Below are 144,179 nucleotides of genomic sequence, written 5' to 3' on the forward strand. Positions count from 1 at the left end.
GCGGTTGCCATGACGACGAAGATAGCGCAGGGCATGAGAATACGTCAGCACCCAGATATCGAGAGGCATCGGCAGTTCTGTAGTGGTGCAAGGGTGTATTGCGCGGCATGCACGCGTGCAACACTTTCCTATTTCGTACTTTATCGTGTATACTTTTCGAACAGTGTACTCACTTTGGCTGAGGTGCAACACGTGGGTGGGCGTGTTTTGTCCAATAAAGCGAAACGGTGTTCAAACCATCCTGATAGAAGTAATCGCGATGCAGTGCCATGGTTCACTGGGACATTTGCTGCGCTAACTTTATACTGAGTGCACTCGTTTAGGCAGAATCGAATCAAGAAGAAGGTTGTTCGTAATGTGATACGCTATATTTAACACGTTATACCTGCAGACGCTTCTCTGGAATTGAGTCAAAATATATGTTTTTTGCCATCATAAAGTCGTTTGAAGACAGCATGAAATATTTGATGCCTTGCATGCTTCCCACATTCGCTGCATGATTCCGAAAAAGATATGCAAGCGGAAATGCCGAGCTTGCGTTATCTTTATTGTTAGGCGTTATCGTAACTTGTGTGGATCGTTAGAAAATATTGAAAAAACTGGAATTGTACACATCACGAAAATTTGTTTCCTCCCTGGATTAGTTCTTGCATTTGGACGTTTCTCATAATCATATGGTGGGTTTGAGACGTTAAACCCCTCGTATCAATCGGTACTTCATCGGTACTTGCTGTTGAAGCACAATAATCACAACTTAATTATGTCTATCAAATTTTCATTCCATTCATTCGATTTATATCAGCTTGCTTTTGGCAGTGCTACATAAGGGAAAGATAATGCTATTAAGCCATCTTTGAACTTCTAGTTCCTAATTGATTTTAGCGTATATAAAATATGTTTGAGCTAACTTCTGTGTAGTCTTAATAATAAACGACGTGAGCACGTACTATGTCAATAAAATCGACGCAATATTGTCGATTGTGACATTGCCCCCACCGTGGAAGTCTATAGTGGCTGAGGTACTCGGTTACTGACCCGCAGGCCGCGGGATCGAATCCCGGCTGCGGCAGCTGCATTTTCGATGGAGGTGAAAATTCTTTAGTGCCATGAGCGCAGATTTTGTTGCACGTTAAAAAACCACAGGTGATCGAAATTTCCGGAGCCCTCCACTACGGCGTCTCTAATAATCATATGGTGGTTTAGGGATGTTAAAACCCACATATCAATCAATATTCAATCGATTGTGCCCTTCACTTGCTCGGATTACTTTCATTTTGTTTCGAATTATATTATTATTAGAAAGTACAGAAAAAAATGTGATATCTTAAAATAGAAAGGTTGTAGACCGAATTGAGAAATATCGGCAATATGTTCCAGCCAACAAAACGTTAAGCTCACTTGAGAGAGAGATATATAAAAAAGGAGGGGTGGTTGAGGAATCATCACATACAATAGGACGAACGCTGTTTTTTTTAGCGACCATCTTGCTCTAACTGGTTGAATTTTCGTTAGAATTAATTGCCAAAAGTGTTAAGAAATGTTACCCTTATTTTAAAATGTATAAATGTACAAGCTCGTACGTGAAAGCGTGCATGACTTTCTAAAGCACAGGCGTACCTTGTTTCCTGCTGGTTACGTATTTCCCAGTCTTTTTTTGATTTCGCGATTTTCAAGGTTGTGCACTTTCGTGGCGTAACACCAGCGACACGTGTCGGCGCGTGTGCGCACCTCTTGCACGACCGATAGCGGGGCTCTCGAAATAGGATTCGAAGTACTTCGCATTATCATCGTTCTATAAGCGTGAATGCACAGCTGTCAAAACAGCGGCCGCTTGCTCGTTGCCGCAACTTCAACACCTAAACCACCACCGCGTAAATTTAACACGGTCGTCAAATTAACCACTGAATAAATTTAGTTTTATAAAGCCCCTTTAGAGGGCGCTGCTTTTTATAAAAGCCCTTTATAAAGATAGGGCACTGTGGAACTACAATAGGTGTGACGTTGTGAGAGGGATTTCGAAAGGTGTCATGGTCGCGGGTTTGACGTTCGGCAATGCGGTCGTGTGCATGAAATCAGAAGTTCAAGCATGATTGGAAATTAAACAACGTGGCATAGGTAGACGCTTTGGAAGCACACATGGATACCCCAAATCAGGGGGTACAGGGAGATATGAGATGGGCATCGTTTGAGTGCAGGAAAACTAGCAGCAAGATAGAATTTGAGGAGCGATTGAGAAAATTGTGAGAGGAGCGTTGAGCTAGGAAAGTTTTCAGTTACTCGTACATGAAGAATGACAATACTAAATGGAGGAAACGAACTCGAAAATTGTCAAGCAAGTATTTAGACAACAGCAGAATACCAAGCCAAAAAGGAAACATTGGTTAAGAAGAAGGTGAATGAAACAGAGAGGAAAATGTGGAAGATGGGAACGCTTACGAAATCATCACTGGAGACCTGCTGAACTTTTAAGCAGGAAATTGCAAGGGAAAAGATCTACGATGATTCTCGGGGTAGTTCTCTGCTCTTCGAAACTAGAACGGGAGTATTGTGGACCAAGACGTACCGAGCAAAATACGAAGGCAGAGACACGGTATGTAGTGCGTATAGAGAGGAGAAGGAAACGGCTGAACATTTGATAATGTTCTGTAAAGGGCTCCGCGCTATAGTCGAAGATAATGGCACCGAACTTTTCAAAGCATTCAGATTTAGGGACAGTGAAGGCAAAATAGACTTTAAACGGATAGAAATAACCAGGAGGAGGCTAACTGATTGGTGGAAACAATCGAGGGGCGAGTGAAATTCAATCCTTAAGCACACAGTGATAGTACTTAACTTTAGGGCTAGGTGGCGTGAGCCACCGCCCGATCTAAAGGACACAGCTCTATACAACCATCCATCCATCCATCCATCCATCCATCCTTTTAGTTGGCATCGCTGTTCGCGTTTTGTACCATTATTGAAACGCAAAATAAAAAGGCTTTGATTGATATGTGGGGTTTAACGTCCCAAACCGACTATATGGTTATGATAGTCGTCGTTGTGGAGGGCTCCGCAAATTTCGACCACCTGGGGTTCTTTAACGTGCACCTAAATCTGAGTATACGGGCCTACCACATTTTCGCCTCCACCGGAAATGCAGCCGAAATAAAAAGGCTGCGAAGGATGTAGAGAGCTAGAAAAAACTAGACCCGATGCTTTCCAATGTAGCATGCAATTTCACGTGTGAGCTTAGATAATTAGGAAAGTAATTGGTATTCCTGTAGCAAATTATTTTTAATCAGATAATAAATCCTGATAGGAAAATTCTCCATTTGTTCTAGTAGGCCCTACCCGATGAGATTCTCTGTCTCAATACTTTGAAGAGAACTGTTGTCTGCTATTTTTCGGGAAGTGTTGCGTGACAGCAGGTTCGCGGAACTCTCGGAGATATATCGATGTTGCAGCCCTGGATGCCTTCACGCCGTTTCCTCGCACCCCACGAGCCGAAGACCACCAGCCATGTTGGTCGTTAAACTGATGGAGAACAGACCACCATTCTTCCCTAGAATGGTTACGGGAGGCGAGAGGTGTTTGCCTGTAATCCCGCATTTTGCCTTCGAACCAAGCGTCGCTATTTTTCGACCTTCGACTCCACTGGCTGGCGTCGGGGAAGCCGTGGCCAGGTCACGTGATCGCCTTGGAGGCGGGAGAGCGTCATCAAACCAACTGGAGTCTACTTCCGGTTCCCAGCGAGACAAGCTGCTTGGAAAAACCTCTTGTATCCTCAAACGTACGTGGGGCCTTTTGTTTAGGGTCGCGTAGTAAAATAAGACCCTCCAGCAACCTTCCCCGAGTCTGAAGTCTTACGCATCCCCAACAAGCGTTATTGTCGTGAAGAGAGCTCATAATACTTCATTTATTTTACTCAATGAGCACAGCGTGTTTGAGCACTTGCAAGCAGAGGCAATAGTTCTTTCAGACATGCTAAACGCATTATCAGCGTTTAATTGCACTATCGCCTCTAAGATGCCGGAGGACAAGGCTGCACTCTGAGGACATGGAAAAGAACAGAAAATTTTTTCGTCGTAAGCAAAAGTTGCTGCAAATAAATAACTGGTTCATGATCCGTCAGCTAGGTATTCAGTCGCGCTATAAGAAACGGCAGCATGACTAGCTGCAAAATAAGAAATGTGTAGTTACTATTATAATCATTTACCTGAGCTAAAGTAGCAGTGCAAACGCACCGGATGCTCTGCATAGAAAAGACATGACAAACACATGTGGGGCATACCGTTTGTATGCTCTGCTACGTTTACCTCAGGAATATGTATGTACCAACTAGGCCCAAATGAAGGTTTATATGTATTTAACCAACTATAAAATTCACATTAACCATACGAATTATCGGTTTGCATTCGGTGAAGTCCCCAGCACATCGGGATTTTTTAAGGCAGGGGCGTAACCGTAAAATATTTAATGGGGAAGTTTTGTAGGGAGTTCATAAACATATAACTGAATTATGGGGTTCTTTTTTCAATGACAGCTGTGGTGTGTGTGTGTGTGTGTGTGTGTGTGTGTGTGTGTGTGTGTGTGTGTGTGTGTGTGTGTGTGTGTGTGTGTGTGTGTGTGTGTGTGTGTGTGTGTGTGTGTGTGTGTGTGTGTGTGTTAAACGAATAACATCCGACAACAATTATTCAGCGACGCGTGCACACTCCCCCCTCCTAACCCGCACTTTCTTTTTCACATACTATCTTTTTCCTTATGAAAGACACAATTCGCCCCGGTGGCCTCTCATTCTCTACCCCCCCCCTCCTGACGCAGTTTCCCTCTCCACACCCTGCTTTGTTTGGATTGGAGGAGAGAACAGAAATCATACACACACACCAGTGCTAAGGAAATCAGTTGCAGCCTTGAAAAAGACAGGTCCGCTTGTCCAAACGCTGGCTCCAGCACCCACCTCCTGTTCACGAATTTCTCATGGTGAGCTTCGATCTTCCCCTTACTGTCTTTCTTCTGGATCTCATTGGTTTTTTGTGCAAGACTTTATCAACAGCTGTAGCACCACTGTAAATCCGGTGATAGTTAGCAAAACCCTGTCTTACGGCCGGAGAGACTTCCCTCCGGCCGTAAGTTGCCCAGACATTTAAAACATAGCCCACTCTCAAAATTTAGAAAACAGAATTTTCCCAGACTTCGGTATCTTAGATATCGCTATTGAATTTCATCTGATGCATCTTCGGCCGAGAATATTTTATCATCGTTTCAGAAGCAAATGAAAAAAAACACATAGCGGTGAGAACAGGACACGTCAAAATTTTGAAAAATTCTGTTATCTTTCGTCAATGCCTAAAATAAGCAATAAATCTATTAACAACAAAGTAGCTATTTAGTTTTAATATCATTCATTATTTTTTATATAACGTCACAGCATTTTCACGAGCTCAAAGAGTGGAACCTATCAGAGGAAGACGACGATATGCAATTGGCAACCTGCTTCCCATGACTGTCGGTCACTACTTTCGTCATAAATAAAAAAGAACCATGAGATACCAGTTGTTTCAGAACACATATATCCTTCGAATAGAGCTTTTTGTTTTTCAATTTCCTGTGTTCTCTTATAGCTAATCTAACGCCCCCAAGAAATACAGAGGTTCTCCCTTACGTTTTCATTACTGCGCTTTGCACAAATGGTTCATTGGATTCATGAGCAAGGTCCTTAAAACAATTATAAAAGCTCTAAATCTTACTACTGATGCTTTAAAAAGTAAATAAATTTGAATGAAATCATGCCCACTATTCAGTTATCATCCAAAGGCAAAACGTTTTGGGAACGAGACCTTATTGAATTCCTTATTTTTTTCAATCCAAGGTCGCAGGTTCGAATTTAGCCCTCGGCTGCCGCATTCTCGTGTAGCGTAATGCAAAGAAATGCGTATGCGATTCTTCGGGTACGTGTTATAAAACTGCAGGAGAACAGAAATATTCCGAAATGCTCCACAACAGCATCTTCATTTCCCAGCACCACTTTTAAGTTGTTACTTTAACCAATAAGGTGAAATGCCGCACCAGTAGCATAAGCCAACGTTGCTAGCGAAAACATAAGCCTAACTAGTTTGTTCCTATGCGACATCAGTTTGAATGATATGTTGTTAGTATACAATTAATGTAGGATATTAGCGCAATTTTCTGTGCTTGCGCATGACCCTACTCCAGCTATGCAATCGGTATTATCAGCCTTGGTTTCAACACTGATAACATTTTGATTTGTACACAAGGCCACACGACAGCGCCACGCTACAGCAACCGATAAGGATGGGGCGAACAGAACAGGATACGCTTGGAAAATGCCGCCGATGCGGTCATGCACAAAAAGCCTGCAGGCAGTGGCGTAGTCAAGCCCCCCCCCCCCCCCCCCCCCCAATTTTTCACACAATCCCTTCTCCCACCACTTACCCACCTTTTTTTTTCGTCCCTTCGCACTAACATGATTTAGAAACTAAGCGGTGCTACTATCACAATATAAATAATAGACGCTTTTACATTGAATAATGTTTGCATACGAAAAAACGTGTTGCCGTTTTTATCAAGGATTTGACAATCTGAGAATTTGGGCAAGAATCTCGGTCGCGAGCGTTTTCAGCTGGCTCGGCGACGGGATTAATGCTACAGCTGTGGTCATACTTGTACCCATCGGAACACATCTTGCCGGAGTCGATCACGACAATAATTTTCTCTAGGCAGAGGGTAGTTTCGATGGTAAAAGCCAGACATAGCTCCGAGGTCTGATAGGCCACGTTGAAGCATATTACAGTGTGCCTCTCCGAACTTGTGCTAAGATGTACTCAAGCCAGAGACTAACATTTATACTGAACCTTCGCACGTTCTGCTAATAACTAAACACAAACACAAATACACGCGCAAACACCCACCCAAACATGCACGCATGCACGCACACACGCGCACGCGTGACAGATATACAGTTTATCTATTGATTTATATGTGGGGTCTAACATAACAAAACTACCATATGATTATTAGAGATGCCGTAGTGGAGGACTCCGGAAATTTCGATCGCCTGGGGTTCCTAACGTGCACGAAAATCTGCGCTCATGGGCCTACATAATTTTCACCTCTATCGAAACTGCAGCTGCTGAAATTTGACCCCGCGACCTGCGGGTCAGCAGCCGAGTACCTCAGCCACTTTGATTTAGGTGAAGACCCAAAGTGGTAAAATTTCCGGAGCGCCCCTCTACGGCGTCTCTTATAATCACCTTGTTGCCCACAAAAAAATCACAGAGTCTATGATGGCGATAAGTTTCTTTTTCTGTTTATTTCATTTTGTGCTTGCGTTGATGACTCCATTTTCTTTCAACGATTGACTCGCCACTGAGTGCTTCTAGTAAATGTGTCGTGTATAGAGCAGCGGTCTTGTGGTCATCGCACTCGTTGTGGCTTCTGAAATTTTCGAGCGCGTTCTTGCAACGCGTCCACGGAGAGATGACCATGCTTGCACCGTGAGTCCCCTTGCCGGAATCTTATTTTCCAAAAAGCACACATGTCTTGCTGCCTCCTAATATTTGGAATACACCAGCAGCCAGGAAAATATTTCTTGCCAGTGAAGTTGGAACTTCAGCTTGTGTGTACTAACTGAGAGGAAGCTGTATTTGGCGCATGGTTTTCATGTCATCATTAGCAAACGTCGTCTAGCCTCGCCATGCTGCAACTCCTGGCGTCTTGGCCCATTAAGCAGGTAAAAACCAATATCACTGCGAGGAACCACGGTTTCCGTGCATGCATCATGCTCCGTTAGGTTTTCAGTAGTTCTTTCGGCACAAGAGTCGTATTCAGGCAGTGCATAACTACAGCTGGGAACTGCTTCTTCGGCTGCTGTAGCTTTTCCGCCAGTCGTCCAGTGTGCACTGAGAGCAGCATTGCCTTTCGAGAAACAATCAACAAGTGCGGCGCTTCGTCGCGCCCATCGAGTCAGAAAGAAGGGTGCTGATTGACACAAAACGCGAACTACCCAGCAATATTTGTATATAGGCAGCGAATATCAGAGGTGTGACTTCGCATTGCTAGGAAGCAACACGGTCGCCAAAGTTCGGGCAGTGACATTGAATGAGAGAAACGAGAACTTTAGCAACAATACGTGTCGGCTGGTAATGTTCCGCCTTAAACACTAGCGCTCGTCTTTTGCCTGGCGGAAAGATTCGCGGGTAGACAATTCCTCCGCTTTTCTTCAGGAGCCAGTAAGGTCGCGCTCGCCCAGTATCTTATACTCCGCGCGCGAAACGTCTCGCGCTTGTGATAGCGCCCCTGCGGAAGGCTGTTACTTTCCGTGGCGTTGTGATCCCATTCCACAAACATGAATGAACGTGAAGGAGTTGATGCCGGCAGAGAAATTCCAGCGAATCCCGCCAGTATGCCCGAAACAGACAACCGCCAGGCATGCATGGTGCACAATACAGCGTAAGTAAACTCGTGTTGCAGGCGCTGGCAATTCTCCTCAAAGTTCACGCGTTATGAGAAATCGATCATGGTGCACTACGCTCTGAACAAGACCGGAGTTCATCCCTTCATCACTAGAGAATGGATCAGTCGAGATTTTGTGTGGTGCGAGGCCGCTCCTGTTCACGCCGGCGTGAGTGCTGCAAACATGAATGCACGTATTAGTTCGAAAACTGTATATATATATATATATATATATATATATATATATATATATATATATATATATATATATATATATATATATGTGGGTGTGTGTATGTATGTATATTAATGCATGTGATATCGATCCTGCACGGTGAAGTATTCTGTACAGTTATGAATTTGTTGACGTAAAGGGGGGAAATGACGGTTGCACGCTAGAAAATAACAGAATACACCCTGCCGCAACGCTATTGTTTCAGGGAGCAGAACCACGAAAGCTACGAAAAAGAAAAGAAGAACATTACGTGTTTTTGTGTGTATTTAAGTTTTCTAGCGCATATGCGCAGCGAACAAGCAATTTCTATGTGATTCGATATATTCTTTTCACAGGTGCATTTTAGACTGAGACCTCGTGAACATTTCTCAAGAATAATTCCCTTGCCCTCACAGATTGCATCATGAAACCTCTGCGATCAGAGTACTTTATTGATATCAAGCCACAGTGCAACTGTAATGTCAACCATAGCTGCTAGAAAGTCTGCCCGAAAAATAACGCGTGTGAATTCGGGTTGCAAACGTGCAGCTTAACTAACAAAAAAATATTACTTCTTGCGTATCGCAAGCATGCGTGGATGCGCGCAGTAAACTAATAACATATTGACTAAAAGCTATCACTGCGTCAGGTCTGCTTGACATATCGACCTGAACCCAAAAATCATTCCCATTGGGATGCAGTGACTCGTATTCCAGTCCGCCATGCACTGCGAGTAAATAATGTCAGGGAGAGCTCTGAGAAAGTAGCTCCCACGAGCCGAAGGAACTTTTTTAAAGCTCTTGGGATCCTTGGAATAAAAAGTAACGAGTAACGTCATACGTCCCGAAATTGGCAACGTAAGTACGTTACCCGCTACAGTTCCTAAATAACGAGCATGTTACTGAGTTACTGAACAAAGTGACGAGTTCCCGGTAACACCATTATTTGTAACGCATCACCACCAACACTGTCCCAAAGACGGTTGAGAGTTGGAATTCACGCCATCCGGTTTTTTCTCTTCATTGCGTAACCACGCGTCTCAATATTGGTGACCCAGATGGAGCTTATCGCCACTTCACCATATCGACTCAATGCAGACCGCAACTGAAGAAGCAGCCTTTCCCGCGGAGGTCCCCGCCCGCCAATTTGGACAGCGGACTCACAGCTTTGGTTCTTGCAGGTCGAGTCCCAATTCACCGCTCGTCGCATCATTGCTGAGCTAACGAAGTACCACAACGGGGTCGCTGTTTTCCACTGACAACTGCGAGGGAAATAAGCGATCTACGCAATCTCATGATGGCTTCACCTGCAGAGAACTCATTCACAACGCTCAAGCATCTGCTCATCAGCAGTCTCACGCCATCAGAGCCTCAGCGACTGCAACAGCTACTGCACGCCAGTTAACTCGGTGACAGGAGCCCCAGTTACCTATTGCGCCACTTGAGGCAGCTACTTAATATGGCCAACACTGCAACCACTAACGCTGGCAGCAGACATGCTTCGCGAGCTCTTGCAGCGACTTCCCTTCAGTGTGCGCATGGTTTTCGCCTAATCACAGCCCCCTTTCAAAGCAAAGAGTGAAGATCGTGTGGACACCAGGGCATCAAAGCATCCCAGACAACGAGATGACACATCTCACAGCTTGAGGATTAACTAACCGAGCGCCTGACAGTGCGGAAGTACTCTTGCACCATCACCCTATCATATCAGGACATCACGTAACACTACAGGATGCACAAAATGCTTACCATTGCTAGAACACATGCTAAAAGCACTGCAAACCAACATTCTTTCTCCCCTACCTAAAAATTATCCCTTTACCCACTACTTGTCCTCCCCACAGTGCCACTTTTGTGGAGAACAGAGCACGCTTTACCATATTGTCGGAGGTTTTACATGGTGACCTCTTAGTGCATCCAATCCATACCACACGCTTGAGCTTTGGGAGTGAGCCTTAGCCAGCCACCCCACGAAGATCAGCGCAAGCTGGTGGCGAGGACTGTCGACGCAGATAAAGCCTATTGTTTCTTGGAAGGGGGAGACCACTCCGAAGACAATACTTAAAGAATAGCCAAAAAAGGATGTTTATTTCTCTCTCTCTCTCTCTCTCTCGGCTGATAACAAAGACCTTTCGCCACGCTTCCGGCAGACATTCCCCTTCGCGCGCCTATTAATGATGTGCAGAACACCCGAGAGCCGATCTCCCGCCTCACCAACACGGTCACCGGGGTATACAGGCCCGCAGCACAACCGAAGTGTACCACGACGTTCTGCAGTGCAAGAACATGCTGGTACCACAGCACTATTATTCAGCTTATGGTAACCTCGCTAATACGTACGACGGCATACCACCCCATGAACAATGACATAATAGATCACTTTCGTCATCAGTTGAAGGCCGCGATTACGGCAACCGAGAAACACAACTGGGTGGAGGCCCTCCCTCTCGTCCTTGGGAGCACAAGGTTTACCTTAAAAGTGGATATTGTTGACGCGACGACACTCACACTGCCGGCAGAGCTGTTGACGCGCGGCTCAGAGGAAGCATCAACAGCTTGCAGTGAGTACGCACTCCGGCTAATGTCAAGAGCTAATTTCGCACGATACCACCGCAGCCTTCAGGGTCGCGAGTGGCACACGTTCGCGTATGGTCGCCCGTAGTTCACGTGCTTATATGTGTTATTACGACACGGTGCACTTTGACGACCTTTTCAGCCGTCCTACGATGGGCGTTTCGTGTCCTCCGCCACGGGATCAAAAATTTCACCATCAGTAGATGCCGTAGTGAAGAGGTTGTATCGCTGAATAGCATCAAGCCAGCACATATGGATAGCGAAGAAGCAGTGGTGTCTCCGCCACGGGTGTTCACACAATGATGCCAAGTTTCAATGCCAGATCAAGCTAACGATGTGCCCACTTGGCTAACGCACAGCGGACAGCTATCTAAAGTGCCCACTCGTGTCGGCCTTGAATTCCGTGCCGCAACTCTCTGAGGGGGCAGTCAGCGTTTATAGACAAAGTATCTATAAACGTTGCGGGGAGCAGTATGGTGGCCGCTAGAGTTACTTTATATGCTACCTTTAGGTACTGGCCGCGACCAGGTCAAGCGATAATGTGGCAGTTATCATCTCCTAACCGGTTCTTCCCTCGCCTCCTAAGCACCTTCACCACGCGAGAAAGGACTGGGAAAGTGCGAGGGTAGAGAAGAGCCAATAATAAAAGCAGTTGAGAGTTGGTATTCACGCCGTCCAGTGTCTTCCGGCACCGCGTGTACAAGCGTATAAAAAATAGCATCAGAAGCCAGAAAAGATCGCATAGTACAAAAACCGACACAAATGCACTTAAGTGTTCCCGTTCATTTCGCCCAGAATGATCATAACGTCGACCGACCAACTCGCCTCACCAACCTTATGTGTGTCTGCTCCTCATCATTTTCCCTCCTGGAACTCTCAGCAGTCATTATTTTTAATTCTCTGGTAGTGGCTGCATAGCACTTGTAAAAAGAAAAAAACTAAGCAAGTGTGTTCTTTAATGCTTATGGATATTTGAAATCTTGCTTGTTAACTTAATTTCCTCATTACACATCTTTTTTTTTCTTGCTCGATTTGCTTCAAAAATGCGTGTTGCTTAGAAAAATGCGACATTATCATCATTGGTTTAGATGCTTCAAGATGGTTCCGTGCTACCTTCGCTGACCCGCGCTCCTGAATCGTTTGTGCTGACTGGAATTCAATGTCGTTGTAAGCAAAAGTTTCGCTAGTTACTTTTTACGGAGTATGAAAATACAAAATAGAAGAGAAGCCGATGAATGCAAACACGATGTGCTACAGAAGGTCAACGAACAGGTATAGGTTCCCCAGACAGGCTGGTGGTGGTGGTGGTGGTGGTGGTGGTGTTGCAGCAGGCGGGGTTAGCCTGGCCTGCATGGCCGGCAATTGTTCCGCCTGAGCATCTCCTTAATTTGGAAAATGTCACCACGTGTCAGACAGCCCAGTGTCTCGCAGGAAGACCAACAAAGTTCGTTGCACGTTCCTCCTAGTTGCCGCGGGTCCTTCAGGAAAGATGATGTCATCAACTGTCCGGTGCCTATGGCAGCCTTTTCGCAAGGTGCGGATCATCGCTGCTCTTTGGGCATCAAACTGTGGGCAAAGCCAAATGAAATGTTCAATATCCCCGATGTCACCACAGAAGGCACAGAACGGGGAAGCGTATCTCCCAGTCTTGAATGACCAGGCCGGGGTGTATGCGGAGCCGGTTCTAATGCGGTACAACAGCGTCGCTTCTTCACGAGAAAGTCCATGAATTACACATGCTTGGTGTGGAAACCTGTAGATCGCCTTGAAATGATTGCGTATCACATCTTTGTTGTTCTGGTAAGTCTTGGGAGTTCTTACTTTTGGAAACGATGTACGTGCTTCGCATGCAAGGGCATCAGCCTTTTCATTGCCCTCAATGCCAACGTGGGATGGGATCCACTGGAGCTGTATATTAAAACTCTTGCCATTTAGGTGTTTGATTAGTGCCAGAGATTGCCTGGTGAACTTTTCTTGAGGTAGGCCACGATGCAGGCTGGTCGACGTTTCGATAGGCGGACATCACATTGTCAAAAGCACCATGTCGCCATTGGCATGTTAGTCTTAAAAGTGGTCATTCGTTGACTTTATGTGAAAGTGGTGTCACTGTCTGTGTATGAATTTTGTGTAAAAAATAAGGAATAATAGGTCTTAGCTTGCCACCGGATGGTTATACAGTAACAGGCACAAGAGCACAAGATTACGCAATGCACAATTTCACTGATCGCTTGATTGATACGATTTAGTTGGTCATCATGTATGGCGCTAAGCGATGTAAAGCGTATTGAAGATAGGTGCGAGTGTTTTTTTTTTGCATTACTCAAGATGAAATTGCATTCTATAAGACCATCTGCAGAAACACTATCTTTGAAATTGACAATCAGATTTTTTGACCTTCATAGGTAATTAAACTCAAGAGCTCTCACATGTGGTTTCTTGCAGAATAAGAAAAACATGACGCCAGCTCGAGTGTCTGTGGATATCACATCCAGAAGCCAAGGCCCTTCCACATGGTCAAAGCAAACCGGCAATGATCGTCTACTGATGGGGAGGTGCCGGACAGGTACGTTATTAAATAGAGAATAACGGCGTAGACATGGTTGCCAGTTTTGGCTACTTTGCACCTATTTAGCTACATTTTTTATTCCGATGGTGGCAAAAAATTAGTCTTGGCTACTTGGCTCTTTTCTGGCCACTTTCGTATTTCGTCAATTTGAGCAAAATTAACAACATTTGATGACGTCGCAGCCACTTATGGTCGAGGATATAGTGCCAAAACATAGCAGTCGTAGCATGCTTCCAACTCTGAAAATTGAATCTGGCACTTTGCTTACTCAAATATTTAACGTCAATGAAAAAGATGGCGCAGCAGCTTAAGCAGGCGTAAACGTCAATGGTGACGGCCACAGCATCGATATAAAAATACATGTTCGAAACCTAACGACATCCGCATCATCATTAGACCCAGAAGGTGTCTTAACATCGCTAGGGTTGGCCCAACGACAATCGCTGAAGCCATTTCGACTTCGGCAGGTACCAGCCCACCGGAACCGCAAGCAGACACGCTCTGCCCCAATATTAAACAGAATATTTTAGTGGCAAGCACGCCGAAGAGAGAAAATGGTAATCGCTACGTGCGCGTTGAAGAAATCCACATCGCTGACAAGACCTATAAAGTTAGTGCCTATGAAGCAGCACCACATTCTACATGCAAAGGAGTCATTCAAGAGATTCCCGTGCAAGATGGTTCAGCGGACATTGATGCGAAGATTGTCACCGACCACAATCCACTAGCCCTGGCTGTTAAGCGCATCGGAAGTACCACCGCAGTGATCGTGGCCTTCGATGGACATCGCGTGCCCAATTTTGTGCGATACGGATCAGTGCTACTTCAATGTACAATATATCGTAGACAGATAGATATTTGCTACGCCTGCGGTCGGCTCGGCCATCGAGCGGACGTTTGCCCGAACCCTGCAGACGTTATCTGCCGAGGCTGCAGCATGCCGATCGAACCCCGAAAAAGAACAGCGCTGCACACCAACATGCATGCAAGCTTTGCGGATTAGCCCTCCTCACTGCCAACAAGGAATGTAAGAACGCTACAACATTCCATACGTGGTGCGACAACTATGATGGGAGAGAGCACACTCGACGCGACACAACGGTCACGACGCAATGAACGAGTTCAACGCAACAGCTGATGATTACGAAACCTCGAAGCTTTCTACAGACGGTCAATTCGATGGCAGCCGATCCCGGTCACGATTCTGGAGCCACCTTCGGACCCACTCCCGCAGCCCGCGAAGTAGGACCCCAACCAGATCTATATCACGGGGCTACTCCAGGTTCCGTTCCGGTTCACGTCATGGTTCCCATCCAGGTTCTTGGCCTGGCTCACGCTCCGGCTCCCACTCCGGTCCCGGGCCTCACGCTGGTTCCAGGCCTCACCCTAGTCTTACCGGGGTCTCCCATCAACAATCGCCGAGCTCATCGGCACCACCATCGCCAGGCAACGCCAACGAGAATAAGCGGAGAACTCTCACTTGGGTGGACGCCGTCCGGGGAAAAGTAAACACTATACATCACAGGTAGGGTCGGGTTCACTCCCAGGGCATGATACACACACCACATCTCAGATAGCGATTTCAAAAGCAGGGAAATGCGCCGATGAAACAAACAATACGCAAACTCACAGTCGCAATTGCCGAACTGAAAACTCACAGAAGTGCAGGCGCTGCTACGCCCACCACCGACAACGACGACAATGCAGTCACCCCGTCGCAGCCGCAACCCCTAGGCGCCGTTAACGACGACGGCAAGAGCGCACCCAAGAAACGGCGGTCGCCCACGACCAGCCAGCTTCAAAGGCAGAGTTACAGGACATTAAGAGCACGCTATCGGCGATTAAAGAAAGCCTTCGCTTTCTTGGCGAAAGCATGGCGCTTGTGAACTCTACCCTCGCGGCCCATGGTAATCGGTTGGGCCAAGTGGAACGATACCTCGATCACGTCGTCACCCCTGCCGTTGCCATGGGTAAGCCGTTGTCGCAACGTATACCGCCGTGCCCAGTACACCACTTCACCCGGCTCTTAGGCACCCGCCGGTTGCTCAGGCCGACTCCTACATGCTTCAAGATAACCAGGCCAAATGACGAGTTGCGAATCTGGCATTGTAACTGCAGGAGCTTCGCCCACAAGAAAGCCTTCCTGCATCAATATCTCCGTAGCCACAAAGCCAAACCTCACATCATGCTGTCACAAGAGACTGCAGTACCAACCGCCACGTTTTCCGGATACCAGTGGTTGCCCGGCCCCTCAGAGGACACGGTACCGCCACCTTGGTCGCTAACAAGATTACCTGCACAGCGCCCACAGTCTCAATGTGCCCGAAATTGAACATGTTATGGTCAAAATTCTCCCTAGCAACACATCACAACAAAGTGTGTACATCCTCAACGTATACAGTAGTCCCAGCCATCATAGACAGAGGTTCACACGCTTGTTCCAGAAAGCCGTTCGTCTCGCGGGGCCAAACCCGCCAATGATTGCGGGTGATTTTAACACCGAGCATAGCGCCTGGGGCTACGTGTATGACACACCCAAAGGTAACGAGCTTTGGAAAAAATGTGAATGTCATGGACCTTATTCTCATTAAGCACAAGGCCTTCCCCCCTCGCACTGGTACGTCCACGCAAAAAGACACTACGCCGGATCTCTGCTTCGTCAAGGATATCGCTGACACCCGCTGGTGCAACCTCGCGGTAGATATCGGTAGCGACCACTTGATATTGGCCGTACACTTTCCCACAGTCAGCAGGAAGACCATGTCGTACACGTGGGTCGACTGGCACCTCCTTCGTAAAACCCACGCCGAACAACCTCCTCCAGACACCCCACCAAGCCTCGAAACGTGGACGGCCCAGCTCAAAGCTGACGTCAGCAAGGCAACCAAAACTATCAGTACGGACCCTCCAACCGAAAAGATGGATAGTCGTCTCGGCCACCTACTCGAGGCCAAACAGCCTCTATTGGCCCGGTGGAAGGGCCAGCGCCTTAATCAGAGGTTACGCAAACGCATATCTCAGCTGAGCAAGACCATGATGGGTCACTGCCGCATCCTTTCAAAACAGCAGTGGAACGAAGTTTGTAACTCGACTGATAGTCAGGTTTGTAATGGCAAAACGTGGAACTTACTCAAATACGTACTTCCTAAATGAAATTAACACCCGCACGAATCAGCGTCATTCGATCGTGAAGATACTTCATCAAGCTAAACGGACGGTATCACCGGAGGATGTTGTCAAGAACCTCGTGGAGAAATATCTCCTGCTTCCCACGGGCCCTGTGACTCCTCACCCCGATTATTCTGGTTGCGACAACCCCTACTTAGACGCCGAATTTTCTATTGAAGATGTGCGCCGAGCTCTTCATGAGCTCAATGTCCGCTCAGCCCCTGGCCCTTACGGCATCACTAACAAGCTCCTACGCAACCTGGACGATCCCTCCGTCACTTACCTCACCGACACTATCAACGAATAATGGAAAAAGGTGATATGCCTGATAACTAGCTCACACGGTCCTTACCTCCTAACTGGGAAAGGTGCCTAGCCTAGATCACCTACGCTCCATATCTCTCACTTCGTGCGTGGGCAAGGTGGCTGAGCACGTCGTCCTCAACAGGGTTGGTCGATACCTCGAAGATAATGACTGCCTCCCGCACACCATGATTGGCTTCCGACCAGGGTTATTCACTCAAGACGCTATGTTACTCCTAAAGCATCAAATTCTGGATGGTGGAAACACTCGGGACACTCGTGCAATACTCGGTCTCGATTTAGAAAAGGCATTTCATACCATAACGCACTCGTCCATCTTGAAAGCGATCGCAGCCCTCGGCCTAGGGCATCGATTTTACTACTTTATCCACTCTTTTATCACTCGACGCAGAGCCGTCCTCCGCGTGGGTGACCTAATGTCGGAAGAAGTGGAGCTCGGACAGCGGTGCACTCCCCCAGAAATCCGTCCTCTCGCCCACGCTCTTCAACCTTGTGATGATTGGGCTTTCCGAACGACTTTCGAAAACCGACGGGCTAAACCACACTATCTATGTGGACGATGTAACGATATGGTGCTCCACAGGGTCGGATTACTTCATTGAGTCCTCCCTGCAAGAGGCCATCGACACCGCCGAGTTCTACCTCGACCACACCGGTCTCAGGTGCTCACCAGGGAAGTCGCAGCTGTTGACATATTTGTCCAAACGCCGTGGTGCCAAGACCAAAGGATGGAAACCTCCGGCGGAACGAAATATCAACCTCCACACCAGAGATGGTCGTACAGTACCCAGGGTAGACACCATCACAGTACTCGGCATGATCATCGAGTCCCACGGAACCAACACCCAAACAGTACACAAGCTCAGAACTAAGACTGAGAATGCCATAGGACTCGTACGTAGAGTAGCCAACTAGCACCATGGCCTCAAAGAAGACAACCTGCTGCGTCTTGTACAGGCGTTTGTTTTGTGCCATAGAGTTTCTCAAAATATACTAGAGGGCACTCTGGCGCTGCGATCGTTTAGCGACCATGGAAATGATGGGTAGTACACACATTTGCCTAGTCTTCATACTTGCGGGTGGCGAATCGTACTTGCGGCTTCGTTTATTGCTGTGTTTCGATTTTGTTTTGAAAGAAAGAACGAACTCTTTTGAACTTAGGAACTTGATTTCAAATAGTAAGCTTAAAAGAATAAGGTTGTGAAGCACAAACGGTGAACATTTGCTAATTTATGTTTTCGTGAAAAAACAGCTCCAAGCCACACGAACACACACGGAGCCAGAAGCAGGCCAGAAGTACAAAAATTAGACAAATGTGTGTACTACCCATCATTCCCACGCTCTCTGGAGCGCTGTGCGTTGCAACTCCCATAGACACTAGCGCCAGAGTTTCCTCTAGTAAGTATTGTGGGAAAACCCATGTTTTGTGCCATTTTACTAACGTTGCCGCTATACACAAATGGCTACGTGCTGAGTGCGATCAACTCAATGCGCTTATTCGCAAGGTGGTCAAACTAGCCCTTGGACTCCCTATAACCACGCCAACGCACAAACTCCTCGAGCTTGGCGTACATAACACGCTAGAAGAGATCGCCGAAGCTCAGGAACACGTGCAACGGACCCGACTCACCACCACCAAGGCGGGCCGCCATATTCTGCGCGAGCTCGGCTTTTTCTCGGTGACCAGGGACCCCCCCCCCCTCAGAGTTGACTCTAATTCCCCGTGAAATCCGTGAGCTTATCACGATCACTCCTATTCCGCGGAATATACACCCCGCATACAACGGAGGCAGGCGCCTTGCACGGTCGACCGCCATGCTCAAGCGTATAGATGTGGAAGCAGACAACGTCTGGTTCGTGGACGCCGCTGCCTATCACATCAACCGAGCCTTCGCCGCGGTCGCGGTATCATCCGCGCAGCAAATTCTTAACTCTGCCACAATCCTCTCCCGAAACCCCGAAGTAGCGGAGCAAGTAGCTATAGCTATAGCTATGCTTGACAGCAAACGAGAACTCATCTACAGTGACTCCAGGCCGGCCATCAAAGCCTTCGAACGCGGAGTCATCTCAAACCAGGCGTTACGTATCCTGCGAAAAGCGGACCCTAGTGCCCTGAAGCACCACACTGTCATCTGGTTCTCAGCCCATCTCGGTCAGGTGCTGGGTGCCCCATCTAACCTCAACGAGATCGCCCATGATGCAGCGCGCGCACTTACCCATCGCACTGCCACAGGACAACTCCATCTTGCTGTGTTAGAGACCAATCGGGATGCACCCATTGCGTACAATGACATAACAAAGTACTTTTACTTTGAACGCCACATTTTTCTTCACCCACATCTGAAACTTTACAGACCGCAGGAATGAACTCGGCGCCTATTACAGACACGCACGTACCCAAACCTTGCCAAACTTCACGTTCATTATCCTGATGCATACCCCAGCGACACATGCCCCTCGTGTGGACACACGGCGACACTCGCACACATGCTCTGGGAGAGTAGAAACACTCCTCCCGACTCTACCTGAAACAAGTCGGAGAGGTCCCTCAGCAGCTCTCTTCACGCCGACCAGCAATGGGCCGTCCAGCAGACCCATGAAGCAGCCGCCAGGTACTCCCTGTCGGTCCCTACGTGGGAGACGCCCGCTACGCGCTAAGCGCGTCCTGCAGGACTGAAATAAAAATTTTTTTCATTCCATTCCATTCGCAGCCTAAGGAGTAGAATTGCAAGGACTCTTTTTTTCTACGTTAAGCACAACATTAAGAACTAACAGACGAGAAAGGCTTCCCTTGGCTTTGTTGTCTGTCAGTTATTGTCAATTCTGTGTTTCACGTTCATAACCTGCCAGTCAAACAAGTCTCGCGCACAGAAAAACCAACTCCTCTTGGGTACCTATACGTCAGACACAGCGAAAACGTTTCATGCGGCCTCATTTTGCAGATCAGCCATTGACGAATGCGGTTTTCAACCACAATTGGACGTGAACATTAATCGGAAGTGCCCCGCACCTAGGACGTTTCGTACCCATTGACATTAGAAATTTTGTGTTCGACATTTCAAGTCAGCACCCAAAAACCACTAAACAAAAGGGAAGGCGGCAGCGGAAGCTCCGACTAGAAACAGTTGTTAGTGAGCGTTTTATTGAAGCTTTTGCCTTATGTGTCCTTTTTTTGTGCTACTTCGAAGATTTCATACCAACTCGCCCACCAATTGATTCTTCGGGATATCTGAAGAACTGGTATTATCATTTCTTGGACTTGGGTACCAACTGCGACTCTGGATTAGATAGCACAGAGAAAATTATTGGGAAAATCACTACAACATATGCTTCAGTAGTAGCAAATGAGATTTTAGCGTATTTATCATGACACGCAGAATGGTTTTTATTGTTGCAACTTCTGTTCATTTCAATAAAAGTCATGCAAGACACGTGGATAGAGTCATTTTTCCAACAGCGCCTACATTACGTCCTCATGCATAAAATGGTTGCCAGAGTCAAGCATTTATGCTGGGCTCTTCAAAATTCTTATTTTGAAGTCTTCGTCCTGCACGTGTTTACATTTTCGCCAAAAAGTCTTCGCACTCTAGCCATTATTGCCCTTGTCTAAAGTTGGCTATTTTCTGACTAGTTTTTTTTTTCAAATATCCCGGCTATTTTTTCATTTTTTACACCGGGCTACCCTGAACGTAGGCCAGTCAATAACTTAATCAAAATGTCCTGAGGAGTTTAAGCCACCAGGGTGTAAACGAGGGACATCCTAGCAGCCGCTACTGTAGGCGACGCCCGAGTCAGGGTGGGAACGTGGTGGCATTTTTTTTTTTTTGAAGAACACACTGAAAGGGCAAGTAATTAGACGAATTGCAGTGCATCTATTCACCTCTTCCTTATAGAACCTCCTAAAAGAATTCCCTAATGGCTACATGTAGCTACGGTGCAAGTAAACGATACACCAGAAACCAGCCGAGTGTGCACTCGGTGCCACTTGGTTCAAACCAGCAAATAAGTATTACACTCAATAGCTTGTCTTCTATACATTCCCCCTCCCGCGATATTATTGAAGAATATCTGAGTTTTTCTGTATTAATGGGAAATCCATCGATTTTCGTCAAATACTGTTTGAAAGCAGCGTGCACTCTTCGCTTGTCCCTCACTGCGTAGAGTAGCTTATACACGACGTCTCTACGAGATGCAGTGTCATGCGCAGGTTCGTGACGAGCCAGCTTGAGCTGCGGCACGGTGGCGGTATCATCCGCTTACCGTTCCTGAATGTGATGGTGACGTTCTTGCTTTTACTGACGGTGCTCATGATGGCTTCGGCCGTAGTGGTGTCGGCCGCCACCAATTGGCTTGTGGGCGTGGTGCTCATACTACCGGCCGTGCTGCTGCTCTTCATCACGGCGCTCGTGGCCAGCTGGGCCCTGGGTCGACAGGCGGTGCCCGAGCGCACCTCCAACGACTTGTTCCCGTACATCGTCTACGCAATCCTGGCGCAGCAGCCCGCTGACGTCAGGCGCAGTTATGGTGCCAAAACCGAAAGTGGCACATCGCATCAGCGTGACCCTGAGAGGCCGCGGCAGCAGCCCCACAGGGCGTACAGGAACGTCTCTTTTGGAGAGTAAAAGATACCGACTGTCCTTAACTAGACGCCTTCTTCACGACATCGTATAAAGTTTGTTTTTTTTAATAATCTTCAACAAGGTGAAACACCGTCACTCGGTGTTCACTAAGTAGAAGGGTATCTAAAAGCAGCTGCTCGAGAAACTCACACTTTTGTGCTTGTGAATATACATGTTTGGGTGGCTGCTGCATTAACATGTACTTACGTCGTATGTGCATTGCACACTATTTAAGGACTTTACATATATTCGGGGATGTGATCAACGTATATATTTCAGGGTGACAGTGCGGGCGGTAATGAATATATATAATTCAGTAAAAGTGAAATGTTGCTGCACGAATCAGCAATCTACTGCATGGCCCAATTGTTACATAAAATAATGCAAGAATTTAAGCGGCCCCACGGAAGCGTCAGTGAGGTCCGAAGTAATGTTGCGTTGTGGGCTGCCACAACAGTGCAGACAGCACCAAGGGACGCTCTCCACGCGTAAAGCTGCATCAGTTTTCAGCAAGTCACAGCCGGCGAACACAGCCGCGTTCGTGAAAGATGGAGCAAGCATGACACGAGAGCCGGAAAAAAAAAGAACGAGGCGAGCACTTGAACTTGACTAGCTTGGGTAATGCTCAGCTTGCTTCTGCTTCGTGGCGAAGCCAGCGGGTCATGCTCCCGCGGCACGAAAGACGACTCTAAAACGTCTCTTACAGTTTAATGCCATGCCATATAACTTAAGTGTTTATTTATTTTTAGCACACCGCAAACGTTTGCACACGACAGTACATGACTTCTGCTGTTAGATACCACATCAAAACAACAATTATATGGTTTCCATATAGCGCAGCACATCAATAGAGTACGCGGCTTTATGTCGGCAGAATGAGACTCAATTACCTCGAGGCATACGTCGTACACGGTATTGTCACGAACCTAAAAAATGCATCTCGCAGTGACGCGGGCATCCTCGTCGTCCTTCGTCTGCTCCACGTCATAAACTTGGCTTACGAGCTTCACTCTTTTTGTTAGATTCTCTTCGCGGAAGTGCTCGTCCAGCTCAGAGATCTTTATAAAGCCGCACTGCTGGCGGTACACTGTGATGTGACTCAAACACACCACGCGCTCTCTGCAGGAGCACGTAAGCGAACGTAAGCGAGCAGCAGCGCATTGGTGGGAAGGGAAAAACGCGCGATATGCATCCCCAATTTTTACTTTTCTACCAAAGATGGCGTTGCCTGTCCAGAGTTGCAGCGCCACCATGCGTTGCTTTGGCTTCCTATAGGGTTAGATGTTATGGCAGACAGTGCGGTGAGCGCCGTCGTTTGGCAGCGTGCTGGGCTCGGCAAAGTGCTAACTTCTCTTAACTCTATCTTGTAATAAAGAGCCACTTATATACAGGGTGCCCCACGTAACTTTAGCCGGAGTTTTAAAATATGCCAAGACACGTAATTACGATGTGGCCAAATCTATGTTGCTCACCATTGCCTAGAGTTAGACTACTTTTTGTGTTCTCAAATATTGTTAAATTAGATCTGTTTAATTAACTAATTTTTGAAGTAACGAAGATGGATAACAAATTTCAATTATAAAGTTGCAGGTCGGTTTGCAAAACGTCCAAATAGATAGTTTTGAACTCTATATCTGTTAAGTATTAGTGTTTTTCTGCTAATTACAAATGCCAGCAAAATAAAAAATAACACGTGACAAACCCACTCGCGCGACAGTGCACACGATGTTTCTAGTGCATACGACCGACACGCTTCCCTCGCTCTGGTTTATGACAGCGATAAGCAGTCACAGCGGTTATCGTTTTTGTGGCCGATAGCAAAACGTGTTCATCGTAAAGCCACCACCATCGTTGCGATCCTGCCAAGACAGCACAATGGGGCAAATGCTATGTTCGTTCGTACGCGGAACGTTAGGGAGCACTCGAATCATTGCGCACAGTGGCGCACGAGCTGGTTCGCCACGTGGTATTTGTTGTATTTCGCGGGCGCAGAAAAACACTAATACCTAACAGGTATAAAGTTCAGAACTGTCTAATCGAATGTTTCGCAAACCGGTCTGCAACTTTCTCATTGAAGTTTTTTTTTATCTATCTTCGTTTCTTGAAAAGTTAGTTAATTAAGCATATCTAATGAAACAATATTGGAAAAGACAAAAGATAGTCTGACTAACTCCAGGCAACGATTAGCAACGTGCATTTGGTCGCGTCCTAAGTACGTCTTCCGGCATATTTTTAAACTCTGGCTAAAGTTGAGTAGGGCACCCTGTATAACGAGACACATTTTCTTGCTACACTCGTCCCCACCCGCATAGTCTGCGCCGCCCGTTTCTCGCCGCAGGCTGCAGAGCAACGTCCGCCACACGCCACATCGCGGCCGCACTGCCGAGAAGCCTGGCCATGGTGCTTCGGTGCGGTGGTGCCATCTAGTCTTGCATAGAAAACTAGCTGCGGAAAAGCGTCTATAGTGGGTATTTTGCGTGCGCTGCAAGATACCCACTTCATGTGTTGCAAGATACCCACTGCATGTGTTGCAAGATACCCACATGTGCTGCAAGATACAAACAATGCCAACGCCGCCAACAAGTAAGCCTCGAATCTAAGAAGCGTTGCCTCTAAAAATAATTGACAGGCGTAATGTAATGATAACAGCGTATAGCGCAACGCGATCGCAGAAAAAAAAATGGACGAAATACTCTGCAGCTGTTGCGAGAACAAAAATTTAATATTTTTCAGCGCAATTTATGCGCTGTTACGGCCTTCAGGGCAATTAGCTTGCATGAATATTCGTGGATTTCGGCGTCCTGCGCCATATGGTCACGTTAGTGAGGTCCGGAAAGTTATATATACCGTTGGCGAAGGGGGAATATGTAGAATTTGAAATATCTTCTTTCTTTCCGCCCATTCATATATAGTGAGTGCTGTAATTCATTTTGACAAAAAAAAAACATTGCTTATGGGTACATTTCTGGAAATTGAAATAATTCTTACACTGACTCTCGAACACGATCGCAGAATCGCCCTTTATTTAATGTTTATTTACAACACAAGACTTCACTTCAATTAAAAAAGTGAGTATTGACATATACGCCGCGGTTGGCTCACTGACTTGAATGTCAATGGCTGTGGCTTTTCACACGAGCATTTCGCGCATATATTTCAGGTAACGTCAAATTCGATCAGCAAAAATTTATGTTAACCCAGATATACAAAGAAACGTTAACGGAATGCTCGTTTTACTTAAGTAGGCAATTCATGAACTGCATGACGTGAGTAGCCCTAAGTTTGGTTCACAACACTAAGAAGCAGAATATAGAAGCGCGAAAACAATTTTTTTAGTTTCATCAAATAAGTTGTTTCTGAAATGGTTAGCATTTTTTTAGTTGGTGGGTATATACATGTTCATGGTAGGGATAGTCGGCTTGCATAGACATCATTTTTTTCCTACGACCTTGTAACAGCAACAGCAGCATGCTTTATAGGCTCTTTTGATTAACTTTGTAAATTTCATGGTGACTTGCTCAGAGCGAACTTAACATACGGCTCTGCAAGGATGGTGCTTCGTCAAAACAGGAAGCAATGCAATCAGATCAGAGCACTGCAGCCACTATAAATGACTATGACAGCATACCCTGCATAAAGGCCCTCGGCATTCTAACGAACCGTTCCCCTTCGATAACGATTATATGGAAATATGTTGTGCTATTTTTTTCACTGTCACAAAATATGTACTTTTGAATAAATGAGTCAGCATGCCCAGTCACACGGGATCATATACAGGCTTGCTTGTAGTGATCAGATAAAATTTTAAGTGAGAACTTCCTCAATAGCATTCTGTTCGTCACAACGGTTGTACGCAAAAATTTATGACTGCGGGGGCACGTAAGCTGCATTTACGAAAGGCAATTAACCTCAAACACAACACAAACAAGCACCGCACGTTGAATCTGCCCGCTGGCTAACTGTTACTGAAGCTTTGAAGGCATTGCGACGGCCTAAGTGTATATTGCGGAATGCCCGAAGTGCACAGGTTAGCTGGTTCATGCAGGAGGTGCGCGATTCCGCGGGTCCATGTGACGCGAATGTCCAAATAAACGATCTCGCATTTACATATGAAAACCATGGTTTTTATGCGTGTGCGTTCTCAAAATCGAAGACCCGACGCGACTACAATATAGAACTATAACACAGCGCGAGCATGAGCTACATTTTTTGAACAAATTGATATTAACTTGTAAAATGCAAAATAATATTGTGTAAATTTTTAGAATGTCAACATTCATTGATTTTGCGAGTATCCCAGATCTGTGAAATATTGCATAAAATGAAGAAAAAAAAAGATCAGAAACAGCACTTGAAACGATGCAAGGGAGAACATACAAGGACTCGCAGCACTGGGTGGTGTGTAATCGGTTGGCTTTTAAAAATTTTCAGCGCTCTACTATACCTTTCAAAACATGTGCCAGCTAGCCTATGCCTCACTGTTCATCCTAAAATATTACTCTTACTCTTTCGTTACAGTTATTTTCACTCACGCTTTCTTTTTACACATAATACCAAGCAACAATACAATCATAGTCAATTGCGTAATCATGAATGCCTGAAAACCTTCATTAGCACGCTTCATTAAAGACTGCTTTATCGATAAGTCAAAGAATATCACGCTTCAAAAACCTTATTTGCTTATATGCCGGCTAATTACACCTTATGGCGCTATTCGCTTGGATTGTTGAGAGCAGCGAGGTCGGCTATGTACATGAACGCGGGGAAAATCAGCGGTTACATCATTCAATGTTTTGCGCTGTTGATTTGTATTTGCCGTTATACTTTTACAGGCGTTGTTGTAACATGAAAAAATACATTTTTTTGTTTAGATAGCTTGAATATTTCTCAGTGTATACATTAATAATACTTCTACGAGGCTAACGAATAACTACTTCCCACTAACATCTATTCTTGGATTAGCTCCATTTCCATTACACAACAAGCTTGCAACCGGACCATACTAAATTACAAATCACAAGTGATTGGCGAGAAGCAAAGACATCAGGTGATCGCGTTACAAGAGGAAATGCCTCTGAAATAGCGCCTCTTGGTAAATGCTCTAAATAAGGCGCGCTGCATCGAATTCACACCCAGAACACTGTGATTCGCACAATCCGCGTGCTCGAATTAAGGGACAACTCGCGAGGAACAGTTGCCCTTTGGCACTGGTATGGAATTTCTCATTGACGGATGACCATCGCCATCACGTTCCCCACATCTTCAGAACACCAACAAAATTCATATTGACACGAATTGTGGCGAGCCCGCCTTTGTACTTTAGCTTCATTTCGGGAAGTCGAGAGAGAAGGCACGTTTAATACGTGTCAAATAAATGGACGTACATGAGCTATTGACACAAGAGCTGCAACGTTCAATACTTTTCCCATTTGTTTGAGTTATTTTTAAAAGTTAAAACGTATAAGAAACACTTCTTATGTTTTCAGCTGATTTAATTAAGTCCGCCAAACGAAAAAGGGGTGTTTTATTTGCAAAAACTATATAGGGAACGAAAAGCAATAGGTGGACGCAAATTTTCCTTCGTCACAAATGTCACTAAAGTATGCGCTTTGTGTCTATACATAAAACGACGGCGTGGGAGAATAGGGTCAAATCACTATTGTGCAATTTTTCATCGTATTTTCACAGAATGGATGGAAATATCTTGATTACGCTGAATGATTGTTTCCTAGCATGAATAGGTTAACAAAAACACACGTGGAAGACACAAAGAATGCGTGCATGGATCTGCTCGATGTCCTTTGTCGATGTTCAATTCACTGGCTGTAGGTTATTTTTCGCTCACTCTTGGTGACACCCCACTTGGATCCTTTCATCAACCAACTTTTCGCACGGCTTAACCTTGTATATACCACAGCTTCGAAGACGGAGCCAGCTCCGCCGAGAACCACACGCAACAAGCGAGTCCCAGTCAGGCCACGGCACTGCAGTTCATGTTCCGTACTGCTACTTTTCACCTCGGACACTGAACGAGTGCAACTCACAAGAGAGCAAGTGCTGTGACTCCGCAGCGCTGGCCTGCAGTCGCTGCTTTGTCAGGCCATGCATGCGCATTACTTCGGCGTAATCGGGTGGCTCGTCGGCCTGCCCTATCACGGCCTCCTCGTAGGACGGCGGCGGACCACAGCAGGTGACATCCGGGGCTGCGGCCGCCAACGCATCCATGGCCTGCTGGTGTTCGCTGCACGTGCGGTAAATGTTGTAGGCACCGCAAGTGGCCACGATCAGTACGACGCAGCCGATGCTGATGAAGTAGTAGCCCTGATGCAACGCCGAGCCGAGGCCCACAGAAGCCACGACCAAGAGACACCAGAGGGCGTTGAAGCCGTACAGCAGGGCGCGCGGCAGCCCCGGGTTCCGGCAGGCCGGCATGGGGAGACAGCGGCATTCTGCGAGCATGAACCAAAGCTAGCTGACAACCTGGATTTTGGCAGGCATTCAGTGTGTCAGCTCAACGTTCGGCCGCTTCAAGGAAGTATCAAAGCGGTAATATGCTCTCCGGAGGAAGGCCTCTCAACCACCTGCCTCATTTAAATAAAACATAATTTAATTTCAGTAAATAGTGTCCTAATTAAAATCTATAGTAATCGTATAATGCATGCCGCCACAGAAAAAAAAAGTTGTAACGAGGGCAATGAGTAAATATTCCATTTCTCTTCATTTTGAGAATTTTAGGGCACAATATTTGAAACATCTGGTATAGTATAGAAGTATAGTATTTAGCGCCCGATCAAACTTCCTTGGAGACCTCAATGGAGTTATCCCGGACTTTCTGAAGTTATGATTATATACCAGGTTCACATGCCAGGTCCCCCGTTAAAATTCTATTCATGCAGAGCCAAGCTGGCTATATCAACCCTTCATTCATTTCGCGAAGAAAAAAAAACTAGATTTTTTTGCATGTAGCACGTATTTATTACCTGCAAAAATACTTCTAGTCATTCCGTTTTCGGAGGTATACGTTTAAGATACACTGCAGAAGTTCTCATAAACTTGGTGCATCGGTTCCGGGGCATCACGACAGAGACGTATTTGATGCAGTTTGTAATCTTATTCCAGTCACTATAGACGTATCCTACTTTAATATATACTGTGATAAATACTCGGGGAATATTTTTAAATGTCTTAATATATGTAATGCATGCATTCCAAACTATTCTAGACAGGTACACGCCCCGCCGCGGTGGTCTAGTGGCTAAGGTACTCGGCTGCTGACCCGCAGGTCGCGGGATTGAATCCCGGCTGCGGCGGCTGCATTTCCAATGGAGGCGGAAATGTTGTAGGCCCGTGTGCTAACGTTTGAGTGCACATTAAAAAACCCCAGGTGGTCGAAATTTCCGGAGCCTACGGCGTCTCTCATAATCATATGGTGGTTTTGGGACGTTGAACCCCACATATCAATCAATGGCCAGGTACACGAATTTTTCTGATCTGCTGAAATTTTCATAATTTAGTTATTATAATAGCTGTTATTTATTTTTTTCTATATCTTTACATTTTTTATATTTCCTTTATTATATAATAATTATTATTGTAGTTTTCATCGCGAGATTACAATATACGCTCTCTTGACTAATCACCCGTAGAGGGTACGTGCCACAGTCTGGAAGATGCCAACAAACAAATGAACAAATCATGACGCGTACTGATGAACGCACGCATTTTCTTGAGCCTTTGTCGTCAACCACCCATGAGTAGTTTTCCTCGTTATCGCTGATGCGAAATGGGAGAGAAAGCGCTTGAAGAGGGAGGCAAGTCTCCGTCGTTTTGTTCCGCCGCGGTAGTCTAGTGGCTAAGGTACTCGGCTGCTGACCCGCAGGTCGCGGGTTCGATTCCCGGCTGCGGCGGCTGCATTTCCGATGGAGGCGGAAATGTTGTAGGCCCGTGTGCTCAGATTTGGGTACATATGTTAAAGAACCCCAGGTGGTCGAAATTTCCGGAGCCCCTCCACTACGGCGTCTCTCATAATCATATGGTGGTTTTGGGACGTTAAGCCCCACATATCGATCAAAGTCTCCATCGTTTCGCTCGTGCTTGATAGATTCTAAAAAAAATCCGACAATATATGCGTAAAGCAGTAAGGTCTTTGAATGAATCAATCCAATGATTACTTGAAAAAGAGGTGCAGGGCTCCTTCAATGTGAGCTCTCAGTGCGTTGCTTGACAATAAAGCAGTGGATTTAACCCTCTCTGCATAGCCTCTTACTCAACGCACACATTTGTTTTCTCATATACATACTTTATTGATATATTTTTCTTCTCGCGTATTCAATATCCGTGGAAACACTAGATATCTCATAAAGAAGCATACTTCTGTATTCTAAACAGCCGTCCCTATTAAAAAGATCAATAAAGACGGGCTGATCGTAATCTGAAAAATTCTTCACAAGAGTACAGACTGAACAGTCCAAGCCCAGCAGTGCGAACGTTTTCTATTAAAGGGGCCCTGCAACTTTTTTTTTTTTAGTATGCATGGTCAGCAAAACGCTGGCGCTTAGTAGTCGAGGCTCCTGAGAACTCGCGAGCCAAAAATATTACAGCACAGCATGATGCCTGTAATTTACAATAAATTCTTAAAGTCAGCTAAAAAATGCTTTCTTTTCTCTCGATAGATGACGCTACCGGCTGAAAAATCAACGCTCGTCACTGGTCAAGTATCAGCCATTGCCTGTTTTGAGCCTGACGCGCTCGCCCGGTCATTACTGGGCCACGACTTACCACGCGCGGACTAGCCATCACACTGAAAAGGCGCGCATTCGAAGAAAAAAAAAGAGAAAAGGTGTTCAAGGTGAAGAGGCAGGCGTTACGTGTTTTTTCCCCTTTGCCATCCGCTACCACTTAGCTTCCAGCGCTTTTGTCTGGAAAAAGAGAACGCAATCGCAGTTTGCGACAAATCTTAGTCACTCCGATCGTACTGGACGGATTCTAAAAATTTTTGCGGTGGTGAATTCGTGGGGCAATAACCTCTTTTAGTGAATACATTCCATGGATACTTGTCAAAGTGTCCCAAGACCCCTGTAAAAAAGGCTTGGCTATGTGCCGGTGATTCATAATCTGAAAATTAATACACATATTCCTCCTGACGAAGTGCGGGAATGTCGCGACCTTGCCGTGTGGTGTTTTGCATAAAGTTTCCTACATACACTGTAGGAAACTCAATGGTGCATCAGACGGCCTTCTTGGTCTGTATTTTAAGCCTTTGAAAAGTTCAGAGTTGGCACTTTTCTGTCTCCTTCTACGTCATTTCGTTCACGGTTGCTCACATTGCGCCCAAACGAAGCCAACACAAACTCGCTCAAGTCCGGTTTGCGTTTGGTCGCCCTCTCGATAAGCGATATGGTCATGGAACTCGTCCCAACGGGAAAAGGCGACAAGCGCACGATAAGGGACTACGCGGCGAAGTGTAACAATGCCACCATGAAAATATATGGTGCCGCGTAATTTCACCTATACGATCAGATCGCCTATTGACCCCTAGTGATCGACATGCAGACGATTGTACCTGTAGCTGACAATTGCGAGTGCAACTTGTTGTCCTGCAGACGTGCCTGTAAACACGCAACCTTTTGTGAGTAGCGAACAATAGCGCAAACAAACGATAGGTCACGCACGGAGCGGGCCGCTCATCGGCCGGCGTTACGCAAGACTAGCCTACTGGAATAAACAATCAGAACTACTGAAAAACAATACCGTAGCGCTCCAGCCATCCTGGGTCATGGCGTGAGCTTGGCGAAACCACCAGCATGTCGAATAAAACTGATCATCGAGAGGACCCCGCTCGCTCTCGGTACCATGAGATAGCGCTTGATCAGGCTATACCGGTCGACTCTTACGCTAGCGTTCAATAAACACCTATACAATTGGTGGAGAGTGCTGTGCCTTCAAAACAACTCTGGTCCCCCATCAATAAGCCTGGAGCTCAAGACGCCGCCCATCAAGCGCCTCTTCCGTTTGACCTGCTGCATGGTCCATACATATGATGCTATTCAATTACATAATTAACAAAATTCACTATGTTTCATTGTTGTATTGTTTACTTTAGAATACTGATTGTAATTGGAAAACTTGATTCACGTGCGTAACAATCAACTCATTTACAAAAAATTCTTGGATTAGCGAGAGTTTTCTTGCATAACAATCCACTGACAATACAATGAAACATAATGGCATTCCAATTATCGTACTAAAACGGATGTCCGTTATTCGTGTGCATGCATGTGCCACAGAACAAAGACAAGCGCCACTACAGTCGCTTCTTCACCACTAAAAATGAAGAAATGTCCGACTACCAAGAAAGTCCACAGAAATAGGGAGAACCCAACTACTCCTAACTGGTCCACTATAAGGCATCGCGAAACCGAGAATGAGGCATAATTCGCGCTATGTTCACATGGCTCGATGTTCAAATAAACGCCCAGCGCATGTGAGAAGCCAGACAAAAGGACGCATGCCGCGGCAAATGAAAAACTCTAAAGGAGCAAACGCTGAAGTCAGAAGGGACTTTCGGTACTTTCATCCCCATTTCTCTCATTTTCAAGAAAATGTTGTACCTTTTTGTTTCTCGTATGAAAATTCAGCGTCACCCCTGTAAGCCGTGTGCTACAAGGCTAAACTTGTCATCTACCTTTATGGAGTAGAATGGCTCCGCGATAAACTTAGTGATAGCACCTTCCCCCCCTTGCTTTTTCTTCACTGTTTAAGCGTTTTCGCGGAATTTAAGAAGTACAGTCTTCTTATATACATATACATATATATATATATATATATATATATATATATATATATATATATATATATATATATATATATATATATATATATATATATATATATATATATATATATATAGTCCAACTCATTTGAAGGATGTTTTCCACGAGCTGTTTTCATTGAACGAAGAACCAAAAAAAAAAACACTCTACCATGGCAACATTCATCTGTCACGCTTAATAAATAATCTGGTTTTTCAAGGTTCTTCATTCAGGTGAATGGTATAGAGAAGATTGTAAGGCAAACTTAAGCTCACCTAAGTGAATGAGTTTATACTGATGGCCATGCTTCCTTGCAGCAGTTTTTCACCGATTTACACGCCGTATATACACTTAGATTCTCACCAACTTTACGCTTATCCCATCATGCTGAAACTAAGTGACAGTGCACTCGTGGCAAAAGAAAAGAAAGAAAGATGGAAAGAAAGAAAGGAAAAGTTCACGGCCACTCTAAGAAAATGAAGCCAGCGAAGCTGTCAGCATTTTAAGTCCGGCATAGTGAATACTGTTTTTAGGGTGATCATTATTGACTATACTGTGCGAATACAGACAGCCGCGGTAGTCTAGTGGCTAAGAAACTCGGCTGCTGACCCGCAGGTCACGGGATTACATCCCAGTTGCGACAGCCGCATCCTCGATGGAGGTGAAAATGCTTGAGGCCCCCGTGCTTAGGTTTGGGTGCAGGTTGAAGAACACCAGGTGGTCGAAATTTTCGCAGCCCTTCACTACGGCGTCTCTCATAATAGTATGGTGATTTTGAGACGTTGATTTATTGATTGATTTGTGGGGTTTAACGTCCCAAAACCACTATATGGTTATGAGAGACGCCGTAGTGGAGGGCTTCGGAAATTTCGACCACCTGGGGATCTTCAACGTGCACCCAAATCTGAGTACACGGGCCTACAACATTTCCGCCTCCATCTGAAATGCAGCCGCCACAGCCGGGATTTGATCCCGCGACCTGCGGGTCAGCAGCCGAGTACCTTAGCCACTAGACCACCGTGGCGGGGCGAGACGTTAAACCCCAGCAGTCATTATACTCTGAACGAATAAAAAGACATCCAATCAAGGAATCGGTGAAATCATACCCATTTCGGTTTACTTTTATGTCATGCCCATATTTTCGACCCGACATCACTGGCTTAATAAGGCTAAACTGCACACCAAAAATTTTTCTACGTTTCCCTCGTCCGTGTACGCGATGGCTAGCCATATGAAGCTTCGTTATAAAAAGAAAAAAAAAAAGACGTGGGCGGAAACTATAGTGTTCTCGTGAGTGGCACAGTTAAAAAGGCTATGACAATTCGGAATGTCACGTTAACAACTCGAGTAGAAGCGGAGCATTGCCATAAATGTTTGCGTCGTTTCGCGCTGTTTACAGCCTCTATCGTTTGTTTTTGTGCTTGTCTTTGCCGTTCCAGTTCGAAGTGACCGCTTCGGCCGATAACAGCGCCGTCGGAGCGTCGGCCGAGAGACTCACGTGAGGGGTCGTCTGGCTGCGCTTTTAAAAGAAACAAAGAACGAGAAATTTCTAGAAGCACGGCTAGAACATAGCGACGATAAAAAGAAAAGTGGAGGCGCTACACGCTCCCATTATTTTTTTTTTTTTTTCATTTGTCGGAGGGCATACGTGCTTCAGGGCGCGTACGCCAGAGGCAAGAAAATGTTCGACTATGTTACATCATAAATTATTCTCTTCAGCGCACGTTTAATTTAACATCAAAAACAAAAAGGATCTAAATCGGTGCCCAAAGTCTTCTAAAAAAAGTATGCCTTGGAGTTTCACCAGAAGTTGCCTCGAACTGTTAGAGGCACGCGTTTTGGGAAGCTGAAAACTGGAACGGCAGTGCATTTTGTAGCCCATTTTGAGGTTGCATATATCTCTAGTGAGCACGAGTCTTCGGATTACTACTATGCAGGCATGGCTTCACTACTAGCTCACTTCGCTTTCTGGGTGACAGCTTGCTCTCAAAGGTGAATGTTTAAAAAAATGACGTGCATGCTGAGTAATTAACGTGACTATCGCTGAATTTTTTCATACCGCGATTGTCTGTCCTATAGACACGCAGCATATATCTGCGAGAACGCCAGGTGACCCCTCATGACCATTTTGTTTTGAGGAATGTGTCCCGCGTGAAAAAAAAAAATACCTACGTGTTTTGTGTATCTATCACCTGTACGTTGCCATTCTAGAATTCTGCAATTCTAAACCAATAAAGTTTTGATTCTAATATACACTCTGTCCGTCAACAAACCATTACGCGTCGTTCTATACGTCTATACCGTGTTCACGTGAGCGCATACATCGAAGTAAAAATACGAGCGAACGCTCTCTAATGTTACGCACAAATTGCCAAAAAAAAAAAGCACGAGGTGTAGTGTTGCACACCTTCGCGTGCGAGTGTGGATATGAGTACATTGAGCTGACTAAGGACGTTAATAGACTGCTGAATAAGCATGACTACGACGTGAAGAAGAGACATGGGGAACGTGCAGTGGTTTAGCTGTGCATGCTACATGATGCTGCATCCAAGAGTCACAACACCACCTGGCGAAAGGCAAATGAAGAAAGAATATCATGTCACCTCTATCTTACGTAGCTCTAGGTACACAGAAAACACGCAACACGCGATCGATAGCGGCGATCACCGTTTTCCCGTTTACCTATTTAGTTTAGCTGCCCTACGACACCATGATCAGGCCTATAGTCGCTTGTGAGTCTGTGTGAATCAGGCTACAGTGCGAAGGTCAGAATGGTTCCGTTTACTTTTCGTTTTTTTTTCTTTCGTTAGAACTTTGAGTTATTGTTTCCGTGCGTATGGTCACCGCAGCCTCCTTTTTCTCTTTTCTTTTGTTCTCGGACGTCAGCCTTTGTCTACAAAACCTATCACAACAGATACTATATATAACTCTTTTGACGATCTTTCTGTTTGTAAACATGCTATAGACAATCTTCTGTGATTATTCCGTGTCAGTTTACGTTCAAACACACAAAAGACGTTGTGTATTCAATACACGTGCCCCTCGTCGAAGATAAACTTCTAAACTTAATGTCTCCCACCTACAACTGTGAGAGCCATACGATGGCGCTGTCTCCCAAGATCCACCCTCCAATAGAATCAGTATTACGTGTAACAAAATTTAATGAGCTGGCTTGAGACTGGCTAAGAAAAACCCCACTGCCTTAATTGTAGGAAATGTTGCATGGTAGTATATTCTAGATGATGAGATAAACTTCTAATAGTAATTTTACGCAATACACATCCTGAATAATCTTTGGCTCTCACAACGAAAAGGCTGCTTAGGTTCCTTTTTTATAACTATAGTGGCCTTTCTTCTTTTTTGTCTTTTACTTCGCTCGTGCTATTCACTCAATCGCTGCTTATCTAAGAAGGAAGTGAAAGAACAACATAACGGCCACACCATCTTTCTCCATTTATTTATATACTAATAATAAGAATAATGTCGATACACTAAATTACAACTACAACACATGAGCGTACACATACACATTTCACGGCAAGAAGGTTGATAAGCCAATCGATATTCTATAAACGGCAGTTGTATATTACTCAAAGTTGACTACGGGATAAATGTGCTGTTATGCACTACGTCACACTTACCTAATCATCCAGCACAAATTTTATTACATACTTTAAGCAGAAGACCAAGAAGGGGCAAAAACAAACCTAATTAACGCACTGCAGTTCAGTAACAGATAATTTCATCTCATTCAGGAGCACGTGTTGATGTGGCACCGGTTGTAATGCGACGCCACAGCGCGCGCAGAGGAGTAGAATCATTATCATGGGAGGTTGATGCCCTTGAGAGTAATCAAGAATTCCCTGGTGTAGCTGATTGTATATATTGGCGAAATATACATTGGAACGCCAATGTATATTTCGCCAACGCCAATACATTGGAGAACAACATTGACGAACGACAGCTCCAAATAAAGTGTTAATATGCAAGACATGTTTAGATACTGCACACAGATGGCGAACTGAGCTCAGAATTGTGCAACTCTGATATTTTCCCCCCTTGCGACTTTGCGCACACTATGCGGCTGCGGCCAAACGCAGCATGGTAATAAAGCATGTGACTATACTGCATGCCTCTCTTTATACCATGACGACATAAAAAAACAGCGACAAAACAATTATGAAGAACAAGACCACGCGGAACGTCATCGACCTACCGAGAAGTCAGCAAACGAATATCAGCGCTGACGTGCGCGCACTTAGTCGGGTCGAGTCTATAAGGTATGTTTAATGAGTCCCGTCTGATGAGCGACGTCACGGAGAGAATTGGGAGTTTTAGAATACCGTTTGCAAGGGCTGCGGGCGAAGCGGGCGCCATAACAGTTTTAGAATAGCGTTTGCCCTGCTGCAAACCGCAACGCACGATCGCAGCGACACCGTAGCCTCGAAACCAGCGCTTGCAGGCCACATGCGGGCCGCCATCACCGCCCGTAGCCTCGAAACCAGCGCTTGCGGGCCACATGCGGGCCGCTATCACCGCACGCAATTTCGGATTTTCTGCGTGCGGTCCGCGAACGCCGACTCGCGTTACGACGCATGCGCAATGACAGCGACCGTACCGCAAGGGCTCGCGGTGCGATATTCTAAAGCTACCTAATGGGTTTGTAGCACCGCAAAGTGTATCTTCAATTGCGAAGAGAAACAGAGCGGCTTTGCACTAATTTATGATTAAGGCACGCTGACTGGCTTCTCTTAACGTGCAGATAGAGAATACAAACCAAGAATGACTTTAACGCCTTTCGTGGCCCTGGTATGTACAGCCCTCTTCAAGGCGTCCCTATTCCTTTGCGCGCCAGCGCAAGCACCTCGACTACAATCGCAACAACGCGCTCACATATAGGAAGGCATTCAGCGGGAGTGCAACAGTCACTTGCCGTCGTCATGGGGAGCGTGCTTAAGGCAACCCGACTCGCTTTATCTGTTCCTTCCGCGCCACTGGGTCGCCGAAGTCTCTCATACTTAGCCTACAAAGAGCCTCGCCTAAGATCAAAGTAACTTCAACGCAGAGCCCAAAACCCGTGTTTCTGCCGTGCCACGTAGTCTTGTAACTACTGCCCGAGCAACAGGGTAGACACCGATACCCGCCGCACGTTAACTTAATATATTGTGTTCTGATATGATGCACGAAGTTGCGCTTTCGGTTCCCGATAACGATATCATTTCTGCGGAGACAGAGTGGGAAAAAAAAAAAGAGCTCATGCGTCCAGAGGGCCCATGATGTGGCGCTAGGTGTCGGCTTTTCTGTCCCATCGTGGGAACGGCCCGCCGTGTGCTAGGGCGCACGCCTTCGGACTTTCACAATAAAGTTTTCTCGAACCAAACCAATTGCGCTTTGAATGCATGTTAAATACGCACGGACGGTCGCTAGTAATCGGGAACCCCTTCCGATTGGAGTCTTTTATAGACAGATTATGGCTTGGAGACACTAAACGTGGCTGTTTAATACTTTCAACTAAACGTAAATAATGAATATAGGTAATAGTTTATTCAGAGCATGACGGCACAATAATTGCCTTTTCTAGTCCAGCCAGCCAATGACCTGTAAGTTATCTGCGAGACAAATATTATCGTGGTATCTTTTTTTTTCATCAAGATCCCTACGGCATCCGGAAGTTAAACACGCTGACCTTGTCGACCCCGCAACATAAGAGCATAGTAAACAAGTCGATCAGTTCGATGCATCAGTACTGTTGGGAAATGAAAACAATTGTTTCATGACGAAGCGTAGCCAGGAAAACCATATCGCATGAGTGAGTGGGGATCGAGAGCGTTCACATGCGATGGTAAAAAAAAAAAAGACATCGCTGCTATCACAACTATAGCGCGCGTAATCTACGGCGGTATACGCCTTCCCCGTAAAGATAGACGACCTCTGGGTTGCTCTTTGGGGCGATCCCGCCACTGTGCCTTCCCTCGCACTCCTCTGCCGGCGCCAGTTTCCCAGTTCACCGCATCTTTATCGTAAGCTGCCCGGCTCATTTCAGGCAGTCGATGACCGCATCATTCTGGTTCCAAGAGCAAATACATGAGCGCCAAAGCTCATTGTTTATATTCGGAAGCACCGGGCATCTCGAACAAACGAAACAAACAAGGCGAGACAAAAGCAAACCGAAGACGCGCTTATAAAGCGTGTGGGCACGCTCGGCCCAAGGACCGATGCCCGAAGTCAAGCGCAAGGTGAGTGTCGAGCTGCAAAGGTCGGCATACCGTCACAAGTTGTCTAGAACTCCCCGAAGAGACCGCACAGAAAATGAAAGGCGCGCTGCGGTTCTCTATCGTCTCCCCCTATTATCACGAATATATATATATATGATTCAAAAAAGAAATTCTGTGGGTCCGGTGCAAATATAATCAAGAATAAAGGAGCACACTTACGAAAATTTGATAATTGTTTACTCTACGTTTCTGCCGTGGCACGGCCTTCATCAATCCTGACGAAGGCCATGCCACGGCCGAAACGTAGAGTAAACAATTATCAAATTTTCGTAAGTGTGCTCCTTTATTCTTAATTATATATATATATATATATATATATATATATATATATATATATATATATATATATATATATATATATATATATATATATATATATATATTTATTTATTTATTTATTTATTTATTTATTTATTAGTCACGTCACGCAAGTGAACGACCAAAGGCGTTGTCTTAACAGTGTTGCCGAATTTATTTTTAATGAAACGTTACCTGAGTCATTTGTAATGGCGGATGATAATTGGACTATCTAGAGGTATAGCGAATAAAACTAAAACGCTTAGATTTGTACAAGTGATTGTTTGCCACGCCAGCGTGCATTGTTTGTTGCAGATGACAACACATACATGTGCGCACATTTGTTTTTGTTTTTTTTTTCAGGCGTCTTGATAGTAAAGCTCGCGCTTAGCTTCTAATAGATATATGGTAGACATTATTCGAGCACATTAAAAAAACACAAAGTGTCTTGCACTAAAAGAACAGATATATTTTATAAATTAAGAAATCCGTCATTTACACTTCCTGAGGACATATGATGTGCATTTCGTTGATGGCAGGTATGAATTCTGAACGAAAGAGTTCTGAAAGGGATAGTAGATGCTTGACAGATATCTAACGACGATTATTCAATTCTGCTGAACACAGAACCCATGGCAAGAGGAAAGTCAACCGCATGACGCTGTGACCCAAATACTGGTGTCCTATTAAACACTGAAGCTTCACTTTTGATACGTCAATTCGCATTGTCACAAAGATGTAACGCCTCATTCATAACTGCACGCGAAAATGCTTAATTGTGAAGCCTTCTTGCCTTAAAACTGTACTTGTTAGCTATATGAGATAAAGCCAGCTAAATTAACCTGAGCTGAATAGTTCTCGACAAGAGAAGCTAGTGCGACCGTGGGGCGTAATCCCGAAATATCTTTGGAAAAGACTCCTTAGTATTCATGCGATGCTTTTTCGCAAAATGTTTCGTCAGTGCGAATTCCAGACAACTCTTATGTTCAACTGGTTAGCAAAGATGGCTCCCCCAAACATGAAAGTGAGCTGCGAAGGAAGAGCATCGTGAATTCAACGCGATATTGTTTCTATTACTTTTTAGGCGCAAATGAGCGTACTTTAAAACTTCTGTTAATTTAGGGCCATTCAGTATCCGCCAAAATGTAAGAGCAAGCCAACTACCCATTTTGATTCTCTTGCTGATGATTCTGACCGCAAAACTTGGTGCATACCAACTGAGACGAATTGACCAATAGTCGAGTGGCATTTTGCATCGTAACTATTGACATGTCCTCCCCCCCATCCCATATTTTTTTCTGTGATAATAGCACTTTCAAAAAATAAAACATTTGAGCGTCAGAGTCAGAAAAAAGTGCGATTATGGTACAGCTCAGTAATATTAAAGTTCCACTTCTTTTTTGTCGCTATAAATGCGCGTTATTCAAGCACAGAGGATTAGTGTGACGTTGTGTTTGAAAAACCATAAGCCTTTTACTTAAGATCCTGCCGCCCGGTTCTTGGCCGATCCCCCTTTGTGGGTGTGCGCCAGAGTATCAAGGATCATCATCATCATCATAGTGTGACTGTACAGACCGCCAACCGTTGCCACAGCGTCGGTGCCCAGCGCACAGCTATACAGCTGTCATTGGCGATTCTGGGCACCGACGGCCTTCTGTGCGCCTTTCTTGGCGCTCGGCTGACGCTACAGGCACGCGAGGAGGTCTCCTCAGTCGTATCGTTTTGCAGGTACGTGTCTTTTTGTTCAGTGAATAGCTTTAATGTCCTTTCGTAAGAACCTATTCTGTTGCATAACGCAATTAAGCCCACTGAAGAGCTACAAGCGGCTTGAAGCACTAGTGATATGCAAAAACTGAAATTCTCTGTCCCGAACCCACACCTACACATTCAGGCTATTTCGAGTGGCCTCAATGTTAGTTATACCGGAACCTTCTGGCAATCTGAAATTGGTTATTTGAAATGGTTGATTTATCTAAGGTCTTATACTCGCACTGCAAACGTTATATAGTACACTGAAATATCATAGCGGATGGGCGTACGCTCATTTTTGGTCAAAAGGTGACAGCTTCGCTCCCCTGGTGAAATTTACAGTCAAGCAACTGCAAAATGAAGCCCCCAGAGACAAATAAAAAGTAGCCCTATTTTCAACCGAAAGCGACTATTTGCGATCATCTCGGTCACGCCACTCAAAAGTAATATAGGTGTGACTGGTCAGAAATGTTGACCAACTCCGCGAGTGAAAAGCAAGTTTAGGCGTATAGAGCGACGGCTTCGAATGTGCTGTTTGACTGTCATAGTGATCGGCAAGTATGTGGGTGGTGCTTGCCACGCTGCAAGAGACGCCACCAGCACCACTGGCATCCCAGCAGAAATTTTTTTGCTAGAACGCAGCTCTGAAGCCTCGGTTTTATCTAATTCGTGGTGTCTTTGGCGTTGTTGCTAGTGGCATAATCGAATAATTCGAGCACGAGAGAGCGAACGCGCTCGCCGCACTACTCGCAGCGTTCTCTTGACAATGCGCGACGCCAGCGGCCTCAGTGCTTCGTGAGCCGCAACTACTGCCCGAGCAGATGCTCACCGATGACAGAATCCACAGCTTCTCGCCGCCGAAGTAACGGCAAAGCGCCCCCGCCGTTCATGCCACCGATGCTCAAATCATTGCCACAGATATATCTCGGAGTATCATGATCAACCTTATTTCTTTTAGGGGCAAAGCTCCTTAGGGCGTGGGCTGTGCGTCCCCTGTAACCTGTATGTAGCCACCTCTAGTTTAGTTCTTGCAGTGTTCACTAGATGGCGGTACCGTCCCCTGTATGTAGCCACCTCTAGTTTAGTTCTTGCAGTGTTCACTAGATGGCGGTACCGTCTCCTGTATGTAGCCACCTCTCGTTTAGTTCTTGTAGTGTTTACTAGATGGTGGTACTTGTAGCTGATGATGAAAAGATGCAAGATGTTATAAACTAGAAAGCGGTACTTGTAGTTGATGAAAGACGCGAGATCTTATAAAATAGGAATGATGTCACATATGGCGCGTGTCATTGGTTGAAGGCAATCGTTCGATTTAGTGCGGCGACGTACGCTAGGGGGAGCGTTGTAATAAAATCCGTTCGCTGTTGGCGCGCGCTCGGAGTCGCCGGATGGACACATGGACGCACGTAAGCAAGAACGAATGGACGGACGGAAGCACGGACAGATTAACGAACGTTTCGCCCCACCAATCATCATACATTCCATGGATATGCTGCGATTTTTTTTATTTGATCCAATGGCAGTATGCGCTATCCCCTTCATTCACGACACTATGAGACGAAAGCCTTCTTTTTCATAATTATTATTGTTATTTCGGGGTGTGGGCCGAGCATTAGACATCACTTGCGATGGAAACGCGCCATGAAGAATTTCAATCGCCGGTTTTGTAAGGGCAATTCATGATCAAGGCTTATACCAGGGTTCGGAATTTTCGTTTTGCCATTTGAACATACAAATCTCGTGCTCCTCTACCATGTATCAGAGCAGTCCTGCGGCAAAACAAAACAAAAAACGAAAACGTAGCTGATCCCTCTCTTACGAATCGGTATCACACGAAAGTGAAACATCTTTTCGCAGCGGTAGTTGAGCGTTCACTGTGCATTGTTTTGGCACAAGGGCGAAAGAATGCATGCTACAGCAACAAATTCCAATGTCACGTGAAGAACGGCAGTGCATTTGGATGCTTCACACAGTTGATCTGATTTGTGGGGTTTAACGTCCCAAAACCACCATATGATTATGAGAGACGCAGTAGTGGAGGGCTTCGGAAATTTCGACCACCTGGGGTTCTTTAACGTGCACCCAAATCTGAGAACACGGGCCTCGACATTTCCGCCTCCATCGGAAATGCAGCCGCCGCAGCCGGGATTTGAACCCGCGACCTGCGGGTCAGCAGCCGAGTACCTTAGCCACTAGACCACCGCGGCGGGGCATGCTTCACACAGTTAGTATATCAGCGGTTAATAGGTAATAATCATTTAGGGGGGGGGGGGGTTGACGTGCCAAAACAACAATAATATTTGGACAAACGCCGCAGTGGATTAATTGTGACCATCCTCCGGATTAATTGTGACCGTCTTGTTATTTTGATCCGCTGGTCTTGTTAATTTTCTGTAATTTACTGAGGTTGTTATAATTGTCTATTACAACGCGTGTAGCACTTGCTTGTGGTTTGTTAACTTGTACTTCTTCGTTTCGACAATACCAGAATGACGTTTACACATTTCGGTTGCGTAATTTAAAACAATTTTTTCTCGATTTATGGACATCTCCTGCGTCATTTTTTCGTTTAATGATGATACGTCGAGACAATTCCTCTCATAAATTATCGGAATCGCACACTGTTTTGGATTAAATAGTCAACAGCCGGATAGAAAAAAGGTAGTAAAGGAGCAAGGAAGGTAGTAACGAATGCAGTTGCTACCTCTTTCATTCCAGTTACTGACTGTTTACTAACATAAGTAGTAAAAAGGTCGCACAAAGTTAGTAACGGCTGCAGCTAGTACTGTTTACTAACGTATGTAGTGAACAAGTTGCAAAAGGGTAGTGATGTTTCGAGAAATGCAGTAAGTGCTGCAGTTCCTACCTGTCTTCTTGCAGTTGCTACCTTTTTACTAACATTTTTCAAAGAGTGTAGAGCGTCAATATGAGTTATCTGCATATTCCTTGTCAATGAAGGCTTCAGTCACGCGACTTCCACTAAATACAAAAAAGAGAGGTTTACAATTACGCAGACATGCTTTGCTGACGGTCAATGACCACGTATATTATAAACAACAATAGTTTGCGGGACACAGAATGCTGATAAAGCGAAATTTCCGCATGGTCTGGGAATGTGATTTCGAAATAGATGTTCCATACTGCACTTGGGATACCGAGCTATACAGTAACGAGCTTGATTACAAGCATTAAGCACTGATACAGCATAAATTCGAATTTTTTGTGGATCCAACATCCCGCAAACTTTTGTTGTTGATAATCCATATACTAACTCGTGGATTTCGCCCATGGGCAGCGTCGACTGCTCATGCGACGCCTCGTATTGGTCTTGACCCCGTCGAGGCGGCTGTTCGCAAGTAAACAGTGGGCGCGCGTGCAAAAGTAAACCGCCATCGGCCGCACCGAGCTCCAGTAATGATAAGGGCCGGGACCAACAAATCTCATCTTCGCTGTGTGATACACAACCACGCGAACTGCGCTGGTGTCGGGTGCAACTGAGGCCACTCGTAGGACATGTACTCTGTCACGCTTCTCACTATATATGTATGTGTGTGTGTATACACATTTTTTCAGGAGGTGGGGGGGGGGGGGTCTTTCTGCAACGCCTTGTCATTTTCCGCGACAACATGGCTTCATGTTACGCCGGGTACGAAGGAAACGCCTGGTTGAGTCTTCGGTCGGTCAGCATCATGCGGCAGTCCTACACACCCCATATCAGTAGCACACGACTCCCCCCCCCCCCTTCCCCAGTTTGCTGAAACAGCTTTAAAATAAAAAATAAACACGACAGCACTGCAGTGATACTTTGTCGTTGACGTGCTCGCCAGTATTGCTACTCAGACGCAGAAAAAGTTTTCATTGAACACAACTGCCACCTGGCACCATATAGTAGAGTGCTTTCAGCGCGTGTGCATGGTATGCCACTCATAACTGTGCTTTTCATAGCGCTTAGTGCTATTGGAGTGTCACTGTTGGCCCGATGACATATTTAGTCACGGACACTAGAGCCTGCGTACTTTTCGAAAAGGATGTGCTTAAAAATTAATGACTCCAAAATACGCAAAATTCGCAAGTTTTACTCTCTTTCTTCAACTTTATTTTGCCAGAGTTAACAGCATGCATTTGCAGAAGCAATGGCTGCCCTAGAGGTTACAGTGCCAACTGTTATAGCAGTTACCGTTCATATAAACAAATAAAATACCGCTAAAGACAAAGAAGCAGATTCGCAGCTCTCTCCTAAAAAACCACGCTAGCCCGCCTGAGGAAGAAAAGAAAAAGGCAAGTACGCGACACCCAAACTTTGCAACGCCCTCTCGAGCCATTTGAGACACGACGTGACACATTTCCACACCTTGCCCGGCTCAGTCATTCGTGTCGCGCCTAATGGATTTTTTCGTGGCGAAACTCCTTAAAGCGGCACCCGTTTGTCCCTCGTCCTAGTACGTAACATGTCTCACGCTTTCACATGCAAGGTGGTCCGGTGGGAGATTTCTCCTGTGCGTTGTTGAACAATAATAAAATCGCAGCGTGCGCGTTAACTAAAAACCGAGTTCTCCTGTCTATTTCTCCATTAGCAGCATATACATTGAGCACTATCTGACAAGAAAGGGTTGCTACGTTATACTCGCTGGGCGTAACCTCTTTGGTTTTAGAAAGGTTTAGCGAGCGTTGGGCCGCAGTGCCATGAATACAGTGAACTAGTATATACCATGAACTCGAGGTGGTTAAAGGTGGGAAGTAGGCACGAAGCGCAAGCCGCACGAAAGTGTGCGTGTGCCACCTCTCGTTTGGTCCTTGGAATGTCCGCTGGATGGCGATGCTTCTATATGCGGAATATATGTTGAAAAGATGCATGTTGGTGGTACTTGGAGATGGACGAACGGACACACAGACAGATGCATGGATGGCTGCACGGACAGATGGATGGACGCAGGGGCGGATGCATGAACGAACGCAGGGACGGACGCACGCACCCACGGACGGGCGGACGGACGCACGGACAGTCATACAGACGGACGCATGGACGGGCGGAAGCAAGAACAAATCAACGGACGGATGCTTCACCCCCCTCTCTATCATTCACCCCATGGATATGCTGCCATTTTTTTTCTGATGCCAGCATGGTGCCTGATATTCGGAGAATGCGTTGTCAGTTCGGCCACGTGTCTGGATACAAAAGCGAAGTACTTCTCGCGATGTATACACAAAATGACTTTCGTTCAAATAGTTTATACGCGAATAACGCCGATGATGCGATGTGTGCGACTGTAAACTGACGTCGCTCAAGGAGAGCATGTGCGCAGTCTGGCTCGACCACCAACAGTCCCACTGATTCCAGCAGCTATCTTATCTTTGTCGTAGTAAACTCTGCTCCTTCGTCGTGTTTAGAGAAAGCTTGAGATACGTTTTTGTTATTGAGAAGTCTGTTTTATAAAGACACAAACAGCACTCCCCGGGGGTTGGAATAGTTGCATTTCCTCGCTCAGGCAACGTGTTAAAGACTGAGGGAGGAAATTGAAGCTCATGAAGTGTGGAATAAGTTTTACTGCAGACAGTGAAAGACATGAGTGAGTTCAATAAAACCAGTCTGATAAGAGGCACGATTATGAGTTCCGGGAAGCATATATCAACTGGCCACTGATCGCTGCAAAAAATTAAAACTACGTCTTACTAATTAACTACGCGCAATAAAATATCAATTGAGTATCTCGGTGCGCATGGCAACCAAACACAATACAATGCAATAAATAGGTATTTTCTCACTAGGTTGGCGGACCAAGTGGACAGATTACAATACTTCTAGGTTTTGTAGAAACCATAGTCACGTTTGTAGTATAATGCTCACGCTGTCGTCAACTAGCGATCACCCCAGAATGCTCGTATTTGCACGGCATACATCTCGCGCATGCAGGCTACTGTTTCGACGGCGAAAGTTGTACTTGCAGATACATATATGACATCTAGCATAACACGCGTGAAATGTAGACGTTGCGTTGCTAATTTACCCACGTCTTGTTTCTCTGCATCTTGAGTTATCGCTTACGTACTACACAAACCGGGTCACTTTCATCGTGGCCATGCAGTTATATCCTCTATACCGTTTGAGTGTAGGCCACCCAAACACAAATTCACGGACGTTGCTGTGTGGCATAATCAATGGAAGTACAAACCTTGTAACAGCCGCCGGCTACCTGGCGCCTCGTTGTCCGTAGCATATGCGCTTGTGGAACGTGAGCTAGCGCGTCATGGCATAGACGAGATATGCCTTCATGTGTTACCGACCGCCGATTACGATTACTTCTCAAGTCACTAGCTTGACTCGCTCTAAAGCACATAATCATGCGTTCTATTGTATGGCGCGACTATTGCTGCGAAGAAAAATGTGTCATCTCTTCCATCATCTACAAATTCACGGGACTATTATATCGCCTGCGCTCAGACGGAACTGCCTGCAGTGAGGGGACTACGTTGTTGTCGCGCGCAGAGGTCAGACGTTATGTTAGGACACAGTTTCATCACGTTGTCTTTTCAAGAAAGTTGCTGGAACTATGTGCCCATTTTCCCTCCCCAGGTGCAGCCCCTCCTAGACTTGACTTAAACCACACCCTCTCACCCCCCCCCCCCCTTTTTTTTCTTTCCACGCTCGCGTAGCAGTGGCACACATATCAAAACTTGCACGCGCCATTTGTTTCCTCGCTAGCGATGCCAGAGCCGCGTCACGTCGTCGGCTCAGTCGCTCAAGTTGTAGATTGCTCTCACAAGGGTTGCCGGCGCAGTCCGGTCCTACGCGAAGATTTCAGCTGCTATCTCTTTCTGCGCTGCGGAGAGGGAGGGCACGCGAGCTCCGAGGGCGCCCTTTAAAACAATCTCCCTTGCCGTTTTTACGGGGTCTAGTTAGAACTGGCGTGCTATCACCGGCTCGCTCTGGTGCTCCCAGAACCATGTGCGCCGCGCCGCGTATATAGCCCGCCCGCCACTGCCACAACTCAGACACTCGCTTGGAGACCGCAAGTTGCGAACGCATGACCCTTGTCAACCGCCACCGTCGGTGACGAAGGCTTCCGCCGCCACCTCCGAGGTCAGTGGGTACTTTCTCGTGGCGTGTCGCATAATATATGTAAAAGAAATACTCAACTTGGGGCAAACGTCATCTGAGACCGAAGCAAAGAAATATGGAGAAGCGGACCACTGCGATCTGCCCTTCCTTATTTCTTTGCATTCGGTCGTAATTACGAGCTGTCGGGAACTGTCGTCGCGAGGTGAGATTATGATATCTAGTTCGTTACGGGCGTGCATACTCTTACACAGGATAACTACTGGCTCCTTTTCTTACTGAACTACATCATTTCAGCGACTCATTATGCGGTTACGATTGCATGGGCAACGTATTGAGGAGTTTTTCAATAGCGCACGCAAAGCTTTGCGTTAGCGTTTCGCGCCACTGCTCATGCGTTGTGCGCTAACCACTTGCGAGCTCCCGTTAAGTGATGGAAATGGCTAGCGGGCGGGGCTAACCGGGAACTCCCTATTATGTTCGCATTTAGGAGCTATTTCACGAATTGGTAGCACGGTCATGCGCACATGCTGCTCAATACTGTTTGTTGTGTTCGTGTATAGCGACTCGTGAATATATTTGGTCACAGCGAGTACATACGACCTGTTTTGGCGTTGACCTTGCGTAACAAGAAGTGGTGAATATAGGCGTTTTTTTTTTTCGTGTGTGTAGCCTGTAACCTTACGAAGCTGGCCAGCTTCACTAGATATGCCCACTGGTGCAGTGTCGGTTAAGTGTGCTACACTCACTTGCGAATGCTTCAGTCTTTCACATCCGTTGCTTAAGTCGTCGTTGTTCACAGTGACACAAAGTACGCTGCAAGAAATTGGTCGCAAGTACGTAGACTACAAATATGTGTTTTGCCCTTAACGATCGCTACAATCGTAGGTTATCATATAAATCTAATTTCGACTGCACTTGTGCAAAGTGATTCTTAAACATTCCTTGAACGCTTCAGAAATATTTCTTTGGTGTCTAGTTTTGTATCTAAACGATTCCTAGACCGTCGAAGGCGGAAAGCTAGGCATCGCAATGTAAGCCCTGTGACGCCCTGTAAGCCCTGTTATTCGCGAACTACTTTATTTATGTGATTACGTTACTGCCCCTTGGGTGCATTGTAAAATCTCCTCCTCGGTGACCCAGCGGCCAGTGCTTCCGGGCTACGGCTATTACCTAATGGTTGTGCGTCTAAAGCTTTCTCGTGGACTACAATTAGTTTCTTTTAGTACCATGTATCTTCTCTATTTTGCTGCCCAATTTTGTTAACATGCAGATTAACCTGCATTTCAGAAACAACGTCGCTAATTAACATTTTCCAGTGGATTGGGCGACTTGTTTCTTTCTACAAAATGGTGAGAAAAAGGGATTATTTCTTCGAATGTGACCCTTGCGCACGATTCCGATCGCAGGCCGGTTCACCAACCCAGCGCCTCCTTTATTTCTTTCAATGCCAGTGCAATCTGAAAACACCGTATCTTTTACAGAGCCAGCGTGACAGCCAATATTATCAACGCGAGGAATGCAAGACGCCCCTCCAGGAATCTGTACACAAACGAACAAAAAATTACTTTATATTATTCCCGTCGTAAGGCGCTGCATGATGAGTTCTCCCCCCATGACAGCAAAGCACTCGCGAAGGCTAGGTGATGGGAGAGAGCAGGAAAGGGCCAGAGGAGGGGGTGGTGAACGGCTAGATCGGAAGCATCTGACTGGCATTGATAAAATAGAGCGAATCACACCCTCGGTGGCTATCGTAGTCACGTGATTTCCCATCTGTATTAGAGCTTCTGTTACAGACAGAGCATTGATTTCATTTGCTTTCAAACACTTCGCGACGAGGTGCACTGTCGACAGCAGCCTCTTTTGCTGCTGGTACAGCCAGTCTCAGGCTGTGACCAGCAAGAGCAAGGGTCTCGCGTTTTTCGCAAGGCAACCAACTGCAACAGAGTCCGTTCGTCTACTTCCAGATGCCGTGCTTCATGGCCAGCGAGAGTAGCGAGACCAGGCTGTCCACCTGGACCGTGCTGGGTGCCGGGGTCCTGACCTCACTGGCCGTGCTGGGCACGTACCTGACAGTGGCGGTGCACCCCGCCTTCCTGCCGCTGCTCATCCTGCCGATGTTCGGCTTGTGCCACGTCCTCGTCTACCCGAAGGAGGCCAAGAGAGGCTTCATTGGGCCGCCGGTCATCCGCTACGCCATGCCCCAGGAGTTCCGCTGCACCGTGCTGGTGGCCAAACCGCAGCCTGACTACAAGAGTATTCCGGTGGAGAAGAACGTGCGGCCGCAGCCCACTGCTGCGCCCGTGCGACCGTCCACGAACTGCGCCGCCTACTGCGCACCCATTGTACCAGCATTCCAGGCTCCTCCACCGGTCATCTCCGTTATGTAGTGCGTCAAGTGACACGCTGGCTCGTGTGTTTGACGACTCCCACGGCGCACTGATCCTGTGGTCTGCACTAATAGCTAATCATGTGCAGCAGTATCATCACTCAGCGGAACTTTCAGCGACAAGGGGGCGCGGCCTCAGTGCTTGCATGGTGGGCGGCGTCCGAGTCTGTCGCCCCAGGTGAACTCCAGTTGCCCTCTCCTGCGTGGTGCCCACATCCACTTGCTCCTTTCCACGCTTCTCGAGAGGCACACGTACCGTATGTTGTGATCCATGTCATACCATTGCTTTGTATAAAATCTACACCCTGTAAATAACTATTTATGATGTAAATAAAGCCACGCCGTGATACATCTTGGAACTATACACGTATATATAGCTACGTTTTTCTGTTTTTCCTTTGGTTTATATGCGCATGCTGCCGCAATGTCGAGGGCATCGCTGTACTTTTGTGTACGACTCTATCGCGCACTCCTTCTCGTGCTGTTGCCGGTGTATTCCGGTCAAAGAGTGTGGCAGACACTATTCTCGCATTACAGCACTCATCACGGAAGGTCATTCCTTCGCCTTTTTTTAACAGCAAAGCTGTTCTAGCTCGGCGTGATCAAGTGTGTGTGACTACGCCCGGATACGTTAAGCATTAACGGGCATGTGCAACAGGATTTGGGCAAAGCCGCTACTGCGTCGTTGCCTGTGAAAACCCCTAATGGGTGAGAACGAGTACCAAAAAAAAGATACTAAAAATTCTTCGCGAGACGGTAATCGAACCTTTGATCTGAAGACAATCGTCCGAATCATTCGACTATCCGGGCACGCTAGGAGACCTTAGCACAGCCTTGTGTAGCGCAGTAAGGGGGTGGGACAGGAAAGTAAAGGTGGGGAGGAGGGAAAGGAGGTACAAGATTAAATCGTACCATGAAAAGGGGAAGTAAAAGAGAATTAGATAGGAAGAAAAAAAACTTCAGGAAAAGAAAGAGGAAGTAGTAGGCAGAAAAAAGTCGATCATCGCGTCATCTAGCTGTCTAGTGACGAGATACCGCATAACCTGGCCAAGCCGTGCATGTGCAATAGCTAAGACGTGCCCACAGAGGGAAGACATTGCGTCCATAGCATGCATAGTCTGACTGCGCCCGATCACGTGCTGAGGGTCATGAAGTGTCCTAAGAAAGTGCGTACTCACGAGGAAGCCGCGCACATCCAACCTCGGCGTGTACGTCGACAGGGAGATACCGAGCGGCCACGGGCCCGTGCTTCGCTGTGCCAAGCTTTATGCGACTAAGTGCGAACTGCCCAGTGTTTTTTTTACATTACCAAACAAAATGACATCACACACCATTCCTCGATACTTACGATAAACAGCGAAAAAAAAACAGCCACAGAAAGAAAACGCACAGGACAAGCTCCGTCTTGTGCGTTTTCATTCCGTGGTCGTGCTTTCTTGCGCTGTATGTCTTGAGTATTTACAACCTACTACTCAAGTCGGCTACTTTATTAATAAATCGCATGACCTCTTCGCAAAAAATAAGATAAAAACATTTGACACCTATATGCGTGAACACCCTTTTCCTTCTTTTTTTTTATTTTTTGCAGCTCTCATTTTACACATTTTTAAGTACATTCTCGTGGGCCGATTTCGGAAGAGGTGTACTAATAATTCTCCGATCACGGATCTACATGTAGACCAGAACTTTTGTCGCTTGTGTGGGGAAGCCATCTTTGGCCAGTAATTGCGGGTCAGGTGGACTTTGCACCATCTGCAAAGTCCACCTTGTCCACATTGCATGCATGTCGCCAGTGTTCACTGGCCATCATCAACTATAGAGTTACTGCATATGGCACCTAAAGGTAGTATATGCACTTGCTCTGACGTAAATAGACTCGCGGTCACTGTAGCTGGTATCAAGATTATGTGTACTATCACTAAATGCTGCATGTTGCAAGAGTAAAATAAGCTGGCCAGTATTTAGTGCTATTTTTTTTCTTTTGCGATAATAACTTTCACTTGCTTCTATATTAGTCTTCCAACCCACCTCTCGCGGCTGGTCAATATCGTTACTAATGTAGACGGGCTGTTGCGCTGACCACTGATGACCCACTACGTAATTAGCATCAGAAATGTGTAGCTACGAAATAGCGTACCCATTACTGCTGTCTTTTATGTAAAGTCACCATATCAATAATAGTTCTGGTGTTTTGCGTGTCTGAGTATCAAGATGGATCACCGTAGTTGAGCGATCCGGGAATTTTGAACAGCTGGGGCTCTTTAACGCGCTTTTCAAGTAATGATTGTGCAGTCTTCAAACATTTTTATCGAAATATCACAGTCATAGTAGTTATCGAACCCGCGTCAGCTGCCGAGCACTGCAAATACTGTGCCGGGCAGTAACGTACCAGACATTGCAGCCGAGTCATGGCTCTGGTGACAAGATAAACCAACGCCTTCTTCATTTCTTTCAATGCCAGTGCCAACGCGCGCTCCTCAGCGGGAGCCGTCGATCCGCCTTAGTTCAGGGAGTGGTCGTGATACGAACTACATGCTGGGTAGCGCTGCTTGCGTCACACGTGTGGCCGAGCGGTTTCCCTGTGAGATGCCATAGACGTGTTTCCCTCTCCAATGTGACGCGTCTGTCTGATTTGTTCCTTCGTACTATATACTTCTTTGTGACTAGAAGCAATGCCACCACTGCCTCACGGTGCTTTTAACGTCAACGCATGCATCAGCGTCACAGTGACTTTTCCCCGTTGGTTTACTGCATATGGCCACGTACGTCGATACACGCTATCACGAAACACCGTATCTTTTACTGAGCCAGCATGATTTGTCAACATTGTGAACACGAGGAATGCAAGACGCCGCCACCATGGATCTGTACACAACTGAAAGAAAAATGACTTCATATGATTTCCCTTGCGAGGCGCTACATGATGGGTTCTCTCCCCCAAGACTGCAAGGCACAAGCGAAGGGATAGGTGAGAGCAGGAAAGGGCTAAAGGAAATGATGCTGAACGGCTGGATCGGGTGCTGGATAAGCATTCTTGTTTTCTTGAGGTCTGACCACACGTGCGCTTTGCAGCGCGTCAGCGCGCGGCTTTATGACGCAGCGCCGCGCCCTCTCCACTATGGAGAAAGGCGAAGCTGCGCACCCTCTCTCCCTAAGGAGAGGGAGCCGCGTCAGAAAGCCACGCGCTGCAACAGGTACGTGTAGTGCCTGTTGCTTTTCCAGGTGCTGTTACTGAGACACCGCGAACCCTATCAGAATAAATGAAATGCGTTTGAATTTTTAATACTCGTCCCGGGACTTGCTCACGAAGAAGGTTACTTCACTGAAGGTTAAAATGGTGAATCAACTTTAATGCGCATAACATTTGCCGATCCAGCTGCGCTCTTTAAAACAAATGTGAGCCAATCCAGGGATGCTGGCGAAGTAAACCAGGGTCCCCGTAGTGTAGTAGCGATACGCCAGCGGGCCTCGTATTGAATTAATAATATCTGAGGGTTTCTTAACGTGCACTTAAATTCAAGTACACGGGCCTCAAGTATTTTCGGCTCCATATAAAATGCAGCGGCCGGGATTCGATCCTGCAACGTGCGGGTCAGCGGTCAAGCAGTACCATGACCACCGTAGCGGGTAAGACCGGCATTTGACGAGTGAAGGCTCAATGCAATGTTTGGGTCCAAGTTGGAGAACAAGCCAATGCAGCATTTCCCTTGCCATCTGGATGAGCACAACCCATCGATACATCCGAGTAGAAGCGGAGCACGCCTGCCTTCAAAAAAATATCTTCGACTAACAGTTGTGTAGATAACCCCTGTTTCCTGATTCTACGCAAGTTGTTTACGCAAGTTGTTACAGTCTGTTTGATTCTGTTTTGTTTTTGTTTCTTCGGTTTTTCATGGATGTTCACGTGAGGTCATATCAGTGAACTCTTATTGCCAACTATAAGATGTGGATTTTTTTTCATTAAAATTCACAAGTGCTCAGTTAGCGCCTGTTCTGTGTGTTATTTATTGTGTCTCGTTTCTCTTGCATTACGCTTCAATATGAATACCGACTCGCTCAGTACTCTGTATACGTTAGTCCATTTCTTTTTCATCACTTCGACTAAAATATCTTTAACACCTGTCTGTTCTCTGACCCACCCTGCTCTCTTCTAAGGTTACACCTATCATTTTCCTCTCATTTGCTCACTGCATCATCCTCAACTTCAGTTGAACTTTCTTTGTAAGTCTCCAGGTTTCCAAGTCTATATCCAGACTTATGTCCAAGTATCTATGTTCATAAGCTACCTTTACTACCATGCGCACACGCGAAAATCAGTGTTACATCAAAACTTGCACAAAAAGCCGCAACAGTGGGAAAACTTCGTTGTTGTACCATCATGCTATGTTCACACCTTTGATAGTTTACGTTCAAGGAAGTTCTATATAATATAATCATTTCAATAATTTAGCGGAACTGTTGGCTCATAGGCGATGGGACTTTAAGAAAACGGTGACCGAATACATCTCCCAAAGTAGCGATGGCATATGGCGCCTCACAAAGAGCGTTCTCCAGTCAACGCATGATTTTTATGGTTATAGTATATATACTCACACAGTTATCCGCTTCACTGCAAGCACAAATGCACTCACTCACGCACGCTTCCGTGTCAGACATTTTTTCGTACTTGACTGTCGTTCCCCGCGTGTATAGTGGGAACATGTAATGGCTATATAAGCAGCAAGATATAAGCTGATAAGTCACATGCATGGACTATGCTGCACTCAATGGAACAAATGAACGATCATTTGGAGAAGCCGGTAGGCCACTGTTCACATGGGCCAACCGTTGTTACTTTTGGCATAAATACGTTATTCTCATTTACCGACCGCCGAGTAGGTACCACGACATGCTTCATAATCTGGCGGCCTTCAGCAATCCACAAGTGCCTATTTTTTGCGCACGAACTACGTTGCCACGGGGCAGGGTTGTCAGTACTAAACTAATAAGAGTGAAACTCTCAGTTTTAAATATTCTGGTAAATAATGCCTTGCTGAAATATTGAATCTATTTGCCCCGTCGTTGCGTAGTAACACACTAGACAGCTTTTCCGTGCATATATTTTGTTTACAGTGAACGAAATCATCGTTTTCTCTGTTCGTTTACATATGTGTTATCTTATGGCAAAGGCACTCTGATGTAGCTAACAACGCAAACTAAAAACAACATAAATGTAAACAAATGCACCTCCGCACACGACACCAAACGTTTGTGACGAAAGTTAATTTATTCGACTGCAAAGCGCAAGTACGATAAAATTGCGGGCGTTCTTGTGTACGCTGAAAGAGGTACACATGGACAAGACAAATGAAGACCGGCGCTGCGTTCGGCTAGTTAGTTACCAATGTTCATAAAAGTGGAGTGACGCCCAAAATATAGGACAATTTAGACGCCAAACTAACTCACGTGAGTGTCTTTTTTCACGTGTAGAGCTGTTTCATAAGATACAAGAAAAATGAAATGAGAACATAACATTCTTCCCGTTTTGCGCTTGTATTTCACTTTTCGTGGGCTCAAAGGAACACTACGTATTTGTTGCCAGTTTTATTACAATACATAGTATTCAATGGATCATTTTTATTCTCAACACATTGGGCCGCCTGGATTTAAATCTTTCCTATCTGTGTGAAGTTCAGTTGACTTACCGTGTAACCAGGTGTAGGCCGGTTATACAGTAATAACATATGGAGTCTGAAGCACAGTGCGACAGGTCTCCTCTTTTAATTTCATATTTGTTTTCGTATTTTTTTTGCAAAGCAAAAAATTCAATTGATTTAAACATGTCGCACCGATACATTGTTTTTCATACTCGACAGTGCGAATACCCTGCGAAGTCGGAATAAAACGTTGTCGCTTAGGAGCTGTAACAGGCTGCATGACAATACCGATGTGTCAACCGTCTTCTTGATTCATATATGGGGTTTAACGTCCCAAAACCACCATATGATTATGAGAGACGCCATAGTGGAGAGCTTCGAAAATTTCGACCACCTGCATGGGGAAACCATCTTCTTGAGACGGTCGGTGACTGCACTTGACTCTAACTAGCATAACGTTTTTTAAGCAGATTAAAGTTCATCGAAGCCTTGACTCAACTTATCGATCAATGTAATAGCTGTATTTCGCTGGTCGAATCTCTTTGGCGTCGTGTCGCAGCGCTGTGTACAATATGTGTGCACAGAGCAGCGAGCCTGTCGAAAAGAGAGAGAGAAAAGTAGAAGGAATGACAAGGAGGCCAACCAGGCGTTCCTCCTGCTTTCTGCCCTCTTATGGCAAACAGAGCATGCAGACAGTCCTTCGACGAGGTGGCCATGAACAATTAACTTACGAAGTTGTCAAGCTTGTTCACCACGTCACAGAAACAGGCCACGAGGTCAAGTTTCAGTGGATTCCTGGCCATTGTGGGATCAGTGGCAATGATTCCGGAGACAACGCGGCTCGCACATCGCACCAAGAAGAACACACCCTTCCGATTCCTTTGTCAAGGACTGACGCTGCAAAGCAACTTCATCACCTGGCACGTAGTCTGAGTCTGCAGGAGTGGAACACCCCAAGCATAAGACATAGGAGACTATACCAAATAAACCCTCGACTGGAACTTCGACCTCCATCCGGACTTCGTCGACGTGAAGCTTCACTGCTTTGTTGCCTTTGGTTGGGGGTTGCCTTCACAAAAGCATATACAACCCTCATCGGATTGACCGACAATGCAGAATGCGACGTCTGCTGCACCAAAGAAGACATCGACCATCTGATATGCCATTGCCCTCAATTTGCCTCTGAAAAACAGAAGCTTTTGGACGCATTGCGAAAATTGGACGATCGGCCACTCTCTGTGCAGATGCTACTGGAACACCGTCATCGCCTTTCGTCGGCTCAAAAAGCAGTCAAAGCTGTCTTGTGCTTTTTGAGGACTACAGGCCTACGTGACCACCTTTAACTTTTGTGTGGTGCCACCGCTGCATACGCGCCAGCCGATTGACTGACAATCCTCCTTTTTTTTGTTTTTTCTCTCTATCTCTTTCTCTTCTCTTTCCTCTCTCTCTCTCATCTTTATGCCCCCTTCCTATTCCCCCAGCGTAGGGTAGCAAACCGGGCATGTGCCTGGTTAACCTCCCTGCCTTCCCTCTTGTTGTTTATCCCCCCCTATGGCAAACAGTGGGTTCTGCATGAAAATTCAACTACGATTCTGAAATGAAGCTTTTCAAAAACCGCTGCTACTTTAGACGATTTACGCTTTAGAGAAAAGATTCATATGCGCTTAACCCTTTATATCCCCGGGCCGATTCAGTTGCGCAAGTAAACACTTTTTGCTTATATGCACTTACGATACATGCGAACCTTTGAATAAACCGAAAACATGGAAAGTTTTCTTTAGTTCTGTAGAAGCAAACAAGTGTCCACATATGTGGACGCTAGGACACGAGTTACCCAAGGTACATACATACACCATCCTTCTTCATCGTACTCGATACTTGCCGACGGCTCTGCTGCAATGCATTAGCCATTACCGCTATCAAAGTTTACCATGATCAACGCCTTCATCATCAGTTCAACTCGTTCGTCAATATCATCATCATCATCATCATCATCATCATCATCATCATCTTTCAAAGTCAAAATCACATTATTTCATTATTCTATTATTCATCGAAATGGGAATACAGAAAAATATACAGATGAGAGTTCCACTGTCGAAGACTGCAGCGGGACCCATGGGTGCATTATTACCATCAGGAGCAGCAGCAGCGAGTTTATTTTCATGTTCAACGCTTTCATTATCATCATCACTACTAATATTCTAGGCCCCAAAGCTCTACTACAGTGTCTAGAAATATTTCTAGACACTGTAGCTCTACTTCAATGTGTTCGCCACCATATTTATCGTCGTTGACCATTATTACCAATGCGGTCATGGTTACGTTCGAACTGAACGCTTTCATAATCAGCACTAGCATTGTTCAAGAGACATTTGCTTGTTATCAGTGCTCTCCAAATCAAAATATTCTTTTCCGCAAGTTAACTCTAAATTTAGGTCATGTGTCTTCACCACTTGATTCGCTTCCCAAACAAAGCAATAAATTCTAAACATAGCATTTACAAAGTGTATTTAGCTATATTACAGACAATGTTTTGTGCAGAGCCGCACGGCAACAAAGCGAGTCATATAGCCATGCGGTGTTTCGTATGCCTGTCGTCCAGAAACGTGCACACAACAGCGACAACTCAACTTACCAGACTTTGGTCGCTCACGACGCAACAAAAGTCTCACAACAATAAGATAAATTAGTCCTTTTCTCGAGAAAAGCCGAATAATTTAAAAACACTTAGAAATTTAGAGTGAAGTAATAAAAAAAGTAGGCGCAAACCTCCACAGGCAACTTGAGAACATCCTTGTTCTGTGTGCGCTTACTGTTGTATGTTCACACCCCGCCGCGGTGGTCTAGCGGCAAAGGTACTCAGCTGCTGACCCGCAGGACGCAGGATCGAATCCCGGCTGCGGCGGCTGCATCTTATATGGAGGCGAAAATGATATAGGCCCGTGTGCTAAGATTTAGGTGCACGTTAAAGAACCCCAGGTGGCGGAAATTTCCGGAGCCCGCCACTACGGCGTCTCTCATAATCATATGGTGGTTTTGGGACGTTAAAACCCACATATCAATCAATGCTGTATGTTTACAGAATCTGACACATATTGATATTTTTATGAAATGCTGAAAGAATGCCAACATTTCAAACCGATGTTAATACGTCGGCTAGCCTGATCTTATATCATTGATATGTTTTGTCCGCATGTGTCGACGGTGGGATTTGAAAAGTTTACAGCGACACTGATAACACTTGTGAAATGCAAATGAGCTGCATGTTCGCATGGTATGTGCGTGTGCGCTGTCTTTCAAGCATACACTAGTGTAAGGCGACGAGAAATGACGAAGGAACAGGAAAGAATTACTTCCAACAAGGTTGTATAGCATTGTGCTGCGAATGTAAGAACTAAAGCAACTTGCGCATGCGTGTAGCGAGACACCCCAAGACGAACAGCACATGGAAAAAAAGAAGAAGACATTCCGAAAACATGAAACAACCATGAGGCTCACAGCAGTTTCACTGTTTTCCTTTTTTTTTTCTATTGCCATCATGATTCTCACACTATTGTCTTGTCATTCCTGGTATATTCATCTGCCCTATACTTTGTTCAGTGTACCCACATGTGCATTCTGATTTACGTTTTACTTGAGTTTATGTCGTCACCCTCCCCCCCCCCCTTCCTCATCCTCGCTTGCATACCTCGACGTACCATACTAACAGTGAAGTTCTCATTCCTGCGATGCAGCGATCGGAAATGCCAGCAAAAGTGTGGCGCTCAAAAAGACACAGACGAGGAAAGTGACAACAAGACGAGCCTTTTTGTGTGCTACAAGTTTCGCCATGTATTGCTACCAACAAGCCCAGCTTTAGATCGACCTTTCAAGGATTCCAGATAAAAACTGTCCATGACAAAGCATAATAACTGAAGAGCACAACACGGCCACACTTGAAGTTATCACTAGCTGATGTCATCGATAACATATCCAGCTTAAACGCTCGACTGCAGACTGTTGTTAACTTAAAGATAATCTACTTGGTGATCGCAACTTCCACGCCACTGTATAATTACATATAGAACCCAAAGTAATGAAAAGGCCCGTGTGCGATGAAATACCAGATTAAGTTTTTTCCAAGCCGGGCAGTCATCTCTCGAACTCCGATGTCACAAAGACCCTTATAGGACTCGTGAATAACTTGCCTCAAAAACTTTCGATACGAAATTTGACAACACATGACGATACAACGCTGGACTAGTCGTCAACGGCGGTGCCTGCCCGAATGAGGGGTGGGTGGGTAAATAAGCGTACTGATAAAATCTGATTTACAGTCACGTGATATTCAAGTGATTGAGTGCACGCCGCCAGCGTACCGAAAGTGACATGACGTCATCGTGACATAACAGATTGCCAAATTTGTGATAGCATCATGCGCTCATAAAATAAAATCACATGACGCGTACTAACACGACACTGTGACTTGGTTGCACCAGAGGCGGTGTAGATCCACGTTACCTACTCGGGAAAGGAGGAGGGGAGGCTTGTTAAAAGTTAACGAAATCTCGGGTTTTATGAGCCAAAAGAATTACATGGTTATAATTAGGGCACGCCGCAGTGGAAGGCTCTTGAAATTTCTACAACCTGGGTTTCTTCAACGCCCACCTAAATATTATAAGTGCACGGGCCTTTAGCATTCCGCCTCCATCGAAATACCGCAATTGAACCTTCGGCTTTCGGGTCCGCAGCAGAACACCGTAATCATTGCACAACCGAAGTGATCGGTGGTAGAGATCAATTCATTCGACTGATACGAAAAACGATGGTTTTCCCCTTCGGGTCATCTTAAGAGAATGGGGGCAGTGTGACTCCTATAGATAACATATCCCGTTGTATCTCGCAGTTTTATGCGTCCCTTAATGAGACATCACTTGCATTTGTCATCGCTTCTGAAAAGCGCGGAGAAGTCTTATCGACATTCTTCACAAGTGATCAGCAATCTCAGTCGATTACTAAATCAACAGCTCTTGCTCCGCTTTCCTTCTTACTATAGCCGAAGCAGACTCGCGGTCTTTCGCGTTTGTATCTCCGCCCCTTAGCATCCACTTCATGTGTCAGATGCGAAGCATCTATGAGCGAGTTTGATGCGGTGGCTTCCATGCTCCACTGCGCATGCACCTGCTCTCTCTCCCACTTTCCTCTCCTATAGTCCCCTCACCTCTCGCCTCGCAACATCGACGCAGGCAGCGTCTGCTAGCCTACGTTCGTTCCACACACTCTCTTTTCTAGGCATCTTCCCTCCCTGCATCGTTTACACCTCCATTGGGCATGGGCGTCCCCTCGCCCTCTTTCTTTTCTTCTAGGCTCTCCCCTCTCTCACCTCCCAACGCCGACGCAGGCAGCATCTGCTCGCGCTGCAAAACCGTTCACTGGCCATCCCGTATATATAGTCACTGGATCTTGATTGATATGTGGGGTTTAACGTCCCAAAGTCACCACTTGATTATGAGAGACGCTGTAGTGGAGGGCTCCGGAAATTTCGACCACCTCGGGTTCTTTAACGTGCACCCGAGTCTGAGAACACGGGCCTACAACATTTCCGCCTCCATCGGAAATGCAGTCGCCTCAGCCGGGATTTGATCCCGCGACCTGCGGGTCAGCAGCCGAGTACCTTCGCCACTAGACCACCGCGGCGGGACAATCACTGGATCTTGACCCCCCAAGGATGTGCCTGTGGGACGTTTCTTCTGTTCATTTGTCAACAATAAAAAGCTGGCGGCTTGCACGTTCACAAAACGCCGACTGCGGATCTCTGCGTACAATCGGAGTATTCGGTCTCTCATCCCCCTGCAGCAGCGATGAGCATGTTGCAGTAGGAAACACTGGTACATCACTGCGCGCATTGTGCCTCCCCAAGTTTCTTTGCGCCTCCCCAACGCTGCGACGGGCGCCAGCGTCAACGCCGACGCCAGTGCAAGCGTTAGCGCCCGCTGCTTCGCATCTACACATAGTTCCCTTTAGCGGGAAATGGTGTAATTTTTTAATGTGGAGCTTCTTCCTTCTGTTGCTGCAAGCTGTCCCCCTCCCCCACGGAAAAAAATATAGGTTCTAATTTATGCAGCAAAAGCAGTTGAACAGCGGAGCTGTGGTATACTGATTGAATGGTCTTTAACGATCTATTAAGACACTACATGAAATGACTGACCATAAGACGACTAATAATAATTGTTGGGGTTTAACGTCCCAAAACATCTACGTGATTATAAGAGACACCGTAGTGGAGGGCTCCAAAAATTTCGACCACCTGGGGCTTTTTAACGTGCACCCAATTAAGTGCACAGGCCTCAAGCATTTTCACCTCCATCGAAAATGCGGCCGCCCTGGAGATCAAAGCATCTACATGCACTGAACCATGCTGCTCACTCTTCTCTTCTGGAACTCTGGCGATGCATGGCCTTCACATTGCGCAATCACTACACAAATGTAAGCGGTTGCTAGGCGAGCATCTCCGCGTGAAGCGCTACGTACTTCGCATTTTAGAAAGCGGCTTATCACGTGCTATGTCGTTTTGACGCTCATATCTGTATTACCGCTCTTAAGATGAAATCTTGAAATCTTGCGGGGATAATGTCAACAAAGCAATAGTCAATATTCCGATTTTCATTATGAATGCGCAGCGTTTGTTTGAAGTTTGACAAGAACTTAAAAAATAAGTGAACGAAATATTTGCTTAATCGTGCATTCGCCATTTCAAAGGAGGGAAGTACATTTTGCTTCGGCTCGTCGAGTGGCATTCTTTCGGCGCAAATGATTGAGATACCGGCATTCACTGTCACACGTACAGCTTCGCTGTAGAGTATAGCACCAGTAACGTGAAGAGTGCAACACATATAACCGATTCGCGGTGAAAATAATCGTGCCACATGCGTCCTAGGTAAAGTGAGCATGATCCGATTTCGGAGATTGTGAAACAACAATATTATCAAGGGTTTTACGGGCCAAGCTACAACACGGTTATCAAGAACAATGTAGTCGAAGGGCTTCGGAAATTTCGATCAATCTGGTAGTCTTTAACGTGCATTGACGTCACAGTACATTGACCTCCATGGCGTCTCGTCCCCATCGAAATGCGATCGCCACGGCAAGGATAGAACCTGGGACTTTTGGGTCGGCAGCTGAGCACTGTAACCGGACAGACAGCGAAATAGCGGCCCTATACCATTGATTGATTGATTGATTGATTGATTGATTGATTGATTTGTGGGATTTAACGTCCCAAAACCACCATATGATTATGAGAGACGCCGTAGTGGAGGGCTCTGGAAATTTTGACCACCTGAGTTTTATTAACGCTCACCCAAATCTGAGCCCACGGGCCTACAACATTTCCGCCTCCATCGGAAATGCAGCCGCCGCAGCCGGGATTCGATCCCGCGACCTGCGGGTCAGCAGCCGAGTACCTTAGCCACTAGACCACCGCAGCGGGGCGGCCCTATATCATGGTGGAGATAAAGCAAAATTTCTCATATAGCAATGCCCGGTTGAGCTTCGGTCTTCTACCATTGTATTCTACCATTGTATCTACCTGATACAACGGTAGAATGTGTAGTTTATAACAATCGAGTGCACACTTGACAGCGGCCGGCATATGTTGTGTAATAACGGTACCTAATCAAGATTCTTCATAATTCGAAAGTACGTTGTCTGCTTTGCCCATTCGCCTTTAACGGCGGCACCAGTCATGGTACAAATGAAGACATGTTCTAGCTAGAAGCTGTGGCCTAATTGTCTTTTATGCATGTTTTCCAAAGAGAGCCCAGTACATTCTCCAGGTCATATAGCAGAGGTGAATTGGATTTGCTCGCACTGTTTCTCAGAAATGACTATAGCTGCCTCTAATTGAGTACTCCTGTCTGATGACACAATTACAGCGCAAGACAGGTCCATGCAGCGCACGCGCATTCATGTGCGCGTCCATTATTTCCAATAATAATGGACAATGAATCACGACGACCCTGTATACAGCATTACGCTAGAAGCCTGTACTTCCTAGATCAACTTACATGGTATATTGACCCTTAAATAGCGCGGTGAAGTCTCCTATTCTTCGGCGCCTCTTTAATTTAAAGTTTGTAGACAAACGTATGCGCAGTACACATCAACCAATGAACCAGGAAAATCTCTGTGCTTTCTATTGGGGCGGGCAACTTGATTGCACGAACGGATGTGTAAGAGAGGCGCAAGTTGCCATTGTACCTGCGGAACGTGAGGTCACGCGATGAGTGCGCGGACGCGACGCGCAGGCGATGCCGCGGGCGACCAGACGAGGGAGCCACGGGCAACCTCCAGACGCGTGACGCCAGGCTCGTCGGCATGTTCTCTCACCACACTCGCTCTCCATCTTTTCGCCTGTTTTCGCAGCGATGGAAGGCATTGCCCTTTGGCGTTAAACAAGCGCATCGTGTATCTCCGTCACCATGCGGAGCAGACTGAAGATTCGCCTTTACATGGAACGATTAAGGGAATGTCAAACGCAATAATTACTGGGCTCTTACTTGCCGAAACCGCCACAAGATTACTAAGCATACCGTAGCAGAAGGCTCCGGCAAATTAGACAATCTGCCCTTTTTCAACACGCACGCGAAGATACGTATATGCATGAATAGCATCAATACAAGTACATGGGGCTCTAGCATTTGATTTGTATTATAACTTCCCTTAGCGCAGGCAAAACACAGAACAAGAACGAGACAGACGAGCGCTAACGCTCATTCCAGTTGAGAGTTAGCGCTCGTATGTTCGGTGTCCGCGTTCTGTGGACCCGCCGGTCTGCACCGGCTCAAGTGGAAGCAGATGCCGCTTGCCATCCAGCGACTGTTCAACACCCGCTGCCTCTACTTCGTTTGTCCCCGAAGGACAGCTTGCTTGTGCACAAAGAAACCCTCCGGCGCTCCACGCGTGCTCTCATTCCTCCGCGTGGATCTGACCTTCCCGGCGGCTTAACTCGCCGAGAGGAGGTTGCGCTCAGGAGGATTCGTGTGGGCGCCGCCTTGACTCCTGCAATCCGGGCTACATGGACATCTGGTGCACAGCCTCCCCCAACGACGTGCCCATTCTGCGTTGCCCCAGCCACAGAGGCAACGCTTGATCACCTATTGGGAACCTGCCCGGGCCTTCACCAGGCTCGCACTCGCCACCTACGCGGCCTTCACCACCACCCCGGCCGACCACCTGACTTGACGCGCTGGACGCACGGTCCACTGCATCGACAACTCCTGGCCTTCATACAGGAAACAAAACTTTTCCTTTTTATTTAACTGATGCCGTAGGGCATACTAGCGCCAATAAAAAAAAAAAAAAAAAAAAAAAAAAAAGTATGTTCGGTGTTATGTGCGCACTAAAGAAAATTGTAACATGAATTCATACCAACTCGCCCAGAAATCAGTTTTACTGCGATACGTTTCTAGCATTTGGTGTCGAACATGTATTATAGTCATCTGCATTCAAGATTTCGACGACATTTTCAATATTTCTAATGAAGCATGGTAGTAATAAATATTGTTTTCTTTTAGCGCCCCAAAACCACGGCATGATAAGTGGAGGGTTCTAGAAATTTTTGACCACCCTGAGGTTCTTTAACGTGCACACAAATCTCAGCACACGGGCATACAACATTTTCGCCTCCATCGAAAATGTTTCCGCCGTGGCTGGGATTTGATCCCGAGACCTTCTTGAGTCACGTGACAAGGTAATCTCGAGGCTAGGCGCTCATTAAGAAAATATGCACTGATTACACCAGGTCAGGTCTATATTGATCAGCCCACTTACAGCCGCCTTACCGTCCATGCAGACAATCGATTTGTAAGCATCATCATGATCATCGTCGTTGTCGTCGTCAGCATTCTGAACATAACGTACGTACTATATATATGCAGTGCAAAACAAAGGCTTCTTCCATTAATCTCCAAATTCCCCTGCCCTGCACGAGGTGACTCCATTTTATGCGCGCAAATTAAGAAGTTTGCAGGCGTTTCACCCAACCATCTGGCTTTCATCGGTTGCGTATATCCCTTAGTAGTAGTTTCATTGCTCTTACAGAGCATGGATTGTCTTTAAAAGTTTGTAATTGTACTGGTTATTAATGACTACAATGTAACTACCCACCTTAGTGGCTGACTATCAGGTCGCATTGCCAAACACGAGGTTGCACTTTCAGTTCTCAACAGTGGCGGCCGCATTTCTGTGTACATGGAAGTGAAATGCAAAAATAATCGCATACCATGCTGCGAGGCTCCAGAGCCTTCCGCTGAGGTGTCCCTCATGACTTACTGCGCAGGTATACACGGGATGCTGAGCCTCACAGTTAATTTATAATGTGGCGAATGTCTCATTGCATGCCCTTCGTTTTCCTTTCCATCTCTCACACACACCCACAAGATCATGCGTGCGCATAATGTGAGATAGCCTAATCATCATCAGCAGTTGCAGCACTAGCAACAGCTTATCTTAGGTGCACTTCAGGACTAAGTTCTCTTCCAATGATATCCAACCTACATGGTTCTGTGTGAGCCGATTCCTTTTTATGCCGTTAAATATCATAATTCCATCGCTCCACTTGACCCTTTCCCATCCTCGGCCGTGATTCTCGTCTCTTGGTATCCATTTCGACGCTCTAACTGACCGTATGTTGTCTTACCATCCCACGGCGGGTCCTGCACCGCTGCTTTTTTTCCCCCGCTAATACCAACTAGACTATCGGCTATACTTCTGTTTCTTATTTAGTCCACTCTGCTGCATTTCTATCTTTTAGTGATACGTCTATCATTTTTCGTTACAATGTACGCTATATGGCTCCTAGCTCATTTTCAAGTTGTTCCGCGGGTTTCTGCGTCATGTCTTAGAAGTGGCGAAATAAAAGGCCGTACTCTTTCCGTCTTAGTGACAGTAGTACGTTACCGTTGAGGAATTGAGAATTTGGAATTTGGAATTTGGAATTTTTATTTGGGCATAACACATACAGGGTTTCCCGCGAGGTAAGGCAAAAGGAGGACTTAAACCCCCTGACTAGGCCGTACCTCGCTGGGGCAGCAGAGACAGCGGATTCGAAAGTTGCAATTTCACTAGAACATAATAAGTCAACATGAATATAATCACTAGTACAATAAGAACATGATCGCTAATTACAGTAAGAACGTAATGACAGTAATGATATAGTAACAGCAAGAACATAATCACTAAGCAACAAGAACATAACAATGCAGTGACCAGTAATGCTTACTTACAGTAACACTTAGTACCAATGCTAATGCAGTAACCAAAGATATCAACATTTACACAACACATCCAATTCCGAAGCAAGAAACATGTTCATTATTGACTGTTTAAATTCATGGATTGTTTTACAACTTCTGGCTATTTTAACAACATTAGGATACATATTACACAAAGAAATAGTTTCATACTCAATGGTTTGCATACCATAGTTTGTCCTGGCCTTCTTCATTACTATTGATGTGCGGCGTAAACTGTACCCTGTGTCTCGACTGAGGTACCGGTTTGAAAATATCTCAAAGTTGCTGGAAACTTCTTTAAACAGCCGAATGCAAATTTTCGATCTGTAAGAGTTTCTAATGTCAAGGATATTGTAGCGCATCATTAATTCAGAAGACCCTATGTATTGATTTGAAGAGTTAAGCAAACGAACAGCTCGACGCTGTAGTACTGCTAGTTTTTCTATATCGGTTTTGTTTCCGTTCCCCCACACTAATAAGCCATAGCTAAGATGCGAATGTACAAGTGAAAAGTACAGTTGTCTGACGAACTTGACAGGCAGATAGCATCGGATTCGTCGTAGTAGACCAACAGAGCGTGCTACCTTGGTGCGGACCTTATTTATGTGCTCTGACCAGCTTAAATTTTTAAGAAATATAACAACTAGAAAAGAATGGCTTGTAACATGCTCTAGTTGCGATCTACAGTACAAAAGTTTTACATCGTAGCTCATTTCTTTATTCTTAGAACAAAAAACCGTAAACTTTGTTTTCTTCGCGTTTAGGTTAAGCTGATTTACATATTTATTTATTTATTAGAATACCCTCAGGGCCCGTAGGGCATTACAGAGGGGGTGGGTACAACATATATAACACACAAGAAAAAAAGACAAAATAAAGAAACAAGTATCAGATGCGCAAATCAGGAAGGCAACATAAGTCAACTAAAAATGTATAAGAATTCAAGCACATACAAGACAAAGATAGATAATGGAAACTGCGTATAGTTACAAGCATTGCTGAGAAATTGCAGTCTTGAATAACAAAGGGTCTGTTATTGATACAACGGAAGAGGGAAGGTGGTTCCAATCGGCGGCTGTTTTCGGTAAGAAGGCTGCTGAAAAGAATTTGGTGCGGCAAAACGGAATGGCAACCTTATGCTGATGATCAATGCGCGATGAGTGGTATGACGGTTGTGAAATGAGGTCTCGCTTCATTGATGGATTGTGAAAAAATATCTTATGAAAAAAATGCAGTCGCGCCAGTTTCCTCCGGACAGTTAAATTTGGTAGGTCAAGGTTAGATTTCATTTCTGATATGCTAGCAGTACGGGAATAATTAGAACAAATGAACCCAACTGAGCGGTTCTGAACAGATTCTAACGCGTTAATTAAATTTTGCTGCACGGGATCCCATATAGCGGACGCGTACTTAAGCTTTGGGCGAATTAGTGATCGGTATAATAGAATTTTGAGGGACAGCGGAGCGCGAGAAAAGTTGCGGCGTAAGTATCCTAGCGTTCGGTTAGCGTTATTACAGATGTAGGTAACATGCGTGTGCCAAGATAGATTGTTGGTAATGTAAACGCCGAGGTACTTATATGAAGAGACATGCTGGAGGGTAACGGCGTTAATTCTGTAGGTACAGGGGGGAGAAATAGATCGCCGGGTTATTGACATGCATTTAGATTTGTTAGAGTTGAGAGTCATAAGCCATTTATTGCACCAGGTTGAGACAGTGTCAAGGTCTGACTGTAGAAATTGGTTATCATATTCATTGTTTATTTCGCGGTAAATTACACAATCATCTGCAAATAACCTTATAGCGGAGTTAAGGCTGTCTGGGAGATCATTAATATATATAAGAAAGAGTAAAGGGCCTAATACGGAACCTTGGGGTACGCCGGATGTTACTTTAGAAAGAGGTGAGTTATAGCCATTAGTTGGTGGCTTCACCATATAGTCATTGGTGAAGTTTTTTTAACCAAGAATTTGCAGTAACTTCTAGTTCCTGAAGGTCAGCACCAAAAAAAACACATAAGTGTCATCCGCGTACATAATCATTTCATCTGTGAGTGGAATGTTTACTATATCATTTATATACGCGATAAACAATAATGGCCCTAAAATTGAACCTTGTGGTACCCCATATTTAATCGAGCTTTTGTCTGAACTGTAATCCTGCAGGGAAGTATACTGCAATCGAGAATCAAGGTAACTATTCATAAGTTTTAAGGCTGCGCCGCGAATGCCATATACGTGGAGGTTGTTAAGCAATATTTCATGTTTTATAGAATCGAAGGCCTTTCGAAAGTCTAAAAATATACCAATGGTGAGTTTTTTTTCTTCAATATTACTTATAATTGTATCTCTGATTCTTAATAATGCCATTTTGGCTGACTTATTCTTTTGAAAGCCATATTTTTTATCCGAAATAATACCTTTATCCAGTAGAAAGCTATTGAGGCGCCTATATATAATACGCTCAGCTATTTTTGAAAATAACGGGAGTACAGAAATCGGTGTGTAGTTCTTTAAGTCATTGTGATTCCCACCCTTAAAGATTACTGCAACATGAGCTAGCTTCATTTTTTCAGAAAAAAATACCAGTGCAGAGTATACTGTTGCAAATATGTTCCAACGGACCACATATTATGTGAGCAACTGCTTTAATAGGTTGAGCTTTGATGCCATCCTCTCCAGCGGCTGACTTGTTACTCAAGGAGTTAATAATGGAAAAAATCTCACTTTCAGATGTAGCCGTAAGAAATATTGTCTCGCTGACACGATTACCAATGTAATTTTTATAATTTCGATTTTGGGAAAAACCAAATATAGAGGTTGGAGCACCAGCATTGATAAAATTATTATTAAATAGATGAGCTGCATCATTACCGCAGTACTTAACATCATTTACAACAATCTCTGACGGCACATTTTTGAATGTCTACCATATGCGCACCATCCCATTGTTCTTCGGCCAATTTCCATTATGTCAGAGGATTCTCAGTTAATATTCAGACCTGATATACCTATCGTCTTCTACTGATCCATAGGTCCAGTTGTCTATTACAAACTCTCGCTCTGTCGTGGGGTTCAGCAACCATAATCTTTGTCTTTTGCATATTCATCTTCGGCCATACTTTAACGTTCAAGTTCTCAGTCTCAGCCTTCAATTGTTTGTTTGTGATTCCTCACAGTCTCTGCGGAAGAGCACGACATCGTCTGCGATTCACATATTGCTAAGATATTCTCCATAAACCTTTCTTCCTATTTCTTCCCAACCTATCTGTTGAAATATGTCTTCCAGATAAGCAGTGAAGATCAACAGAAATATTGCCACTCCTTGGCGGGCCAATTTCTCGATTGCGATTTTCCTGCTTTTTTTGGGGGGAATATTTTGTGCTCATTTGCACCACCAGAATGAGAGATCTCATATGCACTGCATATGAAAACGTAAGGCTGTGTCTGAAGTACTGAAAAGTCCACTGTTCTGATATTTTCCAAGGTTCCTGCTGCCATGAACGGCAGATAATGTCTTTGTGTTGTAACGATCAACCTAATCGGTGCTTTTGAACCTTGACCTTTGCCACTGTTGTTCGTAGGAAATCCTGTATGATTGATTGAGTGCAACACTGACCTGTAGGAGAAATGCCGTGTTTTTATTCCGTACTGATTGGAATTCTAGCAACGAGACCCATATTCTCGCTCCCGGAAGCAAAGTACTACTCCCTACGATCAAATAGCATTACCAACAAAGTTACGCCACCAAAAGCGCAGTTCAAGTATTCTTGGAGGCGCGAGATCAATCGAATCATATTTTCGCAAAGAAGCCAGCCACAATTCCGCAAGATAGCCAAACTCTGAGCATTGCAGAGTCAGTTCAATCATTCCTTTGGCTCTGCGGGTTAATGGTGCATATCCACCCTTTCATTATTGGCATATCTGCATAAGTATCCTAATGGTCCGTGGTATGAAGGTCATAGTCCGAGCGTATTCTATAAACATGGAATAATTAATGACAGAAAAATAAATCGGAGATATATGTGAGTACGAAGTAAACAATGAAAAGGTTGGATCTTACCGCCAACGCTGTGAGTGTACTTGAGAAAAGATGGGTTATGACGAAATAGACTTGTTAGTGGGCTTAAGATTGCATAATTATTCGGACGGTAAGTCAAGCATATAAAACTGCGGCAGTGCATAAATTGCCTTTCTTTCTTTCGTTCTTTCTAACCCTCTTTCTTTCTTTCTTTCTTTCTTTCTTTCTTTCTTTCTTTCTTTCTTTCTTTCTTTCTTCCTTTCTTTACAGCTAGCAATAATGAATATATACGGCCCACAGTGTTAGCTCTATTGAAACTTTGTGCAGCCAAGCTATGTGTAGCAATGAAATCACCTCGCCACCCCTCATTCGGCCAATTTAGCTTATCTGAACAAACAAGAGATTGCTGGAGGGCGTAGGCACATCCTAACCGTTTTAAGAGTTCGTCTTTGCTATTTTTTTTTCGCTGTATACGTGAACGGAATCCACTCCTAAAGATAACGTTTGGGTTCGGGAAACCAGAAAAGTCGAATGTCGCTACATTACAAGGTCTCATAACTATATGCACCAATATTTCAAATTGACTTAAGCGTGCAAAGCTAAGGTCGAATTCTTATCACTCAAAAGTTTCTTATCAATGACATTTAATTGCTAAGTGTAAATTATTTCATATATATATATATATATATATATATATATATATATATATATATATATATATATATATATATATATATATATATATATATATATATATATATATATATATATATATATATATATATATATATATATATGTGGAGAGAGAGAGAGAGATATAAATAAATAATGTCCTAGTTAGCAATGAGTATTTCAGAGAAAATTACGAGGGACGTCGGGAACTTTTACGCTTAAGCAACGTACTAACTGCTTGTTCAACGTGAGACATCTAAGTGAGTAGAAAAAGCGCACACAACTGTGTTCCCACGTACACCAGAAAGCAGCGCTCTCCCGCAGGCTCGCTAAAAGCAGCCGCTTTTGCTTTTCGCGTGCCGACCAAGAAAGCGCGTCCCGTTGATTTCATCATCGAAGGAGTGTCCGGGCTGAGATTTTACAGCTATTCCTGCCACCTCATTTTATCTATTATTTCGCCGGCTGACCAACGCGCTTTTTAGCGAAACCTTGGAGCATAGCGATGACAAAGATTAGTATAAGCATATTCTTTACAGGCAGACGCAAAGCTATCGGCCTCATTTCACGCAGCCTCGGTCAGTGTATACGGCATGAAATTCAGCTCACTCGAAATTATCTTTGCCTCCTAATTTCTGAGCGCCTTCCAGCGTGCCTGTTCGAAAGGGCAACCAGTGCGGCTTTCTCATACGCGCGGCAACGTAATGGCGTGGTCATTCTAATGTCTCGCTGGCCTTCCTTATTGACCCCAAAAAATATTAGCGTGCAGTCGGTTTGTTGCAAAAGATACCATGAGTTGACGCTCGTTGTAATAATAATTGGGCCATTGACAATTAAAAAAAGTATGGTGGACGATTTTAAAAGAATGAATTAATTTATAGTATCACTGAGAAAATTATTCCCAGTTGCTCCATTCGTCTGTTGACAGAACGCGGTTGGTTTCGGCGCGACCTATTGCCAACTTGCCAACGCGGTTTTCGCAAAACATTCTTGTGCAAAACGCAATAGTATGCCTCACTCACCATTTTCACGCCGTCCTCGATCGTTCATGTTTAACTGACTGCACATTTGTTTTTAGACTTTTAGAAAGCATTTTACAAAGTGTACCTTAACCTGCTTTTGTATAAATTACCACTATTAAACTTGGATTCTATACGACTTGCATAGCTTGATTCGTTTTGTTTTTTAATAAATTGTTACCAGTTCATCACAGTACTGACTCATCCACCGAGTGCTGTTTCTTCAGTTGTACCACACGGATCGGTACTGGGTCCTCTCCTCTTTTTAATCTATATTAATGATTTACCTCCTTGTGTCTCGTCCCGTATTAATTAGCTCACAGATGGCTATGTAATATGTCGGGATAATAACCAGCCCTCACGACTCCACCAGTTTACAACCAGATTTGTACGTTGTATCCCAGTGGTGCGAAAATTGGTGCACGGAATCAAACAGTAAAACATGCAAAGTCATGCGTGTAATTCAATCTACTAACATGACAGTTTCATATATTCTTAATGACTATCCCCTGGAAACAGTACCATCATGCCGGTATCATGATGTAACTATATCGTCTAAACTTCAAAAAGTGGAATGAACGCGTTGATTTTATAATCCATAGCCCTAACAAAACATTTGGGTACCAAGAATTTTTTCACGGGCTCTTTCAGCTATCACAAGTTTATTGTAAAAAGCACTAGTTCACCCAAAGCTAGAATACACCGCATCAGTTTGGGACCCACTTCATAATAAACATTTACTCACTTGAAATTATTCATAACGATTCGACACGCCTCATTATGTCTAACCATGCACTAACAGCAAGTGTTACGAAGAAGGTGAACCTAGAACTACCTTCATTATCATCCCGTCATAAAATTTTCCGTTCGTGTCTCTTTCACTGCACATGTCATCAACGTTCATTACACAATGACGTCATCTCACCCCTTCGGCATGTATCGTCACGCATTGACCACCGACTTCAGGTTGCAGTTCCCTACTTCCTTTTCCTATAATTCATTTTTCCTATAAGACTTTTGAGGATTGAAACCACCTTCCTGCTTTCACCGCTGCCATTACTAAACATCAACGTTTTCGGCTAGCTTGCAATGGCAACTAATTAGTTTTGTTAGATGTATTTCTTGTCGTTGTTGTTCGTTATTTCAATGTTTACCTTTAGTATTATACTGTTTTTACCACTCCCTTCTGAAATGCTTCGGCCCTGAGGGTACAATAATTGAAGTGGAACTATAGCCATATATCTAGCTTCGTAATATACTCCACTCATTAGATCGCCTGAGCGCTTTCTTTCAGGACGTTTTGTGGAAGTTTGTACTGGTTCAAAAGGGCAGCACATACTGATGAAGAAGACAAGCACGGCGAGTCGGAGCAGCATCTGAATCGGCAGCGTATGAACGATCCCGCACATTGGGCCGTGCAAGGCCACCGACATGGTGCCTTGAAAGGAGCCTGCTAATCAATACAAATCACAGGTTGTCTTGGCCTCTCTAAGCATCTTCGGGAGTAGTCTCTCTCCTAGAAATACAAGTTGTTGGCTCAATGTTCAATTAGAAGCCACAGTTGTGGCTATTTCACGCAAAGAAAAAAAAAACGAGGGAATCGTTCAAGGGGAGCACAAGCGTTCGACTGTTTATTCAAATATTATTGCAGCGCTATGTATACATGCAAAGACATCTACGGAAAGCACTAAGCGTATTGCACTATGTGTTATCTCATCAACGTGTGCTTTGCTTTCCGCGCACGCCTTTGCGTACTGCACTGTAGTAATTTTGGAATAATCAGTCGAAAGTTAGCGCTACTCTTGAACACTCCCTCGTTATTTCTTTGCGCGAAGTAGCCACCACTGTGGCTTTCTCTCCTGTACACCCAGTGTCCACGGGGAAACATTCTGGCGTGCAAAAAGCCTAGACGCTGGAGCGCACCGAAAAAAAAAAACATTTGCGCACCGCAAATTAGCCCAGTACAATCCACCTAACAAGTATATCGTTTGTGATTCTTGCACTTATAAAGGCATGGTGACGACTTTGTGCCCATACGCGTCGACCCCTGGCGGCAATGATGCCGCAGGGAGGCTTGTGGTCCCTTTTTGTCACACGGAAGTGGGGAGGTGGCGACCATAAAAAAAAAGGCTAACGACTAGGGGTCGGATAATGGTGAATTTCGGAATGAAATGGCATACGAATCATAAAGTGATGACGCCTAATACAATTCAAACACTAATCAGATATTGTTCTAATAGTTTTGTAATATTAAGAGAACTATTTTTACAGCAGTCCTAAAACCCCGCAACATTTTATTCGAAACATATATTCACATACTTTCACCAACGAACATTACGTTTACTTTTATTGAACTCAAAATGCCACATTTATAAAAACTATATAGGGTAAGCTCGTATACAGCAAGGACCAGAGCCTCCGCAATATTTTTAACTATATAACAGACCCGCTTTTAAATTAAGCTGGGACACAGAACCTAAATAATTCCACCAAACACTGCCAATACTGCCAAAAAGATAATTACACCATGGCTAAATGATGCCTTAGGAAGCTTGGCTCGGTCACTGAACACCCCAAAATTGGCAGCATACGACGTTCACATAACAATAATGAGCATACAATATTGCAATTGTAACATGAGTGCGTAATATTGTATAAGTTGATGTAGCGATTAGATCAGCATAAACATTGAACACAGCGTCATGGTAGGATTCACATTAAACGTTTATTCAAGCATAAACAGCTTCATATTATAATGAAATGAAACTGATCAACGTGTCATCACAACATGGGCCTCGCCACCAACACCATGTCAATATCAGTGTTGAAAGCTATATCTGCAAGAATAATTTAGGCAAATACAACCCTTGCACGTGTTGTTAGTCATGACGCTCAATACAGCCATAGCCTTACCTCCTTCAATTATTTATTACAAAATGAAGACAGAGAATTACAAATGCGATAAAGCTTAAGCATAGTAAAAGTGAGCATGAGTGTAGGTTTTAGAAGAAACGCCTTCGTCCTGTAATAAATAGAGCGTACAAAAAAGGCTGGGCTGCAAGCAGAATAATTTAGGGATTAAAAGAGGGAGAAAACTTTAAGCTGTTCAGACGTTTAGTGTGATTTTGTGTTCTCCTATCGGCATTTATTATTCGAAAACTATTACATAAATATTTGGTATTAGGAATAAGTACTATTCTATTTGAGTAAATAATAAAATGGATTGTTATTTGATTCGCTATTTGAAATTTCCGAATATTTGCGCACTCCTACAATTGACTGACTGACTTGTCTTATGAAACATTCAGGATCTCCAAAATCCTTCTTTGTTGTTCTGTGCTCCAAGATATTCGGAGCAAGTCTGTGGAAAGTCTGATTACCCGCGGACACTCACACCGTATACAGAAATCGCTGAAGCTTTATATAAGAAATTCTTGGCCAACACTGTTCTTTCAGAAGGTGTAGTTCAGTTTTTCGAAAAAAAGTCCACTCAGCAACAACTACATAGCACACCAGCTCAAACCTCGAATCCACAGTGTCAGCTGAAGCTTTCTTGGCTTCTCTCCTCGATAACATAACGTATACGCTCTGACTATCATGATTCGAACAATAGGTTGCAATCGCTGCAAGATTTTGGTGTGATAGACTGCTAGCGAAGTATTTTATTTCGCGTGTTTGAACCAGTTAGCCTGCATCGATGTCCTTGCCACGACCTATCAAAACTCGGACATTCAAGAGGCCCTACCTATATCAACAACATGCCAGTGTTTACAATTGTCGGGCTCCAACGAAACGAAGTTGTGAGTTGCGCATCCACGGCCAGAAACTATATGGTGGCCACTAATCAATTACTGCCACTAAACCTAGCTTTCTCATTTGTATCATGACACTGTAAATCTCTCATCGCTTTTCTGCAAAAAGCACTGTGATAAGCCAATCAGTGCACTCAGTATAGTTGAGCCGGTAGTGGTATATGAAGAGAACAATGAACATATACGCAACGAATGGTGCATGAATTTATCCTTGTTTTTATAGTCTTTGCTGCAAATATGGCCAGTCGTTCATTTATCATAATCTAGTGTCCTTCGGTAGGCAATAAACACCAATGCAGCATTCCTCTGGGGCGCTTTTCCTTGAGGCGAAAGGAAATTATGATAATGCGGCCACACGCCATCTGCGAAGTCTTTCTTGGCGCACTCTCAACTCTTACGTAAGAGACAATAGGTGCCCTGCACTACTGGCGAATACTTCGTCTCGCCAGAAACACGACAGTCAGTGCTTTCTGCTAAACGTACTTTGCTCCCTCGAAGAAACGTTTTATGCAGCTAATAAATTTGACTTAGTTTTGGTACAGAGCGGAAAATATAGCTGCTGCATGCTTTGCTGCTATAAAACAATCTTAATGAAAATGCTCCGCTGTAACTTTGCCGTGCTCGTCAACAGATGCTGGACCAATCTGTGGGGCTCACAGAACGCGCAATCCCAAGCGCTTTTCACGTGCACATGTCTTGAGCCTCAGCCGACGATCCTTCGACAGCTGCGAGAGAGAGAATAAACTTTTTTTAATAACAAATGCACACTGAGCCTTCCTTGGGTGGGGCCCTAAGTCCAGGGCTCCATTGCCTTGCGCGACCCTGCCAGCCCGCCGGACCAGCTTCTGCTGTTCCTGCAGGCGTAAGCTGAGCAGTGCAGACTCCCAAGAGGAAGGGGTGGGGTTGGGAATGAGAATAACGCCCTGTGGGGCAGAGCATTCCCACGTGGAGTGGTACACTGTCGGTACGGATCCACAGAAGGGGCAGTAGGAGGGGTAGAGAGTCGGATGAAAGCGATTTAGCATATAGAGGCAAGAAAATTAATTGGTCTGTAGTTGCCGCTAAGCGACAGCATCTGCTCTGTTAAGTGGAGGATGAGGGGGAGGATACGTATAACGGCTCTATCGGTAGTACTCCAGCGTAGCGTTGTAGTTCAGTGGCTCTGTCGATGCGTCGTCTAAGTTGGACAGCTCTTCCAATGGTGCCCGGTCGGTCAGCTCTCGGGCAACCGCATGAACGCGTTCATTACCATGAAGAGAGGCGTGTTCAGGAGTCCAGACGATACGCACAGGACGTAATGCGGACGGTGAAACAGAAGAGGTTATATTGTGTGTATGTGCAGCCACAAGTCCTTCAGCGAAAGCACGGCAAGCAGCTTGTTAATCTGTTACAATAGTGACAGGGGTGTCATGTGACAGTGTCATAGCGTGAACAATTGCCAGAGCGAGAACTCCCTCCTCTGCCAAACCACTGTCTGTAGTGCGAAGTGTGGCAGACGCCACAAGGGCGTATGTGTCGTCTATCACGGCCTAACACATGGCTGATTTCTCTGGGTAGCGTGCCGCATCAGTGTAAAGGACTTGTAAGTATGTGGTACCATCACCAATGACGCGTGTCATAGCCTGAACTCGGGCACGTTGACGACCATCGTGGCGGGAAGGATTCATATTGCGTGGAATCGGAGGCACTTTGATGAGTGCGCGGACAGTAGAAGCAAGGTTATGTCGCGGTACCTGTGTGGGTTTTTTGGGAATCGGGTAGCCAAGATGATACAGGATGGCGCAGCCCTGACGGGTCTGCCTGAGCCGTTGGAGCTGACTGTTGTGCTGGGCCTCGGTGGGTTATGTTTCGGTGTTGTGGACACCTAGTTGAAGGAGGCGTTGTGTAGATGCGTGTGGAGGCAAGCCGAGAGCCACCTTCACAGCTGTCCGTAGAAGTATGCCCATCTTTTTTATTTGAGCTAGCGTGAGATTGTGAAAGGGAAGATGATAGGTGAGCCGACTAACTATGAGTGCTTGTACTAAGCGGAGGACATCCTTCTCACAGAGGCCTCTCCTGCGATTGGTAATGCATTGGATCATGTGTGTAATTTGAGTTATCTGCTGAGCCAGAAGCGGTGTAGTGTGCGAGGCCTTGCCATCGGACTGAAGGTAGAGGCCTAAAATGCGAATTCGAGGTACCAGAGGGATAGGACGGCGATCAAGAAACAGCGAAATGTCAGGAGAACCAGCGGTTTTGCAGCGCCGCTTGTATACTAATAACAACTCCGACTTTTTCATTGAGCACGCAAGGCTGCCGGCAGCAGCATAGTCTTTTACCACAGGCACAGCTTCCTGTAAGGCGTCCTGAATGGTTCCGTCTGATCCCTTGGTTGCCCAAATTGTTATGTCATCTGCATAGATGGCATGCTGGATGTTGGGAACCTGTTGTAATAGGGAAGGGAGTTTAGTCATAGCCACGTTGAACACGGTGCACGGGCGAGAGAACCAAGCCCTGTGGTGTTCCTCTGCCTGCGAGACAAATGACGTCCGACCAGAGGTCTTCATGCCAATAGTGGCCGTGCGGTCGGAAAGAAAGGACCTGACGTAATTGTAGACACGTGAGCCACACTAAGATGAAGCGAGATTGTCAAGAATAAGGTCTTGGGAGACGTTGTCAAAAGCACCCTTCAGATCCAGGGCCAGAAAGGCTCGGACCTGGTTTGAAGTGGGGCTATTCAACACGTCCTCCTTAAGCTGTAATAATACGTACTGTGTAGAGATACCAAGACGGTAGCCGAATAGTGTATCAGAAAAAAAGTGATTGTCTTCGAGAAATGGTTGTAGTCGAGAGAGCACAACGCGTTCGAAGAGTTTACTACACATGAAGTTAAGGGTATAGGGCGAAGATCCTGGAGGGATAGCGGATTGCCAGGCTTTGGAATAAGTATGATTTCTGCGTGTCGCCACTCCTGTGGTAGCGTGCCATTGTTCCAGTGTTCGTTGTAAAAGGCGGTTAAATATTCGATGGACTGGTCATCTAAATTACGCAGAAGTGTGTACGTAATCCCGTCTGTCCCGGGTGCTGTGTTACGCTTAATGCTTTGCAAGGCTGCCCTGACCTCTGCTTCTGTAATGTGCTCCTCTAGAGGTGTATCGTGCACGTGTGGATAATCACGGTAGGTGGGCAGTGGTCCGTAGATACATCGCGTATTTTTAAGGTGTGCAGCAGAGTGGTATCGTCGAGCCCTGATTTGTGGAGAATGGTGCGTATTGCGTTAGCAGTGTGTGTTTTGTCTGCGTAGGATTTAAGAGAGCACGGAGTATACGCCACGTTCGAGGTGTACTAAGTGACTCGTTGAGTCGATCGCAGAAGTTATGCCAATTGTTGCTAGTGAGGATGTTCGCATAATTATGTGCCTCCATCGCTAGTTGGGCGATTCGGCGACGAAGTTTTCGGTTATGTTTCTGCCGCCGCCACCGCCATGTCAAGCCTCCGTGGGCATCTCAGAGATGCAGCAGATACCGGTCCACATCCGGCGTTTCTGTCGTCGCAGCGATGAGTTTGGTAGCTGTTTGAAAATCGGACTGAAGTTGTAATATCCAAGCCTCTAGGGAAAGAGAGTCCTGATGAGTAGTTATTGTGCGGTTACGCCTAAATGCATCCCAATTCATTAGTTTTGTGATGCGCTCTGGGGCGCGCATGGCTGCTACTTGGAGCTCTGTAGTTAGTATATGGTGATCACTGCCATGAGGTTGCACCAGGATTGGTGACTAACCCCCTTGACTATCGTGAGGTCGGAGCATGTGTTCTTGCTGACACTATTACCTAAGCGAGTGGGTTGATCAGGTTCCGTCAGCAGGGTCATGCGATGAATCGCGAGATCCTGTGCGAGTCGTCGGCCTTAAGGCGTTTCTCTTGCGTAGCCCCAAGCCGGATGGGGGGCATTGAAATCTCCTACAATAACTATGTGTTTACCCAACTTGCATAGTTGTGTAAATAGATGACTGAAGTCATCGTTCCTGGCGATAGGTGCACTGTAAACGTTAAGCACGTACAGGCTGCTACTGGAATGAAAGCACGGGACTAATTCGAGAAGTACGTGCGAGATGGAGGTGCTTTGAAGAGTGTGGTCTATGACAGTGACATGTTTAGAAACTAATGTAGCTGTGCGATGCAGTGTATTGTTCGTTACTTCCGTGTATGTGGTGTAACCCGGAAGCGTAGGGGTACACTGTACTTCTTGTAACGCTATGACATCGGGAGTACTCCGCTGTGTCGCAATGAATTGCGTTAGAGCTCCTCGTTTCCTGATACCCCCTGCAATTCCACTGCCATACACGTAGGACTTGAGGGGTGTCCCGCGTTGACCTACGATTTCTCGCCATGATCATGCAATAGTGCGGCCTCGGTAATACACGGAGGCATTTCAGACTGTGCTGAATCTTGGTGGAGGGTGGTGGGAAGCGGGACTGCAGTAGCTGTGGCTGTTGGGACGGTTTTTCTGGACGGTGATAGGAAACGGGAAGGGCGTGTGTAAGGATGCGGTCGCTGGGCTTCACGTGTCAGAGACGTGGTAGGCTTTGGTACAGATGGCGCAATATGAAGTTGGCCAAGTGCAGCCGATATCTGCTGTTTAACATCCGTTACAATCTGCTGGACAGCAGGTTGCAGAGCCTGCTGGATCAATTGTTGGGGTGAAGCTGTTAGTTCAGCCATAACGCTATCCTTCATTTTCTGCATTTCTACCTGCATCATAGCTGCGAATTTGTTCCTTAATGAAGTAGCCATTTCGTTCAACGCCTCTCGTGTACAATAGTCGGATCGTGCCGTAGTTCGCGGCATGTCAGGGTGAAGCTGAGTGTCCCCTGGCATGGGTTGTGGTGTTCTTTGCTGCTTTGCTGTTTGTGAAAGGGGGTGGGACTGATGTGGAGAGGGAGGGAGAGGAGGGAACTGCTCTGCCCAGCCTACCATTTGTGCTTTCTTGTGGGAACTGCTTTGCTTGCCATGATGATGCGTTGTCCCGTCCGTGCGCCAGCCTGGAGATCCCTGCTGGCCAGCGAAACCGCTCCGAGATGACGAGTTTCCTCACTTGAGCCCCGACGTATCCCTGGGTTGGCTCATTCGCCTGGCTGCACTCCCGGACGCACTGCTCTGCCGTCCGGGGCTGGGGAATGGTGATGGGCCTTCCTGGTGGGAGTAGTTGACTGGGGTGGTTTGCGTCGGTTGACTGGTGGCAAAACCCGCGTTGGGCATGATTCGGCAGCCGTCGGGTGGTCGCCACCGCAAAGCATGCAAGAAGGGTGGCACTCGTGGTTGTTAGGTGATAGTGAATCCCCGCACACTCGGCATTTCGGTGTGTCAGGGGGCTGTAGGCACACATCCTCGTGGTGTACTGTTTTATTGCACTTTCTACAACGGGGAATAGTCCGTTTGTAGAGGTAGCAGCGAAGAGCCTGCCCGTACGCATTGAAGAAGAAAGGGACCCACTTGCCACAAAATGTGAGCACCATTGCTCCGGAGTTGCCGAGGTGTCTGCAAGTAAGGACCTCGTAGCCCGGTACTTCAACTTCTGTCGGGAAGTCGTCTGGTGTGATTTCATGGCCTATTCCGTTGACCACACCTTTGCACGAATTATCAGGCGTAATACCATAAGACTTGATGTCGTAGGTTGCTGCGATGACTGTAATTTTGGTTATTTGTCCAAGTGCAGTGGCGTTGTGTTCAGATGAGGTGCTTATTATTAGCACATTTTGATTTTCGTCAACACGAAACTTGATATCAGGCTTCTCACTGCGTATATGTGCTGCATGAGCTACGGCGAGAAGTAACGCCTTGGGACTAACCATGCTCAGATTTAATCCACAATGAGGACGGATTGCTAGCTTGTAGTCCTCGGCAGGGAGCGGTGAGAGTCTTGGTAGACGCGTCTTAGGCCGGCTCTGGCGTAGAGCGGGCTCAGACGGCGTGCTGGGCAACTGTTGAGTCGGTACGGTATGGGGTTGCAGCTATCGGCGTTCGTTCGCTCTCTTGGTAATAGTGATTCATGGCTGTGCGTTTTGCTCATTGCTAGCCTGCGTATCAGCGTCTTGGCTGGTCTGCGTATTCATCATGTGGTCCATGGAGCGAGAGGGCAATGAGTGCTTCTCGTCGGCTGCGACGCTCACAGAGACGCTCGCCATCCGCTGTAGAGCAGGGTGGCGTTCTGTCCAAGCCGCGTCTCCGGCTTGTTAGGGTTAGCGAGACGGACCTCGCCTAAGAGCTTTTGAAAGCGTTAAGACATTCAAAAGCACACTCACAGGTTGAAGTCCGGTATAGGCTTGACAGTGGTGATGTTGGGAACAAGTTCCTATCATTGCAATAGGGCGCCAGGAAGAAATTCTTGAAAATGGACCTGAGCCAGAGCCGATGCGGTTCGCGTCCGTAGGACTCGTTCGCCCTTTGCATTCCCGACAGCTGCGAGGAAGACAATTTTCCATACGTAGTCGCCAAATAAACGTGCTCCTATGTTTTACAATGAGCGCATGTTCTAGACCAATGTACGAGCTACTAGCTAGCCGGAGACTAAAGCTGCATTTTATAAACGCCTTTACTCTGCGTACCCCCCTTCTGTCGATTTTTGGATGCCAAGTGTACGCGTAACAACATGCAGCACTCCTTGGGGACTGGCTCTTAGCCTCGATAACACCGTAGGCATTCTCATTTTGCGAGTTCGAAGGCTCACCGTCAAGCGTACAGAACTCTCTAAAATGCAATGCTATGTAATACGTATAGCTCCGTCACGGTGGTCTATAGGAACTCGACTGCTGATCCGCAAGTCGCAGAATCGAATCTCGGCTGCAGTGGCTGCATTTGCGATAGAGGCGAAGATGCTGTGAGCCCGTGTACTCAAATTTGGGTGACCTTAAAGAAACCCCACCCCCACCCCCCCGGGGGGAGGGGGGGGTCGAGATTTCGTCTCTCATAATCATAGGGTTGTTTTTGGACGTTAAACCCCACGTATCAACCAAATTTATTTATTTATTTACAAATACTGTAGGCCTTTGTACAGGTCCAAACTGAAAGTGGTTAGAAAAGCACGCATGGGCATGAGAATAGCAAAACAAAAACGATACAAAAAAACGCTTCAATAGATAATGGTTCAGTAATAGATCAACAACATCACCACGTCTTTGTAAACTATGAACTATTAATCTATGTATGTATGTCTCTATGTAAATTAATTCATGTAATACGTATAGTTTAGAAGAACTTGTTTCTTGGGACAGTTGATGCATCCTAACAAAAGAGGGACAAACTACACTACTTCGACACGCACGTACACACACACACGTACACACACACACACACACACACACACACACACACACACACACACACACACACACACACACAGTCGCAAACTTGCCACTAACCTTCATCTCACACAGTCCACCGATGTAGTACGTTTCCCATAAACCATCATCACACATACGCCTTTCAGTAAGGTATCTTCACAAAAAAGTCTTAGCAACCATAAGACATGCCCCGCCACGGAGGTCTAGCGGTAAGGTACTAGGCTGCTGACCCGCAGGTCGCGGGATCAAATCCCGGCTGTGGCGGCTGCATTTCCGATGGAGGAGGAAATGTTGTAGGCCCGTGTGCTCAGATTTGGGTGCACGTAAAAGAACCCCAGGTCGTAGAAATTTCCAGAGCCCTCCACTACGGCATCTCTAATAATCATATGGTGGTTTTGGGACGTTAAACTCCACAAATCAACGATCAACCATAAGACATCTTAACAACGCTCATCGACAAATTTAATATTTGTGTTATGCACAACCATACACTGGCGCATTCATTTCATTTCTTCCTATTTGATATGCTTAGCAAATTTCCTTTGCTCTATTATCGCGGCAGTGGCTCAATATCTTAACATCTTTCGGCATCGGTTCACATTTGCACTCGGAGCAGTGGGTGGGTCAGAGGGTGGGTCACTTGCTTTTTACTGAAAGTTCATGTTAACGCGTGCGCATGCTCACACATCTTCCGGTCTGTCCTACATAGCTCTTTCCACATGACAAGTAAATTTCGTAGACCCTGCCAACATTGCAGTGTGTATTTGAATTCATGTGCTCTTTCCCGCATTCTTGTACTCTGTTTCGGCAGTCGCCTCTGTGCGCGAACACCCATGCAAGCTTCTTAGGAGCCAAAAATACGACTTCAACTCCATGTCGCTTTTCAACCTTTTTTAAGTAGTGTGACGTTTCGTGCTCATAGGGTACACAACTACACATCACTTATCGACCTTCGTCCTTTGAGGAGGAACATATGAGTTTTCGGCCTTGATTTTCTGAAGCATTGCCTCTGCTACTGCGGTTAGCACATATTGCGGGAAACCAGCCGCTTTCAACCCCGTGTAATGTTTAATAAAGTTCGTCATAGCAAAGCAGCCTGAAATATATATCACTACTTGAGAGTTTATAAGCGGTCCCTAATTTAATTACAGGGTGCTTGCATCTCACCTTTATACGTATGTGATTGTTGTGGCCGAGAATGGAACCCGCGTGCTACACAGAGCAGCACCTCAGCCGCTAAGCTGCATGCCATAGAATGACAAAAAAAAAACGCTAGTGTGATTAAGTTTGTAAGGATATTTATTAACATCGGTTTACGAAATTCGAGACAACACCACTTACACGACAGTCTGTTGTCTCACGTCGTTATAACTATGCGCTGCACGTATCAATCTGCATTTAGGCGTCAGTTAGTGCTTGCGGGCACACACGTTCTACTTACAAGTACACGAAAAAAAATAATTCAACCATAAAGAGAAGAAAGCACTTTTTCTACATTAGCACTGGAGGCTTGGCGATGCAGTTACAAAGGAAATACAAAAAGGGCAGACGTGCCTCAAAGAACCAACGATTCTTATCAAAGCACAGAGGGGGTTGATTGATTTGACTGAGACTTAGAGCCACTGACCTTGTATACGCATGACATTTGCGGCGCTCCTGTTGCCAGGCAAAGGTATGACAGGTCAGGAATCTATAGCGCATCACAAAGAAAACTTGACTCTGAATAAAACGCATGTGTGTGAGAGAGGGTAATGGAAGCTCAACTAAGCAATTGTTTCTGATGTGTCACTCACCCTTCCACCACTCCAACTACACCTTACTCTCACCACTATGCCCCCTATTACTACCGCTACCCTCCCCGCTTCATTCGCGGTCATTCGCCCACTTCATTCAACCCCACTGCACTCATATCGCATTTCTGTCAAGAAGCTAAAGTGATTGGCAAAGAGAATGCCTCTGGCCCCGCCGCGGTGGTCTAGTGGCTAAGGTGCTCGGCTGCTGACCCGCAGGTCGCGGGATCGAATCCCGGCTGCGGCGGCTGCATTTCCGATGGAGGCGGAAATGTTGTAGGCTCATGTGCTCAGAATTCGGCGCACGTTAAAGAACCCCAGGTGATCGAAATTTCAGGAGCCCTCCACTACGGCGTCACTCATAATTATATGGTGGTTTTGGGACGTTAAACCCACATGTCAATCAAATCAAAGCGAATGCTTTTTCTCTTTTTTTTTGTAAACCACCAGCTTCGTTGTTTTATAAGAGTCTAAGGCGAAGCTGACGCATTTTTTTCTCGTTTTTTTTTTTTTTTACATTTGCGCACGCGGATAATAGGACTGGTATTTCTCTTCCCCATGCACACGTACCGCTGATACGTGCAAAAAACACAGAAAGAGATATGAATCGCACTAGGCGTATACAATTTTTTGCCCAGCCATGATAACGAAGCGCACGCATGCTCCGTAATAGAGTTTACGAAGAAGCGAGATACAATTCTGCCATAACGATAACACATGCGAATGAAGACTTTGACTCGTACCAGTCGCGCAGTGCTGGGTGCTGTTGCCTAGATAATACCCCGGTATGATTACATAATACGGCGATATGCATTAGCAACATCTCGGCAACAAATCTCAAAGCTACGCGGTGTTAGCGTCAATCAAACTGACTCAAGACACGCTGCGGAGCGTTCGTTTTCGGCTTGGTGCCGACTGCACATTCCGCCACCGGCACGAGGCGCGACAACTGCTTTGTCGTGTCGGCTACTTTGGGAAGGGAAACTAACATTTTGTGTGACATTTCAATAGGACGGGTTAAGTAAGCATGTACCCTAATGAACATGGAAACGGGTGACTACAACTTCTGAATAGTGCAGCTGTTATTGTAAAGAACTTGTGACGTTCTTTGCATCACTCCGCCACACAATCGCACTGAAAGGCATATAAAAATCAAGCCTGGTGCTAATATAAACAAACCATAAGCTCAGGGGAAGACGGAGGCTGGAAGCTATGAAGAATCGTTGAGTAGAAAGTGCCGCTGAAGTCAGTGTTTCCACAAGTGGACTTACCTTACGAAGACAAGTCCACCTGTCGAAACGTTACGTTCCCCGTTCAACCATCACTCATCGGTTCCAGTATGCTGCTGAGACGATGAACTTAAGAACAGAATATGCAACAGGCGTAAGCATAGACAAACATCCCCAAAAAGTTGTTGAGTTAAAATTGAACGAGTCTCTTTCTCGCACATACGCAATATTATTTTGTTACTAGGGTGCGGGTTTCTACTGACATATATTTCTTTTGTGTGTGTGTGTTCTCGCATTTCTCAATCTTTTGTTGTCATCACGCATGCACGCACGTCGTCTCGCGCAAGTACAAAAGCACGAACGCACGCATCCACCAAAGAACCACAGCGCGTGCATTTTTCTCATTTGATTTTTTTTTCTGCAACTTTGCTTTCTAGTAGCCTTAACTTCTGCCAGCCGTGTAAAGCAGCGGTCATTGCTCCAAAAGCAGTTTTGCTTCGAAAATCACTCCCAGAGAAACAGGCGTGTTTACATCGAAAAATTGCGGCGCAGCAGTTTGTCGGGCACTCGGTAATCTGACCGGTTATATACAAAACATGCGCACCAAAACACAGCAACAGAAAGAGATCAAGAGAGTATGCACAAGGAAGGCTTTCAACGGCGCAACGATCATCGAACGACTCCGCACGAAAAATTTAAAAACAATATATGGAGGATGTGGTTACTGATTTGCATAACATATTCGATCGAGTGATTGGAGCTGTAGTTGCAACAGTGACACATGCAAAATTAGGAGAAGGTGATTACATACGTGAATGGACGACTTCGTCGTTCATCGTGGCGCGCGGTTTGCGGCAACGCACCTCGCTCTGAGCAGCGCCGGCGCGGCGCGACTCTTCTCACAATGCATGACTAATAGTTCGCGCTGGCGCCCGCTGCTGGCTTGCACGTTCGACGGCTCACCGCTGCCGCACACTGCGCGATAAAAGAGTTCTGCGCAATGCTAGAAAGAGTGAAAACGAAATTGAAAGGAACGAACGTTATTGCCCAGCGAAGACTACGGCTCATCGACACGCTACAGACAAAAGCGGAAGCGGGGAGCGCTAGTTTCTCTGAAGCTCCCGCTGTCAGTCCCTTTTGCGTCAACATCCCGCGTTTGCAGCTGAGGCTAAAGACGGTTCTATAAGAAAGAAAGCTTGCTCAGAGAGGACGACGTTCGTCTCTCTCTCTCTCTCTGTCCTTTTTTTTTTTTCGCTAGAACAACGTTTATTATGAACTTGAAAAAAAAAAAGCCTAACGTTTCACTCCTACAGTATTTCTACGAAGCCGCCATTGTTCATTTGTGGTGTACAGCTGAAGTCAAAACGAGCGTTACTTTGCTTTGAAAGTGCCGTAGGCATTCTAGAATTGACAAGGCGCCGACCCTTATCTCGTAAGCGTAGCGTCTACAACACGGAGCTTTCGACACGAAAGCGGGGATTCGAAAACACCCGCCACCACCGGGGCAGCGACAATACTCGCGCCTGCGTACTGTTTCCAGAGCGGATGATAGGAGCAGGACGAAGGGGGGGGGGGGTACTTTCATGTGGTGACAACACTGTGTACATGCTCAAGTTCGCCGAATCCCTGCAGAATTTTGGCGGCGAAAAAGGTATCATCTATATATATAAAAAAAAAGAAACTCACCGGACATGTGAATCGCGCCAAATGTCGACGAGGCAAGGGAAGAGAGGAGGAAGAGTGACGGCTGGATGACGCGGTGCAGGTGCAAACGCACCCCTTGCACGCTGCCTCACGCGAGCTGCGACGCCACCACGTTCGGTTCGGCTTGAGCGTTCGACCGCCGCGCGACACTGGAAACAGAAACCGCACGCACCCGACCACGAGGTCCACGTGCTCGCAAACGGGGCACGTGAGTGCCGCCGCTGCCGGCCACTTGTTTGGTTCCCCAAGGACTGCGCCTAGCGGCCCGTCGTGCGCTCCGAAGGTCCCGAGAGAATAAGACCGGGCCTTATCGACGATGCCTTCACTGTTCTCGTATTTATTTCACGCAAGGGTTGCTTTACATTCAGCCGGTACCCCCAGTCATATATTTACGCAACGGAGTGGACAGCATGTAGCTTCCTCCGCCGAGAAGAAAGCCATCGAATGATGCCTTCGCGGCTTCCCTCGCCCGCGAAAGAGTTGGCGTCTTCCCCCTCCCTCTCCCCCGAATGAGACCGCCACCGGCGGGCGTCGATGGGTTGAACTGATGTCCGGACTCATGACCGTTGACTCCAGACCCAATCGAGTTGCCCGGCGTGTTTTCGCCAACTTTGATGGGAGAAAGGAAGGACACAAGAGTTTGACGACCTGCTGGGAGAAGCCGCGGTTGCAGAGGAGGGCGCAACTGAGCCATGGCTGCTCGGCGAGCCACAACTCGCAGCTTTGTTTTCACGGTCAATCTTTTCCCTCTTAGTCAAACAAAACCCGTCCAGAATTTCAGATGTCGGGGGGAAACAATGCGGTACAGAAGTGAATGCATACTAATTGCTTCTGTCTAACTAAACAATAACGTGCTGCCAAAATAAGCGCCCAGCATCACGTGGGCTCACCAGACTTCCAAAATGTCAGCCTGTACGCGGAGAGGTTGTGTGGGCTGCAACAAGTTTCTTTGGTTGTTTTTTTTTTTAGTTATGAATTTCAACGCTGAGACTATAAGCCACCCACCTGATTGATTTTTCCAAGTTTAGTTTAGCTCATTTCACGAAGAATGTGCATTGACTGCTGCCCTGCAAATTCGAAATGACGCCAGTTGATTGGTCTAATATAAGAATTTACAGCATGAAACAGTTGATCTAATGTCTGGCCTGCGATTATGGCATCAGCAGGAATCTTTTCACTACTCATCTTGCGTACTATTAAATTCACGCAACTTTAATTCTTAAAATTACCAGAGACAGGTTCTGAGGATAGAGTAAAGTATGGAGCGCTAAGCTTTTACCATCTAAAACTGGTGAGTGTTTTCTGTTTTTATTAGGTTCCACAATGCTGAAAAAAGGTATGATATTAAGGAACCGACCATACCAGGCACAAATAATTATACCAGACATCAAGGAAACGCAAGATATATCACATTAGAAAATATGCAAAAGAAAACAATGAAGGCAGATCCCACGCATTGTGGGAATCGATGTAATGCGAAGCAGCCCCCAGCAAAGAGTAAATCATGCAGTATAACATCCGTGCCAAGATAAACATGTTGGAACCTGTCGCTTCTAAGTTCGTCATGACGTCACGTCACGCAATACCTATTTTGGTGTACACCAAGCTCGCAAAGCGGCCGCGAGCGCATCATGAGCATGGCATGCAAATCCCGTTGTACATGACATGTGTGTCATGATTTTCATGTTACCACCTGCCATTTATGTTGGTCATACAGTCACGTAACGCAACACCCGTTTTAGTGTCTATCAAGCTAGCGAACTGGACATTGGCGCACCGTGAGCGTGGCATGTAAATATCATGGTTCATACTTATGCTGGTGATGTATACAGTTACGTACCGAAAGAGCCATTTCGGTATATATCAAGCTAGCGAACTGGACGCAGGCGCATCATGAGCGTGGCATGTAAATGCCATGGTTCATACTTACGTTGGTCATGTATACAGTTACGTAACGCAATAACCATTTTGGTGTATATCAAGCTAGCGAACCGGACGCTGGCCCACCATGAGCGTGGCATGTAAATGCCATGGTTCATATTTATATTCGTCATATATACAGTCACGTAACTGTCACACCTGTCCCGTTTATTAGGGAGGCGATCGCCGGGCTAATTCCAAGAGCCGAAGTATCGGCCCCCCGAACCGCACCACGAAAGCGTGGACAATTTAGAGGTGGTCCTTATTGGTGCGCCAGCGGACGCCGGCTGTGGCCTAAAGAACAAGACAGAGCCGAGAGTTGATAAACAAACAAAATTATATTCTCATTAACGGCAGATCAAAAACAATACACACGTATGCACACTCCACAATAGTTACATACAATACGTCACCAAACAGACAATGTACTACACAGTACAATCAACCACACTTGAAACAACGGACACAGACAACAATACGCACTACAATGCAGTCACATGCATTGAACAACCAAGACACTTAAAGACTAAAGAGATATAAAACCTATTCAGTCCAAAGTCCTTGGAACAAAAGTCTGAATGATACTCTTCCGAGAATCACTCACTCAAAGTCCAGCGTTGTTGTCGTTCCGCAGCTCTCGAAGTCTCTTCCAGGAAACCTCCCGTCTTCAATTGGCCACTCTTCAAACTTCAACTTCTTCGCCGGAAATCCGTCGGCTTCCCACACGCAGCTGTTGCCCGCGTCTTCGCTCGATAGCGGTAAACCCACGCTCTTGCCTGTAGCTCGAGCCGTCCCTACGGACCGAAAACTTCGCCGACTACACGGCGGACTCTCTACGCACTCTGGCGCTCACTTCCGTCTCCTCCTGTTCCGTCACTACGGGCAGAACCTTCGCCGACTCCACGGCGGAATCCCTACGCGCTCTGGCGTTAACTTCCGTCACCTCCTGTTCTGTCACTACGGGCAGAACCTTCGCCGACTACACGGCGGAATTCCTACGCGCTCTGGCGTTAACTTCCGTCACCTCCTGTTCTGTCACTACGGGCAGAACCTTCGCCGACTACACGGCGGAATTCCTACGCGCTCCGGCGCTAACTCTCCGTCTTCTCCTGTTCTGTCGTCTCGGCCGCTCGATTAAATACCTTCCGCGCCACCTTCCAGAAATTTCTGGTCATTTCGTCGGCGCGATACGCGGCGAAAGCTGGGAAGAGGGCGAGACAGTTGGAATGCCCTCTCCGGCCGGTGAGTCAACTCGGTATGGCCCCGCCCCCTTCGTTCTGGAAAAATCGCGGGCTTGCTGGGCCGCCGAAGTGGGGTGAGGAGGATCGTCTGCGAAGCCGTGCTTCTGCGGGGAGAGCGCGCGCCCGGGAGCCCTGGATGTTTGCTTTCTTTTTTTTTTTTCTTTTTACCTCGCGGTGTTTCTGCCGCCCGTTGTCGCAAGGATTTGGCGGCGCGCTCTTGTTTAGCGCTCGTTCTGTGACAGTAACGCGATAGTCATTTTGATATATATCAAGCTAGCGAACTGGACGCAGGCGCACCATGACCGTGGCATGTAAATGCCATGGTTCATACTTATGTTGGTGATGTATACAGTTACGTAACGCAATATCCATTTTGGTGTATATCAAGCTAGCGAACTGGACGCTGGCACACCATGAGCGTGGCATGTAAATGCCATGGTTCATACTTATACTGGTCGTGTTTAGAGTCACGTAACGCGATAGTCATTTTGGTATATACCAAGCTAGCGAACTGGACGCTGGCGCACCATGCAAGCGTGCACATGGCATGTAAATGCCATGGTTCATACTTACGTTGGTCATATACAGTCACGTAACGCGATAGCCATTTTAGCATATATCAAGCTAGTGAACTGGACGCAGGTAGATAGATAGATATGGTCTAAGTCGCCGAAGTTCTATAAATGCTATAGAAACAAAAGCATAGTCAATGCCGGTATTGTAATTGGTGAAGCGAAGCTTTAGCGATGCGATTAATATAACGCTTATATGAGCAATTTAGTTGATTTCAACTTATATATGTGTAACAAAATCGCCGGCTTTTATTAATATTTCTTGCATAAAATAAACGAACTTGTGTCATAGAAGGTGACGTTTCCGCTGGCGTCCAAGGCGAACTGGATGTAATTCATCTCGAAGAATGGTGTGCCGTGATTGCACTTTCGGTTGTTGGCCTTTGTTAGCGAGAGCCGCAGAATATGATGCTTCTATGTCCTAGCGTGGACCCAACGTGTAATAGAGGCTCTGGTCTTGTGCAGCTTAAAAAAAACTGTTGGCCTGGGAGGTCATCTCTCCCCGAAAACATCGATGGATAGGAATGCGACGTCACGGGTACGTGCACTCCACTTGAATGTTAGCGATATGGCTGTATAGTGTATGATACCTCGAAGTCCGAACATGGCTGAACCGACTAAGAACCGTGGTGATACCTCACTCGGGTAATTGCAGAACTTTTTTGCTGGAATACATGGTCGGCTTCCACTGGCATCAGGGGCGAAAGTTCTACAGTTCTTTTTTAGGAGTGCGGCGCCATGAGCGCGCCTGCACCATTTAGTACGTGTTATAGCATTAGCAGTAGAGAATATGCATAGCTGTACCATCTCAGAATCTTGACGTCTGAGAACCTTGGCTCCGAATTTGAGGAACTACAAAACTGTTTTTCGGAAATACTACTGCTTGCCTGCAGAGTATGAACCATAGAATGGAGCATCCAAGCTACGTGTCGAAACATGTGCTTTTGTTTTGTATATTATTGAATTGCGTGCCAGTGAAGGTGAACGTGTCAAAACATGTGTTTTTGTTGTGTATATTATTGAAGTGCGTGTCGGGGAGGGTGACCGACAGCGGAGTCTGAGCCACAGGACGTTGTGTCTGGGCTACGTGTTAGACCGTGTGCCACGTGGTTGGTTCTTTGTGTGTGCGTTGATTGTTCGCCAGTGAAGGTCACCGAGGGTGAGGTGTGAACCACAAAAGCAATGAGTGCGTACGTTACCACTTCAAGGATACAGTGATACTACACTGGAAGTTGAGTCTGGTACCCAGAGAACCTTATAAAAACGGGCCGATCCCATGCTTCGACAGTCTGCTCGGCACCGGAGAAGAGATCCACGCTGGGCGACTTCCGGGATACAGTGCAGCGAACAATACGCCGAGAAACCCAGCGCCACCCTGGAGTCACCGCCGACCAGTCTCACCATCTTCAAGGGACGCTTAAGACAGGCGCCGGTGTTAAGGGACTCTGCTGCACCCGGTTATGTATGCCATTTGCTTGTTCGCTTGAACTTAGTGGACTGCGAACTTTAAATATTGGTTCAGCTCCCGCTGTTTGATCCTTCACCTGCTCCTGAGCATTGTCTGCACATTGTGTAACTTTCATGCAGGCTTGATTTGTATTTTGAAATGTATAATAATGTAGTTCACCTTGACTTCGGAACTAACTGTACTTTGCGTTAGAAATGTCTTCTTTTTATTCCTTGGAAATTACCTTCATCTTAGTTTAACCACCTTGTTAAGGCCTTTGTTCTTTGCTTGGAAAAGGATCGTGACTCCTTCGCACTGGCAATTGGCGCAAGCCATACACCAAAGGACCAACCCTGTGCCATGGCTTGGGAGGAGCTTGTGATTCGGCACCGAGTCGTGACAATATGCAATGCCTAACATTTATTCAACGCAAAGATCACACAAAACGTTTTACATAATACTTGTTTAAAAAAAAACTTACAGGGGTTCCTGCAAACGCTTAAACCACTCGAAAGCGAAAGCTTTTTTCTTTTCGTCTCAGCCGATGTATTGGCTCTCCGCCACCCCGCTCCCAAAGCTCTCTGCACTAAACGCAGGTGGCTTTAGACTGCCTCTGAAATCGGAGGCATTGCAAGCGTTCTGCACTTCAGCTTGCTTTGAGCTGCCTCCGTGATGGGTCCACATTTGGCTATATTCGCAGACATCTTTTCTTGGCAATGAAGGCAAAGCTACAGAGCAAAATACGCGCGTGCTGCCGCTGCAAAATATAGTCCCAGAATTATGTCCGTGTTTCCTGCGTGAGAATTTCAGTAAAGACAACAATACTTTCTTTTCCGTAAGGCGCTGGTAAAGAGGCGCAACAGGCACCAAGGAGATATTTGTATTTGTTTCAATTTATGTTGCGTCATTTCGCGTTCTTGCACCCACAAAAACGTAGCACCTTTGACCTGCACCTCACAGTCAAATTGTTGTCGTCGCCTTCAGGTGAGCGCTCGTCTACCACCAACTTACCCGACTGCTCGACGAAGAAGCTTGCGACGAATGCCACAAACAAATGGTAGTCTAAGCATACTAAGCAGACGGTGTTTCTATTCGAGCACCATTCGAATAATCGAACGGTGATCACGGGAGATACGGAAAACTCAAAATCGAAGCTAAATTCAAAACGCGCTCCGAACCAGACTTCCGCACGGAGGAGTACATGCGCAGTAGCTCTGCCCCCGTATAGCTCTTGCTTCATTGCCAAGAAAAGAAAGTTGTCCGAGAGTATGGCGACAAGGTCCTGTCATAACGTCATCATGTGACGTAACGTGACGTCATGAGACGTCACATTATGGTGTGTTCACGTGATTATCTTTTGCGTCACTCGTGTTGTCGCCGATGACCAATTTTCGCGCTTGGTCAGGTATTTGAGGCGTTTGTCTTTTAAAAAATATTTAGGATAAGTTAGTGAGCATCGCACGAAATAAGTATTTCTGTATAGATCAGTTGTCCTTTACTTTGCTCATCCAAGAGCTTGGATTGCTTTTTTCAAGAACATTACCTTAGGTGCTGATAAGGCACTCCATCGATGCGCCAAAAGGAACAGATATATGCGTTATCCCACCGAAAATCTTCATCAAGGGCAACTACTTTAAAACAGCTATGAATTGCAAAGATACGTGAATCGGCTGCCGCCACCTGGTCGCCTTTTACACTGTCTGGAAAGTTCGAGGCAGCGCGGAAGGTTTATAGTTCAGTGCTGTATAAGAGAGGTGGGTTTTCCACTCCGACTGAAGCCGACAGCGCAGCTTTTCCGGCGTAAATATGCTGACAAATCTACTTTGAGGGAAGCGTGCCACACCAGTCAAGCGGAATGTAGCACGAACAATCGCATGTAGTTTCTCCCGTTGCGGCGAACTCGTCTGCTAGAGTCGAGGATCCAGTTTTCTCTCTGGGTTGCTTTAATTAAAGCATGCATCGTTTACAGTGCGGCCATTGTCAAGCTTGTGCGTACGCATACTGTACGAGTATATATGAGTGCACACGGCCTAACAGCCTGCCCATGCTGAACAAAATAATAGACCACGAGGAATTGTCCTTAATAAAGGAATTACTCCTCAAAAGTAATTACATTCACACAACTCAATGCCTTTTTCTAAAATTTTTATTCTAAGTGATGTTAAAAAACACAAAAAACGCTGACAGAAAGTAACAGTATCGAATTCCTATTAGTTGTGAAAAGTGATAAAATTACTTCCAAACTAATTTCACAGAAGTTGATCGTTGATTCGCTAACTTATGTGTACTTTATTTACAACACATATAAGCATATACACTTGAATCTACAGGAGCTTTGTTCGCTTTGGTACTTCTATTAACTTGTCCTTGTTACGTTTCTTTCCTTTGCTGTCAATTTTGTAAAGCCATAAGAGAAGCAAACCTGCTGTATTTTAGAGAAAAATAATCTGGAAGTAATAAGCCTTTTTCTCTAAATTACTCGCTTCAAGTAATTCATCTGCCTGTATCCTTCTTTTCTTGTCTCTCTTTATTGGTGCTGTTTTTTTATGTGAATCATGTCGTACCAACTCACCCAAACAACCACGTTAGCTCATTACACTACTCATTGCAGCATAAAGTAATTTCATTGCTGTAATTTTTGTAGTGCAAAGTGTCAGCGTGTAGCTGCTGTACCTACCAAGTAGCTTGGTCTCGTGCTTTCTTGCTAGAAGACAGCATTTCTCTTCAGATTACTTGAAATACCGTATACCTGAAATCTTGAATATTTGTAGGTTATGACAATAGCCTCAAAAGTCTTTAAGATTCAGAAGACTGCAGTAGCGTACTTGGTATACGTGCAAGTCTCCATCACACAACTATTTACACGCAAGGCCACGCCTTAAACTTCTCACAAGCTGTGCCGCAATACACACGACGCCAAATGAGGCAAACGCGCAGTGTGATATTTCTATACAGAAATGCACAAGGGCGAACGCGACGTATGATATTAATTTGATATCAAAGGAAAGTGACAACAGGTGTATGCAGCAATCTGTGTCACACATATTTGTAGCTGTATTTAGGAATTCGCTCGAGTTACGGCAGCGCGTAATCATTCTGAAGAATTTTCAAAAAGTGAGTATCATCAAGTTACACGTGCAGAGGCTGTACGATATTCGGTGCGTTCGAAATGTCAGGGTCACGCCACATTACCTCCGGATTCAATCTGGATATTTGTTTTTTTATGCATAACAAAAATGCTTTAGCGGAAGAAAAGAAGGGTGAGAAGAAGCGGCTCGCTGGTATTACCGTTAGGCGCACATTTCACTTCCATGCAGACACACAAGCACAACTGGTGAGACAGTGGTCGACCCAGTGTAGCAGCAGCAGCAGCCGCGCCACATCAGGAAGCGTATAGGTAAAGAAAACACACAAAGGATTCCGTACGCGTACCACTTGCCATTTCAGCGTAAAAGAAGCGGTACCATTGCCAAAGCGTCAAATGCACGCAAGACGCCATCATGTGTGAAAGTCTTCTGACCTTGCACATAGTGCTCATCCCTATTGCGCGTTAGGTCAAATCTATGGTACAGTAGTCTCACCAGTAGTCGCTGTTCATATGCGAATCGCGCTAGTCGCGTAGTGCTCCATAAGCTTGCATTCGCTTTTCTTTTCTTCCTGTTCTTAAAGATCACGCAATGCTTTAATTGGCCACTCCAGCACCGTCAGCCTCATTCTTCGTCTGTGTGCATGCCTTAGCGCAAATGCCTGTTCAAGGTGTTGACCCGGAGATTCGTATAACTTTCACGACTTTTTTGTATGCTCACTCAAAACAAGCGTCAGTAGACTTTATCCGTACACCATGTATTCTTATGATAAGCTCTGAACAAGCTCCACTCTCTTCAACCGCAGCAGCACTCGCTCGGAATCGAGTCATTAAAGCACTCAATCATGGCTTAGACTTTGTATTGCTGCTGTGGAAACGCCGCCTACGGAGCAGTGCTTTTGCACACAATGCTCAAGGAGTCTCACTAAATAGCTGTCATTTTAACAACAGTGCTGCTTAAGATCGAGGCAAGGCCACTGGTGTACGCACAAAATTCGGGGGGTATGCGCCACAGAAAGCGCGTATGCGGCAAGCAGCTCGTATAGCATTGCATAGCCATGGATGGTGCAGTATATCAAGCTGGTAGCAGAGAGAAGTGAGGGTGAGGAGTAAGAGAAGAAGAAGAAAAAGAGTATGGCGCATCCTTGTAGAATACATGTTTAGCAAGGGGATGCTAAATGAAAGTGAGGAGGGAGGAAAGAAGGTGAGAGGGCGAACGATAGCAAAACCATGAACACTGTAGCAAAGCAGGGATGGGAGAGGGAAGTTATAGTGAGGAGGGGTGATGTGATGGTTAAGAGAAAAAAGGATGAGAAAGGACAATACAGAAAGAGAGAAAAAAAGATTAAAAGATAAAAGAAAAAAGACGCGAAAATTTAGGAACAAAGAAAGAAGGTTTGAACAAAAGAAGAGAGAACTCAGAGTCAGCCAGGTGATAGCGCTTGCTAGCCAGCTGCGCTGTTTGTCATCTCCGCGGTTGCCTTGGAACGCTCAGTAATAGAGCGAGATTCAGCAATGAAGAAGAACCATGTACATGCTGTAGGGAAGCTAAAGAAACGACGGGGCATGCCCTGATTGAATGTGGTGACATCCGCCCAGGCGTACGTTTGGGCACGAGCCTACAGGAAGCCCTGGGTTTTAGGGACATCAATGAAAACCTGAACACGACCACGATAGAAATATGTAAGAGGCGGTTAGAGTATACGCAGTTAGTATACGCAGTTAGAGTTAGAGTATAGTATGTAAGAGGCAGTTAGAGATAAATGACAAAACTAACTAATATGGATAATAAGGTCGTTTTGCCATAAGGGTGATTAGAACTGCGATGTGAATTTATATCTGTTTTTTTCATAGTAAGATCAATTTAATCGAATTCAGTAGACAAAGCATGAGGCCAACAGAAACAAAAAGTTTTTTATTTTCGCTCTTGAGCCTGGTGGTACACACGCCACCACACCGTTACAAAGGGGACGCTCATAGCATCCATTCATCCAACCGCCGTTTACTGAGACTGCCCAGGCGTGTAACTGGCTTTAATTGTTTAAAAATAAGACGAGTTACAAAAGGCTGTGCTTTTACTTATAGGGGAAATCAATTGAAAAATGATTTCGCATGTACAGATAAATTGTCGTTCACACAATATTGAGAATACCACTCTTAGCGAGGAAAGTGACATGGTAAGCCATGTAAATACGCAAATAGTGAGATTAATGGCGACGCCGCAGTGAAGTTTCTGCACCTGCCTGACGTCCTAATGTTAAAATCATCGTCTAATGGGCTGTCTAACTATCTGACGGCAAAAATAAACTCCATTGGGTTCAAAAAGAACATAATGATTTTGGGAGTATGACGTCCCAAAACTACGATATGATTACGAGGACGCCGTAGTGGGGGCCTTTTTAGCGTGCACCTAAACACGGGCCTCAAGCATTTTCACCTGCATTGGAAATGCTGTCATCGGCATTCGACCCCGTGACCTTCGGGTGAGCAGCCAAGCACCGTAAACAGTAGACCATCTGTCTGAAGGTGAACGTAGTATAAACAATTTTTGTTACGCTAAAGTGAAAGAAATGCGGAAAAGAAGTTCTAAATGACGTACCGGTGGTAAGATTACGATGTAAAATTAAAAAGACATAACGGATAGCCTATCCCTAACTCCTCTAATAGTCGTCGCATTATCGTAAGCGTTTCTCTGTAATATTTCTCTATAAATTAAGTAAATTCTGCTGTTTCATCTTGAAACATAAAGCGCACAACACGAAGGCCCAAGGGAGGAATGACGACACGAACGCTGACTATCAACTCAACTTTATTGACTGAATTATGTCATAGATGGGGCTTTACATTTCATATCTGTGACTTGATTATGATGCACGCCGTAGTGGTTGCGCAACTCAGGGATCATTCTTGTTGTTGTTGTCGTTGTTGTTGTTGTTGTTGTTGTTGTTGTTGTTGTTGTTGTTGTTGTTGTTGTTGTTGTTGTTGTTGTTGTTGTTGTTGTTGTTGTTGTTGTTGTTGCATTGGGAAAACCTTTTATGTTCACCTTAAACGTAGTGAGAACGCTAGTGTTTTTGCGTTTTGCCACCAAAAAAATGCTATCTTCAAAGCTAACGCAAACCAACGTTTTCAAGTTCAGAAGCGCAACACCATATGACTAAGCCACCACAGAATGATGTGATTACCTAAAGGCACAGTGGAGCTGATCGTTTCCTAGCTTCTACTGGCACTATAACATTGATTGATTGATATGTGGGGTTAACATCCCAAAACCACCACATGATCATGAGAGACGCCGGAGTGGAGGGCTCCGGAAATTTCGACCACCTGGGGTTCTTTAACGTGCACCCAAATCTAAGCACACGGGCCTACAACATTTCCGCCTCTATCGGAAGGGCACTGTGGAAGTAATGTTAAGTATTGCCAGGTGATGCCAAGTTCCAATTGAGCCCAACACAGTCGCCTCTCACCGTTACGTCTGTACTATACGTCGTAGACGCGCACAAAACGGCGAGAGCAGACAGAGCAGACACTTCACTACGTCGTACACTGTCCGCTCTATCTGCTTTCGAAGTCTCGTGCGCGGAACTGTTACTACGTCCTAGAGTCTTATCCATCTCGCTTAGAAGAACTGCGCGATTTACAGTAAACGGCTTTGTCATTGACAGTGCGAACCTTGTTTGGCCTTTTCATGTCTGCGTCTTGCGCACCGCCTCCGCGCAGGTGAATGCGCACTGCGTTACGTACGTCTGGCGCGACCGTGCGGTCTCGCGCAGTGTCGACACAGGCGGGCTCGTGATGGAGCCGTGTATTGGCTAGCGAAGCCGGCGGCAAGCGAACAGCTGGAAAACCGATTGCTAACCAACAAGTGGTCTTTATTTTTTTCGTTTTTTTTTTCACGTTGGACACATTAGGGCTTTTTTATACAGGCCTGCTATTGAGAAAACGCGTGATCTGACACTCATTCATGAAAAAGTAGGATCAGACTTGATTACCACAAGATTCCTTTATTAAGACCGTACGCCATGACATAACCGTGCGTACTGGCACAGTTCTAATATGCTTTCGAAATTTGCGCAACGGTAAGAAAAATGGATAGGAAGGCGTGCTGCCTCACTGACCCGCCAAAGGAAAGAAATGAAGAAGGCTAAAAACATTCCATCAACAATCACGGCATGGGATTAAAGAAGGTCAGAACATGGTAGCAATAAAAGAAAAGCACCAAAGATTTGTCTTTAAAAAAGATAGGAATGAACAGAACAAAAGCAATACTTGCGCGGTACTGCATGAATTAAACAGACACATTACGAAATTGATTTTAAAAATATCAAGAATAAATATCAAGAATATCAAGATAGTTTTTATTTGATGTTTTTTTCTTTGGTGAACGCCAGGGGCCGTTGGTCACAGAGTTCTGTCACTGAGCGCGATTTGACTTCCCGCCACTTTGACACCATGCTAGTGAAGGTAAATTGCAAAAAGGGTACCTCAACGATAACTTTTGAACTTGAACTTAGTGAAGTCAAACTTCACTATGTAGCTGTTGCCCCACTATGTCTGCAACAATACCTTCCTTTATTTGTATATCAACGGCAAAACACGCTCGTTCTCAGTAAGCCCAGTTATTAGTAATTATAGCGGAGCCACTCAATGCGTCCTCCCTCGTAGGCACGCGGTGTAGCTCTTCCTCCGTGTCTCCATACTATGCCCCTCAAGCCCGTAGGTCATTCGAGGTTCTGACCAGTTTGATCGCAGCCCGACGTAATCCACAACTGTTTTCATATTTTCGAAAGCATATTGTCCATTGCCGCGTCCCCGCGATTAATCGTTTGAGCTGAGGAAAGTGGCGTAAAGGAAAAACCCTCCGCTATCTCTACAAGCCTCGCAACCACCGCTATCTGTGGTCGTGACCGTCCTTGCTCGACATCCACACTCACCCGACGCGTCTTGTAGCGCACGTGGGCGAGCGCAAAATCAGTGGACCATTCCACGAAGGAAATGGCTGCGCGGAAACCTCGCGAGCATTTAAAAGGCGGCAAGTTGTGACGCTTCCGGTGGTATACGATGACAGTAACCCTACAGCGGCACGTGGCATCGTTATGTGCCTTAACACATCGCCACATGGCCATGAACTCTTATAAGAGTTGATGGCCACGTTGGCCACTAGACCTGTACTATAGGATACATAAGTCTAGTGGCTAAGGTACTCGGCTGCTGACACGCAGGACGTGGGATCGAATCCCATGTGTCGGCTGCATTTTCGATGGAGGCGAAAATGTTGTAGGCTCGTGTGCTCAGATTTGGGTGCACGTTAAAGAACCCCAGGGGGTCGAAATTTCCGGAGCCCGCCACTACGGCGTCTCTCATAATCGTATGGTGGTTTTAGGACGTCAAATCCCACATATAAACCCACTCTTAGGATAGTTATCTGGTCCCCAGTCAAGCGCTCATGTCAGATTATGTGCAAAATTGAGACCTTGTCTTCTCGACTCTTTTCGCTAATAATAGAGTGGAGTGAGGTGCTTCCTCTTTTTTTTTTATCACTCTCTTTATATACAGTACCTATTTCGTTTAAATCATAGACACTCGTAAACAACATTCGCAGAGGTGACTAGTTCGGATAAACCATCCGAGGATGCAATTTACATAATTAGTTGGTTAACTGAAGCCATAATTAAAGTGATCCCATTTGAAGTGCACGTGTGTTTGTCACTACCTATTCATAGTCTCCTTGGCATACGAAGTCGCAAAGGCCATGTCATAACTGAGCACGAGTGCTTCTTCTATGTTCGTGTAGCGTTCGTCATGCGATTAAACTGAAAATTGCTCCGGAGAGGGAGCGATCGCAGGTTCTCGTTTGTAAGGCTATACGTAAGTCCGCCAGCAGCCAACGAAGCACTTTCTTCTTGATAATGCAGCCTTGCGGGCAGCGCAGCCAAACAGTGTTGTCGCTGAGGGTGAGATAAGAGCAATCTATAGAGTGACACGTAGTTCTTGTTATTTAAAGGGAGGCTGCAGCCGCGTTGGGGTCCCTTCGCTTCAACGCCTGCCGCTACAATCGTGGGCCTCCCCAAGGAAGGTCACTCACTCTTCCGCAGCCTTTCCGAGAATTGAATTTAACGCCCCTGCAGCATATGCGCGCTAAGTATGGGCGTAGGAAACGTTCACGAATGTTCTTACGCAATCACTGGCGTAATGGTTACAGCACGCCGCGGTGGTCTAGTGGCTAAGGTACTCGGCTGCTGACCCGCAGGTTGTGGGATCGAAACCCGGCTGCGGCGGCTGCATTTCTGATGGAGGCGGAAACGCTTTCGGCCCGTGTGCTCAGATTTGGGTGCACGTTAAAAAAAAAAACCCAGGGTGTCGAAATTTCCGGAGCTGGAGGTCCACTACGGCATCTCACATAATCATATGGTGGTTTTGAGACGTCAAATCCCACATATAAATCAAATCAATCAATGGCGTACTGGTACAGGTATGTAACCATCTTATATAAGTATATCCTCGCCACCGACACGTAACCTAACATCGCAGCATGTTTTCGGATAGTCCCCTTTATTCATGTGATTTATATTATCAAAATTTGATTTTGTTTATCAGTCAAGTCTTTAAAATAATTTGCACAATATGATTGCATGACAAAAAAACTTCGCTGAAAATCGCCCAGAAAAAGGTATTTGTAACTGTAGTATACACAGCTAATTATATGGAAACGTGCTCGTGTTGTCTTTACAGTTACGTGACTTTAACAAACATTCTTTTTAGATCTGAGTGCAACAAAGGCAAATGAATAGACGATAGCGCTAATACCCAACACAACAGGCGTCAATTTGAAGTGTGGCAGTTTGGGCTAGTTGGTATGACATGACAATAGTTGCAGCGCGAAAACAGAACGACGACAAAAAGACAATTTTAGCGCTCGTGTCTTTTTTGTATTTTTGTCATCGTTCTGTTCTAGCGCTGTAACTATCGTCATGTCAATTCGAAGAGTAGTGAAAGGACCAATGTCCCGATTCCCAAAAGAAATGACTACGGCAACATTAAATAGGCTGGACTAGCACTTCATGTTTTACAAAATATACTGTCGCTTGTTTTCACTAGGAAACACAGAGTATATAATAGCAAAAAATGATACCGTAAATTAAGCTGAATCTTGTGCGAAAAACGGGATTTCCGGTGATGTTGGTGACTTCCAGAGGGGGCCCACGGGTGCTAAGTTTCCCGGCCGGAAATCGCACAGTTTATACATAGTCATTTCCCCACGGATGATTTGCCAATGACACGCAGCTTGTTTATAGCACGCTTTACGAGTGCACCGAAAACCGAAAACGAGGACATTCTACTGAAAACGAGAAAATCGTAAGTGGACATGGAGGAGTCCTAATGGCGAAAACAAGCACGAAATAGACTTTATAATGAGTGCACACCCCGGCATCGTGCAGTATGTGGAAGTACTTGGCAAGGCAGATGCAGTGACAATAGAATGGTACGGTCCCGAATGCACCTAGACTTGAAGAAGTAACGACACAAACTGATACGCAAGAAGCCAATCAATGAGCTGGCACTGAGAGGGAAAGCACAGGAATTCAGTGTCTCACTTCAGAACAGATACTCGGTTCATATTGAAAAAACCAGCTTTAGCGTTGACGCAATTATTTATAATCTGACGAGTATCATTACGGCGTTTGCAGTGGAACTTGGAGGTACTGTAGTTAGACAGGACACTGGCAAGCTGTCACAGAAGACGAAGAACCTCATTAAAAAGCGTCAAAGCATGAAAGTCTCAAGTACAACAGACAAAATAAACTAGCAGAGCTTTTGAAGTTGAATAATAAGCGTAAGATATTCGATGTAAGAAGGTATAACATGAAGAGAATTGAACACGCTCTGAAAAACGGAGGAAGCGTCAAAGCAGTGAAGAGGATACTTGGGATAGGCAGAAAATGTATGTGTGCACTAAGGAACATAAAAAGCAAAAGAACTACCAATATGGATAGGATAGTTAAAATAGCGGAGGATTTTTACAGAGACCTGTACAGTAGCCGGGACAACCCCGACCTTAATACTATAAGAACTAGTAGTAACCCAGATGACACGCCACCACTAATGATAGAAGAAGCCAGAAAATCCCTGGAGAGCATGCAAAGAGGTAAAGCTGCTGGTGAGGACCAGGTAATATCAGATCTGCTGAAAGATGGAGGACAGATTGTGTTAGAAAAACTAGCCACCCTGTTTACGAGGTGTTTCCTGACTGGAAGAGTACCAGAGTTTTGGAAGAATGCTAACATCATCTCAATACACAAGAAAGGAGATGACAAGGACTTGAAGAATTACTGGCCGATCAGCTTGCTCTCCGTACTATACAAGCTGTTTACAAAGGGGATTGCTAACAGAGTAAAGAAAACATTAGAATTCAATCAACCAAAGGAACAAGCAGGATTTCGAACAGGCTACTCAACAATCAACCACATTCATATAGGAATGTTGAATGAATAGAATGTATACTATCAATCGGGTAATAGCGAAATGCTCAGAATATAGCCAACCACTATACATAGGCTTCATAGATTACGAGAAGGCGTTTGATTAAGTAGAAATATCAGCAGTTATGCAGACACTGCGGAATCAGGGCGTCACTGAATTATATATAAACATCCTGGAAGAAATATACAGGAGAGCAGCTGCTACCGTCTTGCTTCATAAAGAAAACAACAGAATACCAATCAAGAAGGGTGAAAGGCAGGGGGATACAATCTCCCCAATGCTAATTACCGCGTGCTTACAGGATGTTTTCAGAGGCCTAGAATGGGAACAGTTAGGCATAAGAGTTAATGGAGAGTACCTTAGTAACCTGTGCTTTGCCGATGACATTGCATTGCTGAGTAACTCAGGGGACGAATTGCAACTCATGATAACGGAGTTAGACAAGGAGAAAAGAAAAGTAGGTCTTAAAATTAATCTGCATAAAACGAAAGTAATGTACAACAACCTCGGAAGAAAGCGGCGCTTCGAGATAGGTAATAGTGCACTTGAAGTTGTAAAAGACTATGTTTACTTAGGGCAGGTAATAACCGCGGGGCTGAACCACGAGAATGAAGTAACTAGAAGAATTAGAATGGGGTGGAGTACATTTGGCAAGCACTCTCAAATCATGACAGGTAGATTGCCGCTATCCCTGAAGAGGAAGATATATAACAGCTGCATCTTGCCGGTACTTTGCTATGGAGCAGAAACCTGGAGACTTACAAAGAGGGTTCACTTACAAACAGGGTTCTGTTTAAATTGAGGGTTCTGTTTAAATTGAGGACGACCCAGCGAGCAATGGAAAGAAGTATGGTAAGTGTAACCTTAAAAGACAAGAAGAGAGCAGAGTGGATTAGGGAACAAACAGGGTTAAAAATATCATAGTTGAAGTCAAGAAGAGGAAATGGACATGGGCTGGGCATGTAGCGCGTAGACAGGATAACCACTGGTCATTAAGGGTAACTAACTGGATTCCCAGAGAAGGCAAGCGGGTTAGGGGGAGACAGAAGGTTTGGTGGGCAGATGAGATTTGGAAGTTTGTGCGTATAAATTGGCAGCAGCAAGCTCAGAACCGAGTTGACCAGCGGAACATGGGAGAGGCATTTGTCCTGCAATGGACGTAGTAAGGTTGATGATGATGATGATGACGAGTGCACCTGTAGAGGTGCACCTGTAGAGACGTTCGCGAGGCCTTCAGAAAGGCGGGAACGTGCACTGTTATGTAGCGGAGACGGCGGCCGGATTGAAATGATTTGGGTGCTTATCATTTCTCTTTGGTGCCTGCATGCACAGTAAAACATGAATATAAAAAACCCGAATACGGCTATTTATTCTTAATATCAAATACTTGAAAGTAACTTACCCGACTCAGAATAGCAGAGAGCTAAGCTCTACTTGGTAAGAAATAGTTTGAAAAGAGTGGGCGTGCAAACACGGGCACGAGAGAGAAGTCGAGACGCCATAAGCGGCATTTGTGGTGTCTTCAATTCTATCGCGCGCCCGTGTTTGCACCCCCACTCTTTTAAAATAATTACCCAACCTAACGTAAAATATAGTACACTGGATAAAGAACTTAAGATGTCCGCTACAAGTGCAATAAATATATTTTCATGACACACGTATTTCCCGGTATACTTATTGCTTTCAGCATTTTTTTCTTCAAGTGGGCACAAATACGCCTACACATTCTCGCAAACTGACGACCGGCAGACACCACATTTTATAAAATTAAAAAGAAATTTAAAAGCACAGGCAACTACTCCTGCCCAGTAGTTTTGTTTTTAACACACGAATACTAATCTGTCTTGATCATTATAATTTTATCATTTTCTTTCTTCATTTGTTTGTTGTACTAAAATATCTACCCACTATCCTGCTATGTTTTGATAGAAGTATTTCTAAATCGTGGAAAAAATTATTAGTTGCGCTTGAAACGACAAATCTGTATATAATAAACCCATAAAAAAGGTCGTTTAAGTTCGTTGTAGGCTCGTATCTGTGTATACAAAATTGCTTGATACATCAGACTAATTTTCGCATTTATTTATTTATTTATTTATTTATTTACAGAATACTGCGGTCGAAAGACCAAGCAGGGGGGGCATAATAAAAAGTGATTCACAATGTAACCTAAATAAAAAAAGTTCAAGCAATAAAAACATGTTAAGGCAGTAGAACACAGGATAACATTTGAACAAAGTTAAAAGGTAGCAAGAAATCGCAAATTGCAACCGGAGAATGCAAATCAGATACAACGTGAGACAGTCTGAGATCTTGAGTTGTACGGTTAAAAACGCAAAGACACATAGTTATCGAAGTCAGGATTTTCATTATCACAGAATGCTTCAAAAGGTAACGCGTTCCAATCGACGAGCATATTGGTCGCAAGCGCAATCCACCGTGCATATACGGGTATTGATTCGGCAGTTTCAACTGCGTGGCACTTCGATATAAGAGAGAAAGAAAAAAAATGAAGCACTCACTATTATGCGCTACAGTGTTGTAGTAGTTGCTTCGCCGGGCTTGGAAAAAAAATCCCGTGTAAAGTCTCAATGGCCGTTCTCACAAAGAAATGGTGGCTCGGCCTGGCAGCTTAGCGCTGCTGCCGACTCACGTATTGCAGAGCGGACCTTACTGCTACGCCACCACTGCTGATTCTCGGTTCGAGCCTCCAGAACCCATCGCCAATGCCAGCAGCAAATCATTGGGCGCGCTGCCAAAGTCTGAAGGCTACGCCGTGATGTCGTCACGTGTTGCGCATTCGAGGCGCATTGCCCCCCGCACAGTGCTTTTTCCGAGTGAATTATCCGCCAACTGGGTCAATCGCCTCTTTCGCCGAGTATTGTTGAGTGTAAGCGCATGCAAACAACATAAAGATCCTCGAAAGAAGCGTGCGCCCGCACCACTTTAGGAAAAAAAGATTCCTCTTTAAAAACCATGTACGTACGTAAACTTTGCAAGCGAAAAATAAAGTGAATGCTTGCGCAGAGACGTGTGGAAGGCTCGTTGAAAACAACAGCTTCACGATTGTCGCCCTGATTTTACCTATTTTTTTAAAGCACCGGCTATTGTATATACTTACAGAAAACCACTTCAGACACACCACTCATGGAAGGAGGCTCTTTGAAAATAAACTAAACTGGTTTATTAAAAGTTACGCACTCGACAGGCTCCTTGGTCCTCCCTTTGTTTTTGGTACGTACCATAACCTTCGTACGTGTCTGTTCCAACTTACATGTTCCGGCGTTCACACTTATAGTATAAAAGGCGTTCCCACAACAAGCACGTCTATGCGGCCTGCGCACTCACCTCAGCACCACTACAATCAGCGGACCCCGTAGCGACGTTCATGGGCTTGAGATTGTCAAATCGAGAAGTGCCTCTCGTGGTGCCTCCAGTGGCCAACTTTTTTTCACAGCGATCTTCATTCTGCGCCCTTCAAAAAATGCCGTGTTCCCAACGGGAACCCAAAGCTAGCTGCGGCTCATGTCGACTTCGCGTTCCACTAGCAACGTGGAAGCCGCACTTTATCGATCTTTGTGCTGGTGCATCTGATTATTTGTACCACGCGCCGCGTCCACTTCGTATGTCACCGTTCTACTCGGGTGTACACGTTATTACGACATCGTGTTTTGTCTACCCCTTGGACAGTACAAGAGCTTGCCTGAACGGGTTTCTTCTCACCAGTATCATCTGCGTACGAGACATGTGCACTCCATACATACGTTGATCAATGTAGTTTGTATAGGCCCTTTCGCAGTCAACACAAGTGCTGGATGGCCTCCGCTTTCGTGCGCTGGTGTAGGCTCGATACCTTGGCGGGAAACAAAAGCCCTAGCATGCAGCACACACATTTTCACCCGTGACTTTTTCTTCCTGCGTCTAGCCAAACATTTCAAATACATATTCGCTAAGCACAACATTATAAGAGCTACAGGCCTTAACTTTAAGCGCCTTCCCTTAACCTGAGAACTGATAAAGATTATTTCGTTAGTCTGGCCACGGTGCTCTGTCACAACTTGAAGAACACGCTCTCTGCTTCGCTGCTAGAGCGCAATCATTGAAGTGACCGGACGTTTAGTGGGTGAACAACACGGGCTGCTGCTATTGAAATCTTTAAAGCGAGCGAAAAGGCGGATTGCAGTGGCCGTTTTTTGCCTATCGACTCAATTACGTGTACTACGCACGAACCTCTGGATAATAAATTAATGTAACCAACTGACTGAAAGTGTCTTCCCGCAATCTTATTTCACGAAACCTCAAAGAAATTGGGCCTTCATAAGGATAGAGCCACTGTGATGTGTAAAACCCTTTCAGCTGGATAATAATTAGGTTATTCCTAAATTCAATCGTGGATCTATCGGATCCAGTGGAAATCAATGACAAACAGGTCCCGAACCGACCCTCTTTATTCCTTTATTTCCATCGCTGTCTTCTTCACCGCCCTCTTTTTTTACGTAGGTAAATACATAAATACAACCAAACGCCTTCCGCACACTCATTCGTAATAAAGACCGCACTACGATTGAAACGCCGAATAAACCTTCTCTCTCTTGTTGTTATTGCCACCCCGCCACGGTGGTCTAGTGGCTAAGGTCCTCGGCTGCTGACCCGCAGGTCGCGAGATCAGATCCCGGCTGTGGCGGCTGCATTTCCGATGGAGGCGGAAATGTAGTAGGCCCGTGTACTCAGATTTGGGTGCACGTTAAAGAGCCCCAGGTGGTCGAAATTGCCGGAGCCCTCCACTACGGTGTCTCTCATAATCATATGGTGGTTTTGGGACAATAAACCTCACTAATCAATCAATTAATGTTGTTCTTACCAAGCGCTTATATACTGGTCATTTCAGAGTACTGCGCCTTCGGTGCCGTCACGGTTGCCATCGTATTTGTTTGAAAAGAAGCCAGAATTCAAGCTAAACGTAAAGTGCTAGAGGTAGTCAAATTAGCCATGCCATTTGAACGTATTATCGTATTTGTAGCGATATTGAACGAAAGCGGTATTATGACTGCAGTTTTTATCATCATGAAATAAATGTTATCGAATATGCAAAACCATCAAAATAAAAGCACAATTTTACCTCTTTCTTGGTTTCCCAAGAAAGCCACTGGTGAGTTGCAAAAAATATTTAATTCTCTGTTTATTTACCCTCAAGACTAAGGGAATTAGAGAAGATAGCCAATAAAATACAAACAAAAATGTTATGTGACACAAAACACAAAATGGAATACCTACTTCATAGCTATAACCAAACATGATAATGCATATAGTGTTGTGATAAAATAAACGCTACGGTAGTATATTCTATAGGCAGCAATGGCGTAGTGGTTCGAACATCAACCTCGCATGCAAGAGATCCCTGGCCCAAATCCCGGTGCCACGCAGTTCCCAACCGGATTTCAAAAAAATGTCGACGTAGAGATGGAACTGCATTTAGAGGCCTGGGGTGCGGCCTCACCGGTGACCACCGCCGGTAACGCACTCTCTCACCAGAGAAGAATTGACCACCCTGGTGCAGTATCTGGCCACTACCTTCCACATGCATACGTCAATTAACTCACGGCCCTCAGACCCCAGCGGCTGCGAAGCGACTGACCATGGTGGTGGTCAGATCTGCAACGCAGCAGAGGGTGCTAAGAATCTGTGGATCCGGACAGGCCGCCATTGGAACCTGAACTTGGCGACGTTTAACGCTAGAACCTTATCTAGTGAGGGAAGTCTGTTTGTACTATTCGAGGAGCTAGAGGGTGTTAAATGGGATGTAATAGTGCTCAGTGAGGTTAGGAGAACAGATGAGGCCTATACAGTGCTACAAAACGGGCACGTCCTTTGCTATCCGGACTTGGCTGAAAGAAGAGAACTGGGAGTGGGGTTCTTTATCCACAGAAACAGAGCTGGAAACATAGAGGAATACTATAGCATTAATGAAAGGGTGGTAGGTATCGTAATTAAACTGAATAAAAGATACAAGATGCAGGTAGTACAGGCTTATGCGCCTACGCCCTGCCATGATGACGCTTCAGTTGAAAGCTTCTATTAGAACATAAAATCGGCAATGAGTAAGGTATAAACGCAGTATACTATACTGATGGGAGACTTCAATGCAAAAGTATACGAAAAAAACAGGCTGGAGACCAGGCAGTAAAATATTATGGCATCGGCACTAGAAATGCCAGAGAGGAGCTACTAGTAGAATTTCGCAGAACGCAATAATTTACGGATATTGAATACCTTCTACCGAAAGCGAGGGAACCGTAAGTAGACATGGAGGAGCCCCAATGGCAAAAATAAGAACGAAATAGACTTTATACTAAGTGCACACCCAGGCATCGTGCAGGATGTGAAAGTGCTTGGCAAGGTACGATGCAGTGACCATAGAATAGTACGGTCCCGAATTCGCCTAGACTTGAAGAAGGAACTAGAGAAAGTGATACGCAGGAAGCCAATAAAAAAGCTAGCACTGAGAGGGAAAGTACAGGCATTCAGAGTCTCGCTTCAGAACAGGTACTTGGCTCTTACCGAGGAAAAGCAGATTTAGCGTCGACGCAATGAATGATAATCTGACGAGTATCATTACGGAGTGTGCCGTGCAAGTTGGAGGTACTGTAGTTAAACAGGACACTGGCAAGCTGTCCCAGGAAACAAAGAATCTCATTAAGAAGCGTCAAATAATGAAAGTCTCAAGTACAACAGACAAATTAGAACTGTCAGAGCTTTCGAAGTTGATTAATAAGCGTTAGGTATCCGATGTAAGAAGGTATAACGTAAAGAGAATCGGACACGCTCTGAAGAAAGGAGGAAGCGTCAAAACAGTGAAGAGAAAACTTAGGATAGGCAAAAAACCAGATGTGTGCACTAAATGACAAGAAAGGCAAAGTAATAACCAATATGGATAGGATAGTAAAATTAGCGGAGAAGTTTCACAGAGATCTGTACAGTAGCCAGCAAAACCATGACCTTAATATAAGAACTAGCAGTAACCTGGATGACACCCCACCAGTTCTGATAGAAGAAGTCAGAAAAGCCTTGGAGAGCATGCAAAGAGGCAAAGCTGCTGATGAGGATCAGGTAACACCAAATCTGCTGAACGATGAAGGGCAGATTGTGTTAGAAAAACTAGCGACCCTGCTTACGAGGTGCCTCCTGACGGGAAGAGTACCAGAATCTTGGAAGAATGCTAACATCATCTTAATACATAAGAAAGGAGATGACAAGGACTTGAAGAATCACAGGCCGATCAGCTTGCTCTCCATATTATACAAGCTATTTACAAAGGTAATTGCTAACAGAATTAAGACAACATTATAATTCAATCAACCAAAGGAACAAGCAGGATTTTGAACAGGCTACTCAACAATCGACCACATTCATACTATCAATCAGGTAATAGAGAAATGCTCAGAATATAGCCAACCACCATACATAGCCTTCATAGGTTACGAGGAGGCATTTGAATCAGTAGAAATATCAGTAGTCACGCAGACACTGCGGAATCAAGGCGTCGACAAAGCATATATAAACGTCCTGGAAGAAATCTACAGGGGATCAACTACTACCGTATTGCTTCATAAAGAAGCAACCGAATACCAATCAAGAAGGGTGTAAGGCAGGGTGATACAATCTCCCCCATGCTATTTACCACGTGCTTACAGGATGTTTTCAGAGGCCTAGAATGGGAACAGTTAGGCAGAAGAGTTAATGGAGAGTACCTTAGTAACCTGTGCTTCGCCGATGGCATTGCATTGCTGAGTAACTCAGGGGACGGATTGCTACTCATGATCACGGAGTTAGACCAGGAGAAAAGAAAAGTAGGTCTTAAAATTAATCTGCAGAAAACGAAAGTAACGTAGAACAACCTCGGAAGAGAACAGCGCTTCGAGATAGGAAATCGTGCACTTGAAGTTGTAAAAGACTTGTCTACTTAGGACCGGTAATAACCGCGGAGCCGAACCACGAGACTGAAGTAACTAGAAGAATTAAAATGGGGTGGAGCACATGCGGCAAGCACGCTCAAACCATGGCAGGTAGATTACCACTATCCCTCAAGAGGAAGGTATATAACAGCTGCATCTTGCCGGTACTTAGCTACGGAGCAGAAACCTGGAGACTTACAAAGAGGGGTCAGCTTAAATTGAGGACGACGCAGCGAGCAGTGGAAAGGAAAATGATAGGTGTAACCTTAAGAGACAAGAAGAAAGCAGTGTGGGTTAGGGAACAAACCGGGGTTAAGGATATCATAGTTGAAATCAAGAAGAGGAAATGGACATGGGCTGGTCATGTAGCGCGTAGACAGGATAACCACTGGTCATTAAGGGTAATTAACTGGATTTCTAGAGAAGGCAAGCGGGTTAGAAGGGGAGAGAGAAGGTTAGGTGGGCAGATGAGATTAAGAAGTTTGCTGGTATAAATTGGCAGTAGCAAGCACTGGACCCAGTTGAATGGCGGAATATGGGAGAGGCCTTTGTCCTGCAGTGGACGTATTCAAGCTGATGATGATGATGAGGATGAGTATATTCCAATAAATTGGTTCGAGAGGCAAAAAGATGGATTTCGCGGCTGATTCTGGCAGCGCGATTGCAGTTAGAAGGAATATTACATTCTTCCTAGTTATATTGCATCATATATGAACATATCAATATTCATAACAAGTGACGCGGTTCTAACGCGACGATATTCAATATGTAAATAGGCAGTGTGTTAGTGTTTCGGGGGACCTAGGTGGTGCAGTTACTGCATATACTCCCTACGGAAGCTCCCTTAAGACAGCATATGCAGAAACTCTAATCAGAGAAACTATATCGAATTCTCTGGCTAGGGCAAATTAGTCTCGTCCGCCATATATAAAGAGCCCAGCCTCAAATCATCCCCGCCATCATCAAAAGTTGGTATATATTCAGTGCGCCTAAGTATAATTTATGCAGGGCAGCGTCTTGCCAGGGACCGAGCTATTTCGAAACATTCGAGGCAGTAAGTTAGTGGGAACATTAAACGTTGAAACAGTTCTTACTTGAAGCCAGAGACCGAAGTTTTTAGTAAGTTTACCCTATAGTTTCAGAACAGCTTTATTATGGTCCAGGTTTTTCTTTTTGACAAGTTCGCGCGAGAACACGGGCTGTGCCATCAGCATTACTAACCAACATCTGTTTGTGCAGCGCGCTTGCCACGCGTATGCCAAAATTCGCGGAACTTTCTCAGTACGTATTTGCAGGCGCGCCTTGTGTTATGTGGGGGTGCCTCTATGCTCATCAACCTGCCGCCGCTGCAGTGGGGCGAGGACATGCGCGCGCATCGGCTGAGACGACAGAAAAGCGCGAAAAAAATAACTGTGGGTGGTCTTTGTGTCTGCTTGTTCTTTTATATGCAAGTGATAAGAAATCGGATACTAAATGCGCCGAAATAAAAGTTCAAGTTAGCCATGGCACCAACCTGACACTTTTGTGGCCATGCAGACGTGGTCCTACAGTAGCCACTTTGTCACAAAGTAGCCACCAATGGCTACCTTGAACCCCTTCATCATACTCGTTCGACTTCCTCACCGATTCTTCTAAGTTGTAGCAAACCAACTTTACAGGCAACTACAACGCAGTATCTACGACGTAGTATACAGAAGTAGTGATGAAGGCGAAAGCCTTAGATATGTCTGATGATTGTAAAACTCTGCCATCCTGCCTTGAAAACACAGACAGTACCAAAATTACGTCACAAAATGTCATCAATGACGTCATCACATAGCATCGTTACTTCGTCAACGACGGGTTGGTCCAAGAAGATTTGCAACTCCACGTGAGGTGCAGAGAGCTTCAAAACGGGGCTGGGCGGGTGGGAAGAATAACGGTCAACTGGGAAAGTCGAAGCAATTTAATGAGTGCCCCGTGAAAGCACATAGGCTTTCACCTGTGCTTTCCTTGACGATGCCGTCGTAGACTGTGACGTTTTGTAGGAACGCGAATGAAGTTTATCATGCAAACTATTCTCCGGCACAAATAAAATCGAAGCGGCGACACGTGTGTCTCAGCCAACGTGTATACACGGCGTCGATTGCAGGGCACGAAAGTTCACGCGACCATTTCGCACTCTCGATGATCACGTAATCGGAAAGTGAGCACACTGTGTTCTCAGCGGAGTCCGAAAGCTGGGCTCGAACTCCATGCACGTTCATAGGCACTGTTGAAGCCGAATGGTGCCCTACAGTTCGGTGGTCATATTAGGCGGATGTATCTGAATGACCGGCACGACCGTCTTGCAGGCGGAAGCCTTGGCATTGTTCGTCGGCGGCTCGTAGGCCCGGTAGCCGAAGCGCATCGCCAACGCCACGCTCGTCGCGTTGCCGAAAACGAGCACCAACACCAACGCCGGGTGCAGGAAAATAGCGGCGAACAGGCCAGTCGCCGTGGCCAACATCGACGCCGCAGAGCAGCCCAGAAGCACAGCGTTGCGAGGACGCTCAAACAGTGCGCTCTCCCCACTGTCTATCTCGTCCATGGGCTCGATTTCCTGTACATTGAGTAGCAAGAGTATATAAGAATAAGCGACACTATATATTACCATTTTGACCTTGTTATCAGATATATATAGGCTAAAGAACAAACAAATATAACTCCTGGAACTACAGCTGACGCTGGGTGAAAGAAACGGTTGAGAGACGCAGGTGCGAGCGTGTTCAGACCTCCTTCCTACACCTACTGGTTTTGTTTTACAGCCGAGCTGTCATTATCGAGGTCAGCCGTGCGTCGTAGACAGAAAATGACCATTATCATCAACGGCACGCGCTCAATCACCACCCGAGCACTCTCTGTATACATTCACAAGCGAAGCTGCAAGGCGCGAATGCTAATCGGTGTTTGCCACCCGTGTGTTATCTTGTTCGTTTTTAGTGAACCAGTGTGGTGAGTACTGAGATTTTGCCCAAATTCTGGGGTATACATACGCGCAACTGGAGTTTTACAGTGGAGCTGTTATGGTCCAGATTTGCCAACAAACACAGAAAGAAAGAAAGCAACAAAAAGACGCAGGCAAAAAAAAAATAGAGCAAGTATAGTATATCGCATAGCAAACGGTGGGAAAGAGGCAGGCATCAGGATAAAAGCGTAACCAAGCCAGGACCAGTTCGGTGCCCACCAGCTCTGCTGTGACCCAGTTTTGCGCGACTTAGTAGTGGAAGCTGGGCTAGTTTGTTTTTCTTCTTTTTCGCTCACTCACTTCTGGATACAACCACTGTTTAGTTGGTCAGGCGCCAAAGAAGTATCTCAGCTGTCCAAAAATATGATGTGCGACTGGAACGCATCCATCGCTAGTAAGTAAGGTGAGCAAAATGAGCGCTCGTATATGCTGCCAACATTTGCTATTTAACAGACAAGCTTGATGGCTAGAGGTCAGGATATAGACTTACTCGAACACACGAAAAGCAAGATGTTTTAAACATTGAACTTGAGAGCTCAGATCTGTCTATCACGACCAAGTGAGTAAGCTAGTCGACAGTTACTCTGCGAAATTCGCTCTTCTAAACTGTATATAGAGCTGCATAAGTCTGGTGAATGTCAAGTTTTTTCCTAGATGAGATTACACTTGATTCGATGGCCCCAAATAAATTTTGCATGTTGACTATGCCTCTGTGATGGACCCCGAAAAGCTTAGATATCATAGCCCGTATATTTAAACGTAGGCAACGACGACTAACATCGAAATAAATTCGTTCTTGTAAAAATCTTATACACTTTATACTGAATTAGGTGTAGGAAATTGCCTGCTCATTTACGAACGCAATAAATTAAGTTAGTTAATGTATGTTATTACGTCACTTTTTAGAAACATCACGACAAATGCTAGTGCTTAAAGAGGGCACCTTATAAAATTTGGGCTACTGAGTGTGTGCCGTTGGGTTCGTTGATAAAAGGAGCGAGATGCGAGGAAGCAGCCAACGGGCAATTGAAGAAATCGGCTGCAGAGATTGTAGGAAATCGACCTCAGAAACAGCTGACTGCGGTGAAAGTGATCAAATATGAACCAGGGGAAGACAGAGAGAAAGAGAGGTTAGCCGAGCGACTTCCCAGTTTGCCACCTTACACTTGAGCATGGGGAAAGGAAGAAGGGTAGATAGAATAAATAAATAAAGATGAAGGGCTAGAAAATTACAAAAGAGGTCATTAACGTGAACACAAAATGTTTCTCCTAAAATCACAAATTTGTGACAGTTCACAGATGCTCGTCATTACCAGTAACCTTTGAAAAATGCAACAGACTTTTTTTTTGGTCTTCCTCATGCGAAAATTCGTACATGTCGCGGACCTAGGGTCTCTTCTCCGAGAGCAGTTTTTTTTTTATCCAAGAAGCTGGGCCTGGTGGCTTCAATAAAACGCACCTGAGTGTCGAAAGATTAGCGGTGGTGCTAAAAGTGTTGATTAACTCTTATCGAATCTGCTAAAGTTGCAAGCCGAACTTTTGACCACTTCTATGAGAAATGAATAAGCATTCGGATGCGTTGGAGAAACCTACGCATAGGACGAGCGTCAATGTAGAGAGAAGCAAAGGCAAAGCCAGCAACAAAAGAAAGGACGTAGCGTTTCATTTCATTAGCGTCATTTTACGAAGAACATTTCCGCCATAAACACTATGCGCTCGCATAAAATTACCTGTACCATTCGCTCGAAAGCACAAATTTTCACTTAAGCGTAAGACTCGCCCCGATTCATTATAAAACTTTAAAGGTTGTTTACGAACATATGACTTTGCTCTGTAACGCATGCCAATGTGTTCCAAGCTGTAATATGAAATTCAATGTGTCAAGATCACGAATGTATATAAACATTCAGGAACAAATTTGAAGCGCGAAAAACAAGGACCGAAGACTACTTTTCGGTCCTTGTTTTCTGCGCTTCGAATTTGTTGATTAATGTCGTACAAACTCGCCCAAGCTTCCGTACTTCTAAGTATATAAACAGGCAACAAATTATGAGACCTCGTGCCATTTTAAGATTGACATAGCGCATTGCCCTGGTATAAGTAAAACGCTACAATGTGCCTGCGTAGAACTGTTGCAGGAGCTCCGAGTCCTGCAGACGGTGGCGGACAATATATTACATGGCCTGTATGTCGAAAAAATGTTAAATTACAATTGATGCAGAATATTAGAAGACAACGAGGTCAAGTAACACGAGTAAATAAATTTGCAAGCAAACGACCCTTGCATGTTTGCTACCCATCTCATCGCAAACGTATAACCACACAGAGTTTCCTATAATTAACTAGAGGGGACTGGCACTGCGATCGTTCAGCGATCATGGGAGTGATGAGTAGTACATGGATTTGCCTAGTCTTCGTACTTGTCGGCGGCGAATCGCACTTTTGGATTCGTTTATTGCTGTATTTTAGTTTTGTTTTGAAAAAAAAGAATGGACCCTTTTGAACTCCGTGACCCGATTTGAAATGGTAAGCTTAAAAAGTTTAGATGGTGAAGCGCAACTGCTGAACATTTGCCGATTACTGTTTCGTGACGAAGCAGCTTGAAGGCGCGCGAAGCCAAAAGGTATGTAATGTACGAAGACTATAGGCAAATCCGTGTGCTACCTATAATTCCCATGCTCGCTGAAGCGCCATGCGTTGCAGCTCCCACACACATTAGCGCCGGAGTTACCTCTATAGTGTATAAATAGGAAACTCATGTATAATCATAAACTAGAAGCGGCTGCAAAAGAGAATAATGAGAATGTATAATTTCGAGCATCGATTGTATAGAAGCAACTTGTTAGTATGCTGTACTCCTCATCTACGTATCTTTTATCTATATCGCAAAGAAATGTCAAAATTATCCTTTTCCAGCCATGTTAACAGAAGTCTGGTGCGCGTCCGCGGCATCACGCGTCGCAATAGATTCGAACAGAATGTACACGTATAAACAAGCAAACGTGATTCGGCTCTTTATACGACCATTTTAGGATAAAATCATTTACGTTATGGAGTGTGAATCACAGACCATCAACCCTTTGAGATTGCGGGTGCGTAACAGCATATCACTGTAGAAAACTAAATATAAGCGAACAACAAAGGGTGAAATAAGCCAATGCGATGATTCTCCATACCACACCCCGACTGTCCTTTGGAGGGGGGGGGGGGGTAGCGGAATCGACGCAAGCATCTGGTTGATATGCGGCACGTCATAATCATCGTCACTGCTTGGAATTGTCGTTTCTGACAATAATAACAGGTCCAGTGGTACTAACTGGTCTACTGAGGCGTACTCTGACAGTAGTATACATTGGTGTGATGGCGGCTAGGACTGGGTCATTAACAGGGGAGCTCAAAACAGGCCGAATGCTTACCTGTGCAGAGAAGCGACCAGTTCTTTTCGCTGTGTGCCCGCAAAACGTCCTCACGGAGCGTACTTTACGGTCAACTGAGAACGAGATAACCGACGCCCACGGCCGGCGCTTCCCAGAGCCATCGTACGGGTTTTCCCACCGAGGCCGCCAACAGGATCTCTTTGTCCCTGTTGTCGCGTTATCAATGCTCGCGGTCGGACCTGCACAAAGGCCTCACGCTATCGGATCGGATTGAAGAGAGGTGCGGGCCCGGTAATGAAATCCCCATGCGATTGAAAAAAAAATCTCACAGACTATTCCTCCTTCCATAACCTTCGCCCAAACTTTGAAAAAACTCAAATGTGTCAAGAGATTTTACGTAGACATCTTTACCTGCTTTATTTTTTCCTTGCTTCATCTTATGTGGCTGTTTCGATCGTTATGATCATGGAAACTAAAGTTGGAATGGATAATTCCCGCATTATCTTCCCACATGGCTGTCATTGTAAAATAATTGTCCAGTCATGCAATCACATAGTATCTTTGCGAAGTATATAAGAACAAGAACTTAAGCAACAATCATGAAATAGATGGTTAACATATGATGAACACCCTGCTTTAGCCGATAATTTCGAGTCGTCCCACTAAAAATATGGTGCAGACGTGCGTTTATCTTTATTCTAAAGAACACGCCTTCAAGACCAAATCATCCGGAACGCAGTGCCCGATATGGCTCATATATGTCGCGCAAAATACGCGCACTCAAAAGCATGACAGTTTCCTCGCAGATTCCCCGCCGCAATGGTCTATACTAAGGTATTAAGCTGCATAACCCGCAGGTCGCGGGATCACATCCCGGCTGCGGCGGCTGAATTTTCTATGGAGGTGAAAATGCTGTATAGGCCCGTGCGCTCGGATTTGGGTGCACGTTAAGGTACCCCAGACGGTCAAAATTTCCATATCCCTCCACTACAGCGTCTCTCATAATCATGTAGTGGTTTTGGGACGTTAAACCCCACATACCAATCCAATCATTTCATTACCGAAACGCCCAACAAGGCATTACATAAGGAGTGTGTTTACATATGTTCATTTTACATTGTCAGGAATAACATTTGAACATAGATTGTATGGGTGCATTAATCTGTCATACATACAAGCTGTTCAAATTATGAAAATGACATCCAGGAATTTTTATTATGAAAATGAAAGTGATTTTTATTCTGAAAATTATCAAAGGTGGCCTCAAAATGAAATTTTGAAGTACTTAAGAAACCCTGTTGTCTCTAAAGTACAAAATGGCATGGCGTTCGTTATCTTTTTTTATGCAAGTGGTCATTCATTCAGGGCAAAAATGTTCACGCCGTTCTGCCAGATCGGTAAAATTATACACCCTATGTTTACTTTTACGCCATATACATTTCTTCTACGCTGAAACACTGGATTAGTCAAGTTAATCAAAAATTGATGTTTATACGCGTATTTCGTCCACGGGGTCGATGTATCAGAACCTATAGTCGGATACAACTTTACAAGTACGAGGCATTTCCTTGCATGCACGGAAGCCGGGCTGACGTCATGAGCTGTACGGCCTTTAGAGAACATTCCTGAGGCGATCGGCTGCCCCGATTCGAACTTCGGTAATTGTATCCGACTATAGCCAATGTTATGACCGGCCCTAGGGAACCAAGCAAGAGGAGTTGCGGGGGGAACCGATTCTTGACCGACTGTGTCGTCGACCCCCACCTCCCCATTCAGGCTCCTCCTCTCGCCGGGAGAATTCCGGAATCTGCTGTGCGTTCGTGACCATGTTTGGGCATTTTTTTGGGCGCCGTGACCATATATGGACATCGTGTTAGGTTGTGCCACTCCATGTGTTGTGAGGTGTGTTTCCCCCTCCCTCGTGGCTGAAGTGCCGGGGACACCGTATTGGCTGACGATGCGGACAAGGCGCCCAGTGTCGGCAACGCGGCGCTATAAAATGCCGAAGACGTTTTGTATCTCTCTCTCTTCTCTCTTTGGATCAGTTGACCACTTCTCCACATGTAAATAAATCTCTGTCGTTCGTTCGGGCGCTTCTTCTCGCTGAATTGTTGGACGATGGATCCTGCGACGGGGCAAGCTACCGAAAACGAGACCGGCAGGACCCGGAGTCCCAACAACTGGATGGCAGCGGCGGGATGCTGATAACCCCGAAAGCGACCACTGGACGGAGTGAGCCCGAAGTCCAACAACGGGACGACAGGAGAAGGATGACACGAGCTCATCGACTTCCAGAGGGAATCGAACGGCACTTCTGAGAGGCACGACGCCGGAGACATGACTGCGAACTGGGTGAGTGCCGGCTTTCTCTGTTAAATTTTACCAGGCATTTACTCTATGTGTTAAGTAAAAGCTAGTAGAGAGGGGCTGTCTTGGTCATTGGGTTAACAGGTAACTTGCGTCAGGCAGAAATTGTGTGATAGCTTGGTTAAGCTCTTTCTGTCAGTGGCGTCAAGGTTAACAGTTGCAGGGCAGGATTCCGTATAAGAGCTGTTTGAAGCTTTATTTGTAGACTAAGTTAACGGAAAACTTGAGGCAAGGCAGGAACCTAGAGCTGTCGTTGCCGTCAAGGTTAATTAGTTGCAGGACAGGAATCTTTGTGGAACAGAGACAGCGGTACTGGAGGCAGCCATGAATCTGAAATCCCTGCGAAAGTCCATGTTGTTGCTACTTGCAAGGGAGTTGAATCTGGAGGTGTCGGACTCTCAAAGAAAGCCAGAGCTGATAGAGGCGATTCTCGCATTGGGGGCGGAGGATGACGAGCTGTCAGAATGTGTCGAGGAGATTCAGGAGAGGCAAGCGGCAGAGGCCGAAAGAAAGGCGGCCGCGGCCGAGGCCAAAAAAAAGGCGGCAGAAGCCGAGGCAGATAAGATGCGAAAGCACGAGCTTGAAATGAAGCGCCTCCAGCTATAGATTATCCATAATAGTTGAGCAGGAGGCAGCGAGGCATCCGGTACCGCAGAGCGGGTCAGGTTCAAAATGACGGACCTAATGAGATCGTACAAGCTAGGGGAGGACATTGGGCTGTTCCTCGTCAACTTTGAGAGAACTTGTGAAAGGCAAGGTTTCAGCCAGGATACATGGCCTCAACGCTTGTTGTCCCTACTTCCGGGGGAGGCCTCAGAAGTAATCGCGCGCCTCCCGAAAGAGGAGGCTGACGAGTACAGTGAGGTAAAGTCGAGCCTTCTCAGGAAATACAGGTTGTCAGCGGAAGGTTTCAGACAAAAATTTCGCAATGCCGTGAAAGAGAACAATGATTCATACCCGGAGTTTGCTTACAAGTTAATGGCCAACATGGGGGAGTGGCTCAAAGAGGCAAAGGCGTATGGGAATCATGACAAGGTGCTCGAGTGTATCGGTCTGGAACAATTCTATCAAAGGTTACCAGAAAAGGTGAGGTTCTGGGTGCAGGATAGACCGGACGTGAACACCGTAACGAAAGCCGCAGAGCTCGCTGAAGAATTCGTTACGCGCCGCGCCCTCGGGGCTAACAGCGAGCCTAAAAGGGAAAAATTCCTACTACCGAATAAGGCGCCGTTTAGAAAACAACCGACAAGTCTCGCACAAAAGGGTGAGGAAAACAAGACATCTAACCATGGGGCGTCGGCAGAGGCAAGCAAAAGGAAATTTGAGGCGAAAAAACCGGCGGCTTGTTTCAATTGCCACGAAACAGGGCACTTCGCGAAACATTGCCCAAAAGAAAAAGTGGCCTTTTTATCTATAAATGAAGCCGACGAGAACATGAAGTTGTCAGAGCCCTATATGTACGACCTTACCGTGAACGGCAAGCAGTGTCGGGTTCTTAGAGACTCCGCAGCCACTATGGACGTAGTTCATCCGTCCTTTGTTCAGTCCGGACAGTATTCAGGAGACTGTGCCTGGATTAGACAAGCCGTAGAAGCAAACAGTCAGTGCCTTCCCGTAGCTAAAGTTGTCCTTAAAGGCGCATTTGGTACGTTGGAAACGGAAGCCACGGTGTCGCCATATCTACCCCCTCAGTATCCTTACTTATTTTCAAATAAGTCAGATCAAATGCTGAAGGAGAAAGGTCTAACGTTAGGAGAAGGCATAGTGCAGGCACTGACTAAATCGAAGGCACGTGCGCTGGCTGCGAGAGCAACATTCACTGAGGCAAACAAGCCTCAAATCGACAACGGGCCTGGTTGCGAGTTGGACACCACGGTAACAAATCGACTTGTGCGAGAACAGGCTGCAGAAGCCGTAGTCGCGGAGGCAACCATTCCTAAAGGCGACGATGAACCTCCTCCCGAATTGGAAGGGGTCAATTACGCCTCGTTGACCGAGCAAAAAAAAATGCCCAAACATGGTCACGAACGCACAGCAGATTCCGGAATTCTCCCGGCGAGAGGGGGGAGCCTGAATGGGGAGGTGGGGGTCGACGACACAGTCGGTCAAGAACCGGTTCTCCCCGCAACTCCTCTTGCTTGGTTCCCTAGGGCCGGTCGTAACTGTCTCTCGCGCGGGGGGGGGGGGGGGGGAAAGATCTCGATGGTCTGAGGTTTGCAGCCACTGTCCGGAGAGATCAGCGCCGGCAGTTGGTTTGGTGACGACCGTCTTTGATGAAGTAGAGGGCACCACTTGCTTCATTGTGGGCTCAACAGACATCACATACGCACGTGAAAACACAACTACTCAGCCAGTGAGCGCCGGACAATTCCGCCAAACTGCACCAGGCAATTTTCCCCTTTAACTGATATTAAAGTAAATACACAATTTATTCAAAATGTTACTCATACGTTAAGGTGACACAAAACAACAACACTGGAAGCACACCGAACCCGAAACCCTGGATAGCCGTGTCTTCAACGTTTTCAAACAAGTACACCTAAAAGAGTAAAAAAAAAAACAATCACTAGCCCTTGTCTAGGTCAGGAAAAAAAATGCCAGAGTTCTCGAGACATCCTCTCGCGTCAGGGGCATCGACTTAAGCCATCAGCGTTGCCATGTCGTTCGTTCGGGCGCTTCTTCTCGCTGAATTGTTGGACGATGGATCCTGCGACGGGGCCAGCTACCGAAAACGAGACCGGCAGGACCCGGAGTCCCAACACCAAATACAGCTTCGCCATCAAACTTTTGCAGATAATTATGCCCGTATTGAAAGCACGAAAGCGCGCAGGAAAAACGCTGGGTTTCAAGTGGGGTTTTGTTCAAGCGGCATCTTATTACATTTATTTATTAATGTTTGTACACTCCATGTTCCAGACACACTCTTAAAATAAGTTCGTAAAAAGCTAGTAACCACGAGCAAAATGTTAGTAACAGCAGTTGTTACTAACCTTCTTGGGTCAGTACTAACCTTTTACTACCCACGTTAGCAAATGCTTGAAGGTTGCAACGGTTACTAAGTTTTGCGCACTGTTAGTAACTTTTCGTCATGCAAGTATTTAATGAACTTGTTAAACAAACTTTAGAGGTTATTGCTACGAGCGTCTAACAACCTATTCAGTAGCACGGGGATGCATTCAAGTTCATTGAGGCAATATATTCAAGCTTACTACCCAGTCTTATGTCTTGAATATTAGGGCCAGTTGTGGAAATAATATGCAAAATCATAACTAATTGTTTTTTCTTAATACGCTTGATTAAACGTCCTACGCTACGTTATTTTGCTCATCGAAAAAAACTGTACGTTGTACAAATGAAGGCGCCTTAGTTAAATAATACATCCTACAGCATAGCCACCCACCGGCACCAGCTGCGTTCCCCAAAGTTAGGGCTATAAGTACTCTTGAAACCGCTTAGCAACCGTACTTCTTGCGTGGACGACCATTCTGCTTCCGGCCACGGTAGTGGACGGACGCAGGATGGAGGGCTCGGTCGGAGCGGCTTCAGCGGCCCTTGAGGGCCGCGGTAACAGTTCAACTGAAGAGTACCAAGTGATTCTGCCTCATCTGCCAACAGGACGCGTTGCCTAACATACTGTGTTTTTGCATGGAGACGTTCGAGCGAGACCCTACAGGGTTGAATACTTCAGAGACGCGTTGGGCCACACTGGAGTGCTAACGGACGTCATAGCACTCGGAGCGTACCAGATTAATTACGTCTGGGCGGTTACACGGAACGGAGAAGACGCGACGAAGAAACTGCTGGCCTTCAAGGAACTTCAGGTGAAGGGACACCGGTGTCTCATCGTTGATCGCCGGGACCAGCAGATAAAACTGCGGCTTCATTGGCTGCTTTACGGAGTCACCGATGAGGATGTGCGGACGGTGTTCGAGGCCTTCGGCAATGTTGTCGAAGTGAATCGAGAGCACTGGAGAGTCGACGGCGTCAGCGACAAATCGTCGACGACGAGAACCGTGCTACTCAAGTTAAAGAGTGGAGTTACGGTGGAGGACCTTCCGCACCAAGTGCGCGTTGCAGGGGAATTGGCCCTAGTTGTGGCGCCGGGCAGGCCTATACAATGCTTGCGGTGCAAAGAGACTGGTCATGTACGGCGGGACTGCAGGGTGCCACGGTGTTCAATTTGTCGGTGATTTGGACATCGCAACGCTCAGTGCGTGTGATCATACGCAGCAGTTACGAGCGCTGCAACGTGCGATGAGATCGAAGAGCAGACAATTGACGCCACTGAGGCGGAAGACGCGGCTACGGGGGCAGGAGACGCGGCTAGTTCTCTGGCTGAAATACGTGGCGCAAGGTTGACAAAGAGAAAAAAGACGAGACAGAAAGAGCACCATAAAACACAGAAAGAGCGACAGAAAGGGCGCCAAAAGACGAGACATGGCGCTCTTTCTGTCTCGTCTTTTTTCTCTTTGTCAACCTTGCGCCACGTATTTCAGCCTATAATATGCACCAACTAGCCCAACATAACGTACTGTTAAGCTAGTTCTGTGGTTGAACGCGGTCCGGTTTCGTCTGAAGATTACGATACAGCGTCGGAACCCGAAGGCGGACACCAGCCAAGAGAATTGCACTGAACACGCACAGAGCCAACTGGTGGACATGTCGAAGCTATAGCGGCGACAAGACGCGACATGCCAGTGCACGGAATGACCCGCGGGATCAACACGAGCTCGGCGGTCAAGCGTTCATTGGAGCAATTTGCGGGCACTGCTCACGAGAGCAAAGTTGAGAGACCACCAGTGAAGGCGACACCGGTGCGGCACTGGGGCCTCAGAGCGAGGTCCAATCTACCTGTGGACCAACCGGTTGGCACTCCAAGGGACCAGCAGCTACCTAATGCCGGACCACCGGATGGCCCCGGAGACGTCTAGGAGGGAGCTAGACGTACACGGTAAGCACCATGCTCCGGGCCTATCCCCTCCTTTTTTAGTGAGTAACGATTCCTAGTCACTGGGCACTGAGCTTTGCAACCTTAAATGTCCGATGTTTGGCGTCCAGGAAAAAGCAAGCTCAAGTTAATCGCTTGTTAATTGACCAAGATATTGACGTTTTAGCCGTGCAGGAGACAAAAGTGGAAGGTGAGGAGGAGACCCGGAGCATGATGCTGCGGTTTACGTCTAAATATTATGCCATAGTTAGTCACGCAAAGGGAACGTCGGCCGGTTGTGTGATTTTTTTTTCAAGATTCCGGGATTGATTGTTGAAAGTCTCTTTTCTTGTGACTCTGGTAGAACAGTGACTTGTGATTTTAGTACTAGGGAAATTGAATGGCACGTCATTTGTGTCTGTGCGCCGAACGTGAAGGCAGATCGAGATACTTTCTTTTCGTTAATTAGGCAACATTTACGGACACCAAAACCGCTTGTTTTATTGGGGGATTTCAATTGTGTATTGAGCGCGAAGGATAGAATTAATAACCGCCATGTGCGAGACAGAAGCGTAGAAGTGCTCTATGACTTGCTGAATGAATCTGACCTGGATGATGTTGCGGAGTGCCTCGAAGCAGGTCGCGAAGTTCGATTTACGCATTTTCAGGGAAACAGTCACGCACGTCTTGATAGGACATACATGGCAGGGGGGACGTTAGCTAAAAGCAATAGTTACACAGTCTTACCTGTCTCTTTCTCTGACCATTGTCTTGTACATTGTAACGTGGGACTTAAACAAAAAGAAAACAAATTTTGTTGGGATTTATGGAAGTTTAACGCTAAACTACATCGGGATGACATTTTTATTAATTTTGTGATTGAGGGAATTAAGAACATTAAAGTGATCGGAGCCTGTAATGTTGGCGAGGAATGGGAGCTTTTGAAGCAAAGCGTTAAAATGAAAGCCATATCGACATCTAGTACTTTAAAATATCAAGAAAGAATGAAAGAAAATGAACTTAGAACAACCCTTAAGAAATTAATAGCCTTAGAAAGCAAGGAGCCCGGTGCATATAAGGAAGATATTCGAACGGTGAAACGACAAATTGAGCTAGTAGAGCAGGAACGCTACAGAGGAGCCCTTATTCGAGCTAGAGCAGAGGCATGGGCTATGGGGGAGACTCCTACCAAGCGCGCGCTTGAAATCGAGAAATCACGAGCGCGTCGTAATCACATCGACGAAATAGAGGAAAATGGAATTCTGCTAAATACTAACAACAATATCGCTGAAGCTTTCTTTTGTTATTACAAGGGTCTCTTCGCAGCCGCATTAGTAGATGTTACGAAGTTCAAGGACACTTTCCTGAGCCGAATGCCGCAATTATCCCTCGAAACGAAAGAAGCGTTAGAGAGGCCTATAACCGTTTCTGAAATTGAATATCCAATAGATAATCTCGCCGCTGGGAAGTCACCGGGGCCTGACGGTCTCGGTGCGATGTGGTATAAAGCTTTTAAAACAGAAGTTTCACCAGTGTTACAAGCTGTCTTCAAGGAAACCGACGCAATCAAAGCATTACCACCTTCATTTGCCGAGACGCACACTATTCTAATACCTAAGACAGATGACAAAGCAAAATTGAAACTAATTTCGTCATATAGGCCCATTTCGCTAACCAACACTGACTACAAAATACTCATGAAGGTATTGGCAGGTAGATTGCAGTCCGTAATCACCGGAATAGTTGGGGAGCACCAAACGTGTGGCATCAAGGGGCGCTCAATATTGATGAACACACACACAATGCGATGTGTCCTTGAGAGTTGCGATGCTTCTAATTCTCATGTTGCGATCCTCCAGCTTAATTTAAAAAAGGCTTTTGACTGCGTCCCGCAAGATGTGCTATTCTTCATACTTGAACATGTCAATGTCGGATCGGTGATTACAGAGGGCATAGTTTTGGCGTATAAGAACTCTACTACACGACTAATTATTAACAAGATCCCGGGGGTCTCCCATTAGGCTGGAACGTTCTGTACGCCAGGGCTGTCCGGCAAGTCCACTCTTGTTTGCATTGTACATAGAGAGCTTGTGCTTGGCCATAATAGAAAACGAGACCATCCGTGGTTTCAGACTGCTTGACGCCGAAGTAAAGGTTTTGGCATACGCTGATGATGTAGCAGTGTGTTGCACCACCAAAGAAAGTGTACAACAGACAGTTGCCATTGTTAAAAATTTTGGAGAAATTACAGGAAGTCGGGTTAATTGGAGAAAGTGTCTGGGGTTGTGGCATGGAGAATGGACATTACCCCAGATACCTATGCTAACGTTCACTGGTTCAATGCTCCAGTAAAATATCTAGGCGTGCCTTTCCAGCACTACAAAGACACTAATGACTACTGAACTGAACAAATAAAAGAAACGCGCGAAAGGAAAGCGCAGTTGAACGGCAACTGCCTCTCAATGTTTGCCAGAGTCACTGTATGCAACATATATTTAATGAGCAAATTATGGTATGTGACGCAGGTTTTGTGTTGCTCACGGGTGCATGTGCAAAAACTGGATATGATATTTGCTGTGTTTTTATGGGGGTCTACTTGGGAAAAAATGGCAGCATATCCACGGAGTGAATGATGGAGAGTGGGGCGAAGCATTCGTCCGTCCATGCGTCCGTCTGTGTGACCGTCCATGCGTCTGTTCGTGCGCTCGTCCCTGCGTTCGTTCATGCATCCGCCCCTGCGTCCGTTCATGCGTCCATCCATGCATCTGTCTGTGTGTCCGTTCGTCCATCTATTCAACACTCCAAGTCCCACCATCTCGCATATTTTCATCATATATTCCCCATATAGAAGCACCGCCATTCAGTGGACATTCCAAGGACTAAACGAGAGGTGGCACACGCACACTTTTTTACGGCTTGCGCTTCGGGTCTACTTCCCACCTTCAACCACCTTGAGTTCATGGTATATACTAGTTCACTGTATTCATAGTACTGCGGTCCAATGCTCGCTAAACCTTTCTAAAACCCAGGAGGTTACGCCCAGCGAGTATAACGTAGCAACCTTTTCCTGTCAGATAGTGCTCAATGTACATGCCAGTGGCTGCTAATGTGAAATGAGAGACAGGAGGATTCAGCTTTTAATTTCTTACGGCTTGCGCTTCGTATCTGCTTCCCCCCTTTAACCACCTCGAATTCATTCATGGTATATACTAGTTCATTGTATTCATGGCCCTGCGGCTCAACGCTCGCTAAACCTTTCTAAAACTAAGGAGGTTACACCCAGCGAGTATAATGTTGCAACCCTTTCTTGTCCGAGAGTGCTCAATGTACATGCCAATGGCTGCTAATGGGAATCGCAGCGTGCGCGTTGACTAAAAGCTGAATGCTCCTGTCTCTCATTCCCCATTAGCAGCCATTGGCATGTACATTGAGCACTATTTTATTGTTAAACAGCGCGCAGAAGAAATCTCTCACCGGCACCACCTTGCAGGTCAAATGTTATACCTATTTCGGGTATGTGCCACTGGTGGTTATGTACTACGAGGGACGCACAAGCCACGCCATAAGGAGCTTCGCCCCTAAAATGTAGTAGGACGAATCTGTTCCGAAGAGTAAAACAGGGGGGACTAAGCCTGTCGCATCTGTTTGTGCGATAACTAGTTAATCGTTTTATTTTCTTTCGAGATGTTCAACACCTCTTCTTAAGAACGGTATGCCAGTTGCGCCTTTGTCGTGATCTGCTTAACTTTGTGGTTAGCACCGCAAGCATGCCCGGAGCTACGCGAGGTTTCTTTAAGGAAATTGCGGACAGTGTCCGGTTCTTGTCAGTTCAGTTCTCCAATGAATACCTTTTTTCGGTCGGGCGAAATAAATTGCATAAAAACATATCCGACATGATTTTTCCAGTTTCTATGTACAGGTTAATCAATAGCGGGGGAGAAGGCAATGATGTTCTTAAGCGTGTTAATAAAATGAGAATTCAGCCTAGTGCAAAAAGCTTTTTCTTTAAATTACACTCCTGAACGCTAGCGGTTAAGACTTTCTTAAAGAATAGAGGACTTTACATGCCATGGGGTTCGAACTTTTTTATCTGCCGAAAGCCGGAGACAATACATCACGTTTTTTTTCGTTGTTGGGAAGGGGTTTACTTCTGGGATGTGTTACAGAGAACTCTAAATAAAGAACTTCCCTTACATTCACTGGGTATCAGGTTTTTAACAGTAGAAAAAGAGGAGGGGCTGCCTTTTGATTTTATAATGCTGCTTGGCATCCATTGTCTATGGCGGGCAAGAATGGCCGGTTACTACTGTGACTTTGACAGGCGTCTGGCGCGCGTGGTTTTCCGCGAAAGCATTGCTCAGTACATTGATATACTCAAACAACAAGATTTTGCTCCTGAATAGCTCTCCAGGGTTGAACCCCTGGTGAAACTGAAGAAATTTTAGCACTGTAACCACTAATAGTTCCACGACTGTTTTGTCATCGCTTCTGTTGTGTATGTTATTGTTTACAGTGACTTATATTGATGTGTGTACCTAGTGCAGAACCAGTAATAAAAAAAAAACTTCTTGCGTGGACTTGTGTATGTGTGCTGTTCTCCTTTATGACATAATGTGCGTAATTGCTCAGTGATATATCGAAATATTGATGCTCGCGAATAGGACTGTTATAAAACGGGTGATTCGTGAGGCAAAATGATCGCGCCTAGTAGTTTTTTTTTGTTAGCAACCGTTACTACCTACGTTAGTTATCATTACTAACTGCGTTAGTAACAATGAAGGTAGTAACGGTTACTAACCTCCCCGTTACTAACCTCACTTACTAACCGGTTAGTAACATATGTGACAAGCAGTTAGTAAACCGAACTTAGTAAGTACAACTTTTTTTAAGAGTGCAGGTATCTCCTTCCAAATGCCTCGACTCGACTCTTGCTCACCTGCATTTACATCTCGTCTGTCTAGATAGACTACTCCAGCCAAGAACAGTGTGCTTTAAATTAGCGTATTTTACAACCCGCTCAACTCGAGTTTCGCGGGCCGGGGGCCCATCAAGGAACAGCGCAGATTTCGCGTTTTCGACACGCGTTCATCTCAGAGCACCGTGTCTCAGAGGTACTATAGCGGTGAGCAGTTACACCGACCGCCAAGCGACAAGGAAGCTTCAGCTCGTAAGACTCGCAGTTTTTTTTTTTTTTTTTTTGCTCAAAGCGGCCCGAACTTTGAGCACACGTCCGAAGCATAAAATGTACCTAACTGAATAAGCGCCTCAAAGGGGAGAAATGCATTAAAAAACAAAGTTACTAAATGCAGTTCCGAGAGCACTTTACTATATACCTTTGCGGTATACTAAGCGAGCAACTTAGTAAATGTCGTTACAAACCAGGGGTGCTATTCTGGACATTGTCGAATTCCGCCATGTTGCCACATTCCGCCATTAATCAATGCTGATTGGCCAAGTGAGCTGCTACGACCTCTCTGATTGGCTTAAAATGCCGCCATTACAAAATTTGTCAATATGGCGGAATTCGACAGTGTCCAGAATAGCACCCCAGGGAGGCTTCCTCCGTATTATTTAACAAAAAAATCACAGCATATCCACGGAGTGAATGATCATGAGTGGGGCGAAGCTTCGAAGGGTTTTATCGACAAACCGTGAATCCGCTCGTCTGCCTGCCCGTCTGTCTGTCTGTCCGCCCGTCTGTCTATATGTATATATGCATGTCCGTCCACATGCCCGTCTGCACGTGTCGGTTCATCCGTCCGTCCATCTAGTGAACACTCCATGTACCGCCATCTCGTATCTTTTCATTATATATTGATCATATACAAGTACCGCCATCCAACGGACATTCCAAGGACTAAAACGAGAGGTGGCTATTACATGCACGAGACGCACGACACACGCCTTAAGGAGTTTCGCCCCTTATAATTGGTTCACTAACTAGTCAATACTAAACCAGCTACGTTGACAGATGCTTTGTAGATGGACGTGCTTGAATTAAACCGAAAGACGTTAATGGTGAGAATATTTAATGGTGTGAGTGGTGTGATGGTCAATGGGGCAATAGGCTGAGTAGTGCGTATATTATAATTTGCTATAGAGACAAGGGTTCCGGAACAGAGGGGGGGGGGGGCAGTGGGGGCTGTTTCCCACACAGTTTAAAAACCAGAGGGCCCATGCCCCCCCCCCCCCCCCTCACTAACAGCTGCTAAGATGCTACGACCCCTCCTTCTCCTTTTTTCGCCTTAGCCAAAACGAAGATGTATTAACGGAGACGTAATATATATATATATATATATATATATATATATATATATATATATATATATATATATATATATATATATATATATATATATATATATATATATATATATATATATATATATATATATATATATATATATATATATATATATATATATATATATTTATTTATTTATTTATATCCCTGCCCACAAACATTGCCCCCACACTTCAGATATACTTCCGGAGCCCCTGTATAGAGACGTTTAGTTGCTAGAGGCGTTCAAGGTAAAACTCACCAGAGGTGACTAAGGCCGTCATGCTTGTGCAGCCTCTTGCTCTGCAGTCGCAGAATAACGTGCTTCTCAGAGCTTTAATCTCGCGTTGGATGTTGCCCCTTTGTCACCGCGGGAAGCAAGCTTGCAATTTTATGGCGCCTTCAACTACCATAGCAATGCGTAGTACTCCAGCGCTGGCACTTTCTGTGGCAATACGTAACGAATGTTACAATGCCACAGAAGCATTGCGACAACTGCGAATAGCCAAAAGTTCGTAGTAGCACTGAAAACTGTGCAAGTTGGTAACAATCTATAGCTGGTCGAGGGAAACAGCGCAAAAAACGAAGACAGGTTACAGGAAGGACAGCGCTCGTCTAGTGCCCTTCCACTACTCTGTTTTTGTTTTTTTTTTTTTGCGCTGTTTACCTCGACCCAACACTTCAGACACAGTTGGCGTTGCCCCAACACGAAGCTGAGCTCGGAATTTGCATACCGTAATTGTATTTCTCCATAGTTTCCACAGACAAGTTTTAATAAAATGACGCGCTTACCTGAAGATTCTCGTCGCAGACAACACGTTCACTGAATTACCCTCATCGCACTGCACACTGCACTTGCGAGAGCAACGTCGTGTAGTCAATGAACTGCTCTATTCTGCAGAGTGATTCAAACAACTAATTTCTTTCAATAAGGTTGACACCCCAGAAGTACCTACCAATGTCTGATACCATCTTGAAACCACAGTGTAATTAATCGCTAGATGACACGTCCTAATCAAACGGTACACGTGCAGCGTCCAGGTGAAAGTGCGATGAGTGGGAACGTGACGTTGGAGCATTGTCAATGGCGAGGGCGATGACAGAGGCCCACAGATGGATGGCCAAATGGTGCTTCGTTACTTGCTGTTCAAGGCCTAGCTCTTAACTACTCAAAGATGCCTGCAGTTCAGTGTAACCGGTGAGAAACACACACATGTTCGTAACGACAGTTCTCAGCGGTTGCCCAGCGTTCGTTTTATTGAATTCTTCTACAAATAAAAAAGTATACGTCGCATTTTACATTAAGAAGCGCGCATCTATTTATGAGACGCGAAAACGAGTGAGGCATGGGTGCCGAGCATACCCTCCAAGGAAAAAAAAAGTCATTTGACTCATTTTTGTGAGTCGAATTTCACGCATAGTTCACTTTAGAGAGACACAAGATAGCTAACAAGTTACACCGAGATAATGATATGTGGGGTTCAACGTCCCAAAACCACCATATGATTATGAGAGACGCCGTAGTGGAGCGCTCTTTAACGTGCACCCAAATCTGAGCACATGGGCCTACAACATTTCCGCCTCCATCGGAAATGCAGCCGCCGCAGCCGGGATTCGATCCCGCGACCTGCGGGTCAGCAGCCGAGTACGTTAGCCACTAGACCACCGCGGTGGGGGCTTACACCGAGATAAGTAATATAAAGGGTGTTTCAAGAAATGTGTCTAATATTCTTTAAAAATCAGGAAATTGTGCTATTTGCTCACTGTCTACACAGTTGTTTTTGTATAGTCGCAAACATATTAGAGGGTTCAAGATGTTATTTGGAACGGTAATTAGGAAAGTTAAAAGAATTAACTTTTTAATTTGTGAAGTTAGGCAGTTAAACCATTGGGAAAATGGAAGTGCTTCATGCGAAAAATCAGTTGCCGCCTTGAGATTTCGGAAAAGCAGCCTCTATAGTAATAACTGAGAAATAATTAAAATTGCCCCAAGCCTGCGGCAAAAACCGAAACCGAAACGCGAAAGAGCGCCACTTAAAAGAGGAAGCGTTGTTAATCAACCATCAACCGACTTGGTTGTGTGGGTGTGCGGGCTGCACTCGCCATTACAACACGCATGAGGCACATACGTTATCGAACGGGGAAGAACTGCAGCCCTATGATCACTGTTTTGAACAGTGACGTCATTGTAATCGTCTTCTTGTTGCGCTCTTCGGTCCGTTGGTTTCAGTTTCGTTGCAGAATTAATTTGTAATTATTACTAGAGGCCGCTTTTTTGTAATCTCAAAGCGGCAACGGGTTTTTTGCATCAAAAGCTTCAGTCCTCCTATTTGACTTAAATTGCAGCGCTCCACTACCTGAAAAGTTAATCAATTTAACTTTCCTAATTACCGTTCCCAATGATATCTTCCACGTTCTTAAAATGTCTGCCACTACAGAAAACGCAACTGCTAAGACAGCCAGCTAATCACGTCTTTTGCTGGTTTTTAAACAATATTGGACGCATTTAACCCTGTATACTCCTTTTTTTTTCTTTTCCTTCTTCGAGTGTAGCACAATTTTATGTGATGCTTACACTTTGCGACAAAAAGGAACCTTGTGCAATAAGCTCGATTTCGTCCTGAAGGGTCAAGTTGTCGGATAGTTGGTTTAGCATACCATAAGGTGCCTTTTATAAATTCACTGACGGAAGGTATCTCACAACGGAGGCTATCTCACAATCTCTTATAAATGTCAAGACATGTTCCCAAATAGCGATATGGATTTCTGGTTACAGCACATAGTCTGCTTGACCAAGTGAACCGATTTAGTATACCTACATTTCATACTGTACTTATTTACTGTATAATTCATAAAAAAAGGTCGAACGGGGAAACGCCCAACGTAAGAAAAACATCCGCTATGCTGCTGTGGTATCAGTCAGGACGTAAAATGATCGGCGCAGCTCTTAAAATGACGAGTGTCATTTAGTCTGGCATGTCTGCTACAGTTAAAGGAACACTGTAGGTATACGCATACAATGTCAACGTGGATTTTTCGTTCCAAATACCTTTTAGTTTCATGCCAAGGAAATGCCTATAGTTTTAAAATAAATCCCGTTATAACGGTCCTCATTTCATTAGTGTAATTCGAACCACCCGCCACAACCGAGATAAACATGAGCATCCCGCCATTCACTGCCCGACAGCTAGCACTGTAGTTTCTTGTGCATAAGGTGCTTCCGTGTACAGCAGGAATGCGGCCGTCAAAGTTACATGGACATAGCATTTTGTCGAGCTTGCAATGAGAGTGAGTTTTATTAACGGGCAGAGTACGTCACCGAGACTACCGTGAAACAAAGAGACGCGACCGTGACAGCGAAGCACAGCTCGGCGAAAACGGCACTTTCCAACCACTGGCGTCCTTCTGAAGCGGGGCTCTCAAACTCGCCTCAGATAGCGGGCCGCAGTGTCGAAATTTAGTACCGCAAGAGTGTGAACATCGAAAAAGGTAAAAGCGGAGCGAAAGAGAGGTGTTGTTTTTGAACTATATCTTACCTAACTCTGACATTACTCCTGAATGGAATTTTTATTTGGTTTCGGGATTCAGAAAATACATCGATTACTCAAATTACTCAGATGTGAACGCTAATAGCGAAAAAAATAGATTTTTTTTTGTTCCGCAGTTCTTTTTCAAGAAAAAAAAATATGCTTGACACAATTCCCGTCTCTGTGGATCACTTGGGTAAAGCGTTCTTAAACAGTATAGGTGAGTAAATGATACGACTATCAATTAACGAAGTCACAAACATATTATTCCATGTGAAGTCACAGGCCACAAGCAAAACGTCCGCGGGTCGCAAACAGGCCTCCGCCTGCGTGTTTGAGACCACTGTTCAAATGGATAACGCCAAGAAGATATTTCGTCTATATAAACCAAGCAGAAATGCAAGCTACGGTTTTATGCCGTACTGAGCCCATGCGATGTTCTTTCAGATGCGAAGCATCCTTTGAGATCGTTGGATCCGGTGGCGTCCACACTCCATTGCGCATGCACGTCTCCCTACCCCCACCCCCCTCGCCTCGCAACGCCGACGCATGCAGCGTGTACTAGCCTACTACGCTCGATCTTTCTCTCTACTCTAGGCATCGCTCCCCGCGACGATTACATCCCCGTGGCGCATGCGCATACCCTCTCTCTCCTCTCCTACTCTCCCCTCCTTTCGTCTCGCAACGGCGACGCAGGCAGCATTTGCTAGCCTACTACGCTCGCTCCTTTTCTCTCCTCTAGGCATCCCTCCCCGCAGCGTTTACACCCCCATGGCTCATGCGCATCCTCTCTCACTCCGGATTCGCTCGGAGGATTTCAAGCTGGACGGACGTGCCCTCGCGATCTCCGACACCAGCGTAGCTCCCGCCGACTGGTTCGCCCTCCGCGGTCTCCTGACGCCGTGCAGCTCTCGCATTGTGGTGCCCCGCCCTTGGACTGCGAGTCGCTCGCTGGATTTCGAGCCGGCCGGTTGTGCGCCCTCGCGCTCGCGACCTTCGGCGTCATCGTAGCTCTGGCCGACTGGGCTCGCCCTACGTCACCTCCTGTCGCCGACGACCTTCGTCGACAGTGCAGCTCTGACCTACTGGACCTGCTCTACGCCATCTACAGACGCCGACACCATCTCTCGCAAGTGTACCCCGTCCTCGGACTCCAGTGACCGTGCTTCCATCTTTCCTGTCTCTCCTATCCCCTCAGTTTGTTGTTGCTTCTTCTTCCTCTTTTCTATACCTTTACTTCTACCCTTTTTATCCCTTCTCACCCCAATCCCTTGTGAGCCCTGTGGCGGTGTCGCTCACTGAAGCAGACAATAACGGGGCTCACTTTTCTCTTCCTTTCTCTTTCTCAGGAACCACTACGCCCTTGGACTGCTTCGACCGGATCCCCACTTTCCTATCTCCTTCTATTTTCCGTCGCTTGCCTCTCTATTTATTCTTCTATTTCCTTCTGTACTTTTTAACCCTCCTTCCCCCCACCCCTATAAAGCACTGCGCCGTGTCGCCGTTCAGGCAGACAGAAATTAGGTGCCTTTTTCCTTTTCCTTACAACCATAACCCCCCTCTCATTCCTCTCCTACTCTCTCTCCCCTCTCTCACCTCGCAACGCCGACGCAGGTAGCGTCGGCTAACGAGTTTCTTGGTTGAAAAAAAAAAAACAGCTCGCACTGCACAACCGTTAGGATCTTGACCTCCAAGATAGTGCCGGTGGGAGATTTTTTCTGATACGTTGTTGAACAATAAAATTTTGTAGCGCAAGCGTTAACTAAAAGCAGACTACGGGTTTCAGTGTGGAATCGGAGTCTTCTGTCTCTCATTGCCCATTAGCAGTGACTGGCATGTTCCAGTAGGAAACACCGGTCCATCGCTGCGTGCTTTTCGCCTCCCCAGGTTCCTCTCCTGGTCAACGCCGCGATGAGCGCCAGCGTCAATGCCACCGTCTTTAGTGTTAGCGGTGTTGCGACCGGGGTTTCCAGACACCGGAGGTCCGGGATGAAGTTGTCGAGGCAGGAGGAAGAGAGACTTGAAGAGGGTTTATTTACAATATGTACATTGCGAACTCCCTACACGGTGAGCTCTCAAACGTGGCAGGCCTCTACATGTCTCCTAACATAGCGCTACATGGTGCTTGGTTCTACATGGTTCTGCTCGGTTCTGCTCTCGAAAAAAAAGCACACGAATGAGCCGCGGGGGCTCATTATAAAGGGTCTGTCCTCCCCAGATCCCTAGATCGGGGACCGCGTACAGAGGGCACCGTCCAACCACGGATCACACATTACCCGCGAGGGTGACGAGCACGCACGGTCCACGTGAACGTTCAAAATTGAAGCGTGGTCACTGCACGGCCATGTGGCACGAACGTGGCTCCTCCTCGTCAAGGGGTGTCGCTGGGCGAGGGGTCTGAAGTTGATGACTGCATCCATCGAAAGGGCCGCCGTAAACAAGCTTCAAATGGTCGCCGAACGACTCGTTCAATTAGCGGGACGATTTCCGGCCGCCGCCGCCGCCGTCATCTTCCAAAGAAGAAGCGGCACTTGTGGTCTCCCGAACTGCTCACGGTGTCGCGGCGGCAAGACGCCGCACCCTCCGGCCAGGGGGGAACAATACATGGCGGACACAGGCCGCCAGCCCGTTTGGCGACTAAAAAGGAACATCAAAAGGAACGCCGATCCATTGTCAGACCTGGCGCCGGTCCTAACAGTAGGCAGCCGGTCGTTCGGTTACTTGTTTGAAGATTAAAGGAGCGCCGCTCCCTCTTCCGCTCTGGCGCCGGTCACAACAGCTCGTCCGCCGGCGGGAGAAGCGACCTGAGGGTGACCAGCTGCACAGGTTGCCCGAAGTGTCGCTGTGTAGTGCTGTCTTCCAGGCCACTGCTGATGACGCTCAGCCAAGGACTCTTTCCCTCTCGCTCCTTGTGGCTCCCCTCTGGGAAAAGCATTCATACACACCACCACAGGCACGGGAGAGCACCCTGCCCGCACTGAGACACGTCGAGTCCGACAAATTATCCAAAAGCAACCTTACTTAAGCGGTATTACCAAACACAAAGCAGCAATCGGGACGTTTCTCTGAGGTTTCACCAAAACTCCTAATCCCGATCCGATAATAATCTTCCCATCAAACTGCTTTCAAGAAAACTAACTGTCAAGTGATGCGCTCACCGTGGCATACCCGAGTGCTTGCGTGAGCAATCCGCCGTAACCCACCAGGTATCATACTCATAAAATAAAGCATTTTACTTCACGCTATCTTTTAGTTCCCGAAATTTAGTGCCGCCAAAGCCAGTCGTCAATTCCTTTTGAGAAGACGAAAGCATAACTGCCGTGCTGCACCTGCATTAGGAACATCTTTATTATATATCCGCAAACGCACATCACAGTGCTCCTGCCTGGATGAGATACCACCTAACCGTTCCCTTGCTGTTGCCACTTTCACAAAGCATACATATAAACTCACGAGCTAGCTTTTCTTACACACCGGACACATGCGAACAAAACATTAAATGAACAACAAAAAAAAGTTTCGCATGAATCCTGAAAAATCTCGCAAGCAATAACTTTGCGTCTCTACGCTCAGTCATAATTAGTTCATAACGTTGCTCCTGCTCATTTACACGTATCTACCATGACGCAGGCTCCTATGCGTGTCGTTTATGCAATCGCACAACGCTTACCTTAGCTAAACGTACAACGCCCAAGAAATGAACAAAACCAAAATTGTGTTACCTAAACACTATTTGGTAGACGAGATTCTTAAAAAACACATTAAAATCCAAAACAACTTAAACAGTCAAAAGCAAATTTCAAAACAAAATAAATCCACTAATGACCATCGTCAAAAGCTCACGGATGTCTACTCCTTTTTGGGACTAACGCGCGGTGTCGCGTCCTGTGGGTCTTTCTAGGCGAACGGGAAATGGAACAATGGCAAAACCCATTCGCTTCGCCTCCGACCCCCGCAAAGCTCTGCGCTGACAACCTGCGTTCTTACTCTCGCTGAGTACCTCGCACTCCCGCAGTCCATCAAACATGCCGTCGATAGAGCGACGAAAGGGTCTGCCTTTCTACCCAACGTGCTTTTTTTTTTTTCGTTTTGTCCGGCGGCTCGGACGCATACAAACCAACTCCGGTGCCGATGACAAACGCCTAATTCTGTACGCTCTAATGCGTGTCACTATCCTTCCAATAGATCTATACAACGTATATAGGCTACCAAAATGATAGAGCGCTAACGAAAACAAGGTACAAACGAGTTATTTACAAAATCACAAAAACAAACAAAATGTTCCTTTCAACAGTCCCGAGTCGACGTTTTCCGAGAGGCTAACAGCTGTTCGCAACAACTCTGAGTCGAACTCGCGGTGGTCGCGCCCGGAACGATTTTCTCGAGAAACGGGGTCTACAACACGCGTCAATCGCCCTGCTACCGAACCCCGCGACGTTCCTCGAAGCCGACTTGCTGTCGCTTCCTGCCCCTCGAAAACCACCGACTCTTTTGCCCCGCACCCCGTCCAATGCACCGCGAGAACAACGGAAGGGTCTCTTGCCCTTCGACCACTTACGCACACCATGCGCTTCTCTTTTCTTTGTTCTCTGGCCGCTTGGACGCTTGCGATACGGCAACTTTCTTGAAATTTCGCTCCGCCATTTGAATACATTCCTCAAACGCGTCGCGATTTCTGCCTGCCTGTTTTTACGGCGCTTTCTCCGTTTTGCACGTCTCTTGGTGCCGTCTACGGAGCCTTTCGCCCATCTCTGATGCTCACCAGCACCCACATGCTCATCTGATTTTTCGCGCGGACTGTCTGGATAATTGCCTAGCAATCTCTCCTTCAAACACTGCCGCGTACGATGCGCTTTTCTTTTCCGGCGGTTCGGACGCACACGATACAGACCCGTCAGAGATGACAACGGCACTTTTCTCGCGATTTTACCACGCCGTTTGAAACCCTTACTCAAACGCGTTGTGCTCATCTCGAGCTTTGCCTTATTGTTGCCCTTCGGACGCTTTCTCCCCTGTGCACGCTTCTTTGTGCGGACCTGGGAGCCTTTCGTCCTACTCTGACGTTCTTCATCACCGATATGCTCCTCCGCCATCTCGCGCGCCCAGTCCTGATGATTGCCTATCAGTTCATCGTAAGACCGCGGCCGCGTAGATTGCGCACTTCTGTTCCTTACTCTCCGGCCGCTCAGACGCCTGCGATTTAAGCCAGTCAGAGAAGACAACGGGCCTTTTCTCGCAAATCCGCCACGCCGTTTGAAGGTCCTCGTCAAACGCGCCGCGCTGATCGCGAGCCTTGCCGCGCTTCTGTTTTTCGGACGCTTTCTCCGTTTGGCACATTCCTTGGTGCCAAACCTGGAGCCTTTCGTCCGCCTCTGACGCTCATCAACATGGTCTACAGGGCTGCAAGGTTCGATGGAACACTCTGTTAATCTTAACTTCGTTTCCCCCACCACGGAACCCTCACACCCTGCTGTGACCGCGAGCTCTTTTCCCTCAGAATGGGTTAAAACCTGTTCCATTCCCTTACAGGCACTAGCCTTCTCTTTGGCCTCAAACGGCACCGCCGCTATATCTACAGATATCAGACCCGCAGCACTCTCTTCGGCCCCAAACGGCACCGCTGCTGAAACGCACCGTTCGTGCGGTACATCTGCAAATTTCTGACCTGTAGCCCTCTCTTCGGCCTTAATCGGCACCGCCGCTACGTCGCACCGTTCGTGCACTTCATCTACAGATGTCTGACCTGTAGCCTTCGCTTCGGTCTTAAACGGCACCGCCGCTACATCGCACCGTTCGTGCGCTACATCTACAGATGTCTGACCTGTAGCCTTCGCTTCGGTCTTAAACGGCACCGCCGCTACATCGCACCGTTCGTGCGCTACATCTATGGATTGACCACTCTGCTGCAATGCCACCAATTCACAATTAAGCCTTTCTATCTCTTCATCTAATTCCTGCATCCTTTTTATATGTTCTTCATGCCTGCGCTCAGCTTCCAATTCCTCCTGGCGCCATTTTTCCTTTCTTTGCGCCCTTTGTACTTCCTCCTCCTGGTCCAATAAGTACATATTCCCGAAGTGCTCGATTTCCTCATTGTCACTATTGCTTTCGAGAATCACTTCGCGGAGTTTAGAAGCAGGCATATCATCATTAAAATCTAGCTCCAGATCCCAACACAGGTTCAGCAGGTTCTCTCTCGTCAATCTCGTAAGATCCATGGCGACTACTTTGCTTTGGCTCAGCTGTGACAAAACACAAACCCACCAGCGCTTCAATTCTGGGTCTAGAGAAATTGAAGCCTGGCAAATCTCACAGCGGAGACCACAAGCTTAAGCACCCAAGTAGCACTACGTGGCCAACATCCCTCTCTACTTTTTCTTGTTAATTTTTCACTCCTGCTTTTTACAACATCCTAAAATTTAACCCGCAACGTACCCTTAGAAATTTTGAAACATTACCCCTTGTTCCTATTGAATCATCTAAGCTTTCCTGCTTTAGCGTACTTGCTCAGATAATCATCCAGTGCTGCCTTGTGCTGAGATAACAACCACAGTGGCCAGGCAGTTGTTGGTTATATCTATCTTTTAACGAATTTAGGCTAAAAGACTCGATATATCTCAAGCACAAAGCCAGGCACTCACCCCATTACGTGCGGTGGTGGTACGCTGCTTCGATCCCGCCGAGTTCCAGGGCTTTCGGCTGGCCTCCGGTACATGTCGCTCTCCGTCGCAGACTCGTATCCCACCGCTGCCAACCAGTTGTTGCGACCGGGGTTTCCAGACACCGGAGGTCCGGGATGAAGTTGTCGAGGCAGGAGGAAGAGAGACTTGAAGAGGGTTTATTTACAATATGTACATTGCGAACTCCCTACACGGTGAGCTCTCAAACGTGGCAGGCCTCTACATGTCTCCTAACATAGCGCTACATGGTGCTTGGTTCTACATGGTTCTGCTCGGTTCTGCTCTCGAAAAAAAAGCACACGAATGAGCCGCGGGGGCTCATTATAAAGGGTCTGTCCTCCCCAGATCCCTAGATCGGGGACCGCGTACAGAG

The 144,179-nt window shown here is 45.8% G+C and overlaps 3 protein-coding genes across 6 annotated transcripts in view; 1 reads left to right on the forward strand and 2 right to left on the reverse strand.

The window, feature by feature from the left end:
• Positions 1-71, reverse strand: part of LOC119176005 (uncharacterized) — a gene marked incomplete in the record, with an annotated part of 80,019 nt that extends 79,948 nt beyond the window's left edge. The window contains 1 exon segment of the mRNA XM_075876368.1: positions 1-71. This exon segment is cut by the window's left edge and continues 84 nt beyond it.
• Positions 72-24,916: 24,845 nt separating this feature from the next.
• Positions 24,917-89,364, reverse strand: LOC142775628 (uncharacterized). 2 transcript variants are annotated; one of them, XM_075877192.1, is made up of 2 exons: positions 88,944-89,364; positions 24,917-28,364 (listed from the first exon to the last, which is right to left on the reverse strand). In XM_075877192.1, the coding sequence occupies exons 1-2, from the start codon at positions 88,948-88,950 to the stop codon at positions 27,922-27,924; spliced, it is 450 nt and encodes a 149-aa protein (XP_075733307.1). In that variant the 5' UTR covers positions 88,951-89,364; the 3' UTR covers positions 24,917-27,921. The 2 variants fall into 2 exon arrangements, with proteins under 2 accessions (XP_075733307.1, XP_075733306.1); XM_075877191.1 differs by lacking the exon at positions 88,944-89,364 and adding an exon at positions 88,069-88,402.
• On the forward strand, positions 38,843-50,860 carry LOC119176006 (uncharacterized). 3 transcript variants are annotated; one of them, XM_075877186.1, is made up of 2 exons: positions 38,843-38,962; positions 50,069-50,860. In XM_075877186.1, exons 1-2 carry the CDS (start codon positions 38,942-38,944, stop codon positions 50,489-50,491), a joined length of 444 nt encoding a protein of 147 aa, XP_075733301.1. In that variant the 5' UTR covers positions 38,843-38,941; the 3' UTR covers positions 50,492-50,860. The 3 variants fall into 3 exon arrangements, with proteins under 3 accessions (XP_075733301.1, XP_037283003.1, XP_075733303.1); XM_037427106.2 differs by lacking the exon at positions 38,843-38,962 and adding an exon at positions 47,934-48,125; XM_075877188.1 differs by lacking the exon at positions 38,843-38,962 and adding an exon at positions 48,659-48,937.
• Positions 89,365-144,179: the final 54,815 nt, after the last annotated feature.

The sequence above is a fragment of the Rhipicephalus microplus genome, chromosome X (genome assembly GCF_043290135.1).
Source record: "Rhipicephalus microplus isolate Deutch F79 chromosome X, USDA_Rmic, whole genome shotgun sequence".
Taxonomy (NCBI): domain Eukaryota; kingdom Metazoa; phylum Arthropoda; class Arachnida; order Ixodida; family Ixodidae; genus Rhipicephalus; species Rhipicephalus microplus.

What these genes read in the sequence shown, in the direction of transcription:
- LOC142775628 (XM_075877191.1), bottom strand. Translation starts at nt 88,093, where the DNA reads ATGAACGACGAAGTCGTCCATTCAC. An exon ending in CGACGAAGTCGTCCATTCAC is followed by an intron (nt 28,365 to 88,068) that starts GTATGTAATCAC and finishes TCATGCTCGCAG; the next exon opens with AATGCCGCTGTCTCCCCATG.
- LOC119176006 (XM_075877186.1), top strand. Translation starts at nt 38,942, where the DNA reads ATGCCCGAAGTCAAGCGCAAG. An exon ending in TGCCCGAAGTCAAGCGCAAG is followed by an intron (nt 38,963 to 50,068) that starts GTGAGTGTCGAG and finishes GTCTACTTCCAG; the next exon opens with ATGCCGTGCTTCATGGCCAG.